Source organism: Cornus florida, unplaced genomic scaffold, assembly GCF_030987335.1.
Source record: "Cornus florida cultivar Cherokee Brave unplaced genomic scaffold, ASM3098733v1 CherokeeBrave_3.0.0_Hap2_Chr01, whole genome shotgun sequence".
Taxonomy (NCBI): domain Eukaryota; kingdom Viridiplantae; phylum Streptophyta; class Magnoliopsida; order Cornales; family Cornaceae; genus Cornus; species Cornus florida.
In genome coordinates, this window is record NW_026775571.1 from 107,935,727 (window position 1) to 108,056,224 (window position 120,498).

The following is a 120,498-nucleotide window of genomic DNA, read 5'->3' on the forward strand; positions in this document are numbered from 1 at the left end:
AAATTGGTTTAACTCTTAAAAAAAAAATAGGTAATGCGTATCTTTAATTTTTTAAAAATGATTCTTACACTAAATAATTGCAGAGAAACAAATAAGGAAGTGAGGGTTAGGGAATTCATTACAGGTGTGTGTATCACTATTCAATATTTTCCTAATTGAAAATAAAATAAAAGTTTGTCCAATATAAATATTTCATTTTGCTATGCACTATAATTGGTAATAAAAATATAAGAATTAGTTGAGAATTTGTACTTTGAAAACATAGCTGTCCATTAAGTGAGATGGTATATGAAGGTGTGGTTATACATTGTGAAATCCAGTGGATAAATTGTTGTGGGAAACCATAGAGTTGCATAGTATCCAGTATAAATTGCCAATGGATGGTGTCAAATGCCTTTCTAAGATCAATTTTGAGGGTACAAGAAGGAGGGTGTGATAATTTATGATAACCATTTAGCAATTCATGAGCAAGAAGGATGTTATATGTGATGTGTCTTTTTTTAACAAAAGCAGTTTGTATAGTGCTTATGATTGAAGGTAAGACAAGGCTTAGTTTGTTGGCAATGAGTTTAGAAATAGCTTTGTAGATTAGGTTGCAACAGGATATTGGCCTATAGTCATTGACAGTGGTTGGATTAGAGACTTTGGGGACAAGTGCAATGCAAGAGCAATTGATTTCAGCAAGCATTCTTTCTTAGATAAAAAAATCCTTGATTGCAGCTGTGATTTCTTGGCCAATGATAGGCCAAGCATGAGAGAAAAAACCTGAGTTAAAGCCATCAGGACCAAGACTTTTATAAGGATTGATGGATAGAATGCTTTACTGGATTTCCAAATCTGTGGGTATGTCCTGCAAGACCCCTCCGTTGTGGTCCTCAATTGAGACAATCTTCTTTTTATAAACCTTTGAAGAAAAGCACTTCATAAAGTAACAAAATAATAATAGTTATTGCCTTACCAGGCATTCATAAAAAAAGCTAGTTTTGCTCAATGAATAATAGTTATAGCCTTATGTTTTTGATATTGATAACAAAATAATAAAACATTGCCTGAGTCTTTTTTGGATAAAAATTAGAATGGTAACGAAAATTTGTTTTAAAAAATTTAAAATTTTGTTTTAGTTCATTTGCTTTAGTTCATTTGCATTAATATCAAAATACACGATATCACTAATTTGGTGATATGAACTTGAAAAAAAAATCTGATATGTTATGAACTATTCTAAATTAATGTTACCATCCCAAATATGATATAGGTCCAAATTTAAATATCAATATCAAAAAAATTATATCATAACACATCATGCCAAGCGTGCCTTAGCAATTCGCTATAAAAGGTCCATCAAATTTCATCTCAAGAATGAAATCCCTTCATCAAAGAATTTCTATTTGAAGTACCATTGAAACTAAACCCAAATATCAAACAGTCTAACCTTAATGCTATGTTTGATTATGCTGAACTAGAATTAAATTGGGATTGCATTGGAATTTCAATTTTGTAGTATTGTAATTCCACCAATCCAATCCTAATTTCATTGTTTGGATAAGCTTTGAAATTCAAGCCTAATTGAATTGCAATTCTAATTTTATAGTTTGAATACATTGTTGTTTTGAAAGTAAATTAAAAATTATTTAAGCGTTTCACATATAATTTTATATATAAATATATATATACATATGTGTATATATGTAATTTAAACATGCTTCCATTTTATGTAATTTATTTATCAAATCTAAAAAAATTAAGAAAAACCTAAAATATTATATATTTAAAAAGTGGTTGTGTGTGGGATCAAGTCATCCCAATTGGCACACCAGGTGGTGGTCATTCATCTATGCCCCGCTTGGTCACAAGCCCACGCTACTGAGTTCGGCAATCATGAGAAGCAAAGAAGTCTATTATTAAGATATATGTAATAATATATTTTATCATTGTGGGATATTTTTAAGTGTTCAAATTTTTAAGAATTAAAAAGTATTAAAGTTATCAAGTTATTAAGCCCTAATTGCGCAACCTGATAGGTCTATCCCATTGTGAAATTCAGCTCTAATCGAAATATTGAATCGGCACTCTTCCTTAATTTGGGCAAAGTAAACATCAATTTTACTCCAAGTTAATTGAGTCATAACTGGTTGAACTAATACACACGGATTTAACTTAAATATGCAGAAAGGAGTATGTCTGTATCAATACTAGAACACACCACCTCTGATGTGAATACTAATCTAATGGATGAAAACTGATCCTCAACAACAGTAGAGGATAGAAAGAAAGGCAAAAACATGGATTAATTTAACATGAAGTGATATTGGATAAGTTGTGAGTGTTTTTAAAGCTCTTATGCACATATCTAGTTACACTCCATTCAATGTTGCTATTAAACTTCCTCTGAATTCTCACTCCATAATTTTCTTCCTCTTATCCAGCTTCACCACTGCATTCACTGTTCTTCTTAACACTTCATTCGAACGAGACTCACTTCCTCTGAATTCTCACTCCATGTATTAACCATGTATGTCCACCAGATTATTGTGAGATTTTTGGGGAGAAAGACTGTGTTGAGTTGTGGCCCAATTTGCTTTTGGCCCCATTGCATTGTTTTCTTTTCTTTTTTTTTTTCTTTTTTTCAATTCTAGTTTCTAGTGTGTAACGTAGTAATGTTAATTTAACCAGTTCATTCAGAGTTCCTTCCCGTTCCATTCCTATTAAAATGAGTCCGAACCCGATTACTAATTAATAAATAAATAAATATTTCTTTTATTAGTTATAATTTTTTTCTTTATTTTTTTTTATAATAATTTTAAATTTTAACAATAATTATGTTATTATGATTGCTATATATTTAACTATACTAATTTTTATTTATTTTTTAACAAAAGTTTTTCATTAGCTAGAAAAGTTTGAGAAAGGGTGTCTCATCCCAAACCCTCCCTGTCCACATTATTGTTAAAATTTAAAATTATTATAAATAAAAAAAAAATAAAGAAAAAAATTATAGCTAATCTATTTCTTTCTCTCCCATTTCTTACTGTTTAAATCCTTTTTTCTTTTTCTTTTTTAATTTCCTTCTTTTTTTTTTTATTCTTTTCTTAACCGTTTTGTTTTTGTTTTGTTTTTTTTTTTCCCTTCTAAATCACGATCATTTATCTCTCTCCTCCTCCTTTTCACATCAGTCATAATATTGTTGTATAACGATAATTTTTATTTATTTATTTTTATTGCAAGTTTTCTGTACTTAATATATGATTATTCAATAAAAATCAGTAATAAAACTTCTTTGCTTTATTTGAATAATAAAATGTTTGATTAGTTATTGATTGAGAGATACTTTGGATTCAATCTTGTTTTGTAGGGAATAAGGCTCAAGTTTATTGTAGTGGCTAAACAATTGCTTAATAATTCACTATAATATTTGTGATGGGAGAGAAAGAAATAGATTTACTTTGTTCAGTAAAAAAAAAAAAAAAGATAAACGATCTTGATTAAGAAGGAAAGTCAAAAAAAAATATATAATAAATAAATAAATCAGAAGAACGGTTTAACCCTCTTCCACAAGGAAACTGAATCCCTTCTATCTGGGGGTGTTTTTTTTTTTTAACACTTTTCCCCTTGGGTGTCAACGCTGTGAGCATTAAAGCTATGCAACACGGCCCGGCCCGGCCCATACAGAAAAGCACGGTCCGTCTGATATATATATAGACACATACTTATTTATATAGTTCCATCCAATTGCATCCTTTGAACAATTTCATTGAGTCTCTTATTAGGGTTTTGTCTGTTTTACAATTTATTATTCCGTAATAATCTCTGGTTATGGCTGACGAATGTGCTTCTCAAGTCTTTTCTTGTGATTCTGAAACACGAGAAAAGAGATCGGAAGTAGATGTTTATGATCATTCAATGAAAATCGGTAAGAAAGCCTCTTTGCTTTGTTTAAATAATAAAAGTTTTGATCTAACTCTATATCTTTTTAAAAAGAGAGATGGTTAGTAATTGAGAGGATATTTCGGATTCAATCATATTCTATTTCTAATTTTATAAGAAATAAAGTCCAAGTTTACTTCGTAGTGGCTAGTATTTGTATAATTATGTTTATGATGAGAGAGGAAAACATAGATTTGCTTTGGTGAGGGAAAGAGAGGTAAAATTAATAAGGAAAGCAAAAAAGAAAAAATTGGTTGTATCTTTAATTTTTTAAAAATGATTATTGCACTAAATAGGTACAGAGAAACAAATAAAGAAGTGGGGGTTAGAAAATTCAGTACAGGTGTGTGTATCACTATTCTATATTTTTTTAATTGAAAATAAAATAAAAGTTTGTCCAATATAAATATTTCATTTTGCTATGCACTATAATTGGTAATAAAAATATAAAAACAAATAAAGAAGTGGGGGTTAGGCTATTCATTACAGGTGTGTGTATCACTATTCTATATTTTTCTAATTGAAAATAAAATAAAAGTTTGTCCAATATAAATATTTCATTTTGCTATGCACTATAATTGGTAATAAGAACTAGTTGAGAATTTGTACTTAACAGCTCGAGACACCCGACGTATAGCATTGTTTTTTCCACACCTAAATTTAAACACTTGTATTAAATTGCCTAATCGAATGGAGGCTCCACTTTCTTATTTGTTGCATGATGAAAATAATTCTTACATCGATTTATTATTATTATTTTTAATTAGTCTATTTATGCAGTAAATAAAAAAGTGAAATTTTCACTTATTTATGCATAGATAACCAATCAAAAACATTCAATTAAATAATTCCCAGTAACAAATTGTTAAAAATATCACTACTCTCCCCATATAGTATATATTGTTGGACATTAATTGTAAATGTGTGTACATATAGGAAAATAACAATCTTAAATGTACAAATAGCATATCCTAATGGACACTTGGCTATATGATGTAGAACTTTACAATTGCTTTTACAGACAGTTATTTGATACTCGTCCCACGTGCATGTTGACATATTTGCCCTCGTTATATACTAACAACATTTATTAACATAATTGTTAGGTGAAGCATCTTCATGCAAATGATATTTTCTCAAAATCTCTACTGATTATATTTTCATGGACAATAATTATAAATGGATTAAAAAATTAATTCGACACCAACATTCTGGCACATCTAATGTCAGAACCGAGTCACAATGGCCAGAGTTGTGACTTTTCTCTCTCTACAAATTTTAATGATAAGATCAATTAATTAGTCAAAAAAAATAAAAGTTGGACGAATTTTTATTAGCATAATCATCTTTCGGGAGTTTTTTATTTTTTATTTTTTTTTATTTGGAAGATTTCAAGATTAGAAAATTATTTTTCATGTAAATTCTTTTACTCTCAAATGACTAAAAATGATTTAGCAAAACAATTTTCGTCACATGTTACCTTATGTCATCTAACCATCGGTATTCTTATTAAACCTCTATGTCCCTCTAACTATTAATCTTTTTCGGTCCTTCCAATGTAAAAATCTAATATTCAACTTTCTCTCTCTATATGTATACATGGAGTGAGAGAATAGAGAAAGAGGGACATAAATTTGAATTGGTCAAGTATCATATTTGGGTTGAGAGCATGTTCTAGAGAGAGTGGAGAGAGAAAGTAACGAGAATGAGAGGAATGGATGGTTTAACATAAAGAGAGAGAGTAACGAAAAGAGAGAGATGATTTAGGGGGTGTTATTCCTGTTGGTGAGGAACACTGGAGAAAGAGATAGAGAGAGAGTTAATTGTGAGTACTATTTCCTGTTGGTGATGAACATTGAAGAAAAACTTAATTTTGCACAAAAGCTGATCTAGAAAATATTTTACGACCTATTGCCAAACACCGAAAAATAAAAAATAATATTTTACATAGAAAATGTTTTTTTTAAAAAATATTTTATGGAAAAAAAAAAATCATAAATCATGAAATAACCTATATGGCCAGAACCAAATGGGCACCAATCGAATATGTCTAAATCAGCTTTTGTACAAAATTTAATTTTTTTTTTTTTTTTTTTAATTTTGGGTTTTGGGTTGGGTTCGGGTTGAGCCCGAGCTCAACCCGAATATGCCTGGGTTTTGACAAAATTCAACCCAAATATGAGCTCGATTTGTGAATTGTATGTCAAATTTTCAAAAATTTTGGGTTAGGTTTGGGCTGGGTTGAGTTAGCCCGGTCAAGTTGCAGCCCTAGCACCAATCCCCCATTATTAGCGATGAACACGCATTCATACACATTATTTGAGAATAATTTTGAAATAAATAATGATAAACAATTAGATTCAACTTTTGCAGTTGCCTCATAAAAAGACAGTGGTAGGAACAATATAATTCATTATACATACATACATATATATATATATATATATATATATATATAGATAGACAGTTAGATATTCTAAATTAGTAAAAATTTTGTTAGTATGACATGACCTTTTTTCTAGTTGGTTGTTTGGTATTGGCTTTATGACAGTGAGGTCTATTTTATCCTGAAGTGTAGGGATATCAATTTTTACCGTCCCGCCGGGGCTCTGTCCCGTCCCACCCCGTTAATAACGGATATGGAAATATTTTTTATACTGTTGGGGGCGGGCATTGATACAAATTTTGTATCCGTCGTGGGTCACAAGACGGGTGAGGATTCAGTATACATATCCTAGGAGCCCCGCCCCGCTAAACATATAACTATATATATATATAGTTATATGTAACATATCCTAGGGGCCCCGCCCCGCTAAACATATAACTATATATATATATATATATATATATATTTTAACGGCTTACCCAGTTACTCATCTCTTACAATCCTAATTTGGGATATAAACTTGGTATTAAATTTGTTTTTGTTTTGGTTATGGTAGAAATTGGAGCTTAGAATTTCTTGTAATTTGGTTGTATTAAATTTTTATTTTTGTTTATTATATTATCTGAATTATGTTATGTGCATGTTTTTTTTTTTTTTTTTTTTTTTTTTTGTTGGGATACATAATTTCATTTATGTTGTGTCATTCCCAGACTTTCTACATTTAAATAGCAAGAGCTTAAGTTCCAAAAAATAGGAGAAAAAAATTTGTTAGCGGGGCGGGCACGGAAGCACAGTATTTCCCAATGGGGCGGGACTGGACATGAAAATCTAACCTATCGCGGGTCACGGGGAGGGCATGGACTTGACAAAAATTAAAAGAGGTGGGGCGGGATTTAGGGAAACTCACTTCAAACCCGTCCCATTGCCATCCCTACTGAAGTGAGGTTTTTGTCCAATCCATTTGCCTGAGTAAGGCCCAACAAAGTTGGCCCCATTACTGGTTCTCAGCGAATCACCATGTTTGGTATAACTTTAAGGCCCGTAAGCTTTGCAACACACTAAGTGTAGTTTGGGTTGCTGAGGCCAAACCCAATGTTGGTTTTGTATTGTTGGATATTGAAGGCCCAGAAACTTACAGTTCATGGATTAAGAAACCACAAGTTACAAAGACAAAATAAGTCCGTTTGCACATGTGTTGGCTTAGGGTGGTTTCAGCTGGAATGGCCCAATCTTAGTCTCACCCAAAAAATTTCATTGCGCCCGTTGCACTGTGCAACGAACGCATTCGAACCGTTTGTGTAATACACACTTGTATTACACATGCAGATAATAAATAGTCAATAGTCAGATGTGTCGTTGCACAGTGACAATGGGCACAAAGAAGTTTTTCTAGTCACCCAACAACCACAAGCCAGTACAATTTTGGCTGCAATTCGCTTACTGAACATTTGAGATGTGCATATACATAAATTTGAAATTGAAGGTAATATATGTGGTTAGTAAGATAAAATAATTTCAATAAAAGTGTGTCATCTGATGTCATTACATTACTTACATAGCTTGTGTAACGATTTCGTACTTTACTTATACAATAACGACTTTTTCTTATATGTTGCACTGCAATGCAAAGGACCAAAAGCACATCAAGTTTTTGTCTTTTTTCTTATTCTTTTGTCCTAAATTCCTAATGTATCTACATAACATGTATATACCCAAAATACCATTGCGAGTCTCATCTACGAGAGATTTGGCGGGAAAATCTGTTAAGTGTGTGTTAGAATCAGTTAATTGGTCGCTGCTATGTGGGACCTTCCAACTATACACAAGCAAAGATATCAGGAAACCCAACTCTCTCTTACAACTATATATATATATATATATGTATGTATGTATTTGTTACTTGTTCGTTATCACGGTTAATGTAGTGCATACAAACTCCATTTCTGAGTAAGCCCCTTTCCTCTGAATCTCTGGTTCTACATCAAGAAAGATTGCAAGAAAAGAAAGATCTCTCTCTCTCTCTCTCTCATGGGAAACTCCTCTCTCCACCACCCCCTCTTGATGGCCCTCACCATCATCGTCAACCTTTGCCTCAGCTCAACAGCACAGTTTCCTCCACCTTCTCTGGACACCAAACCACCATCACCACCACCACTTCCCTCTCTACCCGCAACCATGGCATCACCACCACTTCCCGCTCTTCCCACAACCATGGCACCACCATCACAACCAGCTCCCTCTCCACCCATCACCACCATACAACCACCGCCACCAATTCCCTCTATACCCACCACCATCATACAACCACCACCACCAATTCTCTCTATACCCACCACCATCATACAACCACCACCAGCAATTCCCTCTGTACCCACCACCATCATACCACCACTTCCCCCTCTACCCACCATAGCATCACCACCATCTCCTCCGCCTACAATCTCATCAACATCACCAGCCCCTTTGCCCACAACCGCACCCTCTCCTCCGCCTACAATCTCATCAACATCACCAGCCCCTTTGCCCACAACCGCACCAACCTCTCCACCCAACACCACAGCACCACCACCTCCCCCACCCACCACCACATCGCCACCGCCGCCGCCGCCACCGCCACCACCGGAGGTATCAGACCCGCAAGATGATCAATTCAACAACATAATCGACGCTCTAATGGGCGCAGGAGACTTTGGCGCTTGGGCCGGCATCCTCTCCGCCGCCGATCTATCAGGCTTCCCACTCGCGGCCACCCTCTTCATCCCCAGCAACGATGCAATCTCCCACTTCCCCACCGCCACCACCGCCACCCTAAACTTCGACCCATTCATCATCCCTTACCACATTATCCCCCAACGCCTCTCTTTCTCTGACCTCCAACGATTCAAGATCCATACTCGCCTCCCAACTCTATTGCACTCCAAGACTATTCTCATCACCAACAACTCTCCCTTCAACTTCACCATCAACGACTCTCCCATCACCCACCCCGACCTCTACGCCACCACCACCGTCTCCGTCCACGGCATCAAAATCATCCTCGATTACTCCGCCTACGGCGGCGACGGCCTTTTTGTACCGGAAGAGGACCCAAGTATGCCGATGCCCACGCCACCCCAAGCAACGGCGCCGCCATTTTTTCAGGCAGGAGAAATTATGGGTCGCCGGAGATCGGATGCCGCATGCTTATGCTCTGAGTTTCCGATTGTTTTATCGGTTGTTTGTGCGGCCTTGGCGTTCAAGATTCACAGAAACCCTCTGTCTCGTTGATGGGCCTGTTAATGGATTGTTAACAGATGAGTCTCACATCAATCTGTACATGGGTTTTCGCTTGTTGGGTCAGTGTTAATCATCTCTGTTAATTCTTGTTTGCTCACAGAGTCTACCCTCTCTGTTTTTTCATGTTAATTCTTGAGAATTTTGGATTCTTGTTACTTACAATAGATTCAGAAGGCAATGAAAGGGATTGTTTGGTTCATATCATCTGAAAATTTGTGCAATTGTACTGTGGATTTCATGTTCATTTGATATTGATTTGCTTAAAGTTAAGTATTGTCAAGAGCCAATTGATGATGTAGCTTTTTAGGGTTTAATGTTTCCATTTGGTCACAACTGAGCAATGTTGAGCTATAGAATTACAGTATTGGGTTGTTAAGTTTAGCAGGGTAAAAATTAGATTAAGCTCAAGCTGAGGTCAAATTTGCTTCATGCTTAATTAACACATTCAAGTTTAGGTTGCTTAGATTTACTTTGTTAAACTCATGGGCTTTAATTAATCTTTTAAGATAGGCAACAAACACTAGCTCTTGAACTGCAACAGAATCAAGTCAATTTGAATGTCTGGCTTCCTGTGCACAGTTGGCCCAAATTGTTGACTTTTTAAAACTCAATTTAAGCCTTGTGACCGAATTTGACACGGTGGGCAAACACGTATACTCAACTCTCAATTCAACTGGAATTAAAGCTTAAAATAGTAGTCACCAGGCTTAAATTGAGACGGTACTTGGTAAGGGCTGTACAAACTCAACTTGTTTAGTGAAAGAGACTAGAAACACTATTTGAGCTGAACTTGATTGATACCAAACAAGAATGAACATGTTTTGCTATTGAACTAAGGATCAAACTTTGAGTTGACTAGCTCAAGATATTTACTCATTTGCAATTCTATTAATTTTAGCTTGTAGTTTGATGATTCATTTCCATAAGTGAAAAAAGAGGTTATGTTACAATTTGAACTGTATAAAATTTAAGCTTATTTTTTTTTTGGGATAATGATTAGCCTAAAACTCACTTGGATGAAGTGAATAAGGTCAAAGTTTTATCGGAGGGATATAAATCCCTTGGCTAGGCTTCTTACTTAGACTTTAGGTCTCAGTTGCATTAGGCTTCTTAGTTAGAGTTTTAGGTCTCAGTTGCATTGTCCTGGTAATTTTGCTCGACATTATCCGAGTTAAGTAGCATTTCTGAGTTTTGAAACACTAGTTAAGGACTGAAGGGCCTAGAATGAGAAAGTCCAAAGTAGAGAGCCTCAGCATTCACAACTCCTGAATGATATATTGCACCCTTGAAGATAGAACACATAAAACAACCATTCATCACTAATTACTCTTCCAAATATTTCTTAATACAAGGAACTTTAATCCTAGAACTTCTGGGCTGAAAATGGTGGCCACTAAAGAAAATTAAAATGGTTCTTTCTTTTTATAATCCTCAGGAACCATTATGAATTCATTCACTGACTAATATGTCTTAATTGTCAGATGCGCCATCATAAGCAACAGCAGCAAAACTCTTCAAAGGAACACTTGAACCATTAGAGAGTTTTTCAGTTTCATTTCAGGGAAATGTTTTACCCATTATTGGTAGCTGTGGGAACATTCACCATCGAGGTTGGTTCAAAACCTACAGCCACCCTGTTTTAGCGTTTCTGCGTCTGTCCATTAAGCAACTCAACACTTGAATTTGCAGTGCATATGCATATATATATATAGATAGATAGAGATAGAGTTAGAGTGTTGCACTAGCATCTATTGATGAGAAGACTTCAAAACTAAATTGACATGTATTTTGAAACAAAAAGAGCCACCAGGTATTCTAATTTACAAGAAGCCCTCACTGTGACATGTTTCACAAAATGGAAGACCAAAACCTATTTCGCGAGTCTGCACATGCAAATATCGGTGCACAACTCAAATCAGTCTCTCTCTCTCTCTCTCTCTCTCTGTGTGTCTCATGGCGTTTGAAAGAATTGGCCTAATAAATAAGGGAATGAAGTCAGATGCTACCTCGAACAAGAAAGGATGACGAGACCTTATTGTGTTCCTTATCTACATGTTTTCTGGATCTCTTCAGTCAATGTTGTGAGTGCCACTCTCCATTCAGGGCTTCTTGACTCACTGCACAGAATTCTATGCATTATTTTCAGTTCTTCAGGATTTGCCTTCTTCAACAATCCTTGAAGTACAGATTGTAACTCTTTATCAACTGAATTATTGCAGCTACCTATAACTGAATTATCCTCCTCGCGCTTCATTATATTATAACCAAATATTGTTGCATCTGTTTCCCCTCCGGAGCAACTTGTTACCAAAGGGCACCTCTCTTCATTGCAAGCATTGGCAGAAGTCATAGGCACTTCAGGAAATTCATTCAAATTTTCCACCTTCTCTGCCTTGAATATAAGCTTGTGATTCCAGTACTCAGAGCACTGATGATTTGGATCAAGAGCCTCAATAGCCTGATAAATACTCTTGTTAGAATCAGGATATGAAATTCAAGTATCATAACTGGTTTCAGGATTGACATATTCGTGCATTTGTGGTTTGTATGTGGACAAAGGCATTTGCCAGCCCACAAAAGTGTATGACGCATGTTGCCTTGCCTACCCCATTCTCTTTCCATCCCTCGAAGGAAAGAGAGATGAAGAGAGAAGTTACATCTGTTAGTTAAGTTGTTTCGGAATCAAAGGTTCTCCATAATTAGAACATTTAAGGTTGACTCTCAATCCTAACAGATGATAATTTTAGAAACATAAAGAATGTCAATGTAATTTTTTTTCGAAAGGGCTCCTCTTGTCATGCTGTGAGGTATTCTTCTGGGTAAAAACTACGTTCAAACACTAAGCATGTGTACAGCACATTCACGTTGATAGGAGATGGTATTATTTGAATCAACACACACAACCTTGCTTGAAACACCACTAAAGAAATCAACAAGACTTTTTAGATCTATGTTGTTAAGACTTCAATGATATTATCAGGTGCAAAATGGGTGATTGATCATATTAAATGTTTGAATAATGGGAAGCCACGAGGACAATTGGTATTTGAGAATTATTAGAATTGAGAAGTAGAAGGTGAAAATAGTAAACAGAGAAAGGTTTGTAAAGTATTGATGTTGAATCATTATTTCAAAAAGTTGCATAACCTATACAAAAGTTGGGAATTATTTACAACTTAATATTAGTTTCATTTGTTTGCTTCCTAAGGTAAGATGGTTATGTTAATTTGTCCTGCGTCACCAACCCCCCTTCCCCCCAATTATAAAGTGCATAATTTTTTGGTAAATTTGAAGGAACATTCTCATAGTCTATGGAATAGATTTCACTGATTAAGCCATTGATGAGTTTAATTAAAACGAATGAAAGCAGTTCACCTGAACAATAGGTGGGGAGAGAAATCCAAACATTTTAAGCCCATTAATGCTCCATAAAGGATGCAAAGGGGGCAGTCCTTGTATCCCTGAGCTGGTCTGCCTTCTGATTTGTTGACTTAGACTTTGCAGCACCATTTCCCAACACTTCTCTGCCGAGACATTTGCAAAGTTCTCGCTTGGACATTCCTCCAAAGTAACCTGAAATTAACATAAAAAGTTGAGGGAAGAGACGAGGCATTGAGGAGTGAAGGAAAAAAGCCGACAATAAATGCTCACACTTTTTTTGGGTTCCCAAATGCTTTATTGTTAAAAAAAAATGTTTGCAATATTTCCCACGTATTTTATTACTGCGTAGTTTCACTGAAAATGAGAACGGTGTTAATTGTAACAACCATGTTTCTGATTTGTTGACAGCACTAAGCTTGGAAAGTAAAGGAGTTCGTGTTTCTCATTATTTCCAACAGTTAAAACAAAAAAACTGATTATTGTAGATTAATTAATTGTAAGGGCCACGGCGGAGAACACATTCCATGGAAAGATGACTTCAGCAATTACAAATTTACAACACGCGATTCTGTGCATAATACAAAAGGATTTATCATAATATAACAGGTACAACATCAAGCACCCTTACAGTTATAAAGAAAGACATAAAAATAATAATGATTCCTGATTTCTTCACTAATTTATTATACAACAGAGGAATGCAACCGGTGCATCTGCACATATTAACCCCACCACCATACTTTTAACCTTTATTAATGGTTAAGAAAATATTTGCAGTAAGATCTAAATGTAGTTATGAATTGCTAAAAAAAGAAAAGAAAAGAAAAGAAAAGAAAAAGGTAAAATCTTACCTTAAATAAAGGACCAAGGAGCCCAGCATCCAAAATTTCTGATATATAGCTACTCATTTTCCTTGGATTGAGCACACTATAGAACTTAACACGGCTTTTGAATCCTGTCACATGAGCCAAAATTTCAAATCGTATTAATGAGTTAATTTATACATATAACTGAATATCTAAACTGGAATTTTTTCTTTTCTTTCCTTTTTTTTTTTTTCAGAACCATGTAAATGTCCAACAACCGTACCTTTTGTGAATATTGCCTGCTTATTGCACCACAGCTTTCCACAAACTACAGATCCATAATTAATAGGATCAATGCAGAAGCTCGACTTTTGTATATGACTAATTTGGCCAGTTAGAGATACATTTACATCTGAATGGTCCATGTTTTCAGTTTTGGACAAGTTGCTCAGTGGAACACTAAGATCAACCCCAAACAACTTATTACCATCAGATGCACAACAATTCGCAACATCCCTTGAACACGAAGGGTGGTCTCTGTTTGAAAGACCATGCGAAACTGAGGAATCACAATCACTACTAGGTCGTATGATATCTTGTTCTCTTCGTGCATCTGGACTATAATTTTTTTCTTGCTTGCACATAGGCATACAGGTTTCATGCATGTTCAAAATGACCTTGTTATCACAACTATCAGATATTTGTTGCAACCCACTTCCTTGTTCATCAGATATGCTCTCAAGATTTAAATCAATACAGCATTCCAGCCCTACCTTACCTTCATCAGTTATGACCAGAGCTTCCTCTTTATGCTCAGCTATCATGCTGGCTGATGCACATAAATTAAAAGTTTCTCTCTGCAGATCCAACTGGACTACTTCTGAAGAACCACAATCATGCAAAGAACTGCAAGACTCGTTAATATTAAAACTTCCATCTGTTATTGGAGGACATGATGGGCTTTTCTTTTCCTTGGGACAGTCAAATCCGGTTATCTCTCTCTCCTGACCCAGCTCAACAAAATCACTATCTTTGCTATTTATAGAAGCCAATCCCAGGTCTTCTGACACCCATGCTTTTACCGCATTCAAATTCCCTTCCAATGCTTCAATCAACGTGTTTAGTTCATCCATGGTGTAGCGGACAAGCACAAACCTATTGTCTGGTGCACACGAACAAATAAGATGTGCATGTTTAAGACATGCAAATCGGTTCAAGGAGCACTTACAACAGGCAGCAGAAAAGTGCAAGTCATAAAAGCATAAAAAACATTCTCTCTCAGTTTTCACATCGAAGTCCTTCTCCATCTTCTGAAACTGCAAAAGAGTTGGAAGATTCCCCATCCTTTGCTGTTCTATCTGAACCCTTGTCTGAAAAAAAGTGAATTTCATATTAGAAATTACCTTACCATGAAAATCAGATGAGTGAATAAGGAACTTTCGACCACAAAAGCATGCATATTCCGCAGGTACATAAGATATATGAACGTATTTATGAGTGTATATAGCAATATAAATACATGAACATATAGATACAAGGATAGATATGAGTATTGTGTGTATATACGCATAAATTTACCTTAATTGCCTTAGTAAGCATCCCATCCTTCCCACAGAAACTTTCCCAACTCAAATTTCCCATTTTTTCCCTCTTGAGAATCGACAGCTCCCAGAGGGCACGAATGGCTTCTCTAGCTGATCCTAGAAGCAATTTATCATGGGACAATGACGTCTTGCGACGTTGCTCACTATAGAGCTCTACTGCACTTTGCCCATGCTTTAACCAATCAACTGGAGCCACATTCACAGCCTCTGCACAATTGAAACCACAATTGAAGCCAGAATGGTACGCCCTTGGGAAGGTAAGGACAAATTCCCCAGAGTGCTGGATAGCTCGATACACTGGTACACCCTCAGATTTTAGAACTGAAGGAGATAGCTGAGTGACCTGCCACAACACAAAAATCATAACTTAAAGCATGAAATACTCATTTAACATAGTGATGAATGAGATAACAATAAAAAAGCAGAAGCACAGTTTGGACATAAATGCGATGAAGATAAGTGAAATTTGAATGAGGTGACAACTAATGCGAGTTCAGTGAACTTAAATGGACAAAGCGCGAAAGAACGAGCCTATAAAATGACTGATAAGACAATTGTTAAAATGATATATCTCAAAATGTGTCACGCAACAATTTGGACACTTTCACACACAAACAAACAGAATACCGCAACTCACTGAGTGGACTTCAGTTCACAATTAAAGACACAAGACTTCATAGGCATAACCAAGGGTAGTATATGCAACCTATCCAGGCCTAATCAAAGTAGAGAAACACAATTTTCTTACCAATTGATGTAGTAAATCTGGTTGTTCTTCAAATAAATCTGGCAAATGCTTTCTCATTGCATTCTCCAAAGTAGAAGCATTGCATCCAGGAACTCCATACCATATTTTTGAATCACCCCAGTGTAGATAGTTCAGTGAATAAAGATGGTGGTCCTCAACATGCTTTACACAAAACAAGCAAAAAATCAGTCAGACATCAGCTCAAAACAAAAACTGAATAGTTTTTCAGCTTCAAAGGGAAGAAAAGGGGAAAAAAAGTATTAGTCAATTCTTTTTGGTTTTGAATAAAATAATAATAAAAGGTTCCTGAGTCCATTCTGAATGAGTCATTGGGACATACATAATTGGCACATGGTTAGTGAGAAAATATACTTGTGCAACTTGCAAATATTTAGCAAACTACTCCCACTGTCCCTTTCCATTTTAAGTTTCCTTTTTGGGAACCTAACTTTTAAGGTGGGGATTTTAATATTTTTTATTGTATGTAATGAATAAATTACCAAATCTACCCATTGTGGGTCCACAGTGATGTGATAATGTTTTGCATTTAATTGTTTTTATAAGTTCAATGCAAGAAGGGCAAATTGGGAATGTTGTAAAATATAATACATTGACTTTTGAATTGGAACAATTATTTTGGGACAGCTAAATATGGAAAGGTGGACACCTATTTTGGGATGGAGGGAGTAAATCACTAGAAATTTGACCATTTAAATTCTAAACAATTATTTACAATAAATTATGAACTTTATTATCACAATGAATAAAAAAACATTTACTGTCACAAGGATTTTAAAATTACCTCTTCGTGATAATTTAAGTGGTCTTTCATAAAAAACCATAAAATGACCTATTTAAGCAGCACTCAGATTCTAGGAAACTCAACATATAATTCTTCTCATTCAAATGAGGAGTTATTGCGAAAATTTGCTAGTTTCTTTTCATTTTCTGTTGTTACGAGGTTCTTTTCCATATTTACTAAGCAAATAATTTTATTTAAAAAAAAAAAAAAAAAAACACCAGTGAGGATACAATAATAGTGATTGAATTTTAATATACATGCTCAGCCCCATATATATTTACTCACATGTCTTCTTGTGTGCTTGATGCTTGAGGTGATAGGACAGTGAAAAGCAGACCTTAAGAAAAACTTAAGGTCAGCAATGGAGTGAAATCAAAGGTATGCTTTGACCCATGTGCCTTAAATGTCAAATGGCTACATGATGCTTTGCATTTAAAAAAAAAAGATCATAGCAATTACAACGACTTACCCAACAAAACGTTGAGAAGCACATCCCAACATAAAGCCATGGTACTAGAACTCCTGAGATATCGCATCCTTCAAAACATAGTACAGAACCAGGCAGGCGTGGAAAGTTATTTAAATTCCAACCAGAAATCACGTATTGACCTGAATTACTTTTTTCGGTCAGCAAAGATGATGCTTTCGGGAAACCACTACCAAATACTCCAGTTTCCAAATCAGCTCCATAGTATACCTGCAATATTACAGAATAAAGGTCATCTACCATTCATAAATAAACAAACATATAGGGATACATAAGATGTAATATGCTATCAGAATACCATATTTACATACCTCAACCTCATCTGTTGGCTGCTCAATGATCCGCCAGTACTCGCCTTCAATATCTTCAACTTTGGGTTCCCATCTCTTGTGTTCAACACCATCAGTGTTCGAGTCATCTTCCATGTCCTTTGTCCCAAAATAACACTCCTTGAAATAATTGGAAAATTCTTGAAATTCTTTAAGTGTAAAGTCTGACCCTGACTGGAATCCAAACTTCTCATCAGTGTCAGAAATATTGATTCCTTCGGAACCTTCAGGACTTGAACGTCTCCTGCTAGTTCCCATCCTTGAATGACTCCTTCGTTTTCGCTTCCGCCCTCTGTTTTTCTTTCTCATAGGTTCCCTATTTTGAAGCAAGTCAACCTGCTGAACTCTCGTCGAAAATTTAGCATGTTCCCAAATGCTTTCATCTTTAAGTGGGCAGGGCGGAGTCCAGGAAGGAGGGGGAACTATCCTGCATATTCCATATGATTCTGCTTTTGGGCGTATCTTTGCTATGTAACCAAGTGTATCTTGGAATTCCTGATGAAGCAAGCAATTATAAAAAACAAACAACAAATTAGTTATTAGTTTATGAGTTAATAGATAACTAATTAGAGTTGTAGCATCAAATGACTGGACAATATCTAATCTCCATCTTTATACAAAAGTACCTCATCGGTTGGATAAAATACAGGAGCTTCATCAATGATTGGCCTGCATGCTTCATCAGAATTCCATCTAGCTAATATCTGCTTTATCAAACAAACAACGATTTTTATTTTGATAAGCATCACAAGAATGGAGAAAATTTGTTAAGTATGCTTTTGACCCAGAAAATGCGAAAGTTAACTCAGGCATGGCCCTTGCAGAAATAAAATGATAAATATCCCAAGAAGCCACGAAATAAAGCCAATGCACTCTTCAAAGGAACTTAGAGGAAAAAGTGAACTAAGTCTGTTTTCATCCAAAATAATTATCAAATATTTGTTGAAACATTCAGAGAAAATACAATATATATACATATATAGATATAAATAGAAAAGCTATACACGACAAGAAAATCCAGCAGTTAGCCGTAGGCGTCCGTGAGGCCTGGGGTCTGCTTCCTGACACGCCTGCAGCTGTTGTAGACTGAATTGATTTAACAACTAAACTAAAACAATTTAATTTAGTACCTTTCGACTTCGAGGGCTGCCTGAACAGCCGAAACTATTGTCAGTTTTCTGCGTGTTCCTGGAAGAATCATCCTGCAAAAGAATTTTTTTGTAAGAATCTTATGTGTATCAAGTACAAAGTCTTCATCTTACCTAGGTACATAACAATGACACATCATAACTATAGGTGGCAAGGTTATTAGAATCGGGGATTCAGTGTTGGGTCAGTTTAGGGTCCAATTGAATCGAGAATCGTAAGGATATACTAAATGAGAAAGATAATACCTTATATATTTGTGCATTAAATATATCTTAGAGTATACACGAGAAAAAACCTATAACTTACAGAAGATTTAGGGCAAGAATTTGGAATGCATAGAAAAATAACAAACCAAAAGAAAAAAATGATGAAAAAACAAAAAACGAAAGGAAACAATGTCAAATTCATACTATTCAGAAATATGGGGAATTGGTTTGCCTAAATCAGTTGTTTAAATAGATAATTAATTTAAAGCCTAGTAAGAGAATCGATTTGAAGTCAAAATGAGAAGAAAATCTTAACATAATTATCTTATTTAGGACATTGAAGTTGGTCTTGATCTTCCTTTATGATATTATTTGGATCTTGGGTCCTAACTTATCAAAAAGGAACAAAGGAGTAACATTCTATTACTATACAATCGGGAGTCAAATCGGGATCCCCCAATTCCTATGATCTTATAGGGATTCCACAAAGATTCTACCTTCCAGGGATTTTTACGGGATCAAGATCGATTCAGTACTTTTGGATAGAAAATTTATAGAATCGCACGATCCGGATAATGACAGGTAAAGCAAGGCAAATTGATAAATAGAAATATATTATAGAGAATCACTGGTACACATTTTGCATATTTCCCTTGAGTAAATAGAATGTTTAATTACAGCTAAATTTACTGATTCATAAATGTATTGAGTTGTGAGAAGCACTAATGCTTTTTAAACGTACAAAAAATATTTTAACATTTTGTAATAAGGTAAAAACTTTTTTTTTTTTTTGGTAAGTTGTAATAAGGTAAGAACTTATAATGAAAATTATATTTTTATCTTTCTGATGTTAAGAGTAGATAGATACATATCCAATGTCTTATATTAGCACATATGTTTCCATAAATGCAGACTTTGACAAATAAAATTTATTAGAAATATGTAAGCATAGTTTATCTTTTACAAAGGGAAAACCCTCAAATAATAGTATAGTTAATTATTTGTTCTAATAGTTTAGAACTACCAATCTATTTATAACAAATAGATTAAACCATTAAAAAAAAAAAGTTACATTCTCAAGTTTGAATAATCAATTGCAAAGTACTAATATTAAAATATACTTAAGTTATGCAAATGGTAATTATTTGTGTGTTTATTTATTGATTTTGATAAGTAAGACACATGCTCGTGTCCCAAGGGATACTTGAATTGTGTATTCCCCCTTCGCAGGTGACAAGGGATACTGCTCAGTCTAACCACTAATGGTAATTAAATTCTTTACCTAATAATAATTAGTTGTTTTGGAGTAAAATTAGTTAGAGCAAGAGACGAGAGAGTTTTAGTCACTTCAAGTGTGATATAATGCTATAAACATGACTATCTTATTTTGAGGGATGATAGAGTTTGAAATGATTATATGAGAGCACCAATACCTACTAGCATAAAATTCTGCTATATGCATGAAATAATGACAATTTTTGTACTATATACTTTCTTTATCTCTAGGGCATCAAAATGAGTAGTAAATGATATAAGATAACTGAGAAGACTTGGGTGTGAGAGATCGACAATTTGAAATAAAAATTTTGTACATAAAACATTGGTTAAGGCTCCATTATTTCGATGTAAACTAAGCCTTTGCTTCTGTATCTATATAGGTTCATGAAGCTTACTTTCCACTGTTTCATGGATTATATTTTAAGGAAGTTTCTCGGAGAGAAAAATTAATAATTAGCACAAAGAGAATTTTGTAGATCAGATTCAGGAAGATGATAAATTTCCCGAAGCTCATCGCAAGATTCACGCAACTTATGGAACTATAGAAAAAGAACATTTCAGAACCCTATTAGTTAGAAGCAGGCCAAGACTATAGTAAAATGATCTTGTTTCTTGGGTTAGCATGGGGAACAAATAATAGTGCTTCACACTTTGCAGAGAAAAAATTTCCTTGGAAACATTTTGGATTGAAGCAGATGAAGCCAATGAGAAGGTAATCTCTTCAAAACAAGATAGTTATGATGATACAAGAATAAGTTTGGGAAATGGCAGTGGTGAATCCACATTGGACAAATGAAGGCAGAATGTAACCAATTTGAAAATCATGCAAGAAAGAAGTAAACCTTCATGATTTTTTCACAATAAGATTCTGCTTTGGAGCTTTTATCAAGTAAGTGATAATCAATACGATTTCCACGCCTGAGGGATCGCTTAACCTTCACTTCCTTGTAATTGTCAAATACAGCATCTGGTTGCAGTGACTCTGAATCAGTGGTTGTTTCCATGACATAACTGCTTGAAACTACTGAATCGGCATTTCATCCCTCCTAAATTCAACAAGCTTATCAAGTAGAGAATCTCCAAAATTTGAGATTACTAGATACCCTTCAGTGAAGCAATTCGGAGTGTCTTCTACCACCAAATTATTCAACTGCAAGCACACACAAATGAGATAAATGAATCAAGATAAACTATGAACAGAAAGTTGTGAACATCCTAGAAGTGAAACATTTATAGACTAAACCAATAATATTATAACAGAGAATTACGTGCGGAAATTGTTAAAGATGATAACAAGAACCAACATCCACAAAGAGACTGAAGGATGAACTATTAAAAGATTTTAACAATTTCAATGGAAACGAAATTGCATACGAAGTCAAAGTGGTCCTTCCCACAGCAGCAATATTTGGACAGAACACAAGGCCACAAATTTCCATAGTTCGCGTGTCCTTCTGGAAGATTACAGTTATTATTCCAGCTATATGACCAAGACTAGAAAGAAAATAAACAGTGGTCATATGTGCAATATATCGCAACATAGCCTTCTTTGGTAAGTCCATTATCACTCTTTAATCAGAAAATAACTCTTCAATACTAATGGTTCCCTATCAAGTATCAAAGAAGAAGGTTGAGGTATTCTCATGATCTATAACAGCATGAAAGCATCTCATGACTAGTATCCAAAGAGCCGGAGACAAGAGTAATAGACATTCACCCCACCTCCTTCCTATTCCTGATTTCATCACCATTCATGTAGTTTGAGAAATAAATATACTGGAAAAGGCAGTTCAATTCCCAATTATCCCTGAAATGGTATTATTTAATGTTATGATTATATGCTACCGTAGTATACTTGACAAAATTACGCTCACTTTACATGTTACACGTTCTGATCTTAGGTTAGGTACACCTATTTTACAGACTCTTCAAAAGTAGGTGAAGTACCCATGTCAGACCCACAATGCTCGGACACAGTATAGGATATGTGTCCGACACTTTTGGTTTGACATGCACCTAAAAAATCATATCTAATTATTTAACTATTCAAGTTTATCAGATTATTGCTTCAAAATGAATGAAATGCTTGTATTGAACACTATGTCACATAAAGACATTATTTTACAAAATAAAAATATTAAATATTATGATCCTTTAGCAGTGTCCCAATGCCCTTCTTTTTCGGGATTTGACAGGGTCCTACGCTTGAATATATACCTGCACCTAACATGCGTTTCCAAGTTCATGTAACATAGAGGTATACAATACAAATCAAGAGCTCAAGAATGATTCACCAGCATGGCCTATATCACCATAGAGAATGTAAGATTACTGAAAAGCTGCAACTTATATGTCATCTGCTTTCCTCAATTAACATCCAAAAATCTAAGTGTCTACATATGAGCAATAAAGGACATCAGCCCCTCCAACAAATGCCGGGTGATTGCGACCATATAATTTATGAAATTTTCACAAAGCAATGGATGACTAAATATAAATATTGCTTTGACACTGAACATAAATTATTTACAATCTTATCACCACAAAAAACTGATCTATTAGGAACTATATATTGCATTACAGCCCAAATCATCACAGTTAGACAAAACAATGATCAGATATGAAGATCACATTCAATCATTCCAAAAGGAGAAATTAGTTAATTATTATGCATAAATTAAAGTTCCTAAAAATGTTAGGATCAACAAAACAAATATATTTATATGCAAACAGAAGCAAATATAAGAAATCTAACCTCTTTGATTTGGAGAAACTGTTGCCAATTGGGATTTGTTCTATTGTCTGAAAAATATATATGAAACCTAACCTACCCAATTCAATACAGAACCTAATTCACCAGACTCAAAATTTAGATAAACAAAATTGTAGCTGCAAGATTATACCTAATCTGGTCTCACAAGAAACCCAAACTCTCCCAAAAAGATTCAACCTTTTTTCATTTTAAAACTCATAAAAACAAATTTAACCCACAAAATATTAAAAATCCCACCAAGAAAAAACAAATGAAAACTCAATTGCATGAATCAATCCAAACCCTTTTTATCATGCACACTTTTCTCATTCACACATGAATGTCTTTATCAAGAAAAATAACGGGTAATGTCAAATTCAAGAAAAAGGTAAAATTGACCAAGTAAATACATAAATGAAAAAAGAAATTGATAGCTGAATGTTAATGATGATGAACAGAAAAAAAAAAAAAAAAAAAAACTTGAATGACAAGTACGACGAAAAGTACTAGAAATTACCTCAGAAACAGCCTAAAATTCCACGTCGAAGTGGGGGTTGCTTTTTCTTAATTTATTTGCATTTAAATAATGTTGCAATGAAATAATAAAAAATCAAATCTATATTCTATAAGTAAACAGTAATAGGGTGGGATAAGGACTCCTAAAACGAGGAAGTTGGATCTAGAGAGAGAAAGGAGGGGAAGAAGAGTTAGAGAGAGAGAGAGAGGGTCAACCAGAAACTGAAGGAAGATAGGACCAGCCCCACGAACGGCAAGCACACAGTTTTTAACCGAAACTGGTGAAATCAACCAACCGTAGTTGAGAGAAAGTTCTGATTTTCTGAACCCATGGGCCATGACGCATGTCCAATGTGGACCCCACTATTTTCCCATATACGTATGTAAAATATTGTGTTTGGGCATAATTGTCCTTTCCTTTTCCCGTTATTACTTTCATACCTGTGGCCCTGTTTGGGAAATGGGAAATAAAAGGAAAGCCAACTAGTACAATTTGTGGTAAATCTTTATTTCCTTTTTGTTTGCGGATAATATTGACACAATCCTCTCCACTATTCTATGTTTCTTGTTGGTACATCTGGCATTGTTATAGTAATCTTTTTTCGCGAGAAATGATTACATGGCCTCCACATTATTACTATTTGTCATTTTAAAAAAAAAAAATTTATAAAGTTATACATATCTCTCAATAACAACAAATCACGTAACTTTTACAAACTTACTTAATATATGTTGATTCTTTAATAGAATGAGAAAGAGGGATGAGAAAGGAAATATATTGATTTGACAATGTAAAATGGTTGTGTAAAATACACAATTTTTTTACATATTGGTGATATGACAATGTATTCGAAGGTGGCAGTGTATATTTTACACAAAGGATATTTTAACAGACCACTGGAGATGCTCTTAGAGTACTTCCAGTCGTCTGTTAAAATACTTTTTTGTGTAAAATATACACTACCACATATAATGTATAATTCTATTTTTTATTTTTTATTTATCTCCCGTTATTAAGACACACGGCCACGTCACCAATGTTTAAATTGTTATGTATTTTACACAGCCATACAACCTATTTCTCATTCCATTAATGAATTAACCCTATATTAAGTGGTTTGTAAAAATTATGTGAGTCAAGCATGATACTGGTTGATTGTTATTAGAGGATATATTTTTACACAAAAAGTATACAACAATCGCTGGACCTAAAAATAAATAATCTAAATTTTTTGTGTAAATCTATTATGACACATCAAATTTATACAAAAAAATTATACACAACGATTGAAAATGCTCTTTTATATATATATATATATATATATATATTATATTTTGTTTATTGTATTAATTAACAAATAAATACAATTGCTCTACTGTTTGTCAATCCAAGTTTCTTTTAACCAAAACTTTTATATTAGAGAATAATTTTTAAATAAAAGTTATTAGTATATTATTACTTGATTAATATGAGAAGGTCTAATTAAACCATTTCACTTTAGGCCTCAAATTGCATCAAGTCCAATATTGCTCATTTTGCCCTAAAATTGATGTGAAATAATGAGTATATTTGTGCATTAAATATATCTTAGAGTATACACGAGAAAAAACCTATAACTTATGAAAAAATACAGAAGATTTAGGGCAAGAATTTGGAATGCATAGAAAAATAACAAACCAAAAGAAAAAAATGATGAAAAAACAAAAAACGAAAGGAAACAATGTCAAATTCATGGTCTCTCTCCACCAGAAATTATTACATGGTCTCCACCACAAATACTATTTGTCATTTAAAAAAAAAAAAAAAAAACTTAACAAAGTTATACATGTTTTTTCATCAAGTGTTTAATATTGATTGGATCAATGATTCTAGAACTATTTAATAATTTTTTTTCATTTTAAATAGTAGTGCATTTAAGAGGGTGACATGAATTATATTACAAGCCCCACACAATCATAATAAGGTAATTAAGACGACATCCCTAAATCTTTCGTTGAGCACCATACAAGTGTTAATCATATCAACTAGGAAACAAAAAAGTGTTCGTTATATTACTTAGAGTATTTTCAGTCGTCTCTTAAAATATTTTTTTTGCCTATTTCTCATTCCATTAACGAATTAATCCTATATTAAGTGGTTTGTAAAAATTATGTGGGTCAAGCAAGATATTGATTTATTGTTATTAGAGGATATATTTTTATACAAAAAGTATACAACAATCGCTGGACCTAAAAATAAATAATCTAAATTTTTTGTGTAAATCCATTATGACACATCAAATTTATACACAAAAAATATACACAACGATTGAAAATGCTCTTTTATATATATATATACACACACATTAATGTATTAATTATATTTTGTTTATTGTATTAATTAACAAATAAATACAATTGCTCTACTGTTTGTCAATCCAAGTTTCTTTTAACCAAAACTTTTATATTAGAGAATAATTTTTAAATAAAAGTTATTAGTATATTACTACTTGATTAATATGAGAAGGTCTAATTCAACCATTTCACTTTAGGCCTCAAATTGCATCAAGTCCGATATTGCTCATTTTGTCCTAAAATTGAAGTTAGCAATATTGCTTTTGGAATATCATAAAATAAATGTTACATTTTGAATGGTAGTGTAGAACTATAGAAGGATGTACAAATTATTTTCCATTTTGAACACACTTGGCTTAACCATAAGGCAATTAATGTGGTTGCCTGAGGCCCCCAATGGAAGAAGAGCCACAAATAAGTGATTTCATTTTATTACTTATATATTTATTTTAATGTATTAGTTATGTTTCGTTTACTATATTAATTATCAAATTAATAAAATTACTCTTCTATTGATCATTACAATTTTCTTTTAACAGAATTTTTTTTATCTTAAAGAATAATATTTAAATAAAATTTATTAGTAAAATATTAATATAATTTTGTGAGAAGGCCTAATTTAATGATTTCGCTTTTAGATATCAAACTGCATCAAATAGGGCTTCTATTTTGAAAACTTTTTGATTATTAAAAAAGTAAAGCGTTTATGTTTAATTTGAAGGTCAATTTTTGAAATTTGACATGTATTACACTATTATTACCTTACATGCATGGCATTTAATAAAGTTGGAATATTTAGAAGGGATATTTATTATTTATAGAGATAGGAACGAGAGATTACATGCATCTCTTGATGTTTAATTTGTTGCAAAGGATTTGGAAAGGACCTTTTGTTGCAAAGGAGGCGGCAAAACCTTCTATTTTTGTTATAAAGGATAAAGGAGACTTTTTAAAGATTTTTAAGACTTTACCCTTATTATTAATAATAATAATAATAATTGAAATAGTTAGGTTACATAATGGGCCAGGCTGGTTGAACCTGTAAGCGGATCAGGCGGTTTTGCTTAGGGCCCATGTGATAAAAATATCATTCAATGACGTTGCCTAAAAAAAATACAACAGTTGTTAAATTATTTGGAAAAGATCTCACTAGAGATATTTTTCTTTATTCTTTTTTTTGTTCAGTGGGTCCATTTGGGATTTCCTTTCTTATTCAAAAGCCTCTTGTCAATTCTGTGAAGAATGGCCCAATTAGATTTTTTTTTTTTTTTTTTTCTTTACATTTATTATTATTATTAATATATTTAAAGAAATGATATTCCCACTCCAATTTTGTACTATCATATTTCACTTGCTTTTATAAAAAAAATAAAATAACATAATTATCCTTTAAAAGACTCACATTCCACAATAACAATAACAATAATAATAAAAATAAAGCCCATACGCTATTTTAAGGGATAATTATGTCCTTTGCTTATCAGAAGATTGTAACGTAAAGAGTACAAAATACACACACACAAAGTACACACAATACATAGGAAGTGATATGTGAGGTTGGATCCAGTACATCAAGGGACTACACAATGGTTGGTGGAGTTTTGGTTATGAAGTTTGATAATGGACATCATACTGATGATCATCAAAAGTAGGAGACCAATGAAGGAAGCTATAAGGGCCCCACTACCATGGTTGCAAAAGGTATCAAACTTATCACATATCTTGTTCCATCTTGCATGTGAATTACCATTTCTCCCCACCTCACCCATGAATGCTGCTGCACTTGCCCCACCCGATACTAAACCCACTATCATCTAAACAAAATAAAATTGAAATTCAGTCATTAATACCATCATCATTCATCACTAATCAAACTTTAACTAATATTGCCAAAATAAAAAAAAAAAAATAAATGTAAGCTAATATTTATGAAGTACAATATGTGCACCGAAATGCATGGTCTGAATTAAAAAAAAAAATTTACTTTTATTATGTTTAGGAGTAAAATTTTAACTAAATTTGTTCAATTCCAAATCCAAACTGACATATTCTGGTGGGTGAAATAAGAATTTATTAAAATGAGCTAGATCATCGTAAGATTAACGTATTTATATAATATATTAAATATATGATTACCATGTCTAAAATGATGATTGTCACAAAGCGGAGTCCCTTGAAATCAAGCTTGTGTCCAATGAAATGCACCACTAGCATCATCAAATTATGGAGACTGGCCAAGCCATTCGCTATCACAAAGAACCTGCATGTATGTTTAATCACTTCCTAAGTAGATAAATTTTACACACACAAACAAATACTTAACCTTAGCATGCATGACTGTTATCATGCTCATAAATGAATTTCCTCCAATAGTTTTTTCTCTCGAAGCATATTCAAGTCGTTATCTAACGATTACAAACATGTCACACAATTACTTGTGTAACTAGAGACGGACCTAGAAAATTTTGTGAGGTGGCGGCTTTTTAATTTGTAAGTACAAAATTATATAATGGGTCTATTTTTGTAATTTCAATAGGTCTCTTCATAAATTTTAAAAAATTCAAAAGTATAAAATGCGAATAAAAAAAATAATAAGTGGGGGCAAATTATAATTCTAGGGGGGCATCTTCATAAATTATCAAAAATTTGGAGTATAAAATGCAAAAAAAAGAATCCAGTGGGGTAAATTGTAATTTTAGTGGGGGTATCTTCATAAATTCTAAAAAAAATAAGGTAAAAAATAAAAATATTAAAAATCCAGTGGGTAACCATCTACTATGTTATATTTGTTACATACAGAACTAATATGCCTAACAGAAGTGATAACGTGGCATATTCATAGCTATGAAAAATGGCTTGGAGGAGTGAGAATTCGGTAACAGGAAGATTTGGGAAAAATATCATCTACATATATAAGTGACAACCGGGAAAGAAATGTAAATATACGAAGGCTTACACAAAAGCTGGGGTGTGTTGAAATTTGGCTGTGAGAGTGGCTTTTATTGGTGTGCTTCCAACGGTGGCAACCACCAGGGTTTTGGTTTCTTTGTTAAGTGCCATTACCACTGTCGCCGACACCGTGGCCGAAAATGCCACCAGCCTCAGAAATGTAATGGTCCAATCCTTTGGCTTTGTAGGCACTCGGTTGCACCCAACTTCTGATTTTTCTCCACCTTCTGAAGCCATGGAGAGAGAGAGAGAGCGAGAGGTATTTGCAGAGATGGTGGTGTCGAAACTCGAAAGCTGGTAATTATAGAGAGAGAGAAAGAGAGAGAGAAATGGATCACCTATAAATTTTGTTAAGTCTAACAAGATTAGTGTAGTGTATTTGTAGTTTCTAAGGGGCATCTAACCAACCTTTTACCTTCACGGCATAGCGTTGATTGTTGGGAAATTTGAAGCCCCATCGTAGAGTATAAATCACGGCAAGTAACTTGGCATGTTGCAACTTCCCAGAGTCACTCAATTCACCCGTCTTCTGTTGGCAAACACTTGAACAAGAAACATTCCAGCATTACAATGACAAAATTTTACCTGATAAAAAAAAAAAAAAAACTCCCTCCTCCTTTCTGGGGGTTTATTCATTCATATTGAACAATTTATAGGCCCTGAAGTGGCAATCATAATATCACACACCATAAAAAAATCGAAATATATTTTTAACGAAAAAATGGTATCTTTATCAATTATTCTGTACTTCTCAAGAATGTTATGACCATCTTTCCTCAGCTAGACATGAATACACACGATGCTGTTGTCCTCTCACCATCCTTTCGGTGTAAATCAAATAAAGCTAAATTTCCTCAAAACCACGTATCTCTCCGGTTCTAATTTATACAACCTCCATTTCCATCTTCACAACTAATGAGAACAGCCATTGAACTGCTACACACTAAATAATCCTTCACCAAGTAAATCATTGAGTTCAAGGTTCACTTTTTCTGTGTGGTGACGCCAACAACAACATTGCTCACCTACAAAGTTCAAAAATATATGAGCATTGTGTCTTTTTGCACCAAAAAAAGAAAAGAATTGACAACAATTGGTACAAATGAAGCTTACCAATTTGCCACTTTCATCAAGAGACATAGGATTCTCAACGACAACAGTTAGGCTCTGGGAATGGGGCATTGCCTACAGCAGTAAAACAGTGCTACAAAAGATTAAATTGCAGATCAACTATGTCATAAGATTCACAACTGCATTGATGCAGACGTTGATGATTAAAAAGATTAAAAATAAAAAACTCACTGTTGAAGTAGAGGGCATTGATGCAGATGTGGCTGTCCCATTAGGTCTGTGGATAAGGATGGGGGGCCTCAAATTACCCATCTGCTAGTAAAAGTATATAAGAAAGAATTAGAACAAACATAATTTTGAAGCTCCTATCATATATTAAAAAGGGGAACTGATACTATCAATCTAGTGTTGCTAACTTGAACAAGCCGCAAACTAGTTAGGGGTGGCAATATTTGACATGACACGCTAAAATGACACGAGATAAGTGGGTTTTAGTTTGACTTAATTGAGTTTGAGTTATAATCTTGTTGACCCGAATTGACACGGTAATTAAACGTGTCGTGTTCGTGTTTGACCCACAAACCTGCTTATAACCCGTTTAACAAAATGTGTCAAATAAGCGTGTTGTGTTCATGTAAAAAATGACCCATTTAGCTAAACGTGTTGTGTTCGTGTCAAAAATGACTTAAACATGTCTTGTCATATCAAATCTTGACCCATTTAATAAACGATTTACGCATGTCGTGTCATGTTACCCATGTAATAATTGTGTCGTGTTCTTGACACAATATCGTGTCATGTTCGCGTTGACCCATTTAACAGGATACCACCTGTCAACACAAATTGTCACCCCTAAAACTAGCCCAAAATGATTCAAAACAATTACTAGTGTGGGACCTTTTTTAATGCTCGACCGTATATTTGCTCACAAGTTAAACACGTGTTAAGCTCTACCACTAACAGAAAGAGAAGTGTTAAATATAACCCTTTCCAATACTTTACTTATCAAAAAAAAAAAGTTACCTTTCCAATAACTAATTACTTTTACAGTCCAATTTTTGGTTGGGTCTCTTGTTGTGTGTAATCTTTCCTATTATAATTCTACGAAAAAATGAAAAGACGATTCTCAGCCCAAAATTTTCCCCTCTAAAAACTCCCCTTTTCTCCGACTAAAAATTTCTTCAAAGTTCACAGAGAATTCATGGTTGAATTGATACTGGCAGCGAAGCTGCAAAATTAATCTGTCAGCTCCTTTCTCTCAACAGATCAGTTTTTCATCAATTGGTGATGATTGCGAGGCAAAGGAGATGTAGAACAATAAATCCTAAAAATCAAACCATGTTTATCTTCTACCATCTGATGATTGAGTGGATCAGATTCTAGGGCTTTCTGTTGTGGTTTGAGGAGGAGGTGAAGTGACAGGACCTCTTCTGAACCGGACGTGACTGGTTCAGGTCTGAATGAGCAAGGAAATTTTCTTGAACTTGTTTGATAGCGGCCAAAAGCCCTGTAATTGGTGTTGCCGTTCATGGCGGATTTAGGGTTTGCAGAGGTGTTGTTGTCTTGGTACTTCTGTTGTTGTTGGGTTTGATGTGAGAACAATCTGATGACATGCAAAACCCTCTGTAGCCCTGGCCGCTTCTTGCACCACCTCATGTACATCAGAATTATTAGATTCATCTAGTCTCGATTAAACTCACCTCTCTCTCACAAAATTTTAGTGAGAGAGAGGTGAGTTTAGAGAGACAATTTCCCTCGAGTTGTACTATAATGGGATAAGATGATAAATACACCCGGATGAGAGACCAAAAGAGAATGGACAGTAGAAGTAATTAATTTTTGGGAAATATAATTACAGGTGTCAAGCTGCTAAGCAGCGACTGAGCTACCACAGTCGCTGGGCAACTGTGGTTATTATATTTTTCTTTTGTTGTGTGTGTGCGCGCGTGTTGTGGTGGTGGGGTGGGGTGGAGGCAGCAACTAAGTAAACTCACATTAACATTTGTAATGTACTGACAAAGTGCACATTTGACTGATGGAGCTCCATATGGATACATGAGCAATGTACGGCAATTCCCACAGTTCATCTGAGCAAGCTGGCTTGACGCTTCACATGCACAACAAGATGGCCCAAAGTTAGACATACAGCAAGTCAAATAATAGAAGAGGAAAAGGAAAAGGCACCAAACTATAAATTAAAAGGATCCATGCATGCAATCTAGAAACACATACCGACACTAGAATTATAATACAAAAATTTGGTTATACATGTAGGTTCTCTAGCATTCATAAGAATGGGACCACAAATAAGATAACAATTTTTTTCTTAATTGATAATCTCGAGCTTACCAAAAGCTTTTGGGATTGAAACCAAGGCAGGTTTCGAGTATTTTAGAAAGGGTGCAATTTTTCAAGCATAATGGTTCACAAAAGGGAATAATTAATCACAAGGGTGCATACAGAAACCATTTCAGGACTATATACTAAAGTCAAAAGTAATTTCCACTTGCCAATTTCAGGTTATATTTGCAGTAAAAATTAAAAGATAACTCACAATACTTAACCATGTAACTTTAACTCAAGGAAACTCATCTTTTGAGTTTAAGAAGTGACCATATGTACTAAGAGAAACAAAAATAAATGGCTGACGCAACTGAAACAACTGCCTTGCTGCTACAAAAATTCACTCACTAGATTGCTTGAAGTTGTTGAAGTCTACAATATCCAACAAATCACAATTTGTTTTTCCTATTAATTGTTTACAACAATGTACCATTCATGCTCAGCTCGTACCGGGGCACCCGTGCACAAACCCCAAGTTGATTTCCATAATAAAGACAATCATAGAGAAAACAGAAGATATACCAGCTCTAATAGTTCAAGGAAATGACATCACTACTAGAAGGAAGCCAGCCAGAAGCCAACAAAAAATAGATGCCACAGAGTGTCCTTTATTCGTTTTCTCTCCTCCCTCTCTTTCACCCACCACACGCACACACATACACACACCAAAAAGAAGAAAAATATATTCTCCATGCTGTTCAATCTTTCCTCTTCTTTATTTCTCAAAGGACTAAAATTTCAGCAGTAATGCCGAAAAATCAGACCCAGTATACCTTCCACAAAGAAATTGATACAAATTAATTCTCAACAGTACTCTAGAAAGTGGTCCCTTCCCCAGAGTTCATAACGCATGATAAGAAGACATATAACTTTAAATGCCAGATTGCTGATAATTCAAGCAACAATTAAATTGAGCTTACAGATCATAACATTATGTCTGAGTCAAGGGACCTAGACATCAACCTATACAATGATTGATCTTTCACATACAATGGGCAATAATCTTCAAATATGTGTACCTGGCGCAAGGTTCACCGTTTGACAGCAGGAGCATCGCACACTTGTAGCTCCACGTGCATACATTAGCAATGTACGACAACCTCGACATATAAGTTGGGACATTTCAGATCCTGCAGTGGTTTTGCATTAACTTAAGTGATCAAGCCCCATATCTCAATAATTAATGCTTAGAAAATACATAATCTAAATGTCTAATATTTATCCTTTTAATGCTTGCTTCCAAATAGACATTACTAGCAAAAATATGCGTTTTTCCTCTCAGATCCACTAAATTCCCTCCGCAACACTAAGGCTATTTGTGATATTAGCTTAGGCTAAAATTAATTTAATTATTATTTTTTTCATTTAAACGTAATTGATAATTTATATTTTCAGTTATGTAGATTTTTGGTTATTTTATTTTGGTCTATAAACTTAAGATATGAGAGTGTCCACATTACTTAAGCAATCACACGTGCACCAGTCAACTTAAGTCTTTAAGTGGCATGGCACTTCAAAACAAATGGAAACTTGGCACATGAGCAAGGATATACTCCGTGTTAGAATAAGAAACAAATACGCTAACGGGAAGCTAGAATAACATAATTGAATATAGAAATGAAAAGTCATAAGGGATAGTGTGTCCACAACACATACCAACAAATGCATCAGTACAAAGGAGTGATCACTTCCATGTTAAGGTGTAAAAAGGGGAAACAAAAGCCAACAAGGTGGGTTGAGGCCAAAATTCAAAGTGATTGTACAGGTCGCTAACTTGAAAGCCACAGAGTGACCCACCCATGGTGTATAAAATCAGTATCAATTGATATTCGACAACACACTAAAATTAAATAAAGCAAACATAATAAACAATCTATAGATCCATTAAATAAGTAACATGCACCATTTAGTTCATACAAGACTATCTAAAGAATCGATACAAGCACCATTGCTTTAGTATCACAATATTGCATACTATATACTCCCTCTGTCCCAAAAAAAATGTCATGCTTTCCTTTTATGGAAAGATGTAAAAAATATTGTTTGAAAAAGGAAAGTGACAAGTATTTTGGGACCGAAAGATGTAAAAAATATTGTTTGAAAAAGGAAAGTGACAAGTATTTTGGGAGTATTTTGGGACTTGGAAAGATGTAAAAAATATTGTTTAAAAAAGGAAAGTGACAAGTATTTTGGGATTTAAAAAAGGAAAGTGACAAGTATTTTGGGATCCCAAAATACTTGTCACTTTCCTTTTTCAAACAATATTTTTTACATCTTTCGGTCCCAAAATACTTGTCACTTTCCTTTTTCAAACAATATTTTTTACATCTTTCCATAGATGTCCTTAGAGTTTAAAATTTCAAACTTGAATATTCAAAGCTTAGAATGGCAAATTAGTAACTTTCTAAGGAGACAAGGCATGTCCCACATGTCCCCTTAAAAATTCTTACTCTCCAAAAGCGACATCTAAATTGGGACAGAGGGAGTAGTTAAATAACAAGTATTCATAAGGGTAATTTTAAGTTTTTGTCATTGCATATTTGTAACAGTATTTGATTTAGCTGATGCAAATACATTTTTTTTTTTTTTTGATAAATAAGATTTAATTAAAAAGCACTCAAAAGGGGAGCGAATCCCAAAGAAGCAAAAGGCCACAAAAAGCCTCATGCCTTCAAAGAGGCCAAAAAAATAACAATCTCATCAATAGAACGATAATCTCTCCCTAAAACCCAACAAAAGAGAGTAAAAATAATGGAGAACTTGAGCACAGACAAAGGCTTCTCCTTTCCCTCGAAGTATCTCCGATTCCTCTCGAGCCAAATGCACCACCAAATACAAAGAGGCGTAGCCCTCCAAGCATCCTGAATTAGAGCCCCCACTAAGACACCTCTCCAAACCTCAATCAACCCTCAAGAAGAAGATGGCATAACCCAAGAGACCCCAAATAAACCAATCATCAAATCCCAACAGTCTCTAGCCATGCTGCAATGCAACAAAAGGTGATCAACAGTCTCCTCATTGCGCAGGCACAAGAAACAACGATTGACAACCACCTGATTCCTCCTCCTTAGATTATCTTGGGTTAAAATCATACCCAAGACAGAGGTCCAAGCAAGAAAGCCACCTTACGGGGAGCCTTGGAGCGCCAAATAGACTTCCACGGAAAAGGACCTCCATCACCAACAGAAAGGCACCTAAAAAAGGACCTCACCTCGAACGTGCCCTGAGAATTAGGACTCCAAAGCCACCAATCAGAATCCCCATGAGAAATCACCTGGCGATACAGTAACTCCAAAAAATGAGTGATCTCCTCAATCTCTTAATCCTGAAAATGCCTCCTAAGCTGATGCAGATACATACTAAAATGAAATATTTACATTGAATTACTTGACTCTTTTAGTTGATATGCTAAAAAAATCCATTTATTCATTTATTATTATTATTATTATTATTATTATTATCATTTATTTAAAAAATTTATTAACAAAGTGTTGGGTCAATAAGACTTACGTTGGCATATTTTGTGGATCAACTAGAGTCTATATTTTTCTTTTTATTTTTAGTCTAGCTAGATTTTAAAAGTTAGTGTCAAGGTAATTGAGGTGAGCCTTGGTGCAACAGTAAGGTTGGTCCATTGTGACCTGAAGACTCTGTTACATAGACTCTTCAAAAGTAGTGAAGTACCCATGTCAGACACATATCCCTCAGACATGGGTATGAGATATGTGTCCGACGCTTTTGGTTGGACATGTACTTAAAAAGCATAGCCAAGCATTCAATTACATTATATTATTACTTTAAAATGAGTTAAATGCCAATATTGAACATTATATTAGATAAAAACATTACTTTACTCTATAAAATAAAATAAAATAATTAATAAAATGAATATTTAGTCATGTCCGTGTGTCCTTCTGTTTAGAGATTTGATATGTCCGACTCATGGATACACACCCGTGTTCAACACCCGTACCCGAGTCCATGTAACATAGCCTGGAGGTTACAGGTTTGAATTACACAAATATAGCCTCTCCGTATGTGGGGGTAAGACTGCGTACATTTAACCCTCCCCAAACCTCGCATTGGCAGGAGCCTCATACACTGGGCTAGCCCTTAGTTAGTGTCAAGGTAGTTACCACTTGGACCAAGTCAAAGTTGGAATTCAAGTTTCAAACAAGGGCAACAGTGTAAGCTTCAAAGCCAAGAGTACAAAGGTAAGGTCTCATGGTTTTATTTTAGAAAAATCTGACACTGCTATCCATATATAAGGTTTCATCAAAAATTAAGGTTCATGTATCCATATATTAAGGTTTCATGGTTTTATTTTGGAAAAATCTGACACTGCTATATGCACTCATCAAAAATGAAGGCTCATGTATCCATATATTAAGGTTTCATGGTTTTGTTTTGGAAAAATCAAAGTGAATTGCATGAAATTGGTTTTGGAGAACTTGATAAATACATATATATATATATATATATAAATAAAAAAAATAAAAAAAAAGGGAGTATAAAGTACAGGGCACTGCAATTGGTGAACTGATCATCGAAGGCTACTGGTCACACGTTGGTCAATCGATTGTTCTACCCGAAACAACATTTTCCTTTGGGGATTAAAACAATAAAATCATCTTCTCTCTACAACTTAGATTTGTTTATAAATACCCTATAATTTCAGAAAACTAGACTTCCAGAGAGAGACACAATCTAAAGAGAATCTAAGAAAAAATTAGCAAATACATATTTTTCTTTAGTATTCATCAATCACATTGCATTAGAATCTTAGATTGGTGAGTGTAGCACATGAGTGTTGGCATCTGAATTGCTACAGAGCTGAATTGGAGAGTTCAACACCATACAACAATGAACCAACCAAGATTGGATTGGACAACTAGTTTGGAGACCAGAATTGCTATTCAAGAAGCAAATTCGCAGCCAGTGGCCTAGCAGTACTAGACATCTACTTTCCAAAGGGAGGTCAAGGGTTCGAGCCTCAATGGAGGCATGTGTGTGTGAGTACCAACTAAGAATAAAAAAGAAGCAAATTCGTGATGAGCAAAGTCTGTTGACAGAGCGGACTGCTTGTCTATAGACTCTGTTCGTGAGCTTGGTGGATTATTCTGTATCAAGAGGTAACTAGGGGTTATTGATCTAACTAGAATTTTGTTCCTTACCCCATCACAGGTTTTGTGCTATGTTTTGAATTCTTTTGATTATACATTAATTTTACTAAATTTATATGCACGTTTAAAGGATATATGCATATTGATCTAGATGAAAAAAATACTTCATTTTAATCTCGACCAATCTGTGTTGCATGTTGTGAACGTTTTCCTATTGTCCCAAAACTCACCATGCATTTATATCACACGTGCGCTTTACTTTGATCAGACTTGTTCCTTTTTATTGCGCCTTGCGCTTAGGCTCTAAGAGCAGGCCTTTTATTACTTGCTCTCCAGTGTTATATATGATGAAGCAAAATTCTGTATTACTTTATGGGTTACACTGAACACCCTTGATCTGTCCAATTACAATAAAATTTTTTATATAGTTTAATCAAGTAAAGAAGGGTGTATACAAGTGAAAAAAATAATATTTACCTCATGATTTTGAATGTAATCAAGTGCATTGAATGTTTTTAAGCATTTCTTAATGTTTTTAATGCTTGCATAAAAGAAATTTATCTTCACTCCCAATGCATCATTTATTCTTAAAGATCAAAATTCACTTCCAAATGAAACATGACAAAGTCGTGTAGCAATTATACACCAAAAAGAAAGGCAGCCTTTTACTTACTAAGAAACAATAATCAATTTCTTTCACCTAAATGAAATATTGTCACCATCCCATGTTAGTTCAAAGACATCATTTTTCTACAAATAATTGATTTAAGGTTATAAAGGTAGGCTGAAGTATGTAACATGTTAGCGATGATGTAGAATTTTTCATCACTTCTAGTTTGAATATGGTACTACGTGAGTACAAATTTTATGTAGAATAGTTCTATTTATTTTTTTCTTTTCTGCTTATATATGAGATTTTAAAAATTAAACATTAATGAATTAAATGTATCTTACATAACATATTCAGGTCATGTTGGTTTGAAAGCAAAATGCCCTTGAGTTCTTCAAAAAATCTTGAATTTTGATAGTTTCTATGCTCAAATTCCTTTATTCTCTTTATACTTATCTTTCCATTTTTCTTTTTTTGGCAGGTGGGGAAGTTGGGGGTTTAAAGGACACCAATTCGCAATCTGGCCCACCGTGTCTTCTTCAATTATTCTTAGTATATAGAAGTAGAGGTCCATATCAAATCTTGACCCTTGGGCGCCTGAAAATCTGAAACACTACTGAAAAAAGCCGAAAAACATTAAAAAAACTATTATCTTTTTCCTACATTCATCATTCTTCTATATTAGCCACACCAAATAAGCAGTTGGCATAATTAGGTTAATTGCAGTTAATGACACAAACTTAACCTTTTCCATTTGTTTCTATTTCATCATGCTACTATTAATTAATAAATAAGTCAGTAGATGCTTCCAGATTAGCAATAACAATGAATAAAATAGTGGCACAGGATACCAGAAGGGGGTACTGAGGTAATCGAATGGCATAATGCACAAGAGACGTTTGAAGCTCCTCTGGGATAAAAAAGCAAGCACCTACACCCACTGCACACTAGCTGGCTCTGCATAGCTGTGAGGTCGAAAATTCACAAGGCTTTAACTGTTAAAAAAAAAATTAAATTTAGAGAAATTTATATAGCCCCAACAATTCATATTGCTAAGACAATTTAAATAATTTCTAATAAAATTGCAATATCTCTCTCGTTACTCCAACTTCCATATAAATATGAAGGAAAAAATTCGCACCACATTCAAAAAGAAAGTTCATGACTGCCTGAACAGTGAACTATGAAATGAGGTGCAACTTTAAAAAACATGCAAATGGGTTAAAGGTAATAAAATGTTTATGCTTATTGTAATTAAGAAAAGAGTTTGCGATGCTCACCAAGGAATACACAGCCATTCAAAAACACACAAACACTCACACACAACCAGGCATTAAGAAAATCCTCATGGAAACAAGAACACAAGAATGCAAGAACTATAATGAAAACACAATTCATTCTATAAGTGTGTGAATGTGTATGTATAAATTTGTCAAAGACAAAATTGATGTGTTTAATATATGTTAATGAAAAGCACATATCGGAAGCAATTTTGTCAGGTGTGCTTCATTCCATTTCTATTCATTCATCATCATCCATTGACCATGGTGTTATTGTGCCCATGTATATAAATTAAAACACCACATTACAGCCACAAAGAATACTGCAACTTTACTAAGCAGATCCTTACAATTATTTGGGGTGGTTGCACTTTCTTACCATGTTATCCAGTTTTACTCACTCCTATCTTTACCTTGAGATGATTAGGGAGATAATATGTATGTGGTTAACTGAGAGTGGCCATATTTAGAACAAAATGGCAAAAAAAAAATCATGTAGCCAACCCAAATAGTGGGGAAAAGGCTTTGTTGAGTTGAGTTGAATATCTTTACCAGTTTACATTAAGTAGATTTTTTTTTCACGAAAGGTTTACCTTAAGTAGATTTTCATGTGAACTTGTTGATTAAACATAGATCTTTTGATAGAAGGGAAATAGCTTTGTTGAGTTGAATATCTTTAACATGAGCAAATTTTCATGTAAACTTGTTGATTAAACATATATATTTGCACTAAGTTTGAATATGCATGAGAGAAGCAATTTTAAATTGCATCTCAAGGGGCTTCGAGTAAACTGGGTCCAAATTACTTTGTGCCATCATCTAAAACCCTTGTTAACTTCCCAAACACATGTTGAAGACACATCCCATACTCATTCCCATGTCCATCCCACATTATGAAAAGTTAATAAATTCTGGTATGAGGCTGGGCCATTAGACGCATTAACAACAACATTAACCTCCGCAATTCCCGAGTATTTCAAGCATGTTTGTAATGTCAATTTCTTACGAACAATGACCTGTGCTTGTTAACTATATCAGATACAGTTTTGTGAATTACCTTTAAAATATATATAATCTAAATTCATCAAGGTTTCTTTATGAAAGTAAATAAAATAATTTATATCACAAGCGATTCAAACTTGGTGCATATAAGAGAAAGTGAAAAAATATGTGCCACAGCCAACTGGTTGTATTATTTAGAGGACCACAACAGTTATACTGGAATTTATTTAAAGACCCACTGCCAATAAAGGGAAAATCACAGTTCTGTAGACCATATCAAGCAATCTGTGGCCCTTAAAGCAACCAACTATGGCGACCTAAATGCTTTGTGTCTGTTCATTTCAAGGAAAAACAAATAAATGAATAATAATTTTTTTTTTTTTTGATAAGTAAATGAATAATAAATATAAGTCGTGTTTGTTGCATCATTTTAAAGAACTGATAGAAGTATATGTTAGCATGAATAATCTCAGTTGTTCTAGGGTGTGAATTTCTAATACAATGGTAATCCATCATACTTTATGTGAAGGAATCAGAATATAATAACCAAAGAATAAGTATTAACACATTGTGAGAGAATTTAACAACAATGATGAATCATAAGAACACCTGCGATATTTTGACACAAGAAGGCATGGAGAGGCGGTCTACACATATAACACACTATCAGAAGTTAATTGCTTTTATTCAATAAATCTTCTTTGGACCTAGATAAGGATTTTCTTAAGAGCATCAACAAGGATTGCATGGTGGTCATAATTGTCCCAAAAAAAATATATATATATATATATATATATATATATATATATATATATATATATATATTCTTGATTTGTATATAAATCACCTCGCATTTTAATTGGAAATTTAGGTTCTTCTAAACACCAAATTATAAGTCACTACTGTAATTTCTTGTTCTCCTCCATATGCCCGCCACAAATATTTTTTGCAAATTAAGTTCATCAAGATTAGACATTTTATTTCTTCCTTATTAAATCCTCTTAAAACAACCACCCCCCTAACAAATATATATATATATATATATATAATGCCAAAAAGACAAACAATTTGATCATCTGGAAGTCAAGAGCACAAAGTTTTACCTTTCAAAAATTCAAATACCTTATTGTTTTTAACTATATATATATATGCTTTCCCAAATTATTCAAAATTGTACATGAGAAAGCAAAAGAGCTAGCCCCAGTGCACAAAACTCCCACCATTACAGGGTATGGGGAGGGAAAGATGTATGCAGCCTTACCTCCGCATGGAGAGGCTGTTTTTGCTTTCGAACGGGTCACAATAGAGCAACCAACACTAGTTTGAGTACTTAACAGATGCAAAACAGTTAACTTTTTAACATAAACACAAGTAATTAACCCAAATTACAAGATCAAATTCACGCATGCATGAGGGTTAATTTCTAGCACAATCACATCTTTCACATACAAAAAACAAAAGCATCAATTCAAAGATTCACAATAGAATTACCTACTTAATTCCTGTTACCGAATGAATATTAACTCGCTTCAAGCCTCCAACTCCGGATCAACCATACTTCTGATCAAAAACCGAAATATATAAAATCAATTACAAGAACAATTTTTCGTACTTCAAGAACGAATATATACAGTCACAATAATTAAAAAAAAAAAAAAAAAAGAAGCTAAAGATCCATTCCATTACTTCAATCGAAACCTAATCAAACCACAAACAGCGAAATCTCCTGGTCAAATTCGCAATAATCAAACAATTGCTTTCACATAGAGACAGAGAGAGATGTGACTATCAGTGAGAGAGATGTGACTATCAGTGAGAGAGATTATCCGAAATCGATTCGGAGTCGACGGTGATAATATCGGTGAGCTGTCTGATAACAGGCGGGTTTGGGCAGTAGAGACCAGTCAAAGGCAGGATGAGACCCATATTATCCCCCATGTGGTGGGTCAAATATAAGTCGTTCTATAATGAACCGGGTCGACTGCACTACCTCGATGACCACGTTTTTTTTTTTTTTTTGGGTGTTTTTTTTTTTTAAAAACCTTGGTTTTTATAAAATGACATCTCTTACCCTTGTATTTTGTTATCTCGGGAGCTAGTGGTATCTCTTCAACCTTTTAAAGTGACAAGGATGGTTTGAGTTTCAAAAGGATAAAATGAATGTTTGTAATGGGTGCGCGCTTATCCATTTTATTCAAAATTTCAAGCGGGCCCAGACGTTACGCGTGACACCAGATTAAGGATTGAGTTTGGTTCTAATACAACTGCAACGGGTGGGCGCTTGCCCATTTTACCCAAAAGCTCAAACTATTGGGTAGTGTTATACCCACCCATTTATACCCAATCACTTTCTCATCCGAATCCAATGCGGGACAAATGACCCCTTGCAACAATGTGTGAATAGTGCGTGTCAATGAAAAAATAAATCAATACCTCTTACTTTGTTAATGATAATACTTACCTACTCTCTGGTGAGTTTTTTTTGAGGTCTCCAAATAAGTAGTGTTAACATCCTGTGATCTAGTTACCAGAATGTCTAACTTCTCAAGCGAATGTGTCCGTATTTGAGTTCTCCCTCTCCTAATTTGTCAAGGAAAGAAAACAAGGACGTTGAGACCTCTAATAAGTAGTGTTTAACATCATGTGATCTAGTTAGTAGAATGTCTAATTCCTGCGACAAATGTTCTTATGTTAGAGTTCTCCCCCACTAATTTGTCATTAAAAAAAAAAAAAAAAAAAAAAAAAAAGAAAAGAAAAGAAAAGAAAAAAGCTTGAGGCGTTTATATCAAGTATTGTCAGATCAATTGGAACTTTTATCCTCTTTTATTAATTATTTGTTCTCATCTACATCCATATAAAACAAATCACACATTCGACCATAAACTAACCAAATAGTTGCAACATTTCAGACTAATCATGATAAAAGTCGTTCAAACTACACTATCAAATAAGGTGGTAAAGCTTTCCAATATGATACCAACATCTGAACTATAAAAAGAAATCAAATTTATAGCTTTGATGAATAATTTCTGTGACTATAACAAATGCCGAGTTCAGCCATGGATGCTTCTCAATGCAACCTACCTACATAAATTATTGTTCTCCAACCAAACAATAATGCATATGTAGAAACCAATTAAACCTTAATGATATAAGTATAATTTTTGGCATTATAAGAAAGTGACTTCAAATTTCTCTTACCTTTAAATAGAGTGAAATAATAATATAAATTCATGTAACTGATAGTAAAATAATAAAATAAATTCACGTGACTGATCGTACAAAGTTGAGAGAATGATTTATTAAACATGGTAAGTAGACTCATTTTGGTTCAAGTCAAATCTAAAAATAGTGATTTCAATTTTTTATTTTTTTATGTCTCAATAAAATGTAGTGAATTCACACGGACTTAAAATGATTAGATGGTGCTAATGACACTCATTTCATTCAATAATAAAAATAGATGGATTTCATGGATTGAGCTTGGTTTCATGTAAGTTACTAACCTACCTACATGAACCCCTCCGTGGCACAAGCACATTGCTTCACATTGTTGGTTCTACTGATTTTGTGCACTCTAATAGACTAATTCTTACAAATCTGATGTCAATTTATTCCACATCAACTATAGCAACACAAGTGTCTTTAGTTAGGAATTACATTTTTCAACAAAATAAAATGTCTTCAGTTTGGCACAAAATAAAATTTATACAAGAAAGATTTCTGAGTTGTGTTTCCAAATGCTTCAGGATCAGATACGTCGAAGGGAAGCCAGCCTTTTCTCAAGATCCTGGACATCTGTAGACTCGGAACTGCATGTTCAAAAAATACATACACAAATAAATAAGTCTGGGAGAATAACAATCAAGGAGAGGAACTGCAATTGTTTGAACAATAACAATCAAAGAGGCGAAATTTAGTCTAATCAAAATAAAATTGAACAAATATTTTACTTGAAACTTAACCACTAGATCCAACACCTCACTGAAAATATTTTTACAACTTAACCCAGTGGTGTCTTGGCACTTGTGAATTAACCCTACGGAGGCAATATAGAGAGGGTTTCTCCAACAAAATTATGGTTAAATGAATTATATATACCATCACAAATGTTACAAATGACAACCTCAACTTCTAAAAGTCTTGGACAATAACAATCAAGGAGATGAATTCCTTTGACTGCATGTTCAACGCTTGTACATACAATTCTGGAGGCAATATAGAGGGGGTTTCTCCAAAAATTTTCTGGTCAAATGAATTGTATTCTGGACATCACAAATGTTAGCAAATGACAACCCCAGGGGCACCACCATTGACTTCACCAACAGCCACTGTTTCAACACCACACCAATTGACCCTCTCATCCAGAAAATGTTGATTAATGACAACATCAACTTCTACATCATCAGTCATCAATCACCACCCCCCCTTCTCGTAGCAACAGCTGACTCCACTACTCCGACACTGTTGCCACTCCTAACCACCAACAGCCATAAATCACATCATCACTCCCCCACTTCTAGCTAGTAACATGACAACATCAACTTCTACATATCAGTCATTCATCATCACCCCCTTCTCATAGCAACAGCTGACTCCACTACTTCGTCACTGTTGCCACTTCTAGCCACCAACAGTCATACATCATCACTCCCCTTCTCGTTAGTAACATGGAATCTTATGTAAGAGAGACCATAATTGAGACAATAAATTCATTGACCCTCTCATCCAGAAAATGTAAGCAAATGACGCATCAACTTCTACAACAACAGTCATACATCATCACTCCCCTCCTCGCAGCAACAGCTGACTGCACTGCCCCGTCACTGTTGCCACTCCTAGCCACCCAACAGCCATACATCATCACTCCCCTTCTCGCAGCAACAGCAGACGCCACTACCCTGTCACTGTTGCCACTCCTACCCACCCAACAGTCATACATCATCACTCCCCTTCTCCCTAGTAGCATGGAATCTTATGTAAGAGTGGCAATAATTGAGACAATCAATTCATTCTTGTGTTTCCGGGGCCATTCATAACCACCACCAGCCTTCTTAAGTATCAACAGCAACACCAAACCTTCCATCAACGAGATTCATCGCTAAATCATGGCACTCTCATGCCGCTTTGCTAGCGAGGGGAACAAACACACACACACAAAAGGGTGAGGGTGAGGGGGTAGGTTTAAAGAGAAGGCTTATCCCCTTTCCACCTTGAAAAGATGTGGCTGGAGAATGCAGGTTTTCTGAAAAAAAGTGCAATAATTGAATAACTCTTGAACATACTAGCTAGCTAATAAAAATCACAAAAATGAAGGGCATAAAGACAATTGCCTTATAATTGTATGAAAAATAAGGGGAAGCCTCTGCAATTGGAAATTGATATTCCACGGAAGAAAATCAATGGAAATTGACGAAACAGAGTAACTACAGTGGCTTATTTTTAGCCAGTCAAACCAATGATAGGAAACAGTTAGTTTATACTGACTCCACCCTCCCCCCAACCCCCAAAGTAAGGTCAGTTTCTACTGATGTTGCTTATTGCCCTCCCCCCAAAGGTTTTTCAAGTTCTAACTCTTTTGGACAGTAAACAGTTACATAGCCAATTATGCTATATGAAACAGGCAAGTACTCAGACTCCTACTTTGAAAGTTCTAAAATTCCAGAAAATATATACTGAAACATAGATTTTCTCTTCAAAACAGAGGCACGTACCTAGGAACAACATTATCAACCTTCTTTGACGCAATCCGGCCTTTCGGGGCTGAAGATAACTGTTAAAAGAGGAGGGGATCACAAAGTCGTTCGTTAATTTACTATTGTTAAGATTTATAAAACACAACATATAAGGAAATCCATGTGGCATGATGAACTTCGAACGAACCTGTGACGCAATATCCACACCAATCTCATCGAGCACCTACAAGTTAACAATGAAATTAAAGATAATGAGCAAAAGGCAATGGCATAATAGAGAAAACTACAAAGAAACTGTTATTAAAGTTGTTGTATTGCACCTGGTTAGTGAGCTCCTCTGTTTCCTCTTCTGCCTCATCTTTGTCTAAAGTTTCATCAATGGACTCCGACATCATCTCAATCTGCATAGAGTACCATGCATGTTATATATTTCCTAAATGTACTGACACACTTGCATAGCAGAATAACAGACACAAATTTAAGGAGGAAAGTGGCTTTAGCATTTGGAAAACAACTCAGCCTAGGACTAGTTACTTGTTTGTATTGTATCAGTAAAAAACGGCTTCCTTTTAAAGTTGCTGTTTTGTTTAACTGATCCGGAATCTACTTTAGTTGCGATAAGTTAAATAAATTTTACAATAAAATGTCATTAAACTAGGTAGAAGTTATAAAATTCTGATTAACTCTTGTTTCCTCTAAACCTCATCTCAGTTATATTAGGCTAGAAATCATGTATAATATATATTTCTCAAAAACAAAATACAATAAAATAGACATTATTTAAGGAACCACTGACTTAATTGCCAAAAAGTATATAAATTGTCCCTATAATTCTAAAACTACTTGGTCAAACAAAAACCATATAATGAAATGAGGAAAAAAACACACCAAGAGAATATTTAAGTGGTGGTGAATTTTACCGTCATGTCCATCTGTGCTGATTGCTTCTGAAATTCTCTGATTACTTTAGCTTGTTTTGCAGGAGCCATTTGCTGAAAAAAATAAAAATAAAAAATCATATGATGATGACATTCAAGTCAACCATGGAAAATCCACAAGTCTAACATCCACCAGGGAGATCTTTTCAAATAAGCACTATCGGCTACATAGATTTTCGAATTTATGGCAAACAGTGATGGCAACATGGAACCCAATTTCAGTGATTTCTAGCTATCTGGGCCAAGAAAGGTAAAATACATTCAAGTGACTTGTCAATTCTGCAAATAATACCATTTCTCATTCTCTTATCAAAATCAGTGAGATACGCTTAGGAAAAATTAATAAATAAATAGTGAGATACCCTGGAAGGCTAATAATAAAAAGTGAATGTTCATGCAGTGTATACATATCATATGTATGACATGGGAACACATTAGCTGAGCTATGTCGTATATCTCAGTTGCACCCTTGAAATGTGTACCTTGTTCATGGAGACCATTGCTTTAGTCGCACCTTTCATTCCAGTAGAAATAGAAGTATTCGCGTACATCGCCTGCAGAAGTAGCAACAACAATAATCTAGTTTAGCACTCAAGTGCCTGGCTATTCAAGATATTGAACACTCCAATTTTTCCTTTTCCTTTTTCTTTCCCATCTTATTAACGAGTTTTTCCAGGCTGAACAAATGACCTGTGTATGAGTTGCAACACCTCTGATCTGAGCACGACTCCCTTGCAAATTTGTTATTTGCTGCCGCAGCCGTACAAGCTGACGAGCTAATATTCTGGTGGCAGCCTGGGAATCAAATAAAGATAATTGGTCATTTGAAAATGAACAATGATATTTTTTTTATAACAAAATTATATTTTTTATAACACAGTTAGACAAGTATCACAAGCATCTAACTTTCCCAACTAAACAATTAAGTTTTATCATTGTGTTTTTATCCTTAGTATAATATAACCCATTTATGGCTGTTTCAGAAAGCATAAAACAACCCCTCGCAGATTATGACTCCTGAAAACCATGACCTTCCTTCAATCTAATTTTTCATCCCCCAACTGGGATAATGAAGGCACAAAGAATTCCTTTGTTCAATTGATGAGGGCTTGAAATTAAAACAAAAGCATTTATGAAATCATTGGCCTCACACTACTGTCCGTTTATCTTCTTTGTCCTTCACTTTTAAACAAGGTTCCTCCACCACAAACACAAGAAAAATTGCAAAAGATTCCGTATTGGTTTATTTGGATAGAAGTGCTAAACTTAAAGTTGGTGATTCTCAGCAATATGTAAGTATATCTCGATTTAAATAGCCTACTTTTATTTTTTTTTATTTTTTTATTTTTTTTAAATAGTACGTTTGACAGCAATCTGTTGTATGCTAGACTATAGAAGCTAATTTATAAATAAGACATTTTCTTTTAACTTGGCTAATCTTTCTCAAAATGGTAAATTTTGACAAATGAGAGGAAGTTACTTCTTTATTATAGAAGCAAAAATGAAAGGAATAGCAATAGTTTGGTAGGTTACACAAATTATACTTCCATTAGAAAATTGGATGACATGAAGACTGCCAGTACTTGCTACTTTGTAATTGCTAAAAATAAGAAGCACTCAAAGTTTAGACAATTAGTGCAACTGAGTATATCTACGAAACTCAACTGCAAGTTGACATTACACCATGACTAATGTGGTTAAGTTGCATATCATACAACAAGAACACAAAGGAGACTTTTTTAGAGCTTCAGTTAACAAAATTTGAAGAAAAGAACATTTTGATATTGAAAGCACCTGTAAATGATATTTCTCACACTACTGTAACTGGTTATTGTTCATGTTAATATAGCAGGTTACTTGCACACTACTGCATAAGCGAAAAGTTTGGTTAGTTTTGCTTATAGGCTTTTTACTATTATTCTAACTAGGGATTGATATTACTTTGAATCCTTACAAATTATTTCTGTTAGGTTTTAAAGTTTATACAAGGCCTTGTAATATCTTTTTGGGAGTTGTTGTACACCTTTTTTTGCCTGGAAACCCAGAATGATTCGTAATGTTGGGACATCCTCATAACGCGACATGCAGGACTCAGTTTCACATTTCAAAAGATTTCTCAATAGTGTTGTACTAGGTCATTAGCCTGACATGAAAGAGGAAACACAACATATCGTGTAAAAATTGACTCGTGGCTTCTATCCATATGATGTACTAACTCAAGAAAGTACCACTGATTCATCACTAAATGAAACTTCACCTCATTTCCAGTTTTTGCTGTTTTCTTGATCTCTGCCACTAGTTTCTTCTCCTGAAAATTGCATGCCAAAGTGAGTTCAGGACAGAGAAACAATTGAGTTAATTTACAAATGCAGTACAGGGGGATGGTAACAAACCTCCATCTGTAAAGATGCAATCTCACGTTCAATGCCTACAGCGAATACAAAACCCAATTATAATATGATAATTACAGCAGTCAGCAGGACATATTTAGAGGAAATAGAATGCTATCGCCGAGGCTCATATTCATCAATGGAACTCTTGGCAACTCAAACAAGTTGCAAAATAAATTAGGCTTCAACTTCTTGCATGCAGAATCGTGCAGATGCTCATTGGTCTAGAAAGCTACAAACTGGTTAGGCTTCAACTTCTTGCATGCAGAATGGTGCAGATGCTCATTGATCTAGAAAGCTACAAACTGGTGATGTGTGCCTTATCTCATAAGAGCAATATCTTTTGAAAACATTTAGAGTTGTATATCCCAATTTAGTAAGAATAATGGTGGTTTTGCGACTAGACAAATCAGAGATTTCTAGGTGTAGAAAATCTAATCAGTTATTTGCAATTACTTGTACAAGTTTAGATGCTGAATTGACAAACTAAACTGAAATCAGGCTTACTTTACTCTTTGATTAAACTGAAATCCGGCTTACATTACTATTTGATCCACAGTCTTTAGTAACCCATTTGTTCTTTTTCCTTTCATGTCCGTAAACGAAGTCTTTTGCAGCTACAACCTCTATATGGTTGGTTTAAGATTAATGCCGATCCTGAATGGCTTTTGTATTGGTGTTTTTTGTCACAATCATCTGATCCTCTGTATCTGGGTAATGCTTGAAGGGCCTCTTTCTAAAGATGCGGCTGGCTGTTGTTATGACAGAGAAGAAGGGTTTCATCTTTTTCTGTTTCGAGTTTGATTCACAGACTGTTGTTTCTTCTTTGAAAAATGTCAGTTTTTGTGCTAAATTGGGAAGTGTTATTGCAAACAGTTTTCCACTCCTTTCCTGATGGACTATTACCAGAATTCCCCGAATAGCCACCAAAATTCCCAGGCATTCCCCACTCCCTAATTTTAACATATAACAGGGGAATCCCTGTTATTAACTTAAATATCTTGCTTTGAAAAAAAAAAAAAAAAACACTTCAGGCTTCTTTTGCACACAATGTAATGGAGGAAAATCTATTCTAAAATGCAATAGAACACAAGGTAGTGGAGAGCGATGTAATAGAGAGAAACTAGACCTTTCCGAAGTGAGTACATATCAGCCCGAACAACTTCATAATCATAAGTAATTACATCGTGACCACTCTTAAGGAAATTTCACCATCTAGTAATTGACATGCACCAGAAAAATGACCTCTAAAATTATGAAGAATCCCAAGGTATGGAAAAAAGATATAATGTTATTTGCTAGAGAGCATAAATTCATTTATGGAATAACAATTACAAACTCGAACCCTAAAACTAAAACCCTATAATTTTAGCATATAAAGAAGTTGGCATATATACAAAACAACAACCTCTTATCCATTAAAATTTTAGTATCTATGTTTTAGACTACACACTGTTGATTTGGTCATCTAGCTGTAATGTGCATCATCAGAGGGAATTAGGTCGACCAACACTAACATGAAATGAGATGATAAGAAATGATTTTTAAAAAATAAATCTAATTGAAGAATTGAAATTTTCATGTGATGTACAGTGCCTTTTTTTGGGGTAAATTTCACTTTTCACAATTTCAGAAACACAACATCTCAGCCCTTATTGTTAAATTCATGATTGATTGCTCCTTGTCAAGCCATCAGCCTATTATTTGTTTTCTTAAAATTATCATTTTCAATACCACAAAGATATTTAAGAGTATACATTATTCTCGGAAAAACCCTGAGAATCAATTTTTAGTCAAAGCAAAAAGATCACAAATCAAAGACACAAACATTGTTTAGAGCAATAAACTAACTGTACCTCTGGTGGCAACTGACATTTCCCTTTTGCTTGTCCGGAGTGCATCTGTCAATTTAGACAACACCATTTCCTCTCAGTTGAAAAGAAAAGAAAAATTAAACCAGAAAGAAAAAATTAACAACAACAAAACCTCATTTTTAAAAACAAATTTAACAAAAACAAAATATCAGATGGAATCACACTCAAAGAAGGGTGACAAGATGAAATGATCTTGAAAATTAAAAAAAAAAAAAAAAAAAAGGAAGAAAAAACACAAGATCTATGTAAGAGTAAGCCCAATTTAAACCCTAGAACCCAGTAAAAATCTAGGAAAATATGGAAAGATTGAGGGTCAGAGAATCGATCAAGCAACAATGCTATACTTATCTAAGCGAAAAAATTAATAAAAAACAATAATTTTCGATTCTGAGTAACAATGTTGGTGTAAAATTTTCAATATTTTGGCAAGATAAACCTAGAGGGAGAAATCTTGTACCTTTGGGAGAGGTCTTCTTCTTGAAGATGTTCATGGTTGTCTTCGACTAGGAGGCTTCGATCTATAGCTCCGACGACTGAGAGAAGTACTCTTACCTACAAAAAGAATGGCAACCTGAAACCCTAATTTCTAAGAGTGGCAATAATGACCGTTTGAGCTCTCTCTCTCTCACTGGAAACACTGCGGTCTGCTGGAGCACTGGAGCGTGCGTTTTTGCATATCCATAAGCGTCCAAGTAGCCGTTACGATGGTACATTGACTGAAATGCCCATGCAGATCTCTCTAATTACAAGCAAAATTTTAAGTACCCGAATCCAATGTTGTAAGAAAACATAAACATTGTGTAGTTCCACAATTTGACATGTTCAAACTTCATAAACATGTTTATTTTATATTTTACTTTCTAAAAAATAAATAAATAAATAAATAAAACATGACTATTTTGTACAAATAAAATGGAATAATTACATTTACCTTTTCCTAAGTTGTCTAAATAATATGAACTTTTCTTATGTTTCAAATATAATATTGACATTCCCTGTCAATATTGACTTTGATCCCAAAGTGTTAAACAATTATTATAATTATTCTAGTTTTGTTATTTTTAAAATATAAATATTTGTTTTTATTGACAAAATAGTTTTTTCAAACTTTTTAAGAGAATTTTTGAATTTTAAGTAAATATTAAATATGACGTCGGTAAATAAAAGTGTTAAATTTTTAAGGCAAAAGTATCAGTGTTATAGTTGAAACTGAAAAGAAGGTTTCATTTATTTAGATAATGTAGAAGGAAAGTAAGTATAATTATTCTATAGTATAATTGTTCTATATAAATTTTATTAATCTCTATATATTGCACAAATACTTTGTAAGAGTACCTCGATTCGAAAAAATTTGTATACATTTCAAAGTATTAGGGTCACACAAGTCAAACTTGTAATTATTATTATTATTGTTGTTAAAAAGGACAAAACTACAATGGTTGTGTCAATGACAGAACAGGAGACTACCTGGTTTTCAAAATCATAATTTTTGTTGGGTGAATTTGGTTTTGAGTTATTTTAAGATAAATTTTGATGGTTTGAGATCTCATTTAAGTGAAACTACTTTTTAAGTTTAAAATTAAATTATTTCTAAAAGATCCCATTTCATAATTAGAAGTTAAATTTGATACTAATTAAAAAGATAATCAAATTTTTATGAGATACAATTCACTCAAATATTTATGTCATTCACTTCCTTATAACAGAATGGACAATACGTAGTTCCTCATTAGTACTTAGTTCCTCATCAGTAAGGATTTACAATATACTTATTGCTGATGTGGACCAATAATAAATGGTCACGTCCTATGTTAATTATCAAATCATAAATGATAATCAAATCACTATCTCTGATTTAGTAAGTGAATATCTACCCATTATATTTGATTTACTAATTAAATATTATATGTCAATTTATTATTGGTACACATCAGCGGTCAGTATGTTGTAAATTCTTATTAGTGATAACCTAAGTATTATGTGCACATCAGCGAATATATTGTGGGTCACGTCCTATGTCAATTATCAAATCATAAATGGTAATCAAATCACTATCTCTGATTTAGTAAGTGAATATCTACCCATTATATTTGATTTACTAATTAAATATTATATGTCAATTTATTATTGGTACACATCAGCGGTGAGTATGTTATAAATCCTTATTAGTGATAACCTAAGTATTATGTGCACATCAGCGAATATATTGTACATCTTCACTAGTGAGAACCTAAATATTATCCTAACAAAATTAAACATTACACTTTATAATGTTCCTTAAGAGGTGCTATTCTATTTATTTTAGGACAAGAAAATAGTATTAACTTAAACTGGAGTATCTTATTTTAGTAACAACAAATCGACTAGCTCACAATTTCACTATAATTTAAATAAAATAAATAAAAAAAAAAAAATCAAGAAGAGCAATGTACATTTTTGAAATTCGATTATATATTGTGTGAGTGGAGGTGTGAGCCTCACCATATTATGCAGTGAGACTCACACCCACTCACTGATCCCTATTCGGTATTATCTGAATTCGAAGAATGTATTTAATCAAAATCTTTTACGGTTACCACTTGATTCAGTACACTAGGTTTCATCATTAAGATCAAAACACAAATTTATCCTACAAATTTGTTCACATCAAGTGAGTGTAAGTCAGATTTTGAATGGCTGTGATACTTCAACCTGGTATTTCGGATGAAATGGTTGTGATAGTAGAACCACATCAAATCCACTTCATTTAGCCAACAACTACTGTTCAAAATATTCTTAAGAACCCATATATAGAAGGAAATATATTGTAGGAATCAAAATGTCAAAATGGTGGGCCGAAGTGTTCCAAGTCTTAAAGTTAAAATATGGGTCCTACTTTGTTGCATCCCAAGATCAATTGGGTCCAAAATTTTGACTAAAATGCAGCCGTAAGCAACATAACTTAATCTGTAAAGCTCGATGCAGAAAACTCATTTGAACACACCACAGAAAAATTCTAAAAGATCAAATTCCACATCCACCAGCAATAATAAAACCCTCCAAAGTGTTTTAGCCTAGTTGATAACTTGATAAGATATCTCCCCTTAATTTTTAGAGTGTATGAGTTCGAAACTTGGCACTAAGTGGTCTCTTAACTTTTGAAAAAAATAAAAATAAAGTAATAATAATAATAAAACCCTCCAAACCACTTTTTAATTCCAACCTCAATTTATAATCAAGAAGGGCTCAAGTTCAAACCCACAAAGGAAGGGGTAATTTAGAATTTTCAAAAAGTGTGTGAATTATTCAAGAAAGTCACACTAGCTCTTTACCAGAAAGTCTTTGCAGAAGACAGATTGCTCCATTATTATTCAATGTATAGAGATCCAGACAGAGACAATGTCATAGTCAGAATCTAAAGGACAAAGCAAACAGAAACAGATACGATGTCATGGTCAAGGCTAGCTCTTTAAAGATGAGAAAAATGAAATAAAAAAAACACTTGCTCTTACACATTGTCATAGTCATAATCCAAAGGACAAAAACAAACACAGACAAGCATATCTTAAGTTGTGACAAAGACATGATCAAGGCTCTTTAAAGATAAAGTTGAACTAATTTTCACAGCCACTTGAGCTGCGACAAAAACAATGAAACCAAAACCATCACACAAACACTTGCTCTCTCTCCTCTTCTATGTTCTACTTCTTCTTTCTTATTTTGTTTATGGACAACAAGAAATTGAACAACCAATCGGATATGGGTACACAATCCGATCCATTAGTGTTGATTCATCTGGGAAGTCACTCGCTGCTGATCTGCAACTCATCAAGAATTCTTCGGTTTTCGGACCCGATATTCAGAATCTCAATCTCATAGCCAGGTAATGTTATGATCAATTTAATTTTACCCCCAAAAAAAAAAAAAAAAAAATTGTGATTAATTTTTCATTTTTCATACATATACAGGTAATGTTAAGGTTAAGCTTGGCAAATTGATAAGATTGCTTTTATAGACCCAACTTTGTACATATACAGAATTTGTCCATTCTTGTAAGAAGCATCTTTTTTTCCTATTCTGTCCATTCCCTGTAAGAAACATCTGTTTTTCTATTTGAGTACTTTTGGAGTTCTTTGCTACCCAAAAAATCAAAATCATATAATTTTCCTTTAACGAAATACATATGGTTATATATTTAATGTAAAAATAAATAAATAAATAAATAATACTCAGTATTGGGTCATTTTATTAATTAATAAATTATTTGGTTTAACTTTCTGGGTAAAAAAATTAAAAACTATTCCTATATGCAATTTGGTTAGTGGAGTTCAGATGTAAAATAGAGGCCCTAATATTGGAGTACCCTCTTACATTTATATAAATTTCAAAGAATTGATGAGTGAGTGACTTTGTTTCTATCTTTTTATCAATTTTATTTGGCAACAGCTTCGAAACAAGTGATCGTCTGAGAATCCGAATAACAGATTCTAACCACCAAAGATGGGAAATTCCACCACACATCCTCCGCCGCAAGACCACCACCACCACCACGACCTCCTCCTACCAACAACCGCCGCCGGAAAATCTTTCAATCTCCGAACCCAACTCAGACCTCATCTTCACCCTCCACAACACCACCCCATTCGGCTTCACCGTCGTCCGACGCTCCTCCGGCGACACCCTCTTCGACGCCACTCCCGATGCGTCAGATTCCGGCACTCTCCTCGTCTTCAAAGACCAGTACCTCCAACTCTCCTCCTCCCTTCCCGCCAACCGGTCCTCTCTTTACGGCCTCGGAGAGCACACAAAGAGATCCTTCAAACTGACCCACCACCAGACACTCACCTTGTGGAATGTCGACATCGGGAGTTTTAATACCGATCTGAATCTATATGGGTCCCACCCGTTTTACATGGACGTCCGCTCCCCCAATTCTGACGGCAGAGTTCCGGCGGGAACCACCCACGGTGTGTTGTTGCTCAACAACAATGGCATGGATATTGTATATACTGGTGATAGGATCACATATAAGGTAATTGGAGGTGTGATTGATCTGTATTTCTTCGCCGGACAGGCACCGAAGACGGTGATCGAGCAGTATACGGAGCTCATTGGCCGGCCTGCCCCAATGCCATACTGGTCCTTCGGTGATTACTATAATACTCTGTTGTTTGTCATTAATTTCTTTATTTAATTAAGTAATTTATTTGTTGTTTGGCTCTATAATGATGTTTGGACACATTGGTGAGAAAATTAGGGATGGCACTTATGGGTGAGAAAATTAGAGAGGGTAAACTTAGATGGTTTAGACACGAAGAAGGCAAGCGGCGACCAAAATTAATTATTAAATTGAGAAAATTAGGGATGGCACCTACGGGTGAGAAAATTAGAGAGGGTAGACTTAGATGGTTTAGCCAGGAAGAAGGCAGGCGGCGACCAAAATTAATTATTAAAAATGATTTAAAAAGTTGAATACAATAGACGAAATGACATATGATAAAAAAGATTGGAAACAGAGAATTCATGTGGCCAATCACATTCACACGTGCTTGTATTACTTCTATGCAGAGAATTTGGTTAGTGGTGGAGTTGTGGGTTGGAATATAATTTCCTTAGAATCAATGTTTTAAATCTTAACTTTACATAAAGTGGATTGATTATGTTGGTAAAATACAGGCAAGGGAATAACTTTATCCATGAAAAACAATCTCTCCACTAACTTAATAATGGTTTTTATTCGATGTTAAAAAATTAGGTTCACATTCTAACAATCTGCCTTCATATATCAATGACATGACTCGTGAAGTGACTGGTAGATTTTATTTAGGTCTGGCTAAAAAAAAAAAATTTGAAGTAATTAATTTTGTTGTAATTATATTGCGAATTTTCTGAACTCTCAATAGTTTAGTGGGATCTGTAGATTAGGTATGGCTTGAATTTAAAGGGTTCTAAAGTAATGAATATTTAGTATGAAGGTATACATCATCCCCGTCTCAGCTTTTTGCCATTTCTCTTGTTTTCTTTTTTATTTCTGGGCTTCTCCTTTATTATTCTTTTTTATTTAAAAAAATTGGGTGCTTCTAAATTTGGGCCATTTTGCTTGTATAGATATAATAGTATCAATAGTAATACAATTAGGTGCAATTGTGTTCAACTATTTGGATCATGTTCCACTTAGTTGCATCTACTCTAAAGAGTTCAATGGTATTCAAAAAATAGTGGTAAAATATTAAAAAGACCAGTTTGGATATTGACAGGAAATTATTTTGTTGAGAACACATAACAAATTTAATTTAACTGAATGGCTTATAGGAGTTGGAAGTCATCAATCAGTATTGCTTGAATTTGCTTTAAGACAAACCTTGATGTGAGCAACTCGCCTTATATTCATATTCTACATTTTTTGTTAGATTGAGCTTTCCCCTGCGTAGCTAAATTGAAAAATAAATGCTCTATTCTTTCACTTTTTCGTGATGGATATAGGATTTCACCAGTGCAGATGGGGTTACAAAAATGTCGCTGACATTGAGGGAGTGGTTGCTGGCTATGCGAAAGCTGGAATCCCATTAGAGGTTATATGGACAGATATAGATTACATGGACGCCTTCAAGGATTTCACACTTGATCCCATTAACTTTCCCTATGATCAGATGAAGAAATTTGTTGATACACTTCACCAAAATGGTCAGAAATACGTGCTAATCTTGGATCCTGGTAACTTATCGTAAACTCAATTGAATTCTTCTTTTTCCTCGTCAAATTCTCTCTAACATTCACATTTTGCAACTATTATGACAAAAATAAATATATTAAAAAAATATGCTGCCTTCGTTGCAGGCATCAGCGTGAACAAGACATACGAAACCTACATAAGAGGGATGCATGCTGACATCTACATAAAACGTGACGGTATCCCTTACCTGGGGGAGGTTTGGCCTGGGCCAGTTTACTATCCTGATTTTGTAAATCCAGCTGGTGCAATTTTTTGGGGTGATGAGATCAATAGGTTTAGAAAAACTATCAACTTTGACGGCCTCTGGCTTGACATGAATGAACTATCCAACTTCATATCTTCCTCTCCCTCTCCATCTTCTACACTTGATGACCCTCCTTACAAGATTAACAATTCTGGAAATCGAATTCCTATTATTATTAGAACTGTTTCAGCAACTGCTATACACTTTGGCAACATTACAGAGTACGATGCCCATAACCTTTATGGATTCTTAGAATCTAAAGCCACTAATGAGGCCTTGGTCAAAGTGACTGGTAAGAGGCCTTTTATACTATCTAGATCAACTTTTGTGGGGTCTGGCAAATACACAGCACATTGGACTGGAGATAATGCTGCAACATGGGATGATTTGGCATACACAATTCCTAGTATCTTGAATTTTGGATTGTTTGGAATTCCAATGGTTGGAGCTGATATTTGTGGCTTTGCTGGAAATACTACCGAAGAGCTTTGCCAGCGTTGGATTCAGGTATGGTTGAGAATCTATCATGTGGCACTTGAGAATTGGTTATTTGATTTAATTCTAAACAGCATTCAAAATTTAAAATAGTACTAAAGTGACATAATTATTGTTTTTTGTTTTTGTCTTTCTTTTTTGCTGTTATTGTTTCAGACATTTATTAGAACATTGTCAAAGATTTTCATATCAAATGGTTGTTTAAATGCCATATTAGAGGATTGGAAAGCATTTTACTGTTATTTCCAAAAAGAATGTTTGCCCTGTTTCTCAAAACTTTGTTTTATGCAGCTAGGGGCCTTTTATCCGTTTGCGAGAGATCACTCAGCTATAGATACAATTCGTCAAGAGCTCTACCTCTGGAATTCTGTTGCTGCAACAGCCAAGAAGGTGCTTGGGCTCCGCTACCGACTACTGCCCTACTTTTACATGTTAATGTATGAGGCACATACAAAAGGAACCCCCATTGCACGGCCACTTTTCTTCTCATTCCCACAAGACACCAACACTTACGAAATTAGCTCACAGTTTCTGCTCGGTAAAGGCATTATGGTGTCGCCTGCACTGAAGCCAGGAGCAGTCTCAGTTAATGCATACTTTCCAGCAGGAAACTGGTTTGACCTCTTCAACTACTCGAGTTCAGTGAGTGTAGTAGGTCCAGGAAAGTATGTCACACTTGACACACCTCGTGATCATATAAACGTACATATCCGGGAAGGGAATATAGTAGCCATGCAAGGAGAAGCAATGACAACACAGGCAGCTCGGAGTACACCATTCCAGTTGTTAGTTGTTGTCAGCAGTAGTGAAAACAGCACCGGAGAAGCTTTCCTGGATGATGGAGAGGAAGTGGAGATGGGAGGGAAGGGAGGGAGGTGGACTTTAGTGAATTTTAATGGCAGAGTCGTAGGGAATGCTGTAGTGGTCAGATCAGAGGTTGTAAATGGAGACTTTGCTTTGAGTCAGAAATGGATCATAGACAAGATAACCTTTCTAGGATTGAGAAAGGTTAAGAGGCTAAAGGCCTTAGATATAATCCCTAATACGGGAGCAAACCGACATGGAAAACCAGGGATAAGAACAAGTATTGATGCCAAGGGAGAATTTGTCATGATGGAGATGACCGGGATTTCGCTGCTTATTGGAGAGGAATTTAAGTTAGAGCTGAATCTAAGTAAGTAATAACAGAATTCTATTTCTGAAACAAATGTTACTACTTCGTAATTATTGTCTACCACAATAAAGAAGAAGTTGCAAAATTTTAATTATTGTGTCTGCGCTATAAATACTTTATGGTAGCGTTGTCTTTGTGCATTTGCTCTCGAACCTCTCTGTTTATGTTTTGTTTTCATTGACACCCATTGATATGATACTGATGTATATCTGATCTAAGATGGTAATGGTTATTGATTGGAATAGGTGAGGCTTCTGTGCCTAGACATGTTTGGCGCTTTTGACATTCTCAATCTCTATCGGCACGATTGAGCTCAAGAACAGGGATGGTACTACAAGCATATGAATTCTACAATTGAAAACATCTCCACGCTTCCATTGTAGTGCTATTTATAATAAGACCAGTAGTTTAGAATAACCGGCATGTATGCAATTTCGTGATGCTTTGTATATTATACGTATCCATTTTACAGTCTGAAATAAAATACTATAAGAACAATGGTGCAAGGCTTATGCTTCATCATGGGTGGTTGTATAGATCAAATTCTGTCGAACACATTTTGTTTCTCTTTCATTGGCAGCACCAACAACTCTAAGACGCAGAGGTTATAAGTCATCGTGCGTGGTTGTATTGATCAAATCCTGTCAAACACACATTTCTTTGCTTGGGTTTATCCCACGAAATGATAGGATGAGGAAACATCACGCACGTTTTTGCTCATACCGGATCTTGAATCCCTTTCCTGTATATCATTTTGTTTGATTGATTGAACATGTGTAAATGTATGTTAATGGATACATAAACTATTCCAAGATATGGTGTAAATTTTGTATGTATACACATGATGTAGAAATAATATATTTGATTGATTATTGATGTTCAGATTTCATTTTCCATGCGTTGTTTTAATTTTGTAATAACATTTTGTATAATATTTTATTTGAGTGATTGAATATGTATAAATGTATGTAAATGATATCTTATACCACATATGGTGTTGGTTGATGTCCGTACTATTTTCTATTTGAGCAGTATCAGTCTCGCGTCCGGCTAAGCACGTGTAATGTAGAGAACTTGTGTCACACCTGAGAAAATTACAACTCATGTTGGTGAGGAGTAAATCAGATATCAACTCCTTATATAGGCACTTTGCCTTCTAATAAATATTCATATCTTATGTAGAAGCGTCAATGATTCAAAGGTGGAGAGAGTTTTAGAATGAGGTTCTAGAATCTCCAAAAATTCATTCTATACCAACATAAACATGATTTTTAACATGTCAATAATGCAGGCAATTCGACTTGTTTGTATTTGGAAGAAATTTCTTATTTAAAAGGATTGTTCTTCCAAAAACAGACAAGTCAAATTGTCTGAAAATTTCAAGTATAAAATACAAATCAAATAGTTGAAACTCAGTCATAATCATCCTTGATGTTGTATTATAAAATTAGGCTCAAACTGTAGCTGAAACAAAAATTGATATATAAAAACTTATTAGGGACTTAGCTGTGGCTGTCTCGACTTGCTCATGAAGTTTATGGTGTGTTATTCAATCTGATTTGCTTCTCTATTGCACATCACTCTTCAAATCAATTGATTGGTATGATACAATGAGAATTAGGGTCTAGTTAAACTCAGTTGGCTAACTTATTTGAACTTCTCAATTGAGATGATTATCTTTTTTTATATCCTTAAAATGGAGTACATATGGAAGTATACCTCAATAAATATCCAAGTGATAAACAATAGAATACAAGAGCCCTAACTAGGTGGTGCAATCTCTGATACTTTCTAATGTTCTGCAATGGCTTGGTTGCATTATTAATTCTGGATTTTGCTTTCATCCAGATGCCAGGTAAGAACAGAAATCTGGAACAAATATTACCTAATTTGCAATATATAAATTATTGTGACTCAGCTATAAATTCTTTATGTTGGCGTTGCCGTCTTTGCATTTGCTCTCAGACCTCTCTGTTTATGTTTTGTTTTCCGTAACACCCACTGATATGATACAGTTGCATACCTCCTGATCTAAGAGACGGTACTGGGGGTTGATTGGAATAGGGTAGACTTCTGTGCCTAGACATTATTGGCACTATTGGACATTCTTAGACTCTATGGGCACGATTGAGGGTCACAACCTGGTCCAGCACCATAAGAACAGGATGGATGGAACTACCAAATCTACAATTAAAAACATTTTTCTGCTTCCATTGCTGCGGATCTGGCAATAAATAGCTTTAGGCCAACAAACCAATAAGATGACAGAGTGAGGAAACGACGTTTCTCGGAATTTACACACGAAATGTTTAAATGAGTTCCTCAATGGTAACAAGTAACCTAGGGAGGCTTGGATAAGAACTCGAAAAAAAGTGCAGCAGTATAATGATTTGCATTGCATAAAATTACAAGGCAAGTATGGTGAAAATTCTCAGACAAGCTACCTCTCAATGAGTTCAAATATTCCATACAACGCACAGTATAAACCAATACAATATATAAACGACTAGAAAACTTTGGTAATTATACAGTATGAGAAAAGAAAAGAAAAATGAACTATTATCACTACTTTGTGATTTTGGAAAGCATATTTGCATTAAGCACCAAACAATTACTCTATATGAAACTGATTCCAGCCTCAAGGAAAGGAAACAACACAAGGCAAACTTGAAAAATAACACTAGACCTTTGTTCCTAAAACCAACAAATCAAGAAGTTTCATCTAAAGAAAAGAAAAATACAAAGATTGAAAAAAAAGAAAAAATTATCAAGGGTCTTTTTCATTACAAATTGTATACCCAAGTATGAATGCTACAAAAATTCTGGCGAAGGACCCTTCTTGCTGCTGCATTTGAATGTGATACAGTAGTACTTCATCCAGCAAGAAATCGAACACCTGGAAAACTCCCAATCATTAGTAAGAGCCTTAATGCAAACATGCTGGAAGATATTGATCACAAGTGTAAAAGTCCCTGGGTTACACAGACCAAATCCAATAAGTCAGGGCAAGAAACATGAAAAATCTGTAGCATTCAGATACAGGAGATGATATAATTCACGGTATATCGTTCCAGATTCAAGTTAAAATTAGCAAACTGAAACAACCAAATGAAGATACTAATGACCAGAGGAATTACATATTGGTGAGATCCAAATAACTGACAAAATATGAAAAATCAGGTATAAGTGGGTATGATTTTAAATTTTGCAGAAGTTCTTATGCTTACTGCATAATTTTATAACATTGTCTCCTATCTTCAAATTATGCATCACTGCGAATCATAAGTATCTCAACTTCTGTTTTATTCCTCTAAACTCTTTCCAATTAGAATAGTCGGGTAGACTTAAGAACCCAACAAGTTAAATTGGCTAAAATCCAAGGCAGAAGCCTCTCCTGACACCGACTAGTCTCCAATGATTTTGGTATCTTGTATAGATCAGGCAGTCTGATCAGTACAAAACATCAAATGTAAATGGACCATAATTTGATTGATCAAGAAAACCTCAAATTAATGGAATTATTGAACCAGGTTCTGGTACAGGATCTGGTTCCATATGCTAAAGATTTAGACATTGCCTTCAACATGCAAAGTAGGACCAGACAAAAATTGATAATATCATGCTAATAAGTTGGGTGAAGGTAGGAAATTACAATGTCCTGCTACCATGTAATTCACAATATTTTTATGATCTAGAAAGTAGCATTTAGATAGAAACTACTAAAACGAACACTCAAGTAAGTTCAGAATAAAAACAATTGCCAAAGATGTTCTTTTAGATGGCACTTCATATATATAATATCATCCACACATGGAAGCAATGATGTTAGTTGACAGAGAATGAAACATCACGTATAGAAAGAAAGAAAAAAGGAACAATACTGGGCAATACTGGACAGAGTTGTAGTCTTGGTGATATGGGCAGATCACAGTCTGTTGTTCATTACTTTAATCATGTATTAATCTTTAAATCTTATGACAAAGTTCACATAGCAGAGACTAATGAAGCATGTAGCAGGTCCAGCAAGTACTTTGCACTAAAATTCACAAGTTTTGAAAGTATTGATCACCACAAAAGGTTGTTGAGAGTTCAACATGCATGAAAGGCAAAGGATGTCCAGAAATTGGGCTAAAAAATTACCGATGCAAAGACGGTTCTATTAGGTGAGTTCAAGAATCTGTAATGGGGCTGTAGCTCTAAGATGAGTTGACAATTAAGGAAAACCAGTTAATCAGTTTTAATATGAAGTGACTGGCCCCGCCAAATTGGCAATCTTACATAGATTAGCCAGTGTAAAGAATGCTACTCCATCATTTAAGGCAGTGTGTCATAGCTACTTGCTTGGAGCTGCTGGGTGGATGTTGTCAAGGTGGTTGTATATTTTCTCTTTCTGGTTGTACGCAATTTCCTAGGATGGGGAGGTTCAATTACTTTAAATTAGATGGACATGTATCAACTCCATGAAGTACTTCAGACTCAAAAAATGCAATTCAAAAGCTACAAGTGGAATTGATGGACAGCAAAAGACCATTAGTACTGTCCATTAATGTTCAAATGTCAATATAGTACTTTGCCCAAAAGATCAACTATGTAATATCTCAAATAGATATTCTTTACCAACTACTCTTCACAGAAAAACATGTGTACTGAAATTCAGGATGTCCAGTACAGAAAATTGGGTTATAATATTTGCTGTAACGTATCAGATAGAAGAATTAAAAAAACAGTTGATAAATTATTATTCAACATTGCTCAGTTTTTTCCTTCTTTTCTCTATTGTCATCTTCATTTTCAATTTTTGCCTTTTGATCTTCACTTACTCATAAAGATGCAAAGAGAAACAGCACATAAAGAAAATTTGACATTGATTAATTGTGTGCCTAATATTGTTACCTTAATTGTACAACGGTAATGCATAAGTCAAAGACTGCATCAGACATCCAAAAATGTTCCCACCAAATCTGGTTACTCTTCATCAAGATATAATCAATCTGCTACTTTACAAACATTTATTGACTATCTTCAGCACCAAATCTTTGCACCAAAAATTCATCAAGTTGCCCCCAGTTGGGGGTATTGGATTTACTTAAATTGTCAGAAGGCAATGATCGAATGCATCCAAGAATGTGCTGAATGTCCCTAAGCAGCCTGGCAAACAGAACAGGCAGCAAAAGAAAGGTTAGAAGGAAAAATAAAAAATTAAAAAAAAAAACATAAATCTTTCACGAAAGAAACGAAAAAAAGTATTATGAACTAAATAAAAAGGAAATACCTGGTTTTTGCTTGCGGAGTGCTAATCTCTAAGTTTGAAAATGCTTCTGAAATTTGTGAGTGGAAAATTATGACCACTTGCCTGTTATCATGTAGCAGCAATGGGCGAGAAATTTAGATCACATAATCATTTTAGTGTCTAATAAGAAACAAAAATTTACCAAAATAAAAAAGTGAGGTTCTATGGCAGCACAAGGAAAAGGGAGCATAATAGATTAAATTAAAAGGACCAGTAAAAGTCCAATTTTTCCTGCATGCCTAGATAAGAGTCTGAATTCAATCCCTATCCCTTGAACCCTACTTTTTGTTTTCTTTAGAGTTGAATGCAAGAAGGAAAATGCTAAAAGAAATAAAAATGCATTTGAACAATCGCATGAAGAATTGAAGTATAATATGAGAACCTCTTTGCTCAGGAAACATTTGGGAGAGCCATTATTACAAAGTTCCCTACGAGAGGGATTACACCACCAACCACAATGTTGTGATCAACCTACTACCACTATGCAGCTCCATCTCTACTTACCTACACCAAACCACCAAGTTCACATCCACTATGTTATATAGACTCTTCAAAAGAAGTGAAGTACATGTGTCGGATATATATTACTCAGACATGAGTATGGGATATGTGCCCAACACTTTTGGTTGGACTTGCACTTAAAAAACATATCCAATTATTCAATTATATTATACTATTACTTCAAAATGAGTTAAAAACCTATATTGAACACTACATTAGATAAAAACATAACTTTACTCCAAAAAATTAAATAAAATGAATATTTAGCAGTGTTGGCCGGTCCTTCTATTTAAAGATTTGACATGTCTGATGCATGGATACATATCCATACCCGACACACGTAGCCGAGTCCATCTAACATAGCACATCCGCCAGTCAGTATACCTCACAGACAACACCTCTTCAACAACCATTACCCACCCTTGCTCCTTCCACCACACACAAACAACTCAATTTTTATTTTTATTTTTTATTTTTTTGATAAGTAAAATTTTTTATAAAAAGCGCTCAAAAAGGGAGCGAAACCCAAAGAAACAAAATGCCACAAAACGCCTCAAGCCTTCAAAGAGGCCAAAAAAATAACAATCTCCTCTAGAGATAGATAATCTCTCCCTGAGACCCAACAAAAAAGAGTGGAAATAATAGAGAACTTAAGCATAGAAATAGGCTTCTCCTTTCCATCAAAATATCTCTGATTCCTCTCGAGCCAAATGCACCACCAAATACAGAGAGGCGTAGCCCTCCAAGCTTTCTGAATGAGAGCCCCAATAGTCTCTAGCCATGCTGCAATACAACAGAAGGTGATCAACCGTCTCCTCATCGCACAGGCACAAGTAACAACGATTGACAACCACCTGATTCCTCCTCCTCAAATTATCCTAGGCTAAAATCCTACCCAAGACAGAAGTCCAAGCAAAGAAGGTCACCTTAAGAAGAGCCTTGGAGCGCCAAATAAACTTCCAAGGGAAAGGACCTGCATCACCAACAGTAAGACACCTGAAAAAGGACCTCATCTCGAACCGACCTTGAGAGCTAGGGCTCCAAAGCCAACAATCAGAATCCCCATGAGAAATCACCTGGCGATACAGGAACTCCAAAAAACGAGTGACCTCCTCAATCTCCCAATCCTGAAAGTGCCTTCTAAACTAAACATCCCAAGTTAGTCTTCCATTATCAAGATGATAACAGTCAACCACCAAGGCCTGCCTATCAGAAGCAATCCTATAGAGCCGTAGGAAAGAAAGAGCAAGGGGAAGCTCCCCACACTAAAGGTCCTCCCAAAATCTGATCCTCTTACCATCCCTGATACGAAAATGAACATGTTTGCAAAAAGCATCCCACCCCTTTCGAATGCAAATCCATTACCCCCACCCCCCTAGGACCATGCACCTCACAAGAGAATTCCACCCTCCACTGCTCTCCCCAAATTTGCTTGCAATAACTCTCCTCTAAACCCAATGTCTCTCAAGCCCATACCTCCAAAGCTATTTCCCAAGAAGAGCCCTATTGAAAGGCAACAACCTTTTAATCCCTAAACCTCCACTCTGAAAAGGACAACACACTTGCTCCAAACGAACTAGATGATACTTGAACTCCCCCCCCCCCAAGAGAAAGTTACGCTGCAATCTCTCAATTCTCTCAACCACAGAAGAAGGAATTTGAAAAAGGGAGATGAAATAAGTGGGGAGGCAAGAAAGGGTGTTCTTAATCAGAGTAAACCCCCCCCCCCCCCCCCCCCCCCCTGGGAGAGAGGTACTGCTTCTTCCAACCCGCCAGCCTCTTCTCAAATTTATCCACCACCGGATCCCAACTCCCTACATATCTCTAAGGGGCTCCCAGAGGCAAACCTAAGTGAGATATAGAGAAAAAGCCAGTGCGACATCCAAGGATCTAAGCAAACATCTCGATTTCAGGAACATCCCCAACCGCACTAAAACACTCTTTCCGACATTCACCTTAAGCCCAGAGACAACTTGGAACCAAACCAAAACACATCTCAAATGTCTCAGCTAGGACGCATCAGCATCACAAAGAATTAAAGTATCATCCGCAAACATCAAGTGAGAAATCTCCAACTGACTAGCAACATCCCTGCCCACCCGAAAGCCTCTCAAAAAACCCAGCTCAGCAGCCCTTTTCAACAATCTGCTAAGCACCTCCATCACAAAAAGGAAAAGGAAAGGAGAAACTGGATCCCCGTCTCAAGCCCCTCGAACTAGAGAAAAACCCCGTCGGAGCTCCGCTCACAAGGACATAGAAACAAGCACTAGAAATACAAAAAAGAATCCATCTCCTCCATCGCCCCTTGAACCCCATCCTCTCCATCAAGTAGAGAAGGAAACTCCTGAAATCGAGATGTTTGCAGAAATTCATTGCCTCCTGAAAGTTTGCAGAACCAGAACCTGAGGCTCTGGAGAGAGTTGTGCAAAGGTCCATGAACTAGACCTAGAGGGCGGGTGAATTGGTCACAATTTTAACTAACTTTTAAAATTAAAATTATTTTTAACAGAAATTTAATCTCAGAGTATAGCAGATAGTAAAAAACTTAACAATCCACAGCAATGAAAAGCAATAAAAGCATAAGCAGTGGGCATCAGATTTTTACATGCAAACCCTAGAAAAGGAAAAGCCACAGGACCTTGTTCAATCAAAGCAATTTAAGGGATCAAATCAAAAAGAAATCTCCTTCAGGTTTATATGTTAAAAAATAAATAAATAAATAAATAAAAAAAATCAATATAGAAGTTTCAAGAACTGCCAGAGTAAAAAAAAAAAAAAAGGTTTCCAGAACTCTTTTCATTCAGGTATAAAGCAATATAGGGAATCAAATCAAAATGAAATCTTGTAAACATAGAAACCCTAGATATGCATGCATGAACCCTAATTTGGTGAGTGCAAAATTCATGATTTTCATCTCCAACCTTGGGAGGTAACTAACACTAACTTTTGAAAAATTTCTAAACTAGGCTAAAAATAAAAACAGAAGTACAGACTTAATTTTGTTCGACAAAATAGGCCAACCTAAGTCCTATCGAACTAACACTTGCAGTTCTACCACAAACTCAAATGCCACCCACTTTCCCAATCTCATGAGTCTTGCCATGATCTCCACCCTTCAGCACTCAATCCTCACCACCAACTACTCCACTAATTCCATGCATCAAACAAGCTCATTGAAACAAAATAAAATATCATTTTACAAATGGGAGTTTCACACTCCAAGCACTTATATCCATTGATCAAAATTACTAGCTTTGCCATATAACTAAATGATAAATTGGATAAGCGAACTCTTGTGTTCCTTCATTTCCATTTTTTCAATCAAGTTTCGGTGCTTTTTAGAAGTAACTGCTTCACATGTTTATGTTGTAAATATAGAGCAGAGGACGCCTTCAGGGCTAACAGTTTCTCGCTTTACCTTTGCCTATCAAGATTCTATATCTTTTGGTATAAAATATATATTACATTCAACAGACCGTTTCAGGAACTTTTGTGGCCTTTTTTGAGGTTGTTTGTGGCACCTCAGAGTGTAAAGAGAGAGAGAAAATGTTTTGAGATAAATGCTAAAAAAAATGGCCAGTATGAGATCCTTTGTTAGACTATTGAGTGGGACTGACAGACCTAGATTCCCTTGGAAAGGCGTTTGGAGGGTGAAGGTGCCTTCTAAGTATCTTTCTTTGTATGAACTGCTTCGTAGACGCTCTCTTAACTATGAATAACCACGCACAGATAGGAAAATTGTTTCCCAAATTTTGTTTTATGTGTAAAAAGGTTGAAGAAAATACAAATCTGGTTCACCATAAAGTCGCCACATACATGTAATGCAAGTAATTTTATCTTTTTGGTGTACGTAGGTCATGCCTCAGTCTATGGAGAAGTTGTTCTAGTTTAAGCCACAGGTTCTGCTTTTATAAGAGTTTGCCTAGCTTGGCAGAGATACAACCACCACAATCTCATGTGGCATGTGTGGAAAGGGCAGAATAGAATACTTTCAAAGATGTGACTCTCTGATTCAGTGCAACTTTATTGAGTTTACTGGAGATTTGAGTTGTATAGAGGGAACTTGGGTTATCTGCTAATGCATAAACACTGGTTGCATCCCCTGACAGTTTGGTTTAGACCAAGTGCCCCAGAAAATATATATTTTGTCACCGCCCCCCGCCGGGGGGGGGGGGGGGGGGGGGGGGGGGGGGGGGGGGGGTTTGTTGGTTTCCAACTGAAAAATTACCGACCAACCAAATACTAAAGAGTTGGTTCCACTTTTACTGGAACAATAATACCTACATGGTAGATGTCAAAGCAACGCAGCAACATTTGGCTTCATCTTAAACACAGTAGACAAAATGCCCCTTTTTCCTGGCAGTGAGAAGTTTTCATCAAGTACCCAAGATAAAAACGCAAGGCTTCAACCCCTGACCTTTAAGTTGGAAATCCTACCTTAGCTACAAGTATCACCTCATTTATGAGACATGAATGAATTTTGTAAGTGGAAATATACAGAGAATTGAATTCTTTTTATTATTAATTCAATCTGATACAATTATCAAATTAATAGATTATCAAAATCTCAGACAATTATAAATTTGACATGCTAATGTTAAGCTCACCTGAAAATTGCTTGAACATCTACTTCATGGAGAGTTCGAGATAAGACGCGTTGAAGATAGCCAACTTCCTGCAAACAAAATGAAAAATCAGATCCAAAGGTAAGGTACATATTTACATATAGCAATACCCAAGGAAGAACTTATCACTCAAAGACTTGCCATAGAAACTAAAATGATCCAATTAGACTCAGATTTTTGACAAGATGCAGAATTTTTTCTCTCAATTGGAAATGGGGTGAACAGAAACGAATACATGAATTACCCTTTTTTCTCAGTCAGTGTTGGTTGAAATCAGACTGCGGAAGCATTGGTCAGTGAAGTCATACGATGTAAGTGTTTCACAAGATTTGGATAGTTCTAAGCAATTAGATGGTAGGGCAATTGGTCTCCTTTAAGTCAGATCTATATTTTGAAAAAAAATCTCAAGCTACCAAATTTTAGATTCAATTTCAACATATTCACACTGAGCGATTGCTTAAACAAAAAGGCCATGTTTCAATCTCTGCTACCATCTTCCTTGTTCTTTTGGATGGGCAAGCATTAGTTGTTACTTGTTAGTCGTTACCATTTGTGGATGAAGATGGTGTTCAATGCTTCAAGATGTATGCAAAATGATTCAAAGACATCCTTTTAGTCAAACAAATTCTCATAGACAAAACTTCTGTTATAGAAGTTAACATACATACAGATTGTCATTCTACTACTATACATACAGATTGTCATTCTTTTACATGATACTAAATGCTAATTACAACATTGTCATGACCCATAGATACTAAATGTTAATCACCCTTAATGCCTATTTAATACTCCCTCCGCCCCAAAATAAATGTCCACCTTTCCATTTTTGGATGTCCCAAAATAAATGTCCCCTTTTTTTTTTTTGATAAGTAAGATTTTATTAAAAACGCTCAAAAGAGGAGCAGAACCCAAAGAAACAAAAGGGCCAAAGGGCGCCTTAGACCTTCAGAGAGGCCAAAAAAACAATAATCTCCTCCGTAGATTTATAATCTCTCCCTGAAACCCAACAAAAAAGAGTAGAAATAACAGAGAAAGTCGAAGTACTATTTTTTGTAACATTACTGATTTAACCTTCTTGCATTGAACTTATAAAAAGTAAACCATCACACGCATGTGGACCCATATGGATAAATTTGGTAATTCATTCACTATCAATACAATAAAAAATACTAAAACTCATCCTCTTAAAAAGTTTGATTCCGAAAAAGGGGCATTTATTTTGGGACAGAGGGAGTATTACAAAAGTGAAGCGGTTTAAACATAGAAAAAAGTGTATATGTCCTTTTTAATTCTTTTTATTTTTTATTTTTATCCTACTATTTTTCCCCCGTGATCATAATAACTATAACAATAACACAATTAGTTGTACCTTATTTCTTATTTTTTGGTCCAAATATGTATCCCATTTTAGTAAATAATAATTCAATATGCCAATACCTTCCATTCTTACTTTCACCATTGCCCTTACAATAAAAAAATAACAACAGTACGGTCAATACCATTGATGAACAATTATTTTCTCTGTTTTTATCCCTTTAAAAAACTAATAATAATAAAAAGAATGCCATTGCAATTCTCTCTTTATATTGTTTTTTTTTTTTTTGATAAGTAATAATGAATTAAAAAAAGGCGTTCAAAAAAATATAATGAATTAAAATCTCTTTATATTGTTTTTAAACTAAAATTAAAAGATAAGACTGTATCCCTGTTATTTCTTATACCGTTTAGCTACTTATCAAAAAAAAAAAAATTCTTATACTGTTTAGCCGAGAGATAATAATAACTGTCATTCTCCCCATTAACAGCCTTATTAACCCCTTATATAAATATATATTTTATGTCATAACGTAATAAAATACATTACATCACTTACCAACTAATTTATAACTGCAATAACACCATTACTTATACACAATCATTTTATTAACTTTTAATCATTTGACTTATTCCATAATATTTATTACATCCTATACAGAATCTTATTCCATCCATAATCATCCTATACAATTTGTTTTCCTTCAAATATTGTTTTTTTATTTTTCATTTGTAGAATTTAGAAGCAGATTCATAATATTACTATAAATATACAAAGTTTTTAATTTTATAGTGTAAATACAGAAAAGTATAAATATAGAACGCCAAAAGGGCCAAAAAGATTGACTAAAAGAACACAATAAATTTATTTCTAAAATCAGCTACCTTAGTAAGTGATCGAGCAAACTGACTAGGCTGTGAATCAGCATCTTCTGGTCTGTTCCAACTCTCGACAATTTGTGGCAACCCTCGAAGATGAACCAACAACCTTTCCCTCATTATCTGAACCAGCTTTGTATGTATCTCATCTCGATGAACCTTATAATCCTAAAATTAAGAAGATTGCAAAATACAATGTGAGAAGCCAAGCCCTTAATTATGATGCAATTTTAACTCATTAATAATTAATTTCACTCATTGTCCAAAATGTATTCCTCAAAACATAATAAACTATTATGAACTAAAGGAGGATAAAGGTGGTAGAATAAATAATGTATTAATGTAGTGGACCACAAAAGCTGGGATGGTTCTCACTGAGCTGAAAAGAGTTATAAGATAGATTAACGGTCAGAATGCAGTGGCATGTTTTCTTTTCTTCCTTTATTTATTTATTTTTTAAAAATGAAAACAATTGTGTTCTGAAACAAAAGCACAAATGTATGAGGTGTCCATCTAAAGCAAAGAACAAACTCACAAAGAAACAATCAAATAAAGAGGAAAAAAATAATAATACTGCACTAAAGGAGGATAAAAGAGCCTCTGAAATGCTCCAATATACTACCTGTTAGAAATTAGCTAAAATTTATAAGTGGCTCAATTTAATTGGTAGAGTGATGTGTGTAGCTCACGCGGATAGAGATGATTGGCTCGTGGGTGTGAAGGGCATATGCACTGAATGTGTATACAAGAGTAAGGAGGTGTATAGTGTGGTCAAACAAGAATTGTTTGGCCAATGTGCGAGTGGCTGGCAGTGTATGAATAAAGGAAAGTAATGACTCAGAAAACGTATGGGACAAGAAATGTGAAGGTTAAGTAATGAAGTGTACGTCAGCTGTGTTACGGCGTCTAAATTGTAGCCAATGAAGAATTGGTACAGGTTTGCTCCAGCTAGCAAAGTCGGTATGTTGAGCCGGCAAACTAACCTATAAATATACGTGTATGGCAGTCAAGAAAGGTATGAAGAACAAAGAGAGAGTGAAAAGAAAAGAGAGAAAAGATTGAGGGCCAAGAGCGGGTGTATCTTTAAGAAGAGAGTGTCTTCTTTTAGTGAATGTTTAATACCTCTTGATAATTCGTTGAGTATTGTAATCTTCTCTGTTCTGTAATAAAAGTGAGTGGTTCTTCATCCGTGTGTAAACCATGTTATTTGCTGAGTGTGTTATTTCCATCTTATTTTCTTTTTGTTGCCATAGCATATTTGTGTGTGGGTGATCTTGGGCGGAATAATTCCTAACAAGTGGTGAAAGGGATTAATCCATAACACTACCTCTCCCTTAACTAAGAAGCCAGTGGCAGGCTCTGCATTATAAAAACTCTGGGCCCATTAAAAGGTAGCATGAACAGAAGGCATTCGACCAGTACCTTCACAAGAGAGTGAAACATAATTGCAAGACACTAAGGTGCTGTTTGATGACTTAATTCAATGCTTAATTCTGAACGGATTAAGCGCTTATCTATTTAAGTGTGTTTGATAACGTAATTTTAATAGCACTGAAAACGTTAGCACCACTTATCACTGAATGTTGAAAATTCAAAGAAATATATTAAAAAATATTAATTTTTTAATAACCACTTAAAAACTTCATCACTTCAAATTCAGTTCTTAAAATTTTTCAGTACTTAATTTTCAGTTTCATCAAACAATGCCCAAGTCTCTTTCTATACCAACCAATGATTACTGCAAAGTCTCCTCCCACAATCAAAAGTAATAAAAAAGAGAGCTTTCCTAAGGTTCCCAAATTGACTAAGAATTCATATCTCGTAGCATTTCCAGTGCCCACTGACTTAATTAGGAGAAATAATTTTGCCATTCTGATCTCAAATGTTCCGACTAATCCAACCTGCCAAAGATTTTCCAGTACACTTCCATAAATATAGCTTAGCTCCATATTCTGGTGGAGGCTTTCAAAGGCCACAAAAGATTGTAAAGATCACTTATCTGATTGTTTAAAACTGGTCAACAACAACCAAGCCTCTTCCCAATTTATTTGGGGTCGGCTACGTGAACCCCATATTTCCATTCCACCCTATTTAAGGACATAGACTCGGTCAATCCACATGCTATCATATCTTTCTATACTAACTCTATTTACATGATTGTTTAAGGCTATAGCCTCAGTCAATCCACATGCTATCAACTGTTTGTTTAAAACTGATAATTTCAAATAATTGAATTTCCAAATTTTTCCATTAAAACATATATATATTTATATTGAAGCCCCCAACAAAATGAAAGACCATGGAATGTCAAAGAACTTGCTAAATTTGAAATTTTACAATGAATTCTATAAGCAAAGGTCAATAGTATATTTACATAAATATACTACTACAATCAAAGAAAGGGAAAAACAAAAACAAAACAACACCTTGAATGCAATTTTTTTCAAACAAATCTTAGAAACAATAGTTACAATATATCTCCGCTTTCACCATTAAGACTGGATGATGAGCGTGAAAGTAAATTAAAAGAATCATAATTTTTACACAGTTGGACATCGTCTCTGAAACTTTTACAATAGACGTTCATATTCTATGCTGCACATGACATGAGACTAGATACAATATTTAATGTAGGACATTGTCTGATGAAGAAAATAGGTTAAGTGGGTAAGAATTTTTTTACCTGTGCTACTCGATCAATCTCTGACAACAGTAACGCCTTTCGTGTTTCGGGCACTTTAAGGAACAGAATCCTCCTGATTTCTTAGTTCAAAACAAAAAGGAAAGAAAAAAAATGTCATATAATTTGCTCAGAATTTTTTGTTCAAATGACATAGTTTCTGCACACCATATTTTTGCCAATTCAGAAAACAATAAATACGTACTTACTATCAAGTGCCAGAATGAAAGCTTGAGATGATACAGAAAAACAACAAGATAAAAAAAAGATTCCTGACAAATGAAATAGATACATGGAGAGGGAGAGTGTGGGTGTTTTTTTTTTTTTTTTTTTGGGGGGGGGGGGGGGGGGTGGGGGCTCCATTTCACTCTCTCTAGTGGGGCCATCAGCATGGATTAGAATCTGAATAGCCTTGATTAGTTCCTCATCAAGAGGAAATTTATTTCTTTTGGAAAATATTCTCTGAAATTAAAGTTGATGCTGTTTACTGAAATCAAGTTTTTATTTTAAAAAAAGAAAAGAAAAAGGAAATGATATAGTAAATGAAATGGAGAAGAAATGACAATTAGAGAGGCATAAAACAACTCAAAATGCCACAAATTTTTTTTTTTTGATAAGTCAGAATTTTATAAAAAGCACTCAAAAGGGGAGCGAATCCCAAGGAAACAAAGGGCCACAAAACGCCTAAAGCCTTCAAAGAGGCCAAAAAAATAACAATCTCTTCAACAGAACGATAATCCCTCCCTGAGACCCAACAAAAAAGAGTGGAAATGATGGAGAACTTAAGCATAGAAATAGGTTTCTCCTTTCCTTCGAAAAATCTCCGATTCCTCTCGAGCCAAATGCACCACCAAATATAGAGAGGGGTTGCCCTCCAAGCATCCCGGATGAGAGCCCCAACTAAGAAACCTCACCAAGCCTCAATCAACCCTCTAGAGGAACAGGGCATAACCCAAGGGACCCCAAATAACCCAATCATCAAATCCCAACAATCTCTGGCCATGCTACAATGCAACAGAAGGTGATCCACTGTCTCCTCATCACGTAGGCACAAGTAATAGCGATTGACAAACCACCTGATTCCTACTCCTCAAATTATCCTGAGTTAAAATCCTACTTAAGACAGAAGTCCAAGCAAAGAAGGCCACCTTAAGGGGAGCCTTGGAACGCCAAATAGCCTTCCAAGGGAAAGGACCACCATCACCAACAGTAAGGCACCTGAAAAAGGACCTCACCTGGAACCGACCCTGAGAGTGTGGACTCCGAAGCCAACAATCAGACTCCCCATGAGAAATCACCTCGCAATACAGTAACTCCAAAAAACGAGTGACCTCCTCAATCTCCCAATCCTGAAAATGCCTCCTAAACTGAACATTCCAAGTTAGTCTTCCGTTATCAAGATGATAACAGTCAACCACCAAGGCCTACCTATTAGAAGGAATCCTGTAAAGCCATGGGAATGAAAGAGCAAGGGAAAGCTCCCCACACCAAAGGTCCTCCAAAAATCTGATCCTCCTACCATCCCTGATCCAAAAAAGAACATGTTTGCGAAAAACGTCCCACCCCTTTCGAATGCAATTCCAAACCCCTAGGACCACTCACCTCAAGAGAACTCCACCCACCTCTGCTCTCCCCAAATTTGCTGGCAATAACTTTCCTCCAAAGCCAATGCCTCTCAACCCCAAAATCTCCAAAGCCATTTCCCAAGAAGAGCCCTATTGAAAGACAACAACCTTCTAATCCCTAAACCTCCACTCCGAAAAGGCAGCACACTTGCTCCCAACGAACCAGATGATACTTGAACCCCCCCCCCCCCCCCCCCCCCCCAAAAAAAAAAAAAAAAGAAAATTACGCTGTAGTCTCTCAATTCTCTCAATCACAGAAAAAGGAATCTGAAAAAGGGAGATGAAATAAGTAGGAAGGCAAGAGAGGGTGCTCTTAATCAGAGTGATCTGCACCCCCCCCCCCCCCCCCCCCCAGGAGAGGTACTGCTTCTTCCAACCCACCAGCCTTTCCTCAAATCTATCTACCACCAGATCCCAGCTCCCCACACATCTCGAAGGGGCTCCCAGAGGTAAGCCTAAATAAGAAATGGGGAAAGAGCCAGTGCGACATCCAAGGATCTAAGCAAACATCTCAATATCAGGAACATCCCCAACCGACACTAAAACACTCTTTCCGACATTCACCTTAAGCCCAGAGACAACTTGGAACCAAACCAAACCGCATCTCAAATGTCTCAGTTAGGACGCATCAGCATTACAAAGAACTAAGGTATCATCCGTAAACATCAAGTGAGATATCCCCAACTGACTAACAACATCCCTGCCCACTCAAAAGCCTCTCAAAAACCCAGCTCAACAGCCATTTTCAACAATCTGCTAAGCGCCTCCATCACAAAAAGAAAAAAGAAAGGAGAAAGCAGATCCCCATGTCTCAAGCCCCTCGAACTAGAGAAAAACCCCGTCGGAGCTCCATTGACAAGGACAGAGAAACGAGCACTAAAGATACAAAATAGAATCCATCTCCTCCATCACCCCCCGAATCCCATCGTCACCATCAAGTAGATGAGGAAACTTCAACTCACATGGTCGTAAGCCTTCTCAATGTCCAGCTTGCACAAAACACCTAGAACCCATTGCTCAACCTAGAGTCCACACATTCACTGGCAATAAGAACAGAATGCAAAATCTGACGACCTCCCACAAAAGCATTTTGAGAGTCAGAGATGACGCCATCCAGAACCTTCCTCAACCTAGAGGTCAAGACTTTAGCAATCAACTTGTAAAAACATCCCACCAAGCTAATAGGACGAAAATCCCTAACATCCAGCGCCCTCCCTTTTTCGGAATGAGGGCAATGAAGGTGACATTCAAACTCTTCTCAAAAGAGCCATGAACATGGAAAGCGTGAAAAGAGCCCATCACTTCTTCTTGGACCACCTCCCAGCACTCCAAAAGGAATCTCAAGGTAAATCCATCTGGATCTGGGGCTTTATCCCCATTACAGCTCTTCAAAGCAGACAAAACTTCCTCTTCAAAGAAAGGCACCTCCAGTAAAGAACACTCCTCACCCGAAATAGAGTCAAAATGAAGCCCTTCCAGTAAAGGTCTCCACCCAACTGGTTCAGTGAACAACACTGAAAAGAAATCAACAAAACCCTTACAAATCTCCTCTTCCTTGTAAAACACCACCCCATCCACCCGAATCCTCCCAATATGATTGCCCTTTCTGTGAGCATTGACAAGCCTATGAAAAAATTTCATGTTGTTGTCGCCTTCCTTGAGCCACAAAGCTCTAGACTTTTGCCTCCGAGAGATTTCCTCCATGACATCTCAGCAAACTCCGCTTGACACTCCACCCTCCTAAGTTTTAAGGAATCCGTCAAAGTTCCTTGACCCTCCAATCTATCAATATCTGCAATCTCAGAGAAAACTCGATTCTTCCTCCACACAAGATTACCAAAAACCTCTTTGTTCCAACCTTTAAGATCATTCTTCAAAAAACACAACTTACCTGCGAGAGAGTGACTAGGGGTGCCTGCTACTCCATACCCCACCCACCAAGAATAGACTCGCTCCAGAAAACCCTCAGCCCGAAACCACATATTCTCAAACCTGAAAGGGGATCTTCTACTACGCAGTCCATCACAATCCAACATAAACGAAACATGGTCAAATAAAGGACGAGCCAAAGTGGCTTGGACAACATCCGAAAAATGCTCCTCCCAATCGCTCGACACAAGGAATATGTCAAGTCGAGAGAGGGTAGGAGGAGAACTACCAATGGACCAAGTGAAGGGCCCACCCACCAAAGGCAAATCAATCAATCTAAACACATCAATGAACTCAGAAAAAGACTCCATCTCAACCGTCTACCTACCTCCCGACAACCTCTCAAACGGAGAGCGAACAACATTGAAATCTACGCCAATACACCAAGGCAGCGACCATCTCCTACGAACCTCTCCCAACTCCTCCCAAAGCAAATGATGCACACTGTCCTCTGTAGGACCATAAATGCCAGAAAAAACCCAATGGAACACAGAGAAAATGCAGGAAGCAAAGAAGAGCCCAACCTGAAAGTCCATCACATAGACCCGCCGGTTATCCCACATTACAAGAATACCACCCACAGAGCCAACAGCATCCAAAGCAAACCATTCCACAAATCTTCCCTCCCCCCCACCCCCAAAACTATGCACCAACAAATCCGTCATCGTCGCAATCTTTGTTTCTTGCAGACAAACAACATACCCACCCCCTTTACGAATCACCGCTTTTCTTCTAACCGGGTCATTGAGACCCCGGACATTCCATTAGAGAATTTGTAGCTTCATAGAGAAACAACATAGCTAACAGTCTCTCCCCTCCCTCCACAACCCTTCTCCCTAGAACCGTTGCTCTTTCTTTCATAAGTGACAAGTGTCGTTGGGCTCGACACTCCCCTCTCCTCTACCCCCACCGGAAAGCTCCCCCTACTCCCCCCCATCCCATTCTTTCCATATGCTGAGAATTCAGAACCTCCAAAAACAAATTCGTCACCTCCTCTATTCTACCTTCAAAAGAAACTCCCAACAAAGAGCTAATCTCAACTCCCTTCTCCCTCACCCAATTCTCCTCCACATCAGCCATCCTCGCATCAAAACCAGCCCCAGCCTCAAACACCTCATCCGGTCGAACAACAGCTAAAGGAGCAAAAAATAAAAATCCGTCTCACTGCCATTCCACTGAACCAACCCCAAATCCTCATTAAACGAAGAACACGACCCACCATCGCCATCCTCAAAGACCGACGAGGGAGGTGAGCAGCAAGCCAGCGGAGTCCCTTTTTCCTCTGCACCCAAAGGCCCTCTCGTCTCACTCTGAAAGCCTTTCAAGGCTAATTGAGTCCGCAACTCACTCAACAACACAGTCGCAGAAGCATCATCCAAACAAATCTTCATATCACGTCCCACACAAACTGTGACACCCTCCCTTTTCTGAACCACAGACCGAGATGGACCCAGCCCATCAACATGAAAATCCCCAAGAAACTTCTTCCGCCCACTCTCCAAACCATCCTTTAAGTCCGAGGAAAGGTTATTGGAAACAGAGGACACCGGCCCCAACAAACCCTCCGAACAATTCCTCGGCAATCCAAAAGAAAAAGAATGGGTAGAAAAAGAAGAAACCAAAGGCGAAGAGATTTTCAAAGAGACCATCTTACCCGGGAAAGAGTCTGAACGAGGAATCCAATTTTGCTTCTCCTTTCGAGTCCACTTTCTTTGCATAGCAGGGAGGAGGATCCTCTTCTTAAATTTCAGCCGATGCCCCTGAGAATGCTTCTTTGCACGCCGTCTGTCTTTGAGAAGCAACGAACCAGACGACTGGAACCGCCTAACAACAGAAGAAAGTGGTCCAAACCGGTTGGCCACATCCAGTCCAGAGCAAAAAGGCCCAGATCAACAGGCACTGAACTTAGCCCAGTCAAAAAACCACAGCCCATTTCAGCTGAAGGATCTTCCGAGCAAACATTGACCTCAAAATGGGCCACCTTACCTTTATCAAGCCCACACAACGATGATCCATGCTCTTTAATAAAATTAGGCCCCGAAACTGGCCCACAAGGAAATAAGTCTTGCCCCCGCACAACCATGGCCCCAACCTCTAGCCCAGAAGCAAGCCAACCACCGTCTGAGCCCATCTTATCATTCCTCGCCCCATTGCCAGAATTCAAATTGGTTACAGCTATAACCCATTTGAAACGACTCTCATCTCTGCCCTAACCACGTGTGTGGTCACCATCACTCCCCCATCTACGCGCCCGATGCGCATGAAACCCACCTCAATGAAACCTTTGTTCCCAACTCTGTAAAAACATCTGCCGGCTAAAACCAAACCCTCCTCCCCTCTGTAAATCCCAGTGACCAAGAATCCGGCCACCAACCTTTGAAGAAGAAGATCTCTCCCTCCTTCGCTGAGTAAAGATCCTTTTGAAGCAAGCAGTGTTACGATCCCAAAGCTTATCCCTCCACTCCATCCATCTTTGAAACTCCGCCATCCCTTTATCACCCATGGAGACCCACCTCAACCACTCCACTTCCTTCAGCAAGTGAGAACCATCACCCCCTTCCAGGCTGTCTGTCGTCGGACCGAGTTGTGCAAGAGTCTCCTCCCAAACAGCCACCTTATAGCAAAATTGGTCATCATGAACAAATATGAAAGGCAGGCAAGCACAACGGACCGACAGGGTGATCCGAACCCTCTCAGCATCAATGGATTCAACCGCATCCACCCAAATAAAACCTCCACACAAATCCCCAACCGTCACAAAAAGAGCATGGTTCCATAGGTGAAGAAGAAGGCCGAACAGCAAAACTTTCTTCAGCCCTTTCTCTTTTAACACCTTAGAGCACCCCATCCTAAAACTCCACAAATCCACACGAAGAGTGGCCTTCCCCCAGTCACGGCGTCCCTCCTTGAGCACTCTCTCCCTCCACCTTAGATGGAAACCGAAAAACGAGCAAAGAATCTGGCTAAGGCAAGACAACCACCGCCGGCGAGACCTTCCAAGCGCGTGAAGCCCAAGCTGCAATCTGATCTCTACTACCCACTTCTTTGTCAAATTTCCCCACCAAACAAGTCTTCAAATCCACCATTCTATTACCAACCGAGTCATCATCCAAGAAGATCGAATCACCTCTGTAAGTGGAAGCGGATCTCACAAAACCACCCTGAAACAAACGAGGCAGTCTAGCGACTTCCAAGAAAGAACGCATAAAAAGAGAGAAAAGAGAAACAAACAAGGAAAGTAGTAGAGGATTTCACCAGAGTAGATGACTCCGGTGACTGGTCGGAGCAGTAGGCTCAAGCCGCGTCTCTATCACGAGAAGTTTGCATTCGGACCATGAAAAAAGACCACCACTTGTAATATGCCACAATATTTTGAAGAAGAACATAGGGAACGAATAGTCTGATCGATTATTTAATTCACTGTATATATGATATAAGATTTTGACAAGGAGTTTAAATTCTGATCATAATTGATTCCAATCAAATGATAAGGTAAGTAGCAGAACTTTAAGCCTGACTGAACCAATCAAATCGGTGCCAACATTTGATTGATAGCGTGAGTATCCCAAGTATAAAAGAGAACTGCAGAACATTTCAGTTGAACAACTATTTCATCTTTAAGCTGGTACTTCTTTTGTGGCAACCTATTTGAAGTTGCTTCTAATAGAAATATATTTCCTAAGAATGCTTGGGTCTTACGGATAGATTGACTTGAGAAAGGACCGAACTCCAAGGCCCCAACAAAAAAAAATAAAACAAGTGAAAACAAATTTCAAATAAGCACTTGAAACCTCCTATCAGATTAGATACTCCCATTCCACTTTTCATACCACAATCGCAAAATCAAGATGAGAAACTAAAAATATGTTGAAAAAACTATGGAAAAATATACACTCTATTTTGTCTTCTAACAAGGAGTTTGTCATCCATGAGTTAGTTAAATGATTATGATGGTTGATGCTTTTGACATCCAGTGTCGTGATAAATGAAGAGTTTCACTTTCAGAACAGATGAAATACTTCCACATCTCCAAATCCACTATGTTATCTCTTGATTGGACTACGAATTAAAATTTTCGAGTCTAATCAAACATGAAAGTTCAAGTGGGAATCTTTTTTGCATGTGCAAGAGCATCATAAATGAGGACTTCTCTAAAAGCCTTTAACAGAGCATGGGAGGCTGCAGCAGCTGAGCAAGTTGAGCCCGCAGGCTCAATGCTTTTCCCCAGCTTTCCCTCCAGTAAAATATTAACTCATACCCGGTGTCTAGGGATTCCTGGGGCATGAGTTAAGCATTACTTTGACTACTCTATTCTGATGGAAATGAGCCAATAAAGAGTGGGGGAAAGGACAGATTTGAGACTACCGAGTCACAGATGTCTCTTGTGCAGGCACATAAAGCAGCTGGGTAGTGGATTTTTAACAAGTCTTTTCTCCTTCTACTAGAGTACAGAACTTTCCCTCTTCTTTTCTCCATGTATATTGAAGGATGGAATGTGTAGAGCCGAGTTGCACATAGCATAGCAATATTGACAGCTATGCATGGTGTTCTTATTAAAAAAGAACAGTAATAGTAAATTGTAAAGTAGAATAAGCAGCTCCTCTATGTGTAAGCTACTAGATCTAGTCATCAATGGTCCGCAATTCTTTCATAACAAATATCTCCCTATGCAAGATTGAGGTTCCTCTCCTAAAGCTTGCTCATAAAATACTAGCAAAAACTAATAGCAAAAGCAAAGCTAGTAACTAACTTATCAAAAAAAAAAAAAGCAAAGCTAGTAACTAGCCATTGCTATATCATCCATCTAGCGTAGCTTCCAAATAATCCAAAGCTATTGTCCTACAGAGCTTCCACCCTACCTACGCTAAATCAAAGGGGCCCATTACGCATTGCATAAAAGAACCTTTCTTTGTATGACTTCTCCTTTGCCTCAAGTCAAATGAATATGAAAGGGAGATTTCACTTTTCAGCAAACTAAATAAATAAAACTGGGCCAGACCTATATTCTCTTGTTTGTTTTGCCAAAGACTAGAAGTTCAAGCATGAAACCTATGCATGCAACTGAGCGATTTCAGAAAGTGAGAACACAATAACAAAAAAGAAGGTCAGAGTACACTGCAAAGTGTATAACTAATTTTCTACATTAAAGTTGGCGTATTTGTTTTTATGGACATAACAAAACCGTGAAACTGTTTCACTTCACTCAATATTGACCACAAATGCCATCTAACTACTTTAAATATTTCCCAAATATTTTTCTAAGCAATTTTATATTCAATATAAAGCAAAACATGAAGGACACATAAAATTAACAAAGTTGAGAAAGAAAGCAGATTAACAGAGACAAGGAAGCTATTATGCCAAACCAAATAGCCAAGGAACCTTTAGGCTTTGTTTGGATGCTGCCTTATATTCCCTCTGATGATTAAATAAAATTAGAAAAAATAGAAGTTTCTGGAAAATGGTCAGGAATTAGGAAAAAGAAAAAGGAAATGACAATTGAAATATAATACTTATCTCTTGTGTTTTCTTTCCCCCCCAGTTTTCCATGCTACCAAACAAGAAAATGTTTTTTTCACATCAAAATTTTCCTTCCCCTCACAAAATCCACAAACTAAAGAAAAAAATATATAACTCACTTGAAAATAACTCAAATATACAAGTTAGAAAAGAGACATCGAGAAAAATGAAACCGTCAAATGCATCACAATGACATACATTCTACGGTAAGAAAAATAGTTGCATGGATCATTGTGAGGTCTATTAAATTTATATGTCATTTGCTGATAAGTTGTATCTTACTGATGGCCCAGCGACAGTGTCATAAAGAAAACATCCAAAATGATGATTTTCAGAATTGTCTGATTCTCCAGTATGTTTCAATATAAAGCATTCTGCTCATGCACACATCTATATGCTGACATGCTCAAATACATGAACATATTCACACAAATAAACATCCAAGCATGTCACATTCTGATTCACAAATAGAACACCAGTAACAACTATGGAAATTTCAGCACATTAAGTTATCACCACCTACCAGGAATAATAGCATATATGAAGCTGATAACCTGACTTGCCAATGCCAAGTGCTTAGAAGTAATAGACTTCAAACCAGACACCTGCATTATCATGTGGTCCCAATCAAAAAGTACAAAACTGAATTACTGATTCTTATTATTAAATAATAATGGGTGGGTGTTTAAGAATCCAACAGAAAGCATAATAAAAATAAGAAAAGAAGGGTGGTTTTGATATTATGAACAAGTAGTTGTTCAACAAAGCTTAAATAACAGTTAACTAGTGTTTTTTTCAATTGATGTCAATACAAAAGGTCATATAATGGTCAAGACAATAGTATTGTTGTTCATACAACTCAACTCAAGTGATTCATAATCCCAATGGGCTTGAGACAACCATTTACAGGACTCTTAATAAACCAAAATGCAATAGATTTAATTGATGTCAATACAAAAAGTCATATAATGATCAAGACAATAATATTGTTGTTCATAGAACTCAACTCAAGTGATTCATAATCCTGATGGGCTTGAGACAACCATTTACAGGACTCTTAATAAACCAAAATGCAGTAGATTTACGAACTCACTTTTAATTTATTATTTCCGTTTCATCTCTTCTACGATATAGAGAGCAGGGAGCAAAATGAGCTTGGGAGATTTGAAGACCAATGGTATGAATTATTTTATAGGTTTTAATGTTGCTGGAGGTAGGTTTGATATTTTGAGTTCTGTTATTTGGGATATTTGGGTAATTTTGACTTTGGACCGTAAAGTGGGCTACTGTTAGACCTCAATAAAGTCCCTTCGACGAGGAAGGGGCATGGGAAGGCATGCCATGCTAGCAATCAAGTTTTGCTTGGTGTGTCAGTCGAATTCTGTTACACAAAAGTGGGTCATAGAGGTATGCTGTCTTCATGAAATTGATATGGTACCAAGGAGAAGTTACATGAAGACCATTGCAAAAGATGGCTCACGATTTGGTTGTCTACAACAAGTTAGACACATAATGTTTTATTGGAGTGGGTAATGTCTCATCTTGCCAGATTTATAATTTCTCATTTCTGCATATATATGGAGGTGGGAAGACAGCCATTCCTTAGCTCCAAGGAATAGCAGCACCTGTAGGTAGCTGCCCTAAGCTGTGGGCTAGGCAAGGAGCGGCTAGCAAAGAAAGGCAATTCTTAGGGTCCCAACACACCTTTGCCATGGTGCTAGTGCAAAGTGGTGCGATCGCAGCTAGCAAGGAGTTAGTGGCACTTGCTGGCAGTATGTGGGGAAGAGCATAAGTGCGCATTGTGGGGGCAAAAGGCACAAGTAGCAGTGCCATTGCCACACGATGGCATCACTGGTTTAAATGAGACAGCAGCTTCAAGGTGAAGCCTTAGCATGGCTAAGTGTGGCAGCCCATATGGCTGGCACATGTAGCTTGGTGGTGTATAGCTGTTTGGCAGTTGTATGGGCACGGCTCATGCTGACAGCAGTGATTATGGGTTCCTAAAGCTTTGGTGCTCCTAGGTGCCATAGAGAGTGGATTGGGGTTCTTCAGCAGCAGATGCACGTGTGTGTTGATTCAGACTTGGTAGGACAATGCAATAACCAAGAAGAGGCATTACTTGGTCAACCTTCCACAAGGACCCAACACGCAGTGGTTGGTTGGGCATCTCTTGGGCTTGCAATAGTTTGCATAGCAGAGGACCATGGCTCCAAGGCATTTTGCGGTTGTGCGCATGCACAGTTATGACATGACGGCATTTGTTGAAGGACAAGTGAGAGGCAATCGACAACAGTTACTTCCTTTACCAAGACAATGAACTGGTGGTTTGATGGTTTGGCTTCAAATCCAAGAGTAGGATGTTATGGAAATGTCTGACATGTGGTATGGCAGTTGCCCAACTGCCGTGGCCTAGGTGGCAACATTGGAGCAATTCATAGTGGCGGGTTCAAAGTTGTCAGGGCATAAAAGCTACAACTGGCATGACAGGTGGCACAAAACTGGAGGGTGCAACGATTCGATTGGTGCCTTCCTCCCAACATGAGGCAAGGTTGGACAAAGTAAGGTTGTTCCTGATGATTGTAGATAGTTGAATGTTTGCTGCTGGCAACAATATAATGATTTAGTTGATGTATCTTGGGACAGATAAAGGTAACTCCTAAACATGACAAGATCTGTGCAAGACTTCAAGATAGTTGCATGGCAAACTAAATGTGTCCTTGCGGAATGAGCTGAATGGTGATAGCACACACTGCTATCACCATTCAATTAGGATTAACTGCAGCCCCTTGTGTGACACACACAGTTGGTGCTAGCATTTTAAGACTGAATTTGACTAAGATTTGTATGTAGGACCCCACTTGTCCACATTATGAAAACAAGAACATACAAGAACCACTGACATCTGATTGTATCACTTATAAGATGCAAACTCTACCCGCTTCTCAGTATTGTAGCATACAAAAGTAACGAGTTCAAAGAACATAAAAAATACCTGCATGGCACCAGCACCAAGAACAAGCTGACAAGTCCTCGTGTTGAAAATTTTTAAAATTTCAGCAACTCGATGAACAACTTCTGATGACAGAGCTGGCAAAAAGTTATTCATATCAACGTACTCCGACAACATCTTCAGCAAAATTAAGCCACTGAAAAGAAACAAACAATCTTAGTAAATTTTCACATTTGTTGCAGACTGAAGTTGGGTTTTGGCAGAAAAATTTTAGATGAGAATTTCAAAAAGGCAAGTCAGTCAACAAAGAAAGAGATCTGTGAACAATTAGAATTAGTGAACCGGGGTACAGATTACAGAACAATGGAAACAACAAGTCCACAGGAGAAACTCAAAACACCAATTATGAATCTCAACTAGAAGTAGTAACCGCAAGAGGAATACAACTTTCCAAAGAAAAGAGAGTGGTGGGAGAAAAAACCGAGCACAACACTAAAACTGAAGAGAAACAAGAAAAAGAAAAGAAAAGAAAAAAAAGAAAAAAGAAAAGTAAAACAAGGGAACTAACCAGTTTACCATGTGATAACCAACACCTTTGAATGATACCGTTCGAGAGGAAGATTTTCCACGTTCCTTCACAATAGAATTGTAATTCTGAGCTGAGGTCATAACATCAGCTTTATTATTATCAGTTAACCCACCCAAGGATGAAGATTTCACTGGTGATGTATGATCGCCAGATGAATCAATAGATTCAGTCCGTTCAATATGCTGCTGAGAATTCAAAAGTCCAGCATCTGCATTGAGCGAACCATCATTACTTGATGTCACTTCACTGTAATTTGTTGAAACGGTACCGTCAGCATCATCTGTGTCTGCAGTAATGAAAGACTCGGAACAAAACAGCGTAGTGACGATGGTTTGAAATTCATCAGGAACATCCACTTCGACCCAAGTTTCCTGGTCAAGCACTGCCTTGATTTTTGTCATCTATGAAAACAAGAGACACGGTTAGTCCCATAACTACATGTAGAGGACCAGTGGAAGATAATGAAATTCAGCAGGAACAGAAACTAACTCTAGATTCATGGTGGAAATCAACGAAGGCTTTGGCCTGTGACTGGAGTGTTCCACGGATGCTATATCCCAACCTTCCACCAATCTGTTAATGTTAGCATAACATGGCATCATCATAAGCACAACTAGATTCAAAAAAAAAAAAAATTACAAGAAAAAGAAATAAAAGGGGAGATAAAATACAAGGTAAAAAATACCTTTTCTGTAGCTGTTATGAATTCGTGGGTGATATTATATATGCTTAAAAACTCCTGCAATCTCAACCTGGGATGAAGAAGAGCACGAACCCCAAGGAGCTTTGCCCATCTCCCTTGCGCTGCGTCACACGCTGCGAATACAGCTTCCGTGTTTTCTCGCAATACATCAGCTCTGTCAAAGAACACATTTTAATAAAGCTTCCGGATGTTTAGCAACACTAGAAGTTCTGAATTGGAAATAAGATCATAAATATTCCGTTGATAAATAGACCACCAATTCAGAATTCAAATAACATTAAGCTTGCATAATTTTCCTAACTGAAAATCCATAGCTCCCAGAGACAGAAAATAAATGACATTTAGAATACATGTGGAAGCGCAGGTCCAAATTTGAAATTTTACGCTAAAAGCAGTCCCATGAAAACATCGTGGAGAAGTTCTTCAAATGTCTGTTGCCTTTGGTCATCAAGAAGAATAAAAAATGAAAAAAATTGCATATTTTCAAATGTTTCATTGATTCCATTTTTAATGTTTTGAGAAGTACATGTATGCATTTTTGGAAACACAGCTTGAAGTGGACTTGACTTAAGCTTTTTTTCTCAAGTAATCAATGTAAGCCTGTTATCACAAATAACCAAGGAGGAAACATATTCTAGATAATTCAGAGGGCCATGCAGATGATGCAAGACAGTATATTTCAGATTTAAAACCGGTCAACCAGAGGGAAAGAATGTTCCATGTAAGACAAAAAAGTACCTAATACATCAATAAATTTGAAAGGTTTTGGCATATCTGCTATTTGTAGAAGCTTACAGACTATCAAGGGACAGAGGAAATGAACAACTTCCATCACTAATATACTGTTCCTTCACATTCACGTGTAGGCATCCAGAAAGAAATTCTTCAATCTCTTCCTGTCACGCATTTAACCCATCCTCCCATTCCCCCCCCCATCTAAATCATCCAGAAACATTTTATATGGATTCTATGTCTTCTTGCCAGCTGGCACACATATGAAAAGGATTTGGTTGAGATTGGATTTTTATTCTCTTTGTTGGAAGATTTCATATAGAATTATCAGATTGAGTTTCCACCATTACGGCATGCAGAAATCAAAAAGTTAAAAAGAGAAAAATCAGTTGGCTAGAAACTAACAAGGATAATGTTACCAGTTCATTAACCAGTAGTAGTGATCCCGCCTATGCGGGGTGCTATGAGGGAAAAATTGGAGACTGACCAAACCATTGGCCTTGCTCTCAGACTATAACCCCCATCTTCATGCTTGACAGCCTGCATTTTTACCATTGCACCAAACAATGGCCCTCCATTGAATTTATTTTTGCTCATGGTTGTCACAAGTAGCCCATGAGATATAATCTATAACTAAGCATTAGGCAATAGACATTAATTTACCCAATCTCAAACCGATATTTCAAATGGAATAAAAAAAAAGAAGAGTTATGTGAAAAAAAAAAAAAAAAAATAGATGAGATAATATTTCTCCCCCTAAAGTTACAGTCACCATGTTTCTAATCTTCTCATATTCTTTTTCCAACTTCAGCTGTTACTCGCTCATCTTTTCAGGTATCTTTTACAACATAGTCTCAGAGAAATCTTTCAATGCAAAACTGCACCATGGTTGGAATCTATGATTAAGTACCAAATCCTGCACTCTTTCCAAAAAGCTGATAGGTGATTGGAAAAATTTACTAGAAACACTACCGTACAATGAAGAGTAATAAAATCAGCAGATAAATTGATTTAAAAAAGTTAAAATTTCTGAATATGAACAGGTGACATTTTTGTAAAATTGAGCAAAAATCAAGATATAAGATCAATAGCATGTAAACAATGCCACAAGATTAACACCAAGAGACAAGAGTTCACCGGAAATTTCTAGACATATTTGATGGACTACTTGCGTCATTTGCCTTTCCCTGAAAAGAAGGAAATCTGGCAGCATTATTCTGAGGAGAATATGGCAGCAGTGAGCCTACATGACTACCATTATCCTGAGTAGTTTCTGAAGCTGCAGCGCCTACTGCAATTGCAGCAGCAACTGAATCAGCAGCATAGTGACCATCAAGATTGCACATTATCCATTCAATGGCCTTTTTAACTTCAGCAGCCCGCACTAAATGTGCCTGAATTCACTAAAAGACGAGAAATCAAATTACATGATAATAAAAAAGACTGATCAAAATAAAGAAGCCAAATAAAATTTTCAATCTTATTACTATTGCAGTTATGCACTAACAACTTAAAATAATTGAACTATGATGGAAAACAGACGAATGGCATAACAATGACTGGGAAAATGCCAAATTAGTGGGAGAAAGTTTCTCTGAATTGGGTTGCAGGAGCATTTGTCCTCAGAGAACTTGCTTTCAAAATGGCTATTGCCTAGCCTAGTGCTGGTACTCATTAATAGATGGTTCTTGGAGCAGGACATTACATACCAAACATTCGACACTATTTACTTAAAGTGGCTACCCTGAGACTCAACTCCACATGGTTTCCATATATTGTTGGAATCATCAAAGAGATGAATTATTTTTCATCAAGAAAAAAATCTTCAGTGTGAAAATTTAGTCAGTAAAGTCAGAATGGTATTTGCCAAGGTCAGCACACAAGAAGCATGATAAATGTAGAAAGGGACACTCATTTTCCCATAGGATAAACTGTGTTTTGGTCATTGTAGACTGTGGAGTAGATGAAGGATGATATCCAGCAGTTTTCACTTTTGTGTGATAGCCCATACAGATAACTCCCAGTCTGGTGTCCAAACAAGTAGCAGAGCAGAAGTCTTCTGTTGATCACAATCTGTTATCAACTCTCCATTTCATAACCAAAAGGGGCATGCGACAGAATCGATATGGAAATAGACAAGAACCCTTAATGAAGATGCACAACACAAGACTTTCAGAGCCAGGCAAAAGGGTATCAATGTGAGATTAAATATGGTTGAACGGCACCCTATTTCTGATACATCAGACTACGAACGGTTCACTTTAGACCTGTATGAGGAGTGAATAGGTCTTATGTATATATTTTGTTAACTTCTTGAATTTTAGGTATGCGTTGTCCAATTCCAGTCTATTGAGTTACCCATGTATCTCAACAACAATCAAACACAAAAAGCAAAAAAATGAAAGCAGAAACACACGATTTTTATGTGGATACCAGTAAAAGGTATGCGTTTGATTGGTTTGTATGACATTTTTGAATTTGAATCTCTCAATCAACCAGAACACGGTGTTCTCTGTAAACCCTAGATTGAATGTAAAAGCTCCTTATCTCTCTCTCTATAAGATAGAATCTCTCCATAATGTGCAAGAAGTTACCTTAGACTGACTACAAACTCATTTTTATAGCCGATATAGAAAACCTACATTGAATAAGAAACTAAATCCAATTAAGAGACTTAATTTCGAAAGTTTCCAAAACAATTATGTCTGTGCCGATCGATCAAAGCAAAGTCAAGAAATTGAACTTATTTTTAAAACATTTTTCCGGTTCAATATTTCAACCGATCCATTGATGAGATCTAACTTTGAAGACAGTATGTAAAGAATTACTTAGGTCGTAACAAATTATTATTTCCTTATTTGGTAAGGAGTTGGGTGTTGGCCATCACCAAATACTGATTTTGCATGCATGGGTGCTGAAAGGGAAAGATTGAAAAGAGACCTAACCTTGAGCAATATTTTTTAATGAGTGATTATTATTAAGACTTCAGAGAAAAATAAGTTACTATCAGACTAGAACCTCGTCCTCGCGCTTGGCACAAACCAAGCAATGACCCTAAAGCCTTAGTATAGAATTAATAGAAAGATATCTAGGACAAGTTGTGAGACTCATGTGAAACTCAAGTTTGTTAGGGTTTCATAGGAGTTGCAACAATGAGTGTAAGAAGTGCAAACTGCAAACAACAGTAGCAAGCAAAAAAAGGGAGATAACTTTAGGCTCAAAAAGCAGGAGCAAAAAGGGAAGTAGTGAAGCAAACATAGATAAACAAAGTCCACTTGAAGCAGTAAGATGGGACTAGAATTTCTCCAATCACCGTTGGAGCCTAGATTTCTCAGAGGAAATCTAGAAAAGGCCTGAAGAGAAGTTAATAATCTGAAATATTTCAAAATTATATTGATTAAGACTTGTTTTTTTTTTTTTTTGGATAAGTAAGAATTTTATAAAAAACGCTCAAAGGGGAGTGAAACCCATGGAAACAAGATGAAAAGGCCACAAAAAGCCTCAACCCTTCAAAGAGGCCAAAAAAATAACAATCTTCTCAACAGAACGATAATCTCTCCCTGAGACCCAACAAAAGAGGGTAGAAATAATAAAGAACTTAAGCGTAGAAATGGGTTTCTCCTTGCCATCGAAGTATCTCCGATTCCTCTCGAGCCAAATGCACCACCAAACACAGAGAGGGGTAGCCCTCCAAGCATCCCGAATGAGCTCCCCAACAGAAAAACCTCTCCAAGCATCAATCAACCCTCTAGATGAACAGGGCATAACCCAGGGGACCCCAAATAACCCAATCATCATATCACAACAATCTCCGGCCATACTGCAATGCAACAGAAGGTGATCCACTGTCTCCTCATCACGACGACACAAGTAACAGCGATTGATAACCACCTGCTTTCTCCTCCTCAAATTATCCTGGGTTAAAATCCTACCCAAGACAAACGTCCAAGCAAAGAAGGCCACCTTAAGGGGAGCCTTGGAGCGCCAAATAGCCTTCCAAGGGAAAGTGCCACCCTCCCCAACAGAAAGGCACCTGAAAAAGGATCTCACCTCGAATCGACCCTAAAAGTGTGGACTCCAAAGCCAACAATTAGCCTCCTCATGAGAGATCACCTGACGATACAGTAACTCCAAAAAACGAGTGACCTCCTCAATTTCCCAATCCTAAAAGTGCCTCCTAAACTGAACGTCCCAAGTTAGTCTTCCATTATCAAGGTGATAACAGTCAACCACCAAGGCCTGCCTGTCAGAAGCAATCCTGTAAAGCCAAGGGAAAGAAAGAGCAAGGGAAGCTCCCCACACCAAAGGTCCTCCCAAAATCTGATCCTTCTACCATCCCTGATCCTAAAGCGAACATGATTATGAAAAACGTCCCACCCCTTTCGAATGAAAGTCCAAACCCCCACACACCTAGGACCACGCACCTCAAGAGAACACCACCCACCACTGATTTCCCCAAACTTGCTGGCAATAACTTTCCTCCAAAGCCAAAGCCTCTCAACCCCAAATCTCCAAAGCCATTTCCCAAGAAGAGCCCTATTGATTAAGACTTGTTACAGCAAAGAGATAGCAGTCCCTTGTATAATATAACTACTAACGACTCCTGATTTCTCCTAGAATGGCATTTAGAATCCCCACACGGCATTAATAACATTTTACCACTTCCCAAGCTAACACTTAGTAGTTCCAAATCTTAATTAATACTCCCTCCATCCCAAAATAAGTGTCCACCTTTCCATTTTTATCCATCCAAAAATAAGTGTCCCATTTGAAAAGTCAATGTACTGTTTTTGTAATTTTACCAATTTTACCTTCTTGCATTGAACCTATATAAAGTAAACCATCAAGTCACTATCGACCCACTAAGGGTAAATTTGGTAATTCATTCACTACTAATACAATAAAAAAATATGAAATGAAAAAAAAAAAAAAAAAAAAAAATTACTCATCAAAAAAAAAAAAAAAAATGAAAAAAAAAACACATTCTCTTAAAAAGTTAGATTCCCAAAAAGGGACATTTATTTTTGGACGGAGGGAGTAAATTTTATAGAAACAAAGATGAACTTTTACTTCATTAAAGAAGAAGACACTTTTCAAGGCACCATTCTTTATTTGCATCGAGTAGGAATTTCTTTAGAGCTCAGATCTGATGATCAGAGAAACTGAGTTTATTACATCACTCAGGTATTGTTATCGGCTTCTGATGATGTATATTATTTACCCGACGTAATTTCTCCAAATGAGTTTTTCATATAGGTGTCATACAAAATTCTGTTTTACTTTTGTATAGGGTCGGGTGTGGATGCACATCCTAGTGCACAATTCATATATATCTTTTTTTTCCAAGTTGATAAACCCCCCCAACCCCCCCCCCCCCCTCTCTCTCTCTCTCTCTCTCTTTCCCCTTTCTTCTAGGGATTGTTTTGGCAGGAAATTTTAATTCATATATATCTGATTTGAGGAGACAGAGATAGCTGATCCTACAACATTATGCTTGAAACATTTTACTTAGACCAACAGTAAAAGTTAAACATAGCCAAATTTGTTTAGATATTACAAGGACAGCAAGCCTCAGCTATTCTGCAGTTAATCGTAGTCACCAGATTGCCATCCTTGCTTGGAAAATTTAACTCAAATAATATTGTCAAAAAAAAAAAAAAAAATCAATTACAAAAATTTTAAACCATTTTTCATATTCCACTTGAGTTGAATCATTGGATTAGATGGCCACTATCTACACTCATCAGTCCGAGACTCCCAGTCAACCAACAGATGTACCATGGAATACAAACACATGCAATAACTTTATCAATCATACTCTTATATTGTTCACAAAGGACATCAATATATCAAACCTAGATGGTATTAGAGAAAGAATTAAGTATACATTACCCTTACGATCTTGAAAATAGTCCCCAAGAGTTGGATAAAGCTATCAGATGATAGGCTTCTTAACCTGCTCGCAAGTGACGAGCCTCCACCTGAGCAAGCATTCAATTATGAAAAACAGCATAGGACAAAAACAAAAACAAAAACAAAATATATATATATATATATATATATTTCTTATATCTGTTGAGGGAAATAGCATGGAGCTTGATTTTAGAGAACAAAAATAATTAATTTGATATAATATCTTCAGCCACATGTTTATGAATATGTGTATAATATCTTCAGCCACATGCTTATGAATATGTGTGTGTGTGTATGCAGACTAATTATACAATTGAACTAACCGTCTGAATCCACAATTCGTTCTCCTGGTGTGAAATCTGACTCCAAAGGTCGGGCAACAAGAACAGGAAGCAGCTCAGCAACTATAGTCTTAATCGCAGTTTTCATATCAGCAGTAAGTGTATCACGGTACATTCTCAACACGGAGGGGAGTTTTGCCTGAAAATGACCACTATACCGTGAGACATTTCCTTGACTGAACACAGTCCAATCCAACTTCCAAAAAGTTGAATACAGCTAATTCAAACAGATCATTAAATGGTACAGATTAAAGAAACAATTTGCCAAATGGCATTAACTAAATAATTGGGTTGAGTTTCAAGCAACTGTAACAAGTTATGAAACTAGATCTCTTTACTCCTATGTACGTCAAGTGAAATATCAAGATCTCAGGCGGAAGCCATGGATTCAAGTTCGAGGTCCATCAAGTATGGTCCTTTTTTTCTACATAGATGACTTTATCATATATGGATGTGGCCATCAACTAACCTAGCCATATTTCTCTCTTGTTTAATTTAGTATAATTTGTGGACTTCAAAAATTACACTTCAAGGCTTCAAGCATTTAAACCACCCAACTTAGAACCTTTACAACAATGCACTGCAAACCAAGTATTTAACAAATCCCAAACTACATTTATCTTTATAACTGTATCTTTATTGTGAGCTGAAGTGATTCTTGTGTGAGGGACCTCACATGGCAAGAGACTGACCTGAATAAGACAATGAGTGCACTCGTGAAAAAGAAGGGCAAGGAGGTGGAAGACTCATTGTCATCCAGCAGCGAGGATAATTGAAGCATGGGGCCATGCAAATGTTGAGTAGCATGGCACATGACACCAAGAAAAAGGGCAAGAGGAAGATCGTTGGGGTGCACTACATGCACACAGGTGACAACGTCGTGCAGAAGTTGGTAGAGACAGGTGCCACACATAATTTCATCACCCCAATAGACAGAAAGACTTGACCTCTCTAGACAAAGGGTTGGCTCGAGGCCACCAGCTCAAATGAAATTCCTTGGGGGAGGGTATGCAAGGGCATGGAGCTATGCATAAATTGGTGAGAGGGTAAGGCCAACTTCAAAGTAATTGAGATGGACGACCATGACATGGTGTTGGGGTTGGACTTCATGGTCAAAAACATCGTCTTGCCAACACTATGCCTTGGGGCAATGATGATATTGGGAGGTGAAGAAGCCTCAGCCACATGCATAGTTCTGTTCGTGGGCAAAAGCAAGAGAGAGAGTCCAGGTGATGTGATGAACGCTTTTGAGCTCACAAGGAGACCTGACCTTAACTTCTGCAAGCACAATGAAAGACCGAGGATGTATGCAGAATTGCTAGCAACTTGCAGCGGGTTGGGATAGCTGAAAGCATGACAAAGGCACCGGGTAAACAGGTGGGGGATGGTTTCATGCCCATCCTAGTGGCGAGAGGTTTAGCCACACATGTGACATGCGAGCACTTACAAGATACTGCACAGCGTCTGCATGGCACACGTGACAGTGAGGTTCTAGAGTCTCCCACATTTTTGTAGAGAATTGTAAAGGGTTGTGGAGGCTTCTAGAATATTAGAGCCTTGTAAAGATTATAGAAAAGTATGGAAAGTTCTAGAATGTTGTAGAGAGAGTGTATATATCTTACTTAGCTATTTTGGTGGAGTATTTTAAAGAGCGAATCTTGGCCCTCTGTTGCGAATGCATCCTAGTCATTCATTGAGGAGAAGATGGATGCCTATAATTAGGGAGGCGGCCTCATTCGCTCCACCAAGCGAAAGGGTGAGTGCAAAGCACTAAGTGGAAGTGCAAGGCAAGTGTGGGTGAAAGCCACCACAACACTCATGGGTGGCACGTGTGGCATTTGAATGAACTAATGAGAGCGTAACACTTTGACAAGCGGAGTTCAAGTGTTCAACGTCTTGGTGTCGCACGGGTTTTGGCTAGAGCCTTGGTGAAACTCTAGGCCCCCTGGCACTAAGGCCACCTAATGGACCATTGGCGTTGGACACATAGCAGTGGATTGAGGTAGGGAGATGTATATTGGCGAGGTTAAGAGTTCTTCAATTTTAAAACAGGAAGACAATCACAATGTGCAAATCTAGGTCAAACCTTTGGGCTCTAGAATTATGGAAAGATGCCTATGGGTCTAAATCAAGTTAGACTACACTAGAACCAAATAGTTTAAATTCAAACTAAATTATAACCTTAAATGAAAATATACAGTACAATATTATATAATATAAAACATACAAAAATATTAATAACATTCCTGCATACTCATACTTGATCTTTAACATAACTTAAACCAAGTCCCTGTATCTTGATATTTAGTGTTCAAGACGATTGTAGTATTGAACACAAACTTTGTTTGGTATGAAGGATGAAATGTGAGAGGAAGAGAAAGTAGGAAGAATGGAAGCGGCATCTTTACAGAAAAGAAAATGTCTTTTCCCCATTTTGTTTGATTGATGGAAAGGAATAGGAGACACACCCCACCATTTGGCAAGTGTCAAGGGAAGGGGAGGTTTTACATTTCATTTTACCACTATACCCCCATTACATAATTTGTGAAAATTTACTTAATTACAATACTTATAATTTACTTTGCTTCTCACTTTTGTCCAATTTCAGAGGAGTAAAAGATTTAGGACGAGGGATGCTTCATCCATCCATCCTTCCCTTCCCCCAAACTATCCTTCGTACCAAACAATGAAGACTTGTTCCATCCCTCTCTCACCCTTCCTTCCCTTCTACCACATGTAGTGTTAGACACGCATCTGCATTGAATTCACGCAGCGAAGTTCAAGCAAAATAGGCCTTGCCTCTGCTGTTTAATAAGGCGCTGATGGGTAAATGGCTTTGGAGATTTGGAAGGGAGAGGACTTTTCTTTGAAGGCGTGTTATTGCATGTCATTATGGGGAAGATGTTGGAGGGTGGACTTCTGGGAGGTGAGATCACCAGCGGGCATGGGCTCGATGAAGTGTATCCAGAAAGGATGGGATGAGCTCTCCGAACGGATCCAGTTCAGAGTTCGAAGTGGAAGTCATGTTTGCTTTTGGGAGGACCATTGGTGTGGGGATTTTGCTCTGGCTCGTACGTTTCCTCGTATTTTCAGGATCTCAGTGAATAAGCATGCTATGGTTGCTGACCATTATCAGCTTGATAATGGGAGGGCTTCTTGGGATGTGCAATTCCGTAGAAATTTCAATGATTGGGAGATCTTGAAGGTTGCAGATTTTCTGGGATTGATATATAGGCAGGTGGTGGAGGGTGAGGGTATGGATGAGATGGTGTGGGTGGGCACCCCTGGAGGGGTGTTTGAGGTTAGGTCGTTTTACTGCTGCCTTATTGAGCCTTCATGCCCCATCTTACCCTGGAAAGTTGTGTGGAAAACTAAAGCTCCGTTGAAGGTGGCATTTTTCACTTGGACTGCTGCCCTTGATAGATTCCTCACTCTCGACAACCTTAGAAGGAGGTGAAATATAGTGGTGAATTGGTGCTGCATGTGCAAGAAGTCGGGAGAATCTGTGAACCATCTTTTGTTGCATTGCCCCATGGCAAGGGTTGTTTGGTCTATGTTCTTGGTCATTTTTGGTGTGCATTGGGTTGTTTCAGGATCTACAGTTGGTATGTTATAGACTTGGAAAGGGTGTATAGTGGAGAGCCGAGTCAAAGATGCTTGGAGGGCCAGTCCCCTTTGTATTTGGTGGGGGTTGTGGCACGAGAGGAATAAGAGATCCTTTGAGGGCGAGGAGTCACCTATTTGGTCTCTCGAGTTTAATATTTTTTCTGCTCTCCTTTTTTTGGGTTAATGGGCGAAATTGTATATCTATGGATATTCTTTTGCACTTTGTAGATAGCTTAAAATTGTAGTGTCGCCTTGGGCACTTTTGTTTCTTCGGGTTCGCTCCCCTTCGAGCACCTTTTATGAAGTTTACTCATAAAAAAAAAAAAAATAGGCATTGCCTCAAATCACGTCCATGCACGAGATTCATATATTTTGATGGACGAAGGTTTTCAAGAAATGGTAGTTGATCCTGCAAATATATAGGTAATCGAAGGATAGTACGCTACAGTATTATTAGATGATGAGTTTAAATGGGGGGTTCATTTGATGACTCATAAGTGGTTAGGAGCCCTTGGGGGAGTGGGTTCGTAGAGTGGGAGGTTTTGGACTCTTCAGGGTCCTCTAGAGGCATTCTTCTCATGTGGGATAGGAGATGGATGGCAAGGGTGGATATTTGGAGACGGCGATTCTCTCTATCTTGTGCTTTTGTGATGGAGGAGGATGGTTTTTTTTGGGCTTTTTCTGGCGTTTATGGGCTGGTGGATGATTGTAAAAGGCTTGCGTTGTGGGAGGAGCTTAGTGTGCTGAAGGGGTAGTGGTCTCTTCCATGGTGTGTGGCCGGGGATTTCAACGTGGTTAGGTCTCCGTCGGAGAGAACTACAGGTGGTCGATGGACTCCAACCATGATGCAATTTTTGGAGTTTATTGATGGACATCATCTTATTGACCTTCTATCGGAGGGCGCTGCTTTTACATGGTCCAGTGGTAGGGAGGTGCACACTTTTTCCCATCTGGATAGATTCTTGATTTCTAGGGAGTCGGAGGAAAAGTTTCCGGCCCAGTTCAAGCTGCTTTGGCTAAGGTGACTTCTGACCACATTCCTTCGGTATTGGATTGTGGAGGATTGAGACCTGGATGTACTCTCTTCATATTTGAGAACAAGTGGCTTAGAGCGGTTGATTTTCAGGGGAAAGTGTGGTCTTGGTGGGAGGAGGATACAGTGGTGGGAATGCCGAGGTTAATTTTGACTGGAAAGCTTCGACTCTTGAAAAACAAACTCAAAAGATGGAACAAAATGGTGTTCGGTAATCTAGAGTGGAGGAAGAATAGGGCTCTTGTTGATATTGCTGAGATTGATAGATTGGAAGGGGTGGGTGGTATTGTTGAGCCTCTACGTGATGGGAGAGCAGCTTGTCAGGCAGAGATTGTAGAGATTGCTGTTGTGGAGGAAATTTTGTGGCGACATAAATCTTGGGCTTTATGGCTCAAAGAGGGAGACCGTAATACAAATTTTTTTAATAGAATTATTAATGCCCATAGGAGGGGCAATCATATTGGGCGGATTCGAGTAGACGAAACCATAGTTGTTAAAGGCGCCTGAGGCGCAAGGCGCTCCAGGCGCCATCTTGTCGCCTTGAATGCCTTAAGGCGACTGGGTTTATAAAGGGCGAGCGCCTTTGTATAAAAAGCGCAAGGCTACAAGCGCGCCTACTTGAAAAGTGGTTTTTTTTTTAATTATATTGTTATTATTTTGGTTTTGTATGGTTTATTATTTGTTTATTGTTGCTTTTTAGTTGTTTATTACTTTTTATTATTACAAAAGCTACAAGTTACAAAACAAAAATAAAATATAAAAAATAAAAAAGAGAACCAAAAAGCAAAGGGAAAGAACAGAGTAAGAGACAGAGGCAGCGAATCTCAGTCTCGGACTCTCGGATATGCCGGATCTGCGTCTCTCAGTCTCGGATCTGCGTCTGCCGGTAAGTTCTCCTTCCCTCTCTTGCTTCTTCTCTTCTTCTCGCTTCTTCTCTTCTCGGATGTGCCGGAGGCCCGGATCTCTCATCTCTCAGTCTCAGATTTTTATTTTTTTTTTCCTTCTTCTTTTCTTCTTCTTCTCTCGGCTCTCTCGAGTCTGGCACTCTGGCAGATTTTTTTATTTATTTTTTATTTTTTTATTTATTTTTAGGCTAGGCCAATTTGGCCCTCTATTTTTATTCCAACATGTCCTCTGTTTTTTTTTTTTTTTGTCTAGATTAGTGCCTTGCATGTGTTTGAACTTTGATGATCAATCTGCTTCTGTTTTTATGCTTGTCTCTATTTTCATGCTTGTCTCTATTATTGCCCGTAATTATCATTATTTTTTATTTACACAAGTTAAAGTTATTTTGACAAATTTATGTTGTGACTGACTGCTGCTTTGTGATAGTTTTAGAGGATGAGTAAAGTCTAATAGTATAAAATTTGGTGACTTATTGCAATTAGAGACAGTACTATATCAGTTGTACAAAACATTACCACCATAGTAAAAAGGATCTTTTTTTTACTTCTAAATTAGTTTACAATAAAACATTACCACCACCATAATGAAGAACGAATTTAAACTTCACTCACTCCAACAATAATGAACTGATTATTATTAAAAAAATTGATCATAGAAGTTGTCACAGGATGGGTAGATTTATCTTCTTTTAAAAAACAAACAAAACAAAAAATAATATTATTATTATTTGTCAAGTAGTCCCAAGATTTGATTTGACTTAAAAGTCTTAAAAATAATAATAGCACATCCATGTGTTTTTTGCAAGATGAACTCAAATTTTCTATCAATTAATGCAGCATCCAAACATGGGATATATATATATATATATATATATATATATATATATATATATAAGTTGAACTTAAGTAATTCATTTACTTGAGTTTTGCATCTTTATATATACAATTGCATCTTTAATACTTTATTGGGCGGGTTTTGTTTTTTTTTTTTTTCAACATGCGCCTTGCTTCAGTCGGGCGCGTGCCTCGCCGTGCGCCTTGCGCCTCAGGCTCCAGTAGGCATTTGCGCTTTTTGTGCGCCTTGAGTCTTTAACAACTATGGACGAAACGGTGTTGAGTACAGAGGAGGAGGTGTGTAGGGGGATTATTTCTTTCTCCCAGAGTACCATTGGAGGCCACGGCTCGATGGCCTTCATTTTGACTCTATTTCAGCAGTGGATAGGGATGGGTTAGAGAATCCCACTTCAGATAATGAGGTTTTGATGGCTTTGAAGAGCTGTAATGTTGACAAAGCTCCGGGTCCTGATGGTTTCACAATGAGGATTTTATTGGAAAGCTGGAAGGTGGTGAGACAGGAGGCTATGGGCACTTTTCATGAGTTCCATTCTAATGGGAGGTTCGAAAAATCGCTGAATGCATCTTTCATTGCCCTAATTCCTAAGAAGGGTGGTGCTTCTGACGTCAAGGATTTTAGACCAATAAGTCTGCTTGGGTGTATCTATAAGCCTATCACTAAAGTCCTTTTTGAGGGAGGTTCGGGACGGAGTCATTTTTTAATCTCAAAATGCGTTTATTGGGCAGACAGATCCTGGAGTTCCACTCTCATTGCCAGTGAATGTGTGGATCATAGGTTGAGTAGCGGTGTTCCTGGAGTTTTGTGTAAGCTTGATATTGAGAAAGCTTATGATCGTGTTAGTTGGAATTTCTTGTTTTATCTGTTAAAGAGGATGGGTTTCGGAGAGAGATGGAGGAGTTGGATCGAGGCGTGCACAGTGGCATAGCCACAGAGGGACAAGTGGGGGTAAGTGCCCCCACTGAACTTTTAATTTTTTTAAATTTTATATGGAAAGATTTTTATATTTGTATTGTTGCCCCCTCTAAAATTTGACAATGTACACATAATATACTACATACATATATATATATATATATATATATATATATATATAACCAAAAGCCCATTCATGGGAGGAATATAATCATGACACAACTGTAAATATATAAAATATATCTATCAATTTATACTTTCCCAAAAAATATGATATTTTATTTCTACTTTCCCAAATTATTATATTCTTTACCACTTAAAAAAAAAAAAATCATCAAGATATTCTACCACACTTTTTGACTTTACCATAAACAAACGGATTATTTTCATCACATCTTCATCTTCAACATTTTTCACAATCCAAACAAAGCAAGCCAAGCAACCATTTACCAATAGATAGAGACTCAGTCAGTCATACTGCAGTGCGGTAGACAGGTAATTTGATATTTTTTTTTTTATCATCTATATTTATTATTATTTGATATTATAATTTTAATTAGAAAAATTATTAGTTATTACTATCAAAATTATTTTAGGGTTTGTTGTTCTTTTAAATTTTAGTTTGTGTTTTTATTTTTTCACATATGTGATATATTAGAATAGTTAGGTAACTGTATTATTTTCTTTTTCATTTCTTATTCTTGATTCATTCAATTCGATTTTTTTTTTAGTACATTTAATTGAATGAACTTAATTTTAAACGGAATCTGAAAAATCGATGTGAATGTACTGAATAGAAATTTTATGAATTAATGTTTTAATTTTACATATATTGTTTTGATTCAAATTATATATATATATACATATATTTATATATAATTGTTATTAAAGATTGCCCCCACAGAAGAAAATTTCTGGCTACGCCACTGGGCGTGCATTTCCTCTGTCAGATTTTATGCGTTGGTGAATGAATGGGTCTCCATCCGGGTTTTTTGGCAATTCTCGTGGTTTGAGGCAAGGGGATACCCTTTCCCCCTTCCTATTCATTATTGTTATGGAGGCTCTTAGTAGGCTAATGATAAGGGATGTGGATTTGGGATTTATAAGGGGTTTTAGGATGGGTCCAGATTCAGTTCAGTAGATAGAGATCTCTCACTTGCTTTTCGCGGATGACACTCTCGTTTTTTGTGAGGCAGGTGTGTCCCAACTGGGATATTTGAGATGTGTTTTGGTTTCCTTTCAGACAGTTTCAGGTTTGAAAGTTAACGTGGGCAAGAGTGTGCTTGTTCCTGTGGGGGAGGTTCAGAAGGAGGTTTCTCTTGCGGCTGTTTTAGAATGTGGGACGAGCTCATTTCCCTATTTCTTATTTGGGCTTGCCGTTGGGTGATTCGTCAAGGAAGGTGGGAAGTTGGGACCCGCTGATAGACCATTTCGAGAGAAGGTTGGCTGGGTGGAAAAAGCAATATCTTTCGGAGGGTGAGAAAGTTACTTTAGTGGAGTACATTGTCCAATCTTCCAACTTATTATCTTTCGATTTTCCAGATCCCTTTCTCTATTGTTGGAAGACTCGAGATGTTTCAACGGAACTTCCTCTGGGGTGGCCGGGGGCAGGAGTTTAAGTTTCATCTTGTCGGGTGGGAGTAGGTTTGCAAGCCTTTTTAATTGGGCGGTCTTGGGATTAGGAGGTTGGCCCCTTTCAACAGAGCGCTCCTAGGCAAGTGGTTATGGAGATTCGGTAGCGAAATGCATAGGTTATGGAGGAGGGTTATTTCATGTCGCTTTGGGGAGGAAAGAGGAGGATGGTCATCTAGGTCGGTCAGATCTGCTATCGGCGTGGGAGTGTGGAAATTCATTCGGAAGGAATGCGATGAGTTCTATAAGCATATTAGATTCAGAAATCAGGAGGTAAGGGATGTCCGATTTTGGGAGGATACTTGGTGCGAGGATCGCCCATTGTCTTGTTTGTTCCCAAGGTTGTTCAGGATTGTTGTTGATAGACATGCTTTGGTAGCTGACTATTATCGACTCGATAGTGGTAGATTTACTTGGGATGTGCGATTCCAACGATCCTTTCAGGATTGGGAGTTAGACGATGTGACTAGCTTGCTGGGCCTTTGGTATAGACAGGAGGTGGATGATACTGGTTCAGATTCCTTGACTTGGGTGCCTTATGCGTAGGGACTTTTCAGGTCCGTTTGTTTTTTCTCGGCCTCTCCGGGTTTCACAGTTCCAATTTCCCGTGAAAAACGGTTTGGCATTCAAAAGCTCCTCTCAGGGTGGCTTTTTTTGTTTGGACTGCAGCTTGGGGCAAGATTTTAACTCTGGACAATTTGAGAAAGAGAACAAAAATCACAGTGAACTGGTGTTGTCTGTGTAAGAATGATGGAGAGTCTGTGGATCACCTTCTTTTGCATTATCCTGTGGCTCATGACTGCTGGAGTCTTATTTTTGGTCTATTTGACGTCCAATGGGTTATGCCCCGGACTTCAAGGGATTTGATTGACGCTTGAGGGGCCACGGGGTGGGGGTTCATGCTCGTGACTCTTGGAGGGCGAGCCCCCTCTGTGTTTGGTGAAGTCTTTGGAAAGAGCGAAATAGAAGATCTTTTGATGGGGAGGAATCCTCCATTGAGGCGTTGAAGTTTTCTATTATTAGTTCTTTTTTAAGTTGGGTGATGGGGAGAAATTGTGTATCTTTAGATAATAAAAAAAGTAGACTTTTTGGGTTCTTTGGATCCATATGACTCCTTTTTTGGTTTCTGTATTTGCATAGCTCTTGGAATGCATTCCCTTTTGAACGCTTTCTAATACACTTTTACTTATCAAAAAAAAAAAAAACAAAAAAAAAAAAGAGATTATCTTCCTTTTCAGTGCCTTTAGTTGATTACTTTACCTATTAAAAAAGAACTCCTGGTTTCTTATCCAAAGCAATACTAGCACGATCAACAATACAATGTAGTTTGTCTAAATTATAAAACCTTTAAAATCATAATTTCAGCTATAGGATTAAGCTACATATAAAAATTGTAGATTACTCACCGTTCTAAGCAATCCAATTATAAGAGGAAGAAGTTGATCTCGGAAATTAGAGGATTCTTCTTCATCCAATTTAACCTAATTAAATGTCAAGTCCAGTCATTAGTTAAATAGATGCATAACCAAGTACAGGAAATCATACAAAAAATGATTGAGTAAAGTAGTCAAAAAGAAAAAATGGAAGGTAAAATTATAAATCACATTTTCTTTTCATTGGTAAGAAACTCACACCCGTTTGTCCCTACGGCGACTTGAACCCTCACCTTACACTTCGGGAGGTAGAGGAGATACCATTGCTATTAGGGCCATTAGGCTACACAGCCTTTGGTAAGTATATATCACATTAGAACCATGGAAATTTTTTAAATATAGTGCATATTAAATATGGAAAATAAGATACCCAGGAATGCCCAAAATACATTCTTAGAACAGAAAGAAAATAGATCAGAGATAAGGGGGTACTGATTGTTGCTATAGAAGTTCAATCAGCAAAGCTTAAGAATGTGATTCAAATCTGTGGACAGTAACTTTGTGTAGATAACACTAGAGCAAAGAAGCATGGGCACTTCTAAGAAACGCCGTCACGGCCCAACACATCCTAAACATGTTCGGGTTTTTAAAAATACAGTTCTTAATATTGAGTACAAGAGAGAGAATTCTTAAACATGTGCTAACATATAACCAATGAATTCTAAATGTTAAAAAAGAGTTTCTTTAAATATTTAAAAAGAAAAATGTATAATTGTTAAATAAAAGAATCAAATTGAAGGTTTAAAAGAATTAATATAAAGTTTAACCAATATCTACACAAAAGAAGTTTTATTGAAAAAGTGAGCATGGGAGTAGGAGAGAAGTCATCAAATTATGTGCACACATATACATGAGCATATCTACAATCATACACAAAAACATGCCTAATATTCTTGTTATGTCTTTTTTTACAACAAATGCAGCGAACCAAAGAGTAAATCAAGAAACACGACATAAAAGTAAGCACACCACACAAAGAACACAAAGATGTAAAATGGTTCGGCAAAGCCTAAATCTATAGTGGAGAACCGGTGAAAGTTTTCACTATGCGAAAAATAGGAGATTACAAGTTTCAGCCCCTCACTCTCTTTCTGTACGATTTTATGTGTCTCAATCTCATCCCACTCCAAACCCTAAACGCCCTTATATATTGGGCTACAAGAGAGTATTAATTATGGTCCACGACCCACAAGCAAAAACTTTCCTCAAGGCAAGCCCCCGAAGTCCAACGGGTCACCGGGTTGCAACGTGACCCGGCACCAAATTCGGGCCACAACATCACATCTTTCTCTATCAAAAAAGGTTGTTAATAATCACATGATTCAGTAGTTGTAAAATTCTTGTGATACTCATAATATATTTATTTTTCATGCATATTTTTTTTTTTTTTGGTCCTGACAAGTAACTCACACACCTACTTTGTCCCTACGGAGACTTGAAGATACCCTAAATTTAAAAAACTATGCCAAAATAATCAAAAAGTTCCATTTAAAAAACAGGAAGAAAGTTAGAAACATGTGCATAGTCATGCTTACTTCATCGTCTTCTCCATTTGTGGGTATGTTTGCCCTTGATTTTGCTTTTGACAATATTACTGCATCCATATTTCCAGCATCATGTATAGACGCACGCATAAATTCTGTTGAAAGAATGCTACAAGAATGAATTTGATAAGTCATACTATATTCAAAGTAATATATGTATGTATATATATATATATTAGCAAAAGAAAGTTCCAACAATAATTATTAAGGTAGTTCTGGATGAAGAATAATAAGTCGGCTAAAAGCAAAATAATTAGCGGTAATTACCAACAAAAAGAAAAAAGAAAAAAAAGCGGTACAGACTACTAAGCAAAGGTTTAGAGGATTTAAGCATGAGGCAAGTGGCATTGTTCTCTCATCACAATAAAGGAGAGTGTCTTAATAGAACATTTATAGGACAACGAGAAACCTATGTTACATGGACTCTTCTAAATGAGTGAAGTATCCAAGTCGAACACAAAATTTACGTATGGGTACGAGTTTGGTAGAACAAGCACCTTAGAAGCCCGAATATTCACGCTTGATATAATTGTTCATAGAGCACTCTTAACATATTTCTTTTGTTACATTATTACTTCAAAAATGAGAGATGTGTCCATGTTAAGAACTCTATGTTACATGAAAACACCATTTTCACCTAAAAAGTTAAGAATATATTAAAAAATATGAACATTTAGCCATGTCCCCTATGTACTGCTTGGTTCTGGAGATCTAACAGATCTAACATTTAGAAATATACCGGTATCCATGTAACGTAGGTAAAACAAAAGCAAAGAGTTATCAAAGCACAAAAATTAGCATAGAGTTTATAGAAGAAAAAAATATATCATCACTATTGAATAGACTAACCTGTTTATGGAATCTATTGAAGCTGCTACATGATCCCGAAGGTGACGAAAGCAGTGTAGACCAGTCAGCTCATCGCCATCCTATTGAAATAAACAAATAATTATATTTAATTTTCCCCACCTTTAGATCCCTGCATGAAATGTGACATGTCCTAGAAAGGACCAATTAACATCCTCTAACTCTAGATTATAAAGGAATCTCACGAGTTTTGATTCCATGGTATGACATCGCCACCAAAGCACACATTGCACCACCAGAGCATCTTTATCACTATCATTGTAAATAACTTGGGAATCAAGATTCCAAACTAGAGTCCTTACCCAATAGGGAATCCTAAAGTTCCCAAAACAAGATAGACTCCAACCCAAAACTCCAATAACCCCTCTATTTTTTTAGAGAAATTTTGCAGTTAAACTTTTCTATCATGGTTTCCTCCCAAAGAAATTATTTTTCCCCACCAAAAATTCGATATTGAAAAAGAACATGTATGTTAGTCTTTCTTTTTTTATATTTTGGATAAGTGTAGTCTTTCTTTTATGCAGTAGGCTTGGAAAAATAGTTTTATAATTGAACACGTTAAAGACTATGTATCACTTGGAAGAGGCATATTTGGAACGGTGATGATCATCATAAAGCCACAGCAGTTTCCAGTCATAAAATTTGATCCAGCTGACTGAGTTTAATTTTTTTATGATTTAAACAATTTTAACACTTAGTTGTTCCTTATGGTGGAGCCGGCAAACATCAACAGCTTTTATAAATCAATCAACAATAGAACCAATAAAATAAAATAAAATAAATCAAAGACAATCAGAGAGAGAGGAGAGAGAGAGACAGAAATAAGAACTTGGTCCTTTGCAAAGTAAAACATCAACCACTATGTCAAACTTCTTGATTCTCATCCAATCACTAAATCCACCTAATATGTTGACCTACTCACTAGTACTTCCTTCATATGAGGAGAAAAAGAATGAAGAAAGAGAAAACAGCTAAAACTTTCAAAGTCAAATCATGATAACAAGAAGTTGATATGAGACAGCAACTCAGAACTAGAAAGCAATAAAGGTGAATAATTTTTTTCTCAATAGTTGAAAATATACCAGCAAATGCTGCAAATCGTCAGTGACATCTAAAGCTCCAGCACAATCTGCTGATGCAACAAGCTGTATACAGCAGGAAAGAAAAGGATCAGTTTAACATGCCCAATCATCAACAAAGTTGCCAATTAATAATTAATAAACAAAAATAGTCCTTAAAAAAATTTCAAACCATGAATCATTCCATTTCTTTGTGTTAAAGAAGCGGCAGATAATTTCCACAAGAAAAATATTCCCTATGAAATTACTATTGAAATGAATGCAACTGCTTCAACTAACTTTTTTTTTATAAGTAAAGCTGTATTAGAAAGCGTTCAAAAGGGGAACCCATCCCGAAGACTACGCAAAGGCAGAAGCCAAAAGGGGTTACATAAGGTAGTGAGAAATTAAATGGCAAGGATAAAATGCAGAACAATCAAGCAACCAAAAAGTAGTTGTCTAAAATAAATATATTTTTTGAAAGGACATCAGCTAAGTTGCATTGACACAAACAAGGAAAACTAACACAAATGATTGAACAAATAAACATAGTGAATTTTTAAAACAAAGAAATGTGCTCAAGTTCTCCATTATTTCCACTCTCTTTTGTTGGGTCTCCGGGAGAGATTATCGTTCTATTGATGAGATTGTTATTTTTTTGGCCTCTTTGAAGGCTTGAGGCTTTTTTGTGGCCTTTTGTTTCTTTGGGTTTCGCTCCCATTTGAGCGCTTTTTATAAAATCTTACTTATCAAAAATATATATATAGGACACAGACAAGGGATATGTATGTATGGTATGTATATGTCTCTAGGCACTCATGTTTCTGCATTTGTACACACTAGAACGTCATTTAGCCCACCAGCAATCCAAATCCTTTCATAAGACCTTCAAATATGTTACTTTTTCTTCAAAATATGGTTGAATTATTTATTGAATTCTATAAACATCCCTAATTTATTTTTTTTATTTTTTTATTTTTTGTGAGAATTTTGCATAAGGAGGAAGAATAGAAAAATTAAATTAGAGAAAGAGGGGAAGCCAGCATGCAAAAATCAGTCACAGCAACCACAAAACAGCCCCAATTCTCCTCAAGGAGGCAAAAGTGTCCTCTTAATCATTCAAGGATAGTCACCCCTCTCTTTGTCAAACTATTGTCAACCTAAGAATCCATGTAGTAGTCGCCTGAAGAGAAGTTAATAAATCTATGATCTCTCAACAAATTGAAAAAGGCACAAGGACTAATAGTTTGCTTATTCATCCACCTAAATACACTGTTAGAGTCTTCTTCGATCAGAAAATCATAAAATCCCATAGTCACCGCCTCTCTAAGGACTTCCAAGGTATAATCTTTCTCTCTACTAAACAATAGCCATATCCCTTTGATAAATTTTCGTGTATGGTCGAACTTTTTAATCTGGTCAGACTTTAATTAAATTTTGTGAAAATCCTTCATTTGATTCTCCTTAAAGGAATAACTGATTGGTGCAATGGTAAGAACTCAAACTAACATGTGAAACAACGAAAGTCTGGATCTAAGATTTTGTCCCCGTCTTTCCCTTCCAACATCTCATGTAGGACAGCTAGTATTTATCATGTTGCCTGGAAATTGTCAGGTTGCACCTTCAAATACTTCTCAGATGTTAGTGATCTCTTTTGCAGCTTTGGAGTGGAAGAAAAACATAAATTACTTGGTACTTCTTCTGCCATTAAATGGAGAGGAATGCTGGAATTTTTAGGCCAAGATTTCCAATGTTTGATATGGTTCGGGACAAAATGCTCTTGGTACCCTTTATACCCTTTTTGGGTTCGTTTTAACTATTTAGGTTAGGGCAGGATTATTATTTAGTTTCATTGTTGTTTTAGGCGGATCCCTCATTCTTTTTTGTACATCTCTTTCGCTCTTCATCACAAGTTTATGTCCTTATCAAAAAATTTTTTTTTTTTTGTGATAAGTAAAAATATATTACCAAAGGCGCTCAGAGGGGAGCGAACCCTTAACAAAGCAAACAAAATACGCAAAATGCGCCATTATAACAATAAGTTGTCGACAAAATCCAAAAAGCTATCCATAGATGGGAAACTTTTCCCATTAACCGAAGAATAAAGAGAATGCAAAATATTCGCCTTAATAACCCACACCAGCAACTCCTTTCCCTCGAAAGATCTCTGGTTCCGCTCGTGCCACAACCCCCACCAAATACAAAGAGGTGCAACCCTCCACGCCTTCCTAGCCCGACTGCCCATTGGTCTCCCTCTCCAAGCCTGTAACATATCCATCGTGTTACTTGACACCACCCAATCTACCCCAGAAACATTTCAGGACCAAACTCCAAACATCCGCTGCCACTTTACAGTGCAGCAAGAGATGATTAATCAATTCGCCCGCCTTCTTACACATGCAACACCAATTAACTGTTATTTGGCGTCTTTTTTCTGAGATTGTCAAGAGTAAGAATGCTGCCAAGCACCACTGTCCACGTGAAAAAAACCACCTTCAGTAGAACTGAAGCCCTCCATACAGCTTTCTAAGGGAAGCTGTTGCTTATCGAATTCGTAAGGCTTTGATAAAACAACCTCACCTTAAACACCCCTCTAGAATCCCCCATCCACGCCATCTCATCCCTCCCTTCCCCCTCCACCGCTTGACTATAAATTAATCCCATTAAATCGGTAAACTCCAACAACTCCCCATCATTAAAATTTCTGCGAAATCTCAAATACCAACAAGCTCTCCCATTCTCTAGCCTAAAATAATCTACCACCACCGCATGCTTCTCCTCAACCATCCTAAAGAGTCTAGGAAACCTACAAGCCAACACCACATACCCACACCAAACATCCGTCCAAAACCTCACATAACAACCATTCCTAACTCTAAATCGTATCCGCTTAGAGAATTCGTCCCAACCCCTCTTAATACCTTTCCATGAACCCATACCTGCTGATGAAGACACACCTCTAGACATCCAACCTCCCTCCTCTTCCCTAAACCCATAAGCAATAACACGCCTCCAAAGCACAGACCTTTCGCACCCAAATCTCCATAGCCATTTCCCTAACAGAGCTTTGTAAACAACCCCCCCCCCCCCCCCCACCACAAACAAAAAAAAAAGTTCCCCTGAATGTTATTAAGTCTACTAGTAATTGTTCTAGGAATTGGAAACAAAGACATAAAATATGTAGGCAGATTAGAGAAGGTACTCTTCAGCAATGTAGTTTACTCCCTTTCGACAAGTATTGCTTCTTCCACCCAGATAACCTCTTTTGAAAACGTTCCACCACTGGATCCCAAACGGCAACTCTCCTCGTGGAGGCACCCAATGGCAGCCCCAAATAAGAAAACGGAAAAGCCTCCACTCTGCAACCCAAAATAGCTGCCAACTCATGAATATGATCCACCTCCCCTACTAGAACAATCACACTCTTCCCAATACTAATCTTCAGCCCCGAAACCAAGTATTGACAACAGGCCAAAACAAACCTCAAGTGTCTCACTTGATTCACACTCACATCGCAAAAAACAATAATGTCGTCAGCAAACAGCAAGTGAGATGTAACAATCTGATTTGGCACACGCCCCACCAAAAAACCTTGAATAAAGCCCAGTACCTCTGCCCTTTTCATAAGTCTACCAAAGGCTTCCATTACAATAATGAATAGCAATATATATGTAACTATATGTATAACTGATCATCATGTAATGCATGAAAATTTATGAGAGAATAGTAGAATAAAGCTTTTCAACAATTTGAAGATGTTTGAGAGATTGGGTTTATGCATGCATTGCTAAATTTTGGTTACTACTAGATCAATTACTGAAAGTGCAAAAGATCTATACTGCCAACGGAAGTAATGATGTTGCAAACTGGCATTCCACATATGGTAGATAAACAACTGGTATGCCAACTAATAGCTTCTCAATCAATAAGGGTCTCTTCTTACCCATGCACCCTTTAACTCTTTAAATTTCATATTTCCAAAAATCAGCAAATCATTTTCTTTTATATATATTTCTTCTTAATAGGCCCTTGTACTTCTACCATCTATCAAGAAACTCACATGTATGTAACACATTTTCATATTTTTTCCTTCCAAACAAATTCTAGATAAATAAGTGGATCCAAGCAGGCCCTAAAGAACTGCAAATGTCTCTGAGATAAAACTAATAAGACAGTCTTGCTTTTCCTTGCACTCAAAAACACTAATGCAAAATCCCGCTCAATTTGGTGAAACTTATGAAATTCCACAAATCAATTCCTCTTCCACTATAAGTAAACGATTCGTTATAACTTATAACCGTGTGCAACTCAAATGTATGTGTTGGTATTAAATTTCAATGAATCATGTGCACACTATCCCTACCACTTGAGTTCAATCAAACACCTTATGCCAATATCACATAATACAGCTTTAAAAAAAAATTATATTAAAAAGCAAATATATAAATGGTACACATTAAAGCTACTAGGAACTAGAATTGTACCAGTTTGAGAGCTGACAGAGCCTGGTTGACATATAATATAAGCCTTAATTTTTGTTGAAGAGCCAAATAATTACTCCTTGTCGTGTTTAAGTCGTGAATTTGCAGTGCTGAATCTACCAAATCTGCATCCAAGAGCCTTATTGTCTCCTTCAATTCCCTGATCCGACTACACCCCTCGACAATTTTCACATTCAAGTCCTGCAATTGCCCCTGGGCCTCGAAAAATGAATTCGAACGAAGTGATATCTCCTTCACCAAATGCAATTCGACCACATCCAAATACTGTGACAGCTTCTCTTGCAACACCAAATTCTCCGAACCGGACGAGAACGGGCACGCCGCCCGGAATGTTCCTCCGTCTTCCAATGCGAAATCCTCCTTGAAATACAAAGCCGGCACTTCTCGAAGACACGCAACGAGGGCCTCACCCTGACCTCCAATGCTCTCCAAATCAACACTCTCTTTGTTGATATGATTCCGAATGTCCTCAAATCGGCCGTACGGTTCAAAGATAGAAACCAAGTATTGCTGAAAATCGGATCTGCTCACTTCCGAGCCGGCCTTGTTCGGTACCAATGGCGCGAATTCTGGTGCAGTCACGGCGGTTGACGATGACCACCACCCGACCCAGGAGGCGTCTCCGCCGTGGGGGTTGTTAAGAATTGAAGCTAAGCTTTGGCTACTTGCATCCGATAATGACTTGTTCAAAGACGAATCCGAACTGGTCCGGCTAGGGCCTTTTTCACTCTTACCAATGTCTACGAACCTTCCCGATTGGGAAGGCTGTGAATCCATTTTCACGATCTAGAGACCATGAATTGAGCGAAATATTGATCTCGTAGAACTGGTTGTTTAATGCATCGAACTGAGTTAAACCCTAGAAATGAGAAGTGGGTTTTGATTTAATGAGAGATCAGGGAAATGTGACCAACCTGTGAGCTGGGATAGAGTAGATGTGATGGATCTACATGAAACAGGGGAAGAAAAGGTATTTTCAGAAAAAGGTGGTTGAAGTTTCGTTGTCCTGTGAAAAGTGCTGTGAACGGGGGAATCAGAGAGATCGCTGCGTTTTATTCTCTCGCTTGTTCGTCCTATCTTTCTCTCTGATTTGGATCTGGAGAGAGAGAGAGAGAGAGAGAGAGAGAGGCAGAGAGGAGAGAGAGGGGGGAGATCAAAATGGCCAGTGTTGTGGAAACCGGAATGAACCGGCCTGGTCTAAATCCGGACTCGTGACCCGGTCTAAACTTGGCGACTACACTTTTAGTTAGAATTTGCGTTGAGCTACAGAGAACAAATTTATGGATAATTCTTTTATAATTTTTTTCTTTTGGTTCAATAATAAGAAGATAGCGATAAGGATTAAGAAATTAGTGATAACGAGATATTAAGAAGTTTGAGTAAATTTATACTTCTTGAGATTGTTCAGAGTTCGTGTCATTTTTAGAAGAAGAGGTCACCTACGGACTTTTATTGAGCAAAAAATTAGGTTTCATAGAGCATAAACATATTTAAATGTAAATGATGCGTTTAAGGAGAGAGGATGTAAAAGTGCAATTTAAAATAGGGATAATTTTACTTACGTCCCTGGAGGTTAAACGTAATTACAGGCGATATCCCTTAAGTTTAAAAAATTATACCGTCCTCCCTCAAGGTTAGCTCCCTCTCGCGTAACACTTTGTCCCTTCCGGTGAAAGTCAATGCCGGTCAATTATAGTTTTTGATGACATTAGCTATTTTTTAACTTGAAATACCACTTTTACCCTTAGTGTTGTTTTAAGACATTTATATCCTTACTTTTATTTTAAAATTACCTATATACCTCCAATAAAAAGACAAAAAACTCTTGCATGTCATGTTCATAAACTCACCATCTCTACATAATACTACTCCATATGCTCTCTCTCTAAAATTTCTTTACGTGGGAACCTAATAGAAATACTAGAAAATGGGTCTTGTCATAAACCCACCATATCTATAGAATATTACATGTGTACTTTCTCTCTCTAAATATTCTCTCTTGAAATTTCTCAATATAAGAACCTAATAACTGAAAATTTGATCAAGACCCATTTCTTAATGGTTAACTGAATTAGAACCCATCCAAATCCTTCCACTAGTTTGATGATTGAGTTTTCAATTTCTCGATCTCGATCTATTGATTAGGTTTCTGTTCATTATTCTTCTTCATTTTTTGTTTGAACTCGCTATTTCTGGTTCAAATTGTTTATCTCTCTAAATTCTATCACTTTTATCTTTTTAAAATTATATTACTCTATTGGAATTTGTTGTTGTTGTTCATCTCCATGAGCTTTCGATTCCAAAAGCTATGTTAGCTATATTTTTTCTCTTCCTGTGAATCTATAGCAATGAAGACAAATACACCATTCCACTGATCAAACCAGTGGATTCACTTTTAAGATCACTAATTACATCCTCTGTAAATTTATATTTATATTTACAACACTAAAAACAAATCCTAAAAATACACAAAGGGAGAGAGTCAAGAGAAAAAGGCGATTGTAGAAAAACATAAGAGTTCCTCTCTCGGATTCCGGCCACCTGAGAACTCGTCACCACACTCTAGCAAACCACCAGCCGTGCAACTAGAAACTTCAACTCCATCAACATCACCCACATCCCGGGGATCGACACCGTCTCTATTCTCTCCCCTGCCACCTACTCCCCCACAACGTAAACATCTTCTTCTTCACGAAAGCCCTCGTCAATGGCCACACCGTATCGATGCTGGCGGCTTTGGGTGTGAGGAATTCGATGCCCTAATTTGCTATGTTTGTCCCCACTGACGATGCGTTCACAGATCTTCCAATGACTGCCAACTTCAACGTTGCCGCATCTATTGGGTTGGTGGCGATCAACACCGGGATCATTGGCGATGGAATCATGGAGACAGTGTTTAATCAGAACCCAGTTGCAATTTTCGGGGTTTCGAGGGGTTTGTTGCCGAGAGATCTTTGGGAATATCCCAATGGTGTCCATGAAGAATAAGGTGGGTCAGATCGAAGAAGCGTGGAAAAGAGTTTGGGACGAGGAGGCCAGGTGAGGGGAGGAAACGTGGGTCAGATCGGTGGCAAATAGAACATAATATCAAAGTCTTTAACAGAAGAAGTGTACCGATACTTGCTTGTTGAATGATAATGGGTTATATATGTAACGGCTAGCAAAGAGAACAGAAGATCAAAGTTTTTACAAATCTAAGGTAAAGGCGACACATCAAACTCTTCTCCATCTCTCCCTTCTGTTTCTCTCTCTAACCAGCTATAAGATACGTGTAAAGGAAATGAAAGGAAAATAAATGGTAGCAGATGATACCCTTAGGGACAATATGGTAATCTAAAAATATATATATTCTTTATGTGATATTAATAAAATATTAGAGGGTGTTTTAGTCATTTAACATGGTAAATGGCCAGAATAAAATGCCGATCAGTTTGGAGGGAGATCAGTGTAATTTTTGAAACGTAAGGGATATCGCTTATAATTACACCTAACCTCAGGGGAGGTAAGTGAAATTATCCCTTTAAAATATTAGCATGTGTGAAATTAGTGACTAAATGGCAAGTGATATAATCCTTACACAATAATAAGTATGAATTTATTTTGAGGGTAAAATGAGAAAAATATTCTTAATGTTTAAATTTTAAATAAATATCACCTCTAATTTTTTTTAGATATATAAATGCGCTAAGTTTGAAAAAATGATCACAGAACGGCTTAATATAATTTGAGGCCTTTAGCGAAAAATATAAAAGTGACTTTTTAATATCTGATATATAGTCAATCCAATTAATATTTCTTGTCACATAATTGATATTAGAGTTATACAACTTATACTTAATAAAAAGGAAGGAAAAATATGTCATAAATAATAAAAAGAAGAAAAAAAACAAAAACAAAGAAGATAAAGTTAAAATAAGAATGTGAAAAGTTTTACAAATTACAGGAAAAAAAGAAACGTGAACGAGGAGCGGATGGAGGAAAAAAAAAAAGGTAAGAAAAAGGAATAAATCTTTTGGCCCCTATTTAATCTATAGATACAAATAAAAAATTTAAAGAGGTTATTATGTATGAAAAACAAAAAAAATTTTGGAGCCTTTCTATTGGGCAGAGTTTAATAATAAGAATGAAATAACATTTTTATGAAGTATATAATATAAACAAATAAAAAAATTTGAAAGTTATAAAATAAAAAAATAAAAATTTTGAAGGCCTTTATATTGGCTCGAGTATGATAATAAGAAGAAAATAAAAATTTTAGAAATAATATAATATAAGGAAATAAAAAAGAAATTTGAGGCCTTCTAATTAGCTGGGCCTTAGGCGATCGCCTAAAGTGCATTGCACATGACATTTTTAAAATATAAAATTTTGAAAATACTCTTATATCTTCCAATAGTACCCTTGTATATGAGAAGAAGGAAAAAAAGGAAAAAAATTGAGGGACACTTTAGTCATTTCACATTTAATTATTTTTTTACCCTTTTTTATTCAGTTACAGAGGAACACTTTAGTCTTTTTAGCATTCAAGCCCTTATTTGCTAAAAAATTGAATGTTAGGGATTTTTTAGAATTTATAGGAATTACACTCTATAAACATATTACTATATTAGTGCGTGTTTGTAATAATATATAAATGGTTGTCATCAAACAGACCTAGCAAATTTCTTTTTAGTATTATATATAATACAGTGGTGAGTCTAGGATGGTAAAGTTTGACACAACTCGAATATGAAGAGAGTTACATAGGGTTTGGATTAATTTTAAACGGGTGTGGATTATAAATAGGTCGACACGATTAATCCATTTAATTAATGATACTCACACCGAACACTTATAATGAATTACCTAACCGAATAATTTTTAATTAATCATGTCGTGTTTGGGTTAAGGTGGTTCAACTCGTCTAACTCATTTACATATGCTTAACTATATGCATCATAAACAAATATATATATATATATATATATATATATATATATATATATATATATATATATTTAAATTTTAAAATAATTAGCTAAATTAGTGTTTTATAATTTACTATTTTGTTGACTATAAATTATTTAGTAATTTGGTTGGAATGAAACTTATATATTTTTAATATTTATTATTTGATTGAGTATTATTAATAATTTAAATTATATAATTGTTTGGTTTAGTAAATATGTCATTAAACGAGTTACATGTATAATTCATTTAATAAAAGGGTTCCTGACACGAATACTTAATGGGTCATGTTCGGGTTGAATTATTTAGTATAATACTCTCGATAGGTTATGATGATTATAACTCGTGACATGAATTGCCGTCCATAAATAACTCTTCCATTTTTGGATTAGATACTATGAGATATTAACATTCCCCCCATAAAATTCACAAAAATCTCCTTATTGTCTCCTCTTACACAATTTTTTGAGTTCGTCTCTCGCCATCTTGCCCTTATTTCAGATGACTGAGGTTGGGCACATAAATTGTTTTTTTTTTTTTTCCATTCCACTCTATAATATATACTAATAATATATAGATATACGCCTGGTGTGGCCTGAAAATATTTACAGCGCTATAAGAATTTTTTGAACCTAATTAGATGGATCCAAGCTTTGACAGAGTTCCAATAGATTTTTTTATCGAAGTGAGTTACATTAAATAAAGACAATTATTATGTTACTTTTTCTCAAAGTTGAAGTCCACTCTGTGATTAGAGTCAAAATAACACGGTGTATGTGAGTTTCTCATCAAAATAATAAATAAATAAATAACTAAAGCTTTGTTTAGTGACATCTAATTAACATCTTGAATTTAAAATTGAAAAACTTTTATTCATTTTTAGAAACAGTGTCAGATTCAACAAAATTGTTTATGACAAAAATATCCACTCAAATACCGCCCTTGCTCCGAGTAGATATTATTATCCTAGATCAACCCCTCAAGATATCTTGTATGAAGAGGATTATTTTTATACCCATAAATCTTTCCATGGGAAAACCATTTATGAATGGAACATCGATGGTAAATCTGACTATCAGATTTATGAGGTTGTACATCAAATGTTAACCAGAACTCTGATACAAAAAACGAGGATCGATATATATTAAAACAAAATAACAACAATAATACAAATATATTAAAAGAGAGCAGTAATTTTAAATAACTTTGAAATTTACAGAAAACTTTCTTCTTTATTGAACTTCAAAATAACGTACACTGAGAAATATTACAAGAGAGAGAGAAAAGAAAACTGAAAGATACATTGAGAGAAAATTGAAAATTAAATTTTGAAGTCCGCATAGTGGCTGGATGTCGTGTGCTAGAATAATGCAGTCGGGTGGCCCGCCACTACGTGCTTCTTCTTGTCGGATAGTAATGATCAACTTCGGACAAGAAATAGTACTGTAGAAACAAAGATTTTTGGGGAAAGTGCTTTGTCATCTTCTATCGGCAGGATAAGAGAGAATCTCTACTGTTGAGAGCCTTCATCTTTTTTTTCAAGTGGATGGTTAAATAATCCCAATAATCTTCTGCAGAGGGGTCCTCATCCTGGATAAGATCTTCATTCGGATCTTGTGCTTCGCCAGTGAGACAGGAATACTGATTACCTTCTTGGCTGGATACTGACATCATGGATATGTCATCCTGAACTGTGGGAGTGGAAGAACCAAATGATTGACAAATTTGGT

General features: G+C 36.2%; 5 protein-coding genes and 1 pseudogene across 9 annotated transcripts; 2 read left to right on the plus strand and 4 right to left on the minus strand.

The window, feature by feature from the left end:
• Positions 1 to 8,371: 8,371 nt before the first annotated feature.
• On the plus strand, positions 8,372 to 9,577 carry LOC132280083 (uncharacterized). Its single transcript, XM_059782203.1, has one exon. The coding sequence runs from the start codon at positions 8,372 to 8,374 to the stop codon at positions 9,575 to 9,577; it is 1,206 nt and encodes a 401-aa protein (XP_059638186.1).
• A 1,734-nt stretch (positions 9,578 to 11,311) lies between these two features.
• LOC132312862 (lysine-specific demethylase JMJ18-like) lies at positions 11,312 to 23,921 on the minus strand. 3 transcript variants are annotated; one of them, XM_059811423.1, is made up of 12 exons: positions 23,861 to 23,921; positions 21,219 to 21,526; positions 18,874 to 18,945; positions 18,370 to 18,447; positions 17,726 to 18,238; positions 17,397 to 17,624; positions 16,126 to 16,287; positions 15,352 to 15,720; positions 14,057 to 15,143; positions 13,819 to 13,922; positions 12,962 to 13,159; positions 11,312 to 12,044 (listed from the first exon to the last, which is right to left on the minus strand). In XM_059811423.1, the coding sequence occupies exons 2-12, from the start codon at positions 21,378 to 21,380 to the stop codon at positions 11,631 to 11,633; spliced, it is 3,387 nt and encodes a 1,128-aa protein (XP_059667406.1). In that variant the 5' UTR covers positions 21,381 to 21,526; positions 23,861 to 23,921; the 3' UTR covers positions 11,312 to 11,630. The 3 variants fall into 3 exon arrangements, with proteins under 3 accessions (XP_059667406.1, XP_059667390.1, XP_059667397.1); XM_059811407.1 differs by having other exon boundaries at positions 23,646 to 23,921; XM_059811414.1 differs by lacking the exon at positions 23,861 to 23,921 and adding an exon at positions 23,132 to 23,585.
• A 3,117-nt stretch (positions 23,922 to 27,038) lies between these two features.
• LOC132312886 (CASP-like protein 1B1) lies at positions 27,039 to 29,486 on the minus strand. 2 transcript variants are annotated; one of them, XM_059811457.1, is made up of 4 exons: positions 29,336 to 29,486; positions 28,935 to 29,221; positions 28,115 to 28,238; positions 27,039 to 27,792 (listed from the first exon to the last, which is right to left on the minus strand). In XM_059811457.1, the coding sequence occupies exons 2-4, from the start codon at positions 29,162 to 29,164 to the stop codon at positions 27,550 to 27,552; spliced, it is 597 nt and encodes a 198-aa protein (XP_059667440.1). In that variant the 5' UTR covers positions 29,165 to 29,221; positions 29,336 to 29,486; the 3' UTR covers positions 27,039 to 27,549. The 2 variants fall into 2 exon arrangements, with proteins under 2 accessions (XP_059667440.1, XP_059667431.1); XM_059811448.1 differs by having other exon boundaries at positions 28,935 to 29,486.
• A 130-nt stretch (positions 29,487 to 29,616) lies between these two features.
• Positions 29,617 to 51,912, minus strand: LOC132312900 (uncharacterized; annotated as a pseudogene).
• Positions 51,913 to 54,842: 2,930 nt separating this feature from the next.
• LOC132312879 (alpha-glucosidase-like) lies at positions 54,843 to 60,773 on the plus strand. Its single transcript, XM_059811436.1, has 6 exons — positions 54,843 to 55,116; positions 55,680 to 56,380; positions 57,717 to 57,947; positions 58,071 to 58,717; positions 58,997 to 59,879; positions 60,125 to 60,773. The coding sequence occupies exons 1-6, from the start codon at positions 54,884 to 54,886 to the stop codon at positions 60,160 to 60,162; spliced, it is 2,733 nt and encodes a 910-aa protein (XP_059667419.1). The 5' UTR covers positions 54,843 to 54,883; the 3' UTR covers positions 60,163 to 60,773.
• Positions 60,774 to 62,298: 1,525 nt separating this feature from the next.
• Positions 62,299 to 114,990, minus strand: LOC132312910 (vacuolar protein sorting-associated protein 54, chloroplastic). Of its 2 annotated transcripts, XM_059811475.1 has the most exons (19): positions 113,804 to 114,981; positions 109,344 to 109,406; positions 108,244 to 108,323; positions 107,386 to 107,503; positions 105,824 to 105,898; positions 95,456 to 95,612; positions 95,112 to 95,200; positions 90,357 to 90,613; positions 88,470 to 88,641; positions 88,274 to 88,357; positions 87,764 to 88,185; positions 87,238 to 87,391; positions 84,769 to 84,850; positions 75,175 to 75,254; positions 72,498 to 72,659; positions 70,278 to 70,345; positions 65,152 to 65,232; positions 64,773 to 65,027; positions 62,299 to 62,775 (listed from the first exon to the last, which is right to left on the minus strand). In XM_059811475.1, exons 1-18 carry the CDS (start codon positions 114,596 to 114,598, stop codon positions 64,889 to 64,891), a joined length of 3,078 nt encoding a protein of 1,025 aa, XP_059667458.1. In that variant the 5' UTR covers positions 114,599 to 114,981; the 3' UTR covers positions 62,299 to 62,775; positions 64,773 to 64,888. The 2 variants fall into 2 exon arrangements, with proteins under 2 accessions (XP_059667458.1, XP_059667466.1); XM_059811483.1 differs by lacking the exons at positions 62,299 to 62,775; positions 64,773 to 65,027; positions 65,152 to 65,232; positions 70,278 to 70,345 and having other exon boundaries at positions 72,520 to 72,659; positions 75,175 to 75,247; positions 113,804 to 114,990.
• Between the last annotated feature and the right edge of the window lie 5,508 nt (positions 114,991 to 120,498).

Bases quoted from the DNA above. Each gene is read 5' to 3' on its own strand.
- LOC132280083 (XM_059782203.1), top strand. From the start codon at position 8,372: ATGGCCCTCACCATCATCGTCAACCTTTGCCTCAGCTCAACAGCACAG.
- LOC132312862 (XM_059811423.1), bottom strand. From the start codon at position 21,380: ATGGAAACAACCACTGATTCAGAGTCACTGCAACCAGATGCTGTATTT. The intron at 18,448-18,873 runs GTACTAAATTAA...TTGATAAAGCAG, and splicing joins GCAGCCCTCGAAGTCGAAAG to ATATTAGCTAGATGGAATTC. The intron at 13,160-13,818 runs GTAAGATTTTAC...TGTTAATTTCAG, and splicing joins TCCTTGGTCCTTTATTTAAG to GTTACTTTGGAGGAATGTCC.
- LOC132312886 (XM_059811448.1), bottom strand. From the start codon at position 29,326: ATGCCCCTTAGAAACTACAAATACACTACACTAATCTTGTTAGACTTA. The intron at 28,239-28,934 runs GTAAGCCTTCGT...ACATACATGCAG, and splicing joins CAACACACCCCAGCTTTTGT to GTTCTTTGTGATAGCGAATG. The intron at 27,793-28,114 runs GTAATCATATAT...TATTTTGTTTAG, and splicing joins CAATCATCATTTTAGACATG to ATGATAGTGGGTTTAGTATC.
- LOC132312879 (XM_059811436.1), top strand. From the start codon at position 54,884: ATGAAACCAAAACCATCACACAAACACTTGCTCTCTCTCCTCTTCTAT. The intron at 58,718-58,996 runs GTATGGTTGAGA...TGTTTTATGCAG, and splicing joins TTTGCCAGCGTTGGATTCAG to CTAGGGGCCTTTTATCCGTT. The intron at 59,880-60,124 runs GTAAGTAATAAC...TGATTGGAATAG, and splicing joins TAAGTTAGAGCTGAATCTAA to GTGAGGCTTCTGTGCCTAGA.
- LOC132312910 (XM_059811475.1), bottom strand. From the start codon at position 114,598: ATGGATTCACAGCCTTCCCAATCGGGAAGGTTCGTAGACATTGGTAAG. The intron at 105,899-107,385 runs GTAAGCATGACT...ACATTTAATTAG, and splicing joins CAAATGGAGAAGACGATGAA to GTTAAATTGGATGAAGAAGA. The intron at 87,392-87,763 runs GTTAGTTCCCTT...GTTTCTTTTCAG, and splicing joins GGTTATCACATGGTAAACTG to TGGCTTAATTTTGCTGAAGA.